Source organism: Chlorocebus sabaeus, chromosome 16 (genome assembly GCF_047675955.1).
Source record: "Chlorocebus sabaeus isolate Y175 chromosome 16, mChlSab1.0.hap1, whole genome shotgun sequence".
NCBI lineage: Eukaryota > Metazoa > Chordata > Mammalia > Primates > Cercopithecidae > Chlorocebus > Chlorocebus sabaeus.
Genome location: NC_132919.1, coordinates 1,420,204 through 1,530,952, shown reverse-complemented (window position 1 = coordinate 1,530,952; position 110,749 = coordinate 1,420,204). Strand labels below are relative to the sequence as shown.

The window sequence follows — 110,749 nt, the reverse complement described above, 5'->3', positions numbered from 1 at the left end:
CCTGCCTCAGCCTCCCGAGTAGCTGGGACTACAGGCACCCGCAACCATGCCCAGCTAATTTTTTTGGTGTATTTTTAATAGAGACAGGGTTTCACCATGTTAGCCAGGATGGTCTCGATCTCCTGACCTCATGATCTGCCCGCCTCAGCCTCCCAAAGTGCTGGGATGACAGGCGTGAGCCTCCACGCCCGGCCTAAGGTCAGCTTGTTTTTTTTTTTTTTTGAGACAGAGTCTTGCTCTGTCGACCAGGCTGGAGTGTGGTGACGTGATCTCGGCTCACTGCAACGTCTGCCTCCAGGGTTCAAGTGATTCTCCTGCCTCACCCTCCCGAGTAGCTGAGACTACAGGCGCCCGCCACCACACTGAGCTAATTTTTGTTTTGGTAGAGATGGGGTTTTACCATGTTGGCCAGACTGGTCTCAAACTCCTGGTCTCAAGTGATTCGGCCACCCCAGCCTCCCAAAGTGTTAGGGTTCCAGTTGTGAGGCGCCGGCCCGGCCCCCACTCTAGGATCTGATAAGTAGGTGCAGTGCTCAGGGCAGACCTGGGGCGCCAGTCGCATCCTGATAGCAACATGGCCAGCTGTTCCACCCTCCCTTCCCAAGTCCCTGTCTTGGGCAGCCGTTCGCCATCTCCCCTGGATGCCCCTCTGCATCCTGCGCTGAGTGTGAGTCCAGCACTGGAGGCATTACCTGCACCCATGCCAGCCTGTCTCACCTGTGTTCTCAGAGAAGGCAGTACCGTCCACCCCGGCTCCCAGGCCAGAAACCTGCGTGGTTTTCTCTCCTCTCAGCCAACGAGTCAACAAGTCTCATGGAGTTTACCTTCTGAGTTGCTCCTGAATCCATCCCTTCCATTTCTTCCCTCCCAATGTCCTAGTCCACCTGGACATCTGCAGCAGCTTCCTCACCAGTCTCCCTGCCTCCGCTCTGGCACTCCATCCCCTCTGTCCACCCAACCACTAGAGTGAGCCTTTGCCCAGGACACCCGCTTATGTCACTGCTCAGAGCCCTTATATGCCCCCCCATCACCCTTAGGGTGGACTCCAAATACCTTATCATCACCCACCAGGAACCCTCCCCTATTGAGCTGCTCAGGCCTGAAACGTTCTGTTCCACTCACTTGTCAGTTCTCCAAATGCACATGCTCTCCCGCTTGCCTCCAGCCTTTGCATTCACTCTGCCTGCTATCCTCTTCTCCGAAGCCCTCTGCAGAGCTGAGAATCTCTTCCTCCGGGAATCCTTCCCTGACTACATCCCTGACGCTCAATTAGGTGCCCCTCCTGTGTAATGCCGCTAAGCCTGTGCCTCACCTCTCACAACCCTTTTCATTCTCTTTTTTTTTTTTTTTTTTTGAGGCAGAGTTTCGCTCTGTCGCCCCAGCTGGAGTGCGATGGTGCGATCTCGGCTCACCGCAACCTCCGCTTCCCGCATTCAAGCGATTCTCCCGCCTCATCCTCCCAAGCAGCTGGGATTACAGGCGCCTGCCACCGTGCCCGGCTAATTTTTGTACTTTTAGTAGAGACGGGGTTTTGCCATGTTGGTCAGGCTGGTCTCGAACTCCTGACCTCAGGTGATGCGCCCGCCTGAGTGCTGCATTACAGGCATGGTGTGCCTGGGATTACACGCATGAGCCGCCGCGCCTGGCCTCACAGCCCTTTTCTTTTCTTTTCTTTTCTCTTTCTTTTGTTTTGTTCTTTTTTTTGGAGACGAAGTCTCACTTTTGTCCCCCAGGCACGATCTCGGCTCACTGCAACCTCCGCCTCCCGGGTTCAAGCAATTCTCCTGCCTCAGCCTCCCGAGTAGCCGGGATTACAGGCGCCCGCCACCACGCCCGGCTAGTTTTTGTATTTTTAGTACAGACGGGGTTTCACCATGTTGGCCAGGATGGTCTCGATCTCTTGACCTCATGATCCACCTGCCTCAGCCTCCCAAAGTGCTGGGATTACAGGCGTCAGCCACCGCGCGCGGCTATTAATATTTTTTGACACAACCTTTTCCTGGGTCTCAGTTCCCTCAACCGGGGAGGCCCCTCAGCCAGCACCCGCGTGCATCCGTGGCGGTTCACACCGAGGGCGCTGACAGACACCCCAGAGTCCGCTCCGTCTCCTGCCGGGCCTGGCCCTCGCCAAGGGGCGCCACCTGGGCACCGACGCCGGCGCCGCGGCCCATTTAAGGACGGGAGGGTGGGCCCGGGAAGGCTCCGCCCCGCGTGACGTCAGCGCGCACCGCGGCGTGTGACGCTCTGGTTGCCGCAGAGACGCCCCGCCCCCGCGCGGCGCTGCGGAACCGGAGCTCCGGGCGGCGTCGGCAGCGGCGCGAGAGGCGACGAGGCCGGGGCGGCAGGAGCCGGCGCGGCGACCGCGGCGAGGGCGGCGGGGACGGAGCAGACCACGACGAAGGCGCACAGGCAGCCGGGCCGGGCCGGGCCACGGGGAGAGCGGCCGGCGGGCAGCGGGCGGGAGGCCGGGCGGGCCACGGGCAGCCACCGAGCCGCGAAGCGACATGGTGCTGCTCAAGGAGTAGTGAGTGTCCGGCGGCCGTGCGGAAGCGGGGAGGAGGGAGGGTGGGGACGACCGCCGGGGCGACGGCGCGGCGGGGGACGCAGGGCCCGGATGGACGGAGGGGCGGCGGGGACGGGGGGCGCCTGAGGCGGGCCCGGCGGGGACGGAGGGGATCCGGGGCGGGCGGCACCTGAGGCGGGGCCCACGGGGCACGGAGGGCGGCCGGGACGTGGAGGAGCAACCGGGGCATGGACGGGCGGCCGGGACGTTCGGCATCTGAGCCGGGGCCCACGGGGCAGGGACGGGCGGCCGGGGCATGGAGGGGCCCACGGGCACGGAGGAGCGACCGGGGCGGACGGCTCCTGAGGCGGCCCAGGGGGCTCGGAGGCCCAAGTGGACCCGAGGAGAGGCCGGGGACAGCGAGGGCCAGGCCGGGCCCGAGACGGGGTCAGGGCACGGAGCGCCGGCCCGGGACTGGGGGAGGCCGAGGGGACGCCGAGAGCTGGGAGGGCTGTGGGGTCGCCCTGCGCGGGCCGAGGAAGAGGCGCACCGGGGCAGGCAGGGCCTCCCGGCGGTGTGGAGGGGTGGAGGGCCGAACAGTCCACACGGAGAGCCGGGTGGGTGGGTCAGAGGCTCCAGGATGGAGTCGGGATGGGGATGGGGAGGAGCGGCCGTCTTAGGCATCGGGTGAGGGGTGGTGGTAAGTGGACGCAGGAGGAGGACTAGGAAGTCAGGGCCCTGCTCGGGCGACAGGGGAACGGTCAGAGGAGATAAAGCAGAAGGGACTGAGTTGGGGGCCCGAGTGACCGTGGTGCTGAGGCAGCGGGTGCAGAAGAGGAGGCTTTTGGAACAAGCTTGGGATGACTGCTTGGGACTTTGGGGACACTTGGGCGAGGAGGCCAGAAAATGTTGGGTAGGTGGCCAGGAAGTTACCAGGGTCGAGGCTGGCCCCGAAAGAGAGTATGTTTGTGGATGAGTATACCTGTTGTTGGAGATGGGAGAGACCCAGGGCCAGCTTGTTTCTAGGGGATTCTCAGTCTTGGTGCAAAGAGGGAAATTCTTTGAGGAATTGAGGGGTCCATGAAGCTGTGAACTGGGGAGAGATGGTAAAGGGGGTGGGGAGTTCTTGAGTAGTGAAGAGGGGTACGTGGGAAACTGGTGACATCTGGAAGGAGTTGCAGGATGATGGGTTTGCTCCTGAAATCCCGGGGACTGGGGGGACAGGTGGAGATGTTTGGCGTACTAAATCTTTCAAGTACCAGATGACCCATTGTAGAAGCTCAGGGTTCCAAGTAAACATCACAGGATGTTTTTCCTCCCTAAGAGGAGAGATGGGGTGTGTGTGTACATATCTGTGTGTGCGTGTGCGTGCGCACGTGTGTGCACAGAATTTACAGTGAAACTGCTTTCCTGGAGGGAAGGCACGTGGGCAGCATAGGGCCAGAAGCCCCAGGAGTGGGAGATGGCCAAAGAGAGCAACTTGTGGGGTGCTCTCGGCAGCCAGGCAGGCGTGCACAGGGCTCTTTCCACTTTGTCAGGCAAGGCACTTTGACCGTCCCCACCATGCTGGCTCCTTGGAGGCGCTTAGGACATTTAGGGCACAGAGTGGAGTTTGGGTAACAGGGAGCCGAGACCCACGTGGCATCCCAGCTGAATACCTCATCTGAAGAACATTATTTTGAGGCCTCACCCGCTCTGTTTCTTGACATCCAGTCTGATGTGAATTCAGCCAGGGTTCGGAGCTTTTCGTGGTGAGGAGGAAGACCTTTAGGATGCCAACAGGAGAACGTGGTGCACTTTGGGTTTTAATCTTCAGTGCCCAGACTGACAGGCTTTTCCCACCTTCTGATTCGTTTTTCTGTTCCCAGATGAATCCTAGAATCTAGAAATCTGTGGTTTTGAAATGAAGGTCAGGCAGGGAGAGGAAGGGACCTTCAGAAGAGATCTGAGTGAGGTTTGAAGAGAGGCATTCCTTTCCCCTTCTTTGTTCTCCTCCCCTTGAAGCCTGCGAGGGAAAAGTCCAAGGTGCCGGAGATGCAGAGCCTGCCTGGCATCTGCGTTTCCTTCCTGCCCGACTTGTGCCCTGTTCGTGCATCCCTGGGCAGGGGCCAGGGGAGGAGCAGGGGCATCCGAGACACTTGGCTGTGGCTGCAGCGCTGCAGCCTCTGGAAAGGGTGCGAGTGAAGGTCACGTTAGAGTGAGCCCTGCTCCAGGCCCAGCCCAGCAGTTCCTCTGTGGCCCTGTCCTTTGGAATTGTAGCCGATCGCTGCCGACGTGGTTTTGTTCCTGAGGAGCAAGGGGGCAGTGTCTGAGTGTGCAGCTGTCCTGCCAGCAGCCTCAGCGCATCCCGTCAGGAATTGGCCCATGTCACTCTCTTCTGGGTGAGACTTGGTTCCCACCCAGCGTCTGCAGGTAGCCCCTGTTGATTTTTCCAACACTTCGTCTAACAGGATTCTATTTCATTTGATTTCTGCTAACTCTCGGGTGTGATTTTGACTGCTGTTCTTGAAGATAAAAGGCTTATTGTTTTCTAGGAAGTTTCTTCCGAGGGTGCGGAAATTCCGGCCTCCAAGTCGGGAGTATTTTTCTGCACCGCTGGCCTTGTCTAATGGGAGGGGAGCCTCGGTGGCCGCATCCAGTAAACTGGAGGATTCACGTTATTGAGTGGCTGGGGAGGAAGGGAGTTGTTAGCAGGCAGTAAAGATTTGGAGCCCATTTTGTTTTTCCTGCTACTTTCATGCTTGGTGCCTTGCCTGTAATGTGATGTTTTCCTCAGACTCCTCTGTGTCCTTCTTGCTTCCTGGGGGACCTTTGTGGAACTAGAAAATAGCTGTTTACCAGCCTGGAGCAAGGAGCCTGAGTGGTGAACCCACTGCGTGCGGAAGGCACAGCAGCTCATGCTTCACTAATGCTTCACTACACATACAAGACACAAAAGGACTCAGAGGGCTCCAGCAAGGGTCTGGGGACCGAGCATCTAAGCTTGGGAACTGGCTTGACTTGTATGGGTAAAACCAAGAGTTTTTGTCTTAGCTCTCCCGCCTCACAGCTTTGAACTGGGAGTTGGCTGTTGGCCTGCATTTCAAATGCAAGGCACCCGGAGAAGTGCTGCTAGCCCTAGCACCTCTGTGGGGTTGTGACCCTGGTGAAGACTTTGCCGGCCGTGGCTTCTCCAGCAGGTCATTGGTGGCATCTCCAGCAATTGGTGGTCTTTGAGTTGGAGAAGAAGAAAAGGAAATGATAAATTGGGATTCCTTTGGACAGCTCCTGGAGGTTAGGACATAAGTTGAATGCCCTCTCGGTGGCCTTATGGTAGCAGCTTGGATTGTAATATCCGGCCCCGAGCAGAGGTGCCTGGTGTGTGTTCTTAGGGTGATTAAGGCTTCAAGGGGCTTGGTCCCTTCCTGGCCTTTCCCCTGGAGGGCTGTTCTTGGGAGGTTGGATCCACAGCAATGTAAGTCCCCAGGGCCTCTTCTTTGGGTCTGAATCCTCACCATAGTAGGTCCTCCTGTGTTAACCTGTCTTGCTAGACTCACTGGCAGGTCCTGCTGGGGGATGACTCGTTGGCAAGTTTGGGTGAAGTTAATCATGCATGTGTCCAGCTCCATGTGAGGTGGAGGCCTGGGAAGTAGCTGGGGGAGGACAGGTTTGGACTGAATCGCAGGGTTCTAAGTGGGAGGCTTCCGAGGCACAGGGGGTCCTGTCCTCAGAGCACTCAGAGGGCCATTCTGGGTGGGGAGGTTTCATCATGAGTTTAGTGTCTTACACAATAGAATGCTGACTGGGGGGGGGATCACCGCGTCACCGAGTTTAGTGTCTTACACAATAGAATGCTGACTGGGGGGGGGGATCACCGCGTCACCGAGTTTAGTGTCTTACACAATAGAATGCTGACTGGGGGGGGTCACCCGGCACCGAGTTTAGTGTGTTACACAATAGAATGCTGACTGGGGGGGGGTCACCGCGGCACCGAGTTTAGTGTCTTACACAATAGAATGCTGACTGTTTTAGGAGGATGCTTTAAAGAGTCTCGAGCAGATTACACAGTCTAAAGTTGATACTCTCTTTTTCCTTTCTTATAGTCGAGTAATCCTGCCTGTGTCCGTAGATGAGGTAAGTCCTCTTACTTTCTAGTCCATAGTTGTGTGTAACTGTTTGTGACCATTGGCTAAGTTGGGCTCTGAGTGGTCATCCTCTTTATGTAGTTTTCTTATTTGTTCTAACATAAAGATTTCAACGTGAATTTTCCTGGTGCCACTTTCAGTTGAAAAATGGCACTTAATTTTAATATCTGGGCAACTGTGTGCAACCTGCCCCAAGCTGTTGGTATGCTGGATGACTCTGAGTAGAGACTAAACCAGCCCCTTTTATCTGCTGGGGCTGTGCATGTTTGGGGACATGTTTTTTTTTTGTTTTTGTTTTTGTTTTTTTGAGATGGAGTGTCGCTCTGTCTCCCAGGCTGCAGTGCAGTGGTGTGATCTCGGCTCACTGCAACCTCTGCCTCCTGGGTTCAAGCAATTCTCCTGCCTCAGCCTCCCAAGTTGCTGGGATTACAGGTGTGTGCCACCACACCCGGCTAATTTTTGTATTTTTAATAGAGATGGGCTTTCACCATGTTGGCCAGGCTGGTCTCGAACTCCCGACCTCAAGGGATCCGCCCACCTCAGCCTCCCAAAGTGCTGGGATTCCAGGCGTGAGCCACCGCACCCAGGCGGGGACACATTATTGATGGGATCAAGTGTATGCATTTCTGGGACCTCCATGACTCAGCTGGCAAGTGTGCGTGGCTCTTTCTGGTTGTACAGCAAACCAGCAGGGCAGGAAATCTCTTGAGGCCCTCCCTAGTCACGATGGGTGACTGCTGGAAAGACCAAGACACAGAACCCTCCTTTTACAAAGGGCAGGGAATAACAAATAGACTTGACTTGCCCTCTGTCCTTTTATAGTTCCTGGGTCTGACATCCTTGTGTGTGGGGATCTGGCAGCAGGATTTGCTGTAAGAAGGTTCATAGGTCATGCTGACTCAGAGTCAGTCTCTTGGACAACAGAAAACTGTCACGGAACCTCCCTTGTCTCACTCTTTCCCTGAGCTTCTTCCACTCTCCTCTCCTGGCACAGCCCACCCCACCCCAGCTTCCAGTTAAACTCGAGTTTGGGTGAGGTTCATCAGTCAGTATAGTGCCTCCAGTCACTGGGCTTCGTCTCTCTTTCCTGCAGTGTCAGCATGAAGCTCCTGTGATAACTTCCACTCTGTTCCAAATATGAACTGGACCTTTGAAAAATGAAATCAGGCCAACAGAGCCTGCAGCACATTTAGCTGAGACAGACATCCAGGCTTGTTGGCCCCTGAGAGGGGTGGGCAGACATTGGCCCTTTAGAGGATTGCCTCCACGGGTGGGCTACATATCTGATAAGAGCTGTGGGGATCCGGGGAGGGGCCAGAGGTGGGCCCTGACCATGATCTGGGGGTTCTGGGAAGGGCAGAAAAGAGAAACGAGACTGGGGAACCTGGGAATCTGGGAAAATGAGGGAATGACTGGGTAGGTGGCTCTGATCCCTGTCGGCACTGGGGCCTGAGAACCAGGTGCCTGGGCTAATAGGTATTGGCTTGGAAAGGGTCTTGTTAACCCACCTGCTTTGGCCATGCTGTCTTTATTTTTTTTATTTTATAATATTTCTTTTAAATAGTGGAGATAGAGTCTCACTGTGTTGTCCAGGCTGGTCTTGCCTCAAGCAGTCCTCCTGCCTCAGCCTCCCAGAGTGCTGGGATTACAGACGTCAGCCACTTCACCCAGCCTGTGCTGTCTTTATTAAAAATAGCAAGCAATGATTTTCCAAACCAGAAGGCCCAGCAGGAAAGCCCAGTATGTCCCTCGCCCTCACACTCAGCTCTTGGGGAGGTGTCCAGTGACGTCCTCTCTGCTGTACAGGATGATCCCACCCTGATCGTTCGGAACTTGGGATTTCCTCGGCGTGGTGATTGGGGTGAAATGGATCCTTTGATAGGGAGTTTCTTGATGGAACAAAGGGCTGCATAGCAAGGAGGGCCAGCCTGTCCTGGAGCCCCTGGGGCTGCTCTTGGAGTGAGGCTGAAGGGCCTGACACTGATGGCTGATGGTGGGGCCAAGACTGGAAGGAAAGGGGAACCTCCACCTTGACAGCATCCACAGCTGGCGGGTTTTCGCTTGTGATGGTTTTTCTGCAGCATTGAGGAAGTGGTGGGGCGGAGTCGGGTAGTCAGAGCCTGAAGTCTGAGCAGAAGTTTGGGAAGTGAATGCTGATCAGGATTCAGCTGTCTGCCTGGCGGTGGTCAGCCCATTCTCAGCAGGAAACCATTGACGAGAAAGTACCACGTGGCCTGGGTAGGGTTGAAGCAGAACTTAGTTTCAGAGGATTAGAAAAATCTTGGAGGGGAAGGCTGAAGAAGAAACAAGTCATGATCAACCTTTTTTTTTTTTTTGAGACGGAGTCTTGCTCTGTCGCCCAGGCTGGAGTGCAGTGGCGCGATCTCGGCTCACTGCAAGCTCTGCCTCCCGGGTTCATGCCATTCTCCTGCCTCAGCCTCCCAAGTAGCTGGGACTACAGGCGTCCGCCACCTCGCCCAGCTAGTTTTTTTGTATTTTTAGTAGAGCTAGGGTTTCACCGTGTTAGCCAGGATGGTTTCGATCTCCTGACCTCATGATCTGCCCGCCTTGGCCTCCCAAAGTGCTGGGATTACAGGCGTGAGCCACCGCGCCCGGCCATGATCAACCTTCTCAGAGTCTTTGTCAATAACTCCATCCTGACTCACAATTCCTATGGGAACAGCTCAGCGCCATGTGGCTGGTGGATTCGCTTCCTAAATTGGAGGCCATGACTTGAGGCCCTTGCAGTTTTCTGATTTAGGGGGAAAAGTGAAGAAAGAGAAAGAGAAGGTCATGCCTGTGTAATCATTCTGATGGCCTGTAGCAGTGTTTTGGGGGCAAAATTAGCTTCTGGGTGGCCGGAGCCTTTGGTCTAACACTGAGTGTCCAGGCATTGCGCAGCAGAGCGAGAAGGCCCTGGCTGTGTGACGTGCGTGTGTCCACCAGTGCTTCCTGGCGCAGGTCGGCCGGCTGCTTTACTTCTTGTTTCCAGAGATTTGTGGCACCATTCTCCCTCTGGTAGCCAGCCTGACAGGGCCATGTTGGTGGGACCAGTGCTGCACTGTTGTTTATGACATGTTTCATATCGTATTTCAGGCCCACCCACTGGGCTCCCCCTCCCAGAGTGCCAAAGTGGTGGAGTCTCTGTTTTTCTTAGTTGAATGACTTAGTTCTTTGGGACAAGCGAACAAATCTCAAGAGCAAGAAACATCATCGTAGGTCTGAGGAGGCTGGAGCCCCAGTCTTCTTGGAGTTTTTTAAAATCTGATTTAATGATCTGACCCCCCCACTCCTCCTATCTCCGCCCCATCTGAGTCTGGCTGCCTTCCCGGGGGGGCAGAGCAGCTGTGCCAAAAGGAACTCTGTAACGTGAAAAGCGCCCTTCACTTGTGGCTTGTGCAGGCCAGTCTTCCTTACCCCTTTAGATTCACAAAACTGCCTTCACTTGTCTCATTGGGATTAAAGGATCAGAATATCAAGAGAGATTAAAGGGGGAAGATGCCAGCCAACAGGCTGATCCTCTTAGAACCTGCCCTCTGATTCCGGCAGCTGAAGAGAAACCAAGGCGATGAGTCTCTGCCTGGGGGCCCCCTTCCCAAGTGGCACCACTAGCCGGGAACCTCGTCCCCTCCACCAGGCCCTCTCCCCAGCCTGTCCTTTAGAATTGCTGAGTCAGTGGTTAGATGTTCTTACGACTCTTCTCTGAAACGGAGTTTCTGCTCCTTCTTAGGCACCCCTGGCTCAGCCAAGCCCTGACCCCCTTGACGGGTTTTCATGTGTGCCTATCTAGGTGGTGGACTTGGAAAGGCACAGGGACAGCTTAGGGCTCCAGGGGGCATTGAGGCAGCACTGATGCAGCTTAGGATTAGCAAGGTCGAGGTGACTGGCTTTCACCCAAATGTCCCTCTTTATGGATTTAACTGAACCTTGGTTGCTTGCCCCTTTTCATGGCATTTTGTTCTGGAATTTTGCTTTGAAAGTTAGGGCTGTTTCAGCCTTTTGGTGAGCAGTGAATTGTCCTGGTCCCTTGCTTCACCTTCCAGATTTTGCCCAGAAATGTCCCTGCAGTGCTTAGGAAGCTGCCTGGTAGAGCAGGTTTCCAGGTTTGAGGCAAAGCAGCCCTGGAAGCTGCCTCTGTTCCTTGCTGTTGCAGGCAGTGATTTAAGTGGCAGCTGCCTAGAGATACATCCTTTCTTTTTAATCTCAAAGAGAGAAAAACCCGGTGCCTGTAATCCCAGCTACTTGGGAGGCTGAGGCAGGAGAATCGCTTGAACCCTGGAGGTGGAGGTTGCCATGAGCCGAGATCGCACCACTGCACTCCAGCCTGGCGACAGAGCAAGACTCTGTCTAAACAAAAAAAAAGAGAGAGAGAAACACCCTGGCCTTCCCCCCAGGGGTACCAGGAGTTGGGGGAGAGGGCGTAGAGCTCGAGGAAACCCTTTGTCACCCCCCGCACCTCCCCCAGCATGTGGGGTAATCCCGTAGCTTTTTCCCTTTGTCTCACACTCCCTAAGCTGTCACGCCTGATAGGGCTGTGGTAGGAAAGACACATCTGTTGGTGTAGATATAACTTCCTGCGTCAAATGTTGCTGTTCATTTTCTTTTCACCTTGTTTTCTCCTCTGGACGGCTTCTCAGAGAAGAGGGCAGAAGGACTGAGTCCGGGCACTGCCTAGGTCCTTGGCCCTAACACAGCCATCCTGACAGGGTCAGAGGAGGCCAATCATGTTGACTGGTGACTTGATAGGGTGGCATGTGACCCAAATAAAGGAAAACTAGGCTTTTGCCGTGTAGTAAGTGCCAACACAGAGGGTGTACGCAGCTGGCAGACTGTGGGGCAGGAATCTGTGATATCTAATGTGGGAAGGAGGAAGACTTGCTTCGGCCCCACCAGGAATCTGGAAAGTGTCAAGAGGTTTCATTGCCTGAAAGAGCTACTTGCGGAGTGAGGAGAGGCCTAACACTGGAGAAGCAGCAAGTAGATGAGCCAGTTTTACCATTGAGGTTGTGGATTTCACAGAGCGCTGAGCACCTTTCTTTGACAAGAAATCATGTCTTAGGATCTATTTAAATGAGTGAGATCAAGTGATTTCTAGCAACCAACCCAGATCTTCCGGGGTCTTAATACCAGAAGCAGGTTCAGCACAAAAGCTCCTTTGGACTCTGTAATCTCTTTTCTGCATGGTGGTGTGAGGTTAAGTAGATTCACCTGCCTCTTTAAATCCTGATGGATTGGCTGGGAACAGTGGCTCCTGCTTATAATGTCAGCACTTTGGGAGGCGAAGGTGGGAGGATGGCTTGAGACCAGGAGTTTGAGACCAGCCTGAGCAACATAGCAAGACCCTGTCTCTACCAAAAAAAATAAAATAAATAAAAAGAAACCCTGATGGATGATGTGAAAATGAGAAGGATGGAATAAACATGTCTGATGGGTCAGGAGGGGCCATGGAGCAGCACTCTCTGTTGCTTTGGGTGGATTTGGGCAAGGCCTGATGGGAAACTCCAGCGTGAGCTCCTGCATGAGGAGACCCCAGGGTGATCCAGTTAGACACTTACTGGCAGCTGGATTATGTGTCACCATTGAGAAGAGTCTGTGTTGAGAATAACATCTGTCTCTGTTCCTTTAGTATCAAGTAGGGCAGCTGTATTCTGTGGCTGAGGCCAGTAAAAACGAAACGGGTGGTGGCGAAGGCGTGGAGGTCCTGGTGAATGAGCCCTATGAGAAGGACGGTGAGAAAGGCCAGTACACACACAAGATCTACCACCTGCAGAGGTACGCAGCGCGGGCAGCGGCTGGATGCTGGCTTCCGCGTGTGTGAATGAGTGTTACTTCCTGCATTGTTTTATATAGATGGGCTTATACTAATTGTTATAGCTTCACAACTAATGTTAGTAGTTATCTACTGACTATGTAAATGTTATACGCACATTTATATAGATGGGAATATACCATTCTATTTTGTTTTGTTACTTATCATGGCTGCCTCTCTCGGCCTGTTCTGTCTGCCTCAGTCTCTGAAGTCCACATAGGATTCACAGTGTCATGGGGTACAGATGTGCTGCAGGTTGTCTCACCCTCCTCTCCTGATGCGTATGTCAGTCATTTCCAGATGCCTACATAATCCAGTAAAACTCCTTCTGTGTAAATCTTCTGATGTCCTTGTATATGCAGATCTTTAGCAAATATTCCTAAAACTGAATTCCTAGAGTTGCTGGGCTGGTAGGATTTTAAATTCTGATATTGTGAAATCGGTTACCAGAGAAATTTTGGTACCTCTCTTTGGATCAAAGGCATTAGTTTTTTTTTTTTTTTTTTTTTTGAGACGGAGTCTTGCTCTGTAGCCCGGGCTGGACTGCAGTGGCCGGATCTCAGCTCACTGCAAGCTCCGCCTCCCGGGTTTACGCCATTCTCCTGCCTCAGCCTCCGGAGTAGCTGGAACTACAGGCGCCCGCCACCTCGCCCGGCTAGTTTTTTGTATTTTTAGTAGAGACGGGGTTTCACCGTGTTAGCCAGGATGGTCTCGATCTCCTGACCTCGTGATCCGCCCGTCTCGGCCTCCCAAAGTGCTGGGATTACAGGCTTGAGCCACCGCGCCCGGCCGCATTAGTATTTTTAAATGAAGCTTGAACTGATTTGTGTACTGGAATCCATATCAAACTATACAAATTTGCTGAATCCCTAACCAAAAGAGTAATACTTCAGTAAACGATGAGCAGACCCAAAGGGCATTGATGATGTTAATCATACATCAGCTTGAATGGAAGTCAAACCAAGCTAGTTTTAGCAGCTATCCAGAACTGGAAAAGGTAAACCTGAGTCTTTTAAAAAATTGTGATAAAGTACACATAACATAAAATTCACCGTTGTGACCATTTTTAAGTATATAGTTCAGTGACATTAAGTCCATCCACACTGCTGTGAAACTGAAACCTGGATCTTAATTTCTAGTCTCTGAACTGAACTGAAATCAGTTGACTTTCATTTGGTAAAATCCCCACTTCACTGTGGTCTGTCACTTTGATGGTGTCAGAGTACTAACGCCAGAGGGTCCAGGACCTCAGTGCCGGGGTGCGAGGAGAGCAGTGCTGTGCAGTGGGGAGGAGCCTCGCCATCACTCAGTCTCCTTGCCAGCACACTTTTTCTCCATGTCTCCTATTGCTGCTCCTCTAGTGTTTGTATTTCTTAAAGAGAATTTTGAAAAGAAATGGTGAATTGGTATTTTAGGTAGAAGGGACCAGTTGTTTCCTCAAGACTAAGTTGGTCCAACCAAAGTGACAGAGACAAGGTCTCTTCATATAAAAGGTAGGACCTGGCTGGGTGCTTCAGGGACTCACACTTGTAATCCCAGCACTTTGTGAAGCCAAGGCGGGCAGATCATTTGAGTTCGGGAGTTTGAGACCAGCCTGGGCAACATAGCGAGACCCCGTCTCTACAAAAAATAAACAAAATTAGCCAGGTGTGGTGGCAGGTGCCTGTAATCCCATCTACTCAGGAGGCTGAGGTGGGAGGATCACCTGAGCCCAGGAGGTCAAGGCCACAGTGAGCCATGGTCATGCCACTGCACTCCAGCCTGGGCCACAGAGTGAAATCCTGCCTGTCTTCTGAAAAAAAAAGGAAGAAAAGGCCAGCAGTGACTGCTGCCACACCTCTTCCCATGGTGACAAGAGAAACTTTACTGTATCAGCCATCTAGCTGCCCAAATCAGAAAGCAGAGCCCGCCCCCCACCCCACACACACACACACACACACACACACACACACACACACACACACACGCACATGCACTCGTCCTTCATATCACATCAGGTCCTGCTGACTCCATCTCCTTAGTGTCTCGAGCATGTCCCTTCCTTGCCTTCTCTTGCCTGGATTACTACAGCAGCTTCTACTGAGTCTCCCTGCCTTCCAGTTCTCCGCACTGCTTCAAGCGTTCAGTCTGGATGGTCTGTCACTCCCAGCGCCACAACTGCCGACGGCTTCCCTTTGCCTTCGCGATGAAGTCCGTGCTCTCTGACATAGCTTACAGGACCTTTTAGCCAGCCTGGGCAACATAGCAAGACCCTGTCTCTACCAGAAGATACAAAAATGAGCCAGACATAGTGGTGTCCACCTGTAGTCCCAGCTATTTGGGACACTGAGGTGGGAGGATCACCTGAGTCCAGGAAGTCAAGGCTGCCAGTGAGCCATGATCACACCACCGCACTCCAGCCTGGGCGACAGAGTGAGACCCTGTCTCAAAAAAAACAAAATTCTTTTAGGATCCAGCTTCAAGTGTCTCCTTGAACTCCCCACCTTGTACTGCACAGGTTACTCGAAACTTCTCCCTCTTTTCTCCAGCTTTTCCCACCCCACCCCCTTCTGTCTCTTAGCTTAGCCCCACTCTCTGTTCCATGCATTGGTTCATCCTGACTTTCTCTGCAGAGCCTGCCCAGTGCACTTCGTGTCCCGCCTTGTGTTCTCACAGCACTCCGCTGCCCAGGGCCCTGTGCCCACCCCATTATGGCATGAACTTACCGTGTTGTGCTTGGCCTTGTCTAGTTACACGCCCCAGTAGACCAGAAACTCCTTGAGGGTAGGAGCCACATCTGTTTGTTTCTCTGTGTGTCCCCATGCCTAGACCTAGAAATGCTGGCCTGAATTGGGATGGCAGTGAGTTCATGAATCACAGAGGTCGCCCCAGGTGCTCCAGGTTAGCTGTTTGCTCTAGTTTGCTCTGTCTTAGGCCTGAGGCACTAAAGCTGATGAGGTTGCCAGAGCTTGCCAAAGACTGGATAGATTATCCGTTAGAAACCAAGGACGGCCAGGGACGGTGACTCACGCCTGTAATCCCAGCACTGTAGGAGGCTGAGGCGGGCAGACTGCCTGAGGTCAGGAGTTCGAGACCAGCCTGTCTAACATGACAAAACCCCGTCTCTACTAAAAATACAAAAATTAGCTGGGCGCGGTGGCGCATGCCTGCAGTCCCAGCTGCTTAGGACACTGAGGCAGGAGAATTGCTGGAACCCAGGAGACAGAGATTGCAATGAGCTGAGCGTGCGCCACTGCACTCCAGATTGGCGATAGACCGAGACTCTGTCTCAAAAAAAAAAAAAAAAAAAAAAGGTAAAGGAATATATATACCATTTTCATTTTAATTTAAAAAATTTTTTCTAGGCCAGGCGCAGTGGCTCACGCCTGTGATCCCAGCACTTTGGGAGGCTGAAGCAGGCGGATCACAAGGTCAGGAGATTGAGACCATCCTGGCTAACATGGTGAAAAAATTAGCCGGGTATGGTGGCAGGCGCCTGTAGTCCCTGTTACTCAGGAGGCTGCAGCAGGAGAATTGCTTGAATCCGGGAGGCAGAGCTTGCAGTGAGCTGAGATCGCACCACTGCACTCCAGCCTGGGCGACAGAGCGAGACTGTCTCAAAAAAAAAAAAAAAAAAAAAAAAAAAAAAAAATTCTAAATGTTTTCCTAGTACGTCAGATCACACACCCACCAGAAAAAAAAGGGGAGGAGGGGCAGGGCAGGGCTTATACTGTACATATTGTTCTCTAACCTGAGATAAGAATTGAGTAGAAGGGGCTGGGCATGGTGGCTCACGCCTGTAATCCCAGAATGTTGGGAGGCTGAAGTGGGTGGATCACAAGGTCAGGAGTTCAAGACCAGCCTGGCCAACATGGTGAAACCCTGTCTCTACTAAAAATACAGAAATTAGCTGGGCATAGTGGCACGCGCCTGTAATCCCAGCAACTCAGGAGGCTGAGGCAGGAGAATTGCTTGAACCCGGGAGGCAGAGCTTGCAGTGAGCCAAGATTGCGCCACTGCACCCCAGGCTGGGCGACGGAAGGAGACTCTGTATCAAACAAAAAAAAAGAAGAAGAAAAAGAAAGAATTGAGTAGAAGAAAATATTTTGTCCTGGGAAACAAATGGGTCTGAGGCCCTCCTGGCCTCTGAGAGCTGATGAAAACAGATCAGATAATCCTGGATCCTATACCCAAGTAGTCAGACAGTCACCCTGGCCCGTAAACCCAGACTGGTTCATGCTTGGAGGCATCTCCTTTGTATGTTTTTCTCGCACCTTGTAGTATAATGCCCTGGGCCCAGCGACCTCTGGAAAAATGTGTAGTGTTGACGGAATGGGTGATAAGCCACAGCAGGTAGCCTGGGGTCTCCTGTGCGGTTCTGTTTCTGGTGAATGGTGGGGCACGTTGTGGGTACATGTTAGGAGCCAGCCAAGGTGGGGTGTCAGGCTCTGACAGGTAACTTCTCGCTCCTACCAGTAACCTACTCATCTCATGGAAACTTGCTTGTCAACTCCCCATGAGGAAGCTGGATCTAAAAAGCCTCTTGTCTTGTTTCTCTCTTCCATCTCTATTTATAATCCTTTTTTTCCCCACTATAGCAAAGTACCCACGTTTGTTCGAATGCTGGCCCCAGAGGGAGCCCTGAATATACACGAGAAAGCGTGGAATGCCTACCCTTATTGCAGAACCGGTGAGTGCAGACGTGGCCACATCGGCCGGGCGGGGGAGCAGCAGGGCTCTGTGTCCCACCTCCATGTTCCAGATGAGGTCAGAGAAAGGGTCAGGCTGGGGCCCCTTCGGGCTGCTAGTGGGTAGCAGTGCTGTGTCCAGCACAACGTGGTGGACAGCCCGGGGGGAGGCAGCAGTCGTCATGGCCTGAGAGCATACAGCCAGTCTCTCACTTGGGGATGCTATAATAATTTTGATTGTTGTTATTCATTATAAGATTTTAGTATATTTTTCTGGTCATTTTTGTTTTTATTTATTTGTTCATTTTTTTGGAGATGAAGTCTCACTCTGTTGCCCAGGCTGGAGTGCAGTGGCATGATCTCGGCTCACTGCAACCTCTGGCTCCTGGGTTCAAGCATTTCTGCTGCCTCAGCCTCCCAAGTAGCTGGGATTACAGGCGCACGCCACCACACCTGGCTAATTTTTTTGTATTTTAGTAGAGATGGAGCCTAGGTTAGTCTTGAACTCCTGACCTCAGGTGATCCGCCCACCTTGCCCTCCCAAAGTGCTGGGATTACAGATGTGAGCCACTGCACCCGACTCAGACACATTTTCTAGACAAATTTTAGATCATTACTAATTTTTTGTGTGTGTGTGAGTTGGAGCGTGGCTCTGTCACCCAGGCTGAAGAGCAATGGCACAATCTCAGCTCACTGCAGCCTCCTCCGCCTCCCGGGTTCAAGCGATTCTCATGCCTCAGCCATACAAGTAGCTGGGATTACAGGCGCCCGCCACCATGCCCAGCTAATTTTTGTATTTTTAGTAGAGATGGGTTTTCACCATGTTGGCCAGGCTGGGCTCGAACTCCTGACTTCAAGTGATCCACCCGCCTCAGCCTCCCAAAGTGCTGGGATTACTCATATGATTACTAATTTTTTAATCGCTTTTTTTGTCTTACTCTGTTGTCCAGGCTGGTGTCCAGTGGCGCAACCACAGCTCACTGCAGCCTTAACCTCCCAGGCTCAAGTGATCCTTCTGCCTCAACCTCCCAAATAGCTGGGACTATAGGCGTGTACCATTATGTCCGGCTAGTTTTTTTGTTTGTTTGTTTGTTTGTAGAGATGGGGTCTCACCATGTTGCCCAGGCTGGTCTCAAATTCCTGGGCTCAAGCGATCCTCCCACCTTGGCCTCCCAAAGTGTGGCATTACAGGCATGAGCCACCGTGCCTGGCCTAAGTTTCTCATTTTTCTTCAGTGAATAGAGAACATTTTCCCCGTCACTAAGGTGTCTGGTATTTGTTGTTTTTTTTAATATTTTTTATTTATAATAACTGCGTAGTATTCCATCATATGAATGAACTGTGGCTTCTGCTGAAACAGCATGTTCTGTAGTTGAGGATAGGGTGGAATTATTTTCTTAATCTTGGCCAGTCTCCTGCATAGAGTTTCTGGAAAGGAAAGATTTGAACCTCCACAGAGAACTTTCTATTCTAGTCCAGACATTCTTGGATTTATTTGGGTGATTCAGATTCTTAGCTTTCCAAGATTCCTAGGTTTCCAGGGCCATCTAGGACTAGACCTGTTGGGAGGGCTTAGGCCTCAACAGACTCAGACTACTTGGGAGTCTGAGGCAGGAGAATCACTTGAACCTGGGAGGCAGCTTAGGCTGGTACTGATTCATAACCCTGGGGAGTCCTGAGAGGTCCCCTGGCACTTGTCTGTGAGGTGGGTGACCTTTCCTCCCGCCAGCCTCCATGTGTGGGTATAGACAGTGTTGGGCTGAGGTGTCCTCCCTGCAGCCTCTGCTGACCTGTCGTCCTTCACTTGCTTTCTTTGTTGGCACCTGGCACTCCCTACAGTCTGATGAGTCTGTGATCCTTACGTGATGCATGTCACCCTTATCCTGTGGACTTTGGGAATGACTGCAATCCAGAACACGGGGTCATTGCTCTTTCCAACCCTCGGTGGCCCCACACAGGTTTAAGGACCTTGTATCAGGAGATGTGCGGTCATTGGTGGGGTCTGGGATGTGTAACCCTTAGAGTTTTCTTGCTGTAGCTGAAATGCAGCCCTCCCCACTCCCTAAGCACTGGGCCAGAAGTTAGATTCTTGGAAATGAGGCATGCACACATGTTCTTAAAAGACAGGGCTAGATGCGGTGGCTCACGTCTGTAATCCTAGCACTTTGGGAGGCTGAGGTGGGCAGATCACTTGAGGTCAGGAGTTTAAGACCGCCGTGGCTAACCTGGTGAAACCCCGTTTCTACTAAAAATACAAAAATTATCTGGGCATGGTGGTGTGTGCCTGTAATCCCAGCTACTCGGGAGTCTGAGGCAGGAGAATCACTTGAACCCGGGAGGCAGAGGTTACAGTGAGCCAAGATCGTGCCATTCCACACCAGCTTGGGCAACAAGAGCAAAACTCTGTCTAAAAAAAAAAAAAAAGTATGCAGTGTGGCTGGGTGTGTCTGGTCTGGGGCCAAAGGTGGATTTTCTTGGCGTCTAAGAGAGTCGCAGTGAGCATGCGTTGTAAGAACCTTAGCCAACTTGGCATAAACGAGGCAAACGGATAGTGTGGACATCTCCCTGCCTGGGGCAGAGTTCTGGGTACACAGCTTGTGCCAACTGAGAGATGCCCCTGTTCTCTGTGTAATTCTGGGGAGAGTGTTGCAGCTGACATGGGCATTTTTCTGCACATTAAATGTTAGTTCATATATTGATCCTTGGCCAAAAGTAAAAGAAAAAGAAAAACATAATTTCTGTATCAGTACCCTGCACTTACCGATCGCGCCACTGGAGCTCCTCTGGAAAAATATAATTTCTAACTATTTCATGGAGACAGGGAGTAGGGGAAGGAAGGTTGGTTTCCTCAGTGGGTACTGGCCTCCTGTTCAGGATACACCTTCACACAGAATGGACGTGTTGGATCTTGGATCTGTTTAGTTAGACACTTGCTCTTTTATGAGACGGAGTCTTGCTCTGTCGCCCAGGCTGGAGGGCAGTGGCTGGATCTCTGCTCACTGCAAGCTCCGCCTCCCGGGTTTACGCCATTCTCCTGCCTCAGCCTCCCGAGTAGCTGGGACTACAGGCGCCCGCCACCTCGCCCGGCTAGTTTTTTGTATTTTTTAGTAGAGATGGGGTTTCACCGTGTTAGCCAGGATGGTCTTGATCTCCTGACCTCGTGATCCGCCCGTCTCGGCCTCCCAAAGTGCTGGGATTACAGGCTTGAGCCACCGCGCCCGGCCTAGACACTTGCTCTTTTAAAACAAGAGGTAGAAATAGGCAAGGAAGGCTACCTTCCAGTTCCCTTGGGGCTGATGGGAGAGAGGTTATTAGTTCAGACATCTTCGCTTGGCCTCAGTAGATCCAAGTTTGAAGGAAGATAGATGGAGGAGCATGAAGTAAAATGCCCCATGGCTTTTGGAAGGCTCTTCCTTCCTCTGAGTGGAATGCAGACAGATTGGGACGCTCTGGTAATGATCAGCTCTTGCTGTTCTTAGCTTGTTTCCCTCTCTTTTTCCGTTGAAGCTGATGGGTTGGAAGTGAGGAGAGGGTGAGATAGGAGTTGGTCTGTGAGTGAATGAAAGTGGGAAAAGGAAGAGCAAGTTTGTTTCTCCTTCCATCCCTTCCTGGAACCATAGCCCTCGGCTCATGCAGTATCGCTAAGCCATGCTTTTATTTATTTATTTCAAACTTTTTTATTTTTTGAGACAGAGTCTTGCTCTGAGTCTTGCTCTGTCACCCAGGCTGGAGTACAGTGGTGCAATCTCAGCTCCCTGCAACCTCTGCCTCCTGGGTTTAAGCAATTCTCCTGCCTCAGTCTCCCGAGTAGCTGGGATTACAGGCATGCGCCACCGCGCCCTGCTAATTTTTGTATTTTTAGTAGAGACGGGGTTTCACTGTGTTGGCCAGGCTGGTCTTGATCTCCTGACCTCAGGTGATCCACTCACCTCAGCCTCCCAAAGTGCTGGGATTACAGGCGGGAGCCCCTGCACGTGGCCCTGCCATGCTTTTAAAATGCCTTATTAGTCTTATTTGGAAATCCCTGCTCTCCCACTGCAAAAGATTTCCTGTGGCTTTTCTGTGTACCTCGGGTTACAGTTTGCACAACAGGGAATACTGGAATGCAGAGGTGTTTGAGGGCCTGGGAGGCCTGGAGAAGGTTTGGGGAGGATTGTTTGGTCACTGAAGTTGGCATGAAAAGGTGAGCAAGGGCTGTCACACTCATGGATTCGGAAAGCCAGTTTGTCAGAACTGAGTGGATGTGTCTCACGATCTCACAAAGACAAATGTATAAAAACCCCAGCACCAATCTGTGAAGTGACACTGAAATGCAGAATGACTACCGAAACCAGGCATCCCATTTGATGATCAGGGCATTCTCTCCTTGTGGATTCTTCTACATGAGAAACCAAATGACAATCAGAATGCCAGTGTGTGGCGAAGAACGTCCCCTTGGCTGAGTGAGCAGATTCCTGGTCCGTTGATGAGCGCGTCTCGGAGAGGCCGAACCAGGAGAGGCTTTCTTAGAGGAGGTGGATTCAGGAGAGGTGCTCAGCTGGAGGAGTTTAATGGCTGGTGTCATCAGACCAGGCCAGCCTGGCACTGCTGCCCCCACTCCAGGGATGGCGCTGCCAGAGATGCCACATGTGCGGGCTGGGGCTCCCGGGCCCACCGGGGCACAGCAGAGTTTCTGCCGCCGAGATACTGTACCCATCATTTCCTTTTCTTGTTCTAACGTGGTTTTCTTTAAGCTGCTCACAGGCGGTGACTTCAGTGGAGGCCTTTCGGTTGTGATCTTAATCTGGTGCTTCCTTCTAAGTGTCTTTCGTTGGGTTGGGGAAGTTACAGTCTTTTGGGTTATTTCTGTACATGATGGCTCTTATTCTTTTTTTTCTTTCTTTTTTTTTTTTTTTGAGATGGAGTCTCGCTCTGTCGCCCAGGCTGGAGTGCAGTGGCCGAATCTCAGCTCACTGCAAGCTCCGCCTCCCGGGTTTACGGATGGCTCTTATTCTTTATATTTCAACTTTGCCTCATTTTGTGCTCAGGGGTAACCTTCATTTCAGTTATGGAGTTTGTTAGCCCCGTATCCTCTACAAACATGGCAGTGGGCAGCCAGCAGAAATGGACATAGCTCCTAAATTCAGAGGGTACAGAATGAACCGGGCAGTCTCAGGAGCAGCTAGTCCACTCCCCAGTGACATGAGAGCTGCAGTCATTTTCTCTGATAAATAATTGAGCCATCTTTCTAAGGGGTTCCCATTACAATGAGCAGGAGTGCCGTGCCTGGAAGGTTCGATTACAGCGAGGGGAAGGGTGCAGGAGGCAGAGACAGTGCCTGGCCCCAAGCCCCCGGCTCTGGGCCCCGGGAGGTAGAGGCTGGGGTGGAGGTGGGAGGCGCCTGGGAATCCTCTGATGCGAGAGTGATGGGTTGCGGCACCTCCCCTGGTCAGAGCTGGTCCCTGTCAGTGTCCTGCCGAGAAGAATCCCAGGAAGCCCATGGTGGCGTCGCTTTAATTAAATTCCCTATTTGGTTTTTTGGGACATTTGTCTGAGTGAAATTTGTGGGTTGGTGCGTTAAGGTATTTCTGACTCCCTGGGGCTTGGAGGTGACTGTAGAATAAGCCACAGGGAGTGAAGAACTCTGCCATTCATCCTCCCTGTGGGGGGGGGCAGATGTTTCTGCATCCTCATTAATCTTTTTCTCTCTTCTTTCCATGTCCTTGCCTGGGAGCAGTTATCACAGTAAGTATCGCCGAGGGGGCTGGAACTGTAGATGACGTGTAAGAACAGGAGAGAGAAAAATGTGACCGCACTGGTGGTCTCGGGTATTCTTTCCTGTGGCTGATGTTTGGAGTTGCTGAGGCTCAGTCCTGTCAATGGACTAACGAGGAACCTGTTAACTGGCATGATGACCTGCTTTAGGCTGCATTGGCCTGTGGCTCCATCAGGTGCATCCTGGCTGTGAGTCTGACTTGTACACAGTGGCTCGAGGCCGTCCCTCCCCAGGTCACACCTTTTCAAGGTTGTGGAGAGATCTCCATTCAGCTGACCTGACCGACATCCCTTTCCCATCTGTGCATCTGTTGACCCCACTGAGCACTGACCCTTGGCAAAATCGTGAAGTTAGCAGGGTTTTTCTTCCACAGCCATCCCCTCTGTCATTGTCCACCCCCAGCTATTCAGCACACCCATCTGAGTGCCCTGTCCCTGCTGGTAAACACTGGCTGTCTCTGGGAAACTGGGTCCTGCTGAGGAGTTAATGGGTTAATGTGTGTCTCCTTTGAGAAGTTCCAATTTTTAAGAGGCAGTAAGGGAGGGAGGCAATAATTAGCTTGAAGGGTTGAGTTACTGAGAAGAGAACTGAAGGTCTCAGCCACAGGCTACTTGGCGGGAAGGGGGCTGTGGTCAGTATCTTTGATGGGTTAGGAAGTCTTCCTGTGCCCTTTCCACACGACTTACTACCCATCAGCACGTGGCACACTGAAGTATGCTAGAGTGGCTAAATGCATGGATTTTTGAGGTCAGACAAACCTGTTTTGAGGCCCAACTCTGTCATCATCTCTGTGACTTTTTTGTTTTTTTTAAAACAGTCTTGCTGTTACCTAGGCTGGAATGCAGTGGTGCAATCTCAGCTCCCTGCAACCTCTGCCTCCTGGGTTCAGGCGATTCTCCTGCTTCAGCGTCCTGAGTAGCTGGGATTACAGGCACCCACCACCACGCATGGATAATTTTTGAATTTTTAGTAGAGACAGGTTTCACCATGTTGGCCAGACTGGTCTCGATCTCGTGACCTCAAATGATACACCCGCCTTGGCCTCACAAAGTGCTGAGATTACAGGCGTGAGCCACCATGCCCAGCCCGATCTCTGTGACTTTGGTTAAGTCACCTAACCTCTTTGAACTTCACTTTCCTCATCTGTAAAATGAGGGTGATTCCACAGAGCTCTCAGGCTGGGGTGGGGATTGAATGTCTGGGAATGTGGGAATCATGCATGCCTAGTGTGTCATGGGCTCCCAGTCAAGTTAGCTGTTACTAGAAGGCAGAGGCTGGAATCTCCCAGCTGCCCGTGATCCATTAATGCCCATCTCCAGTAATGGGAGATGGTTACTCTCAACTGTGAACCTGTGACTTTCATGTATTTTTTTTTCCTTCTTCCAGAATGAGTACATGAAAGAAGACTTTCTGATTAAAATTGAAACCTGGCACAAACCAGATCTTGGGACGCTGGAGAACGTGAGTAGTAGTTCCCAAGAGCCCCCGGGTGAGGTCTCGAGTCTCTGCCTTGTAACTTCTCCATCGCTCCCATGTGGTCCTCCCTGTGGTCCTCTTTTGCCTGGCCGGGAAGGCAGTGGCCTCTGCCTAGACCTGTCTTACCAGCATGGGATTGCTGTGTCTCTCATTTGCAAAATGTGATCTCCAGAACTTTTTATGAGGCCTTCTTGTGCTGCTTGGATTGGTGCACGTCCTGGCACACGGGAGCTGTATTTTTAAAAGACCAAAATTACAGTTTTCTATAGAGTACAGTTTGCAGTAACTCCCCAGATGTAAAAATACACCTGTCCTTTAGCATTTCCATGCCTGGGAGTTGATCAGATAGTTATTTTTACACATATGAAATAGCATATGTACAAGGAGACTCATTGCAGTCTTCTTTGTGTAGCCAAAGATTTAAAACAATGTAAGACCGTACTGGGCAACATAACAAGACTGTCTCTACCAAAAAAAAAAAATTAGCTGGGCGTGGTGGTATGTGCCTGTGGTCCCAACTACTCTGGAGGCCGAGGCTGGAGGATCTTTTGAGGCCAGAAAGTCAAGGCCACAGTGAGCTGTGACTGCACCACTGCACTCCAGCCTGGGCACCAGAGTGACAGATACCCTGTCTCCAAAAACAAAAGACAACGTAAGAGCCCGTCAGTAGGACAGCGTTAAATGAATTGTGGTGCAGCCAAATAGTGACATCCTTGCAGCCTTGAAAAAACCAGTAGGGAGCAGTCTTCAGGTTTACTGTTTAGGTAAGAATGGAAGTTATGAAACAGTGTGTATGCATGCCGCCCTTCATATTAAAAGGAAAGTCCACGCACGTGGATGTTTGCATGTAGGATCTCTTAGAGGTGGCTGTTACTAGAGTGAGGGCGGGGGACAAGCAAGAGGAAGAATTACTCTGGTTACTCTCTATTGTAGCCTTTTGTCCATTTTGAATTTGTGTCATAATTTTGTATTACATGCGTGTACAGCCTGATCCAAATTATCAGCATGTTGCCAAACAGGCACCATCTCTGGAAGGGTTTACAGTCTTTACAGCGGGGAGCATGTTGAAATGGTGTGGGCACCGTAAACACCCGGAAAGCATTTTGACCTGTAGAAGTGACGTTTAGCCTGAACTGTCAGAGCATTCGTTCTCAGTCATGTCTACTTAAAATCCAGCAGGGGCTGGAGGGGGGACGGGAGGACGAGGCGGGCGGGACACTTCAGGTCAGGAGTTTGAGACCAGCCTGGCCAGTATGGTGAAACCCCATGTCTACTAAAAATACAAAAATTAGCTGGGTGTGGTGGCACGTGCCTGTAATCCCAGCTACTTGGGAGACTGAGGTAGGAGAATCGCTTGAGCCCAGGAGGTGGAGGTTGCAGTGAGCCAAGATCGCACTGCTGCACTCCAGCCTGGGCGTCGCAACAAGACTCCATCTCAGACAAACCAACAAAACATCCAGCTGGGTGCAGTGCTGTGCGCCTGTAGTCCCAGTTCCTCAGGAGACTGAGAGACAGGAGGATCCCTCTGGCCCAGGCATGAGGCTGAGGCAGGAGGATCACTCGGGCCCAGGAGTTCATGCTGGAGTGTGCTGTGATCACTCCTGTGAATAGCCACTGCCTGAGAAACATGATGAGACCCCGTCTCTTAAAAAAAAGAAAAAAAAAAAATCCATTTTCCCATTTCTTTGGATAATTTTGTATGTAATTATATAATTACTTACCAGTAGGAATCTTACGTCTGCGGCTGTGGGAATGGCAGTTTCTAGGTGTCCATTCTCCCTAACGGGTATTTGATAGCTGACAAAAACTGCATAGTGGTGACCCACTTGTTCCCGCAGGTGCATAAGCTGGAGCCTGAGACGTGGAAACATGTGGAAGCCATATATATAGACATTGCAGATCGAAGCCAAGTGCTTAGCAAGGTAGGATCTGTTTAGAGATGTGGGTGGCCTTTGAGATGCAGAAATGACTTCTCAATGTTAGAGAAACCAGGAAACCATACCCAACTTGGCACAAAAGGAAATTCTGATGTGTATTGTTTGTTGTATTTTTAAAAGTGAGTATTAAGAGTCTTCTTGTCTTGAGTTGGGGATACCACCAGAAAATTAGTGGCCCAAATTTATGTGCCCTGTTTGGCCTCTGAAAATTATTACTAGACTTAGTAGGTGCTGTAGCTAGAGTATTTTGCCCTGCTAAAATGATGCTTAGCCTGAAAAATCAGAGCACCAGTTCTCAAATTTATTTTTCCAACTCAGTAATTTAAAAAAATTTATTTCCTGCCTACTGTGTTGCGGAATATTGTCAGGATCTCTGGGTTCCAGGTGAGGGATGCAGAACGTATGGAAAGACAGGTCCTCTGCCCTCAAGAAGTGGGTGGTAGCTTTTCAGAGTAACAGCAGTGTGTGTTAGGACACACTTTGCAGCAGTGTGTGTTAGGACAGTCCACTGCTGGACCATGACCTTGGTCAGAAGAGGGACCAGGTCTTGCTTGCTCACTGTTTTGCACCCAGGAAGTATTTGCTCATGGAATGAGGGGGTTAGATTCCTCCTCATTCATTACCATTCTTACTAGGCAGAGGCCCTGTTGGGATTAAAAGGCAGGAATGTAACTCGAATGCGTGTTTGCTCTTGGTATCCCAGGGGTGTGATACATCTTTCCTGTGGTCACTCTGCACTTAAGATATTTTGGGGCCGGGCACAGTGGCTCACGCCTGTAGTCCCGGCACTTTGGAAGGCCAAGGTGCCTGATCATCTGAGGTCAGGAGTTCAAGACCAGCCTGGCCAACATGGCGAAACCCTGTCTCTAATAAAAATATAAAAACTAGCTGGGCGAGGTGGTGGGTGCCTGTAATCCCAGCTACTCGGGAGGCTGAGGCAGGAGAATGGCGTTAACCCGGGAGGCGGAGCTTGCAGTGAACCGAGATTGCGCCACTGCACTCCAGCCTGGGTGACAGAGCGAGACTCTGTCTCCAAAAAAAAAAAAAAAAACCTTCTCAGCTTTGGGAAATACTTCATGAGAGAGAGAAATTTATTATCTTTGTTATTTTTGTTAAGTAGATGCTATGAGTTTGTGTTTCCCGAGCCCACATAGAGGGATAGCTGAAATTTGAACTTTTGTTGTGGTTTAATTAACACAGGAAATTGACTGCATTAGAAATCCGTGAAGTGAGACTCCCCAGTAGTGGACGAGTTCCACACAGTGAACATTTCCAGTGCTGACTTTGTGAAAACAAGCCAGAGGAGACGGCACTGGAAGAGTTAAGGAAGGACACCTGGTTATTCTGAGTGCTGGCTGTGTTTTAGAGTCACTTGCAGAGATTTAAAAAAACAAAAAACAGATCTGTGCTACCCTCACCTGCAGATATTCTACAGTCACTGGGTTCTAGTTGGAGTGACTCAAAAATCTACGTTTTAAAAAAGTCTTCCCTGGTGATTTGGCTGCTCACCCCAGGTTGAAATGTCTTCAAGACTGTAAATATGGGCCTGCTCAGACAGTCTGGTGAGACCTTCATACTGGCAAAATGGAAAACAAACCCTGTCAGAGAAAATCACAGAGAACTCTCCTCCGAGGCTAATGTAAACAGTGCTACATCTTGTTTGTAACATTTTCCCATATTTGCTTTGCGCCATCAGCATCAAGATCTGGTATGAAGTGAATGCTAATGAAAAATCTGTTCTCCCCATCTCTCACTCCCTCTCCCACTCCCCTCCAACCCCACTTCCACAATTTCTCTCAGGATTACAAGGCAGAGGAAGACCCGGCAAAATTTAAATCTATCAAAACAGGCCGAGGACCCTTGGGCCCCAACTGGAAGGTACCATTCACACCCCACTGCCAGGGGCTGGGCTGCGTGTGGGTGAGCCGTCCCTGCGGAGGAGGGGAATGGCTGGGGTGAGCTGGGACGGCCTGAGATCTGCCCGTAGTTACTTGCCTACCCGTGGGTATGTTTCTAATGCAGCAAGAACTTGTAAACCAGAAGGACTGCCCGTATATGTGTGCATACAAACTGGTGACTGTCAAGTTCAAGTGGTGGGGCCTGCAGAACAAAGTGGAAAACTTTATCCATAAGGTAAGTAGCTCGGCTGAGGCCTTCCCAGTGACTGCGTGTGTGCGGTGGGGGGTGTTTGGCCCAACAGAAGACGATGGCCCAGCCCATGTGACCTCATGGCAGGGTTGCCAGCATGAGCACACCTCACAGTTTGGCTTCCCGGATGTGCACTTTCCCTTGCACTTAAGTGTCTTACGGTTTAATGCTGTCCTTCCAGGGGCACCACAGGTGACAGGGAAGGAAACCGAGGCCAAAGAAGGCCACAGGAAGGGACTTGCTATGACTGACCTACAAATAAAACTCAATCTTTCTTTTCTTGCAGCTAAAAGGCAAGAGATACTGTGAGCCAGATTGGCCAGTGCCCTGAATTACTCTGCTGGGCAGATCTAAGGAGTTTTATAGCCTTTTAATCCCCCGACGTGTTTGAGCCTCACTTGCGCCACATTTCCTAGCCGCTGGCCAGTTTTCATCTGGCATTAGACGCCAGAGACAGGAAGAAATGTGGCAGTTGTTTGGGGCCCTTGGCTTGCCTAGGAGTTCATGGGCTGCTGTCTGGCTAGTGCTTTGGGCAGAGGGCCTAGCGTGAGGCAGGCGTCCTTCTTTCTTGGGGGCTCCCTCCTATGTGAAGCCATACCTGTTAGACCCAGGAAGGCAAAGGTCCTTGACCCATGGCTGACCCAGATAACCAGCCGGGCATCACTCCTCCTCCCGTCCCCAGTCTAGTGTGGGTATCTGTGTGGAGTGCATGGGGGGAAGGGCTGTGGCAGCGGCCTTCGCCTCCTGCGTTCTAACGTGGTTCCCCCTTTTCTACATAGCAAGAGAGGCGTCTGTTTACAAACTTCCACAGGCAGCTGTTCTGTTGGCTCGATAAGTGGGTTGACCTGACCATGGACGACATTCGAAGGATGGAAGAAGAGACGAAGAGACAGCTGGATGAAGTAAGTGGAGGCTCTCAATTAGATAAACGCATGAAGATTAAGGAGACTGTTTTGCTGGGCACTTCCCTGAGAGCACCATCCTGTAGTTCTGGGAACACGTCAGTGTCTGCTGCGGGGAAGGTATCCTGCTGGGCAATACGTGGGCACTATACGGAAGAAAACAGCCTGTGCTCTTGAATTGACAGTTGAGTTGAAGTCTTGGCGTATTCACAGAGACAAATATGGCAGTATGTGCCGAATGCCAAGTGGGTAATACAGCTGCTACAGCGATGCTTCAGAGCCTGGTGGGGAAGAGCATGCGGGGCTGCAGAGCTGGAGGTGACCCTGGGAGGAGGCAGGCTGGGTGAGCCATGAATACCATGCACATTACACAGAGGACAGCTGCAGCGCACGCAGGAGCTGACCGCTGGTGGCTCTCTATGGTCGTTGTGAGCTGTCAGAGCTGGGAGCTTTTGCTTTCCTTTTTTTGGCCTTGGCATGGATTGCAGGGGGAGGACCCAGCGCTCCTCATGCCTCCTTTGGAGATGCTGACGCTTCCCTGAGAGGCCCACTCAGAGGAGATTGTCAGTAACATTCAAGCACTCACTGTGTGCTGTGCGCCATTCTCAGGGTTTTACGGACAACGTCTTGCAGTCTTCACGATACCCGTGAGGAGGCGCTGCTGCTCTCCCCACCGTCAGATGAGGAAGTGGAGGCTCTGAGAGCTTCATGCTGCTGTGCCTTGGGTCACACTGTCTTGTAGGTGATATGGTCAGAGTAAGAGCTCAGGACTTTCTGACCCCAGAACCACAGCTTTTAATCACCCCCCTGTACTCTTCCCTCTAAATGCAATTTTGGGCCCTCCTGCCTCTTGGAGCTAAAAATATAATAAGGCGGGAAGCTCTGTTTCATAAGAACTGCCATCACTTCTCCCTCCTTGCCTCAGGTGGGACTACAGGTGCCCACCACCATGCCCGGTATAATTTTTTGTATTTTTAGTAGAGACGGGGTTTCACCATGTTAGCCAGGATGATCGCAATCTCCTGACCTCATGATCCACCTACCTCGGCCTCCCAAAGTGCTGGGATTACAGGCGTGAGCCACCACACCCGGCCAATCCTTTTAATTATGATGATGATTATTTTTTGAGACAGGGTCTTGCTCTGTTGCCCAAGCTGGAGTGCAGTGACATTATCGCAGCTCACTGCAGCCTCAACCTCATGGACTTAAGCAATCCTCCCACTTCAATCCCCTGAGTAGCTGGGACCATAGGTGTGTGCCACGACACTGCCTAATTTTTAAAAATTTTTTGTAGAGACGTGGTCTCACTTTGTTGCCCACGCCGGTCTTGAACTCCTGGGCTTAAGCGATCCTCCCATCTTGGCCTCCCAAAATGTTGGGATTACAGGTGTGAGCCACTGTGCCCAGCTTGCTCTTAGTTCTGAATTTCTTCACTTTAGATGTTAACTGTTGACTTCTTCCTATGGAAGATTTAGCTCTCTTACCCACCCACCATTCGCACACGTCCTCCATCCTTCACTATCACCATATTTGGCTAATTCATTACTTGGTGTTTACATTATGATGATGTTGTCATTCTTTTTCCCAGTGAGCCCTGTAGTCTACTCTGATTTTAATTCCCTTTGTGTACAATTTTTTGTTTTCTAAGAACAAGTTAATAATTGCCTCCCTTCTTTTTGCTAGCTTAGTTTTTATGTGTACATTTGACCCTGAAACAACATGGTTTTGGACTATGCAGGTCCACTTATAGGTGGATTATTTTAAACCAAATATAGATAAAAAATATAGTGTTCATGGAATGTGAAGCCCACATACGCAGAAGGCCAACTTTTCATGAGCTGATTCCGCACTTAATTGGGGGACTTGAGTACACACAGATTTTGGTATATGTGGGGCTCCTGGAACTAACCCTTGGCCCCCCCGTATGTTGAAGGACAATGATCTATATCCTTAGGGTTTTTTTGAGTCTTTACATGGATGGTCTGCTTGGCTGGTGTGTGATATGCACTGCATAATAATGTGGTAGGGTTGCTCCGTTCATTCATTTTGCTCTGACTTGGTGGGCTCTTTATTTTATTTTTATTTTTTGAGACGGAGTCGTGTTCTGTCACCCAGGCTGGAGTGCAGTGGCACAATCGTGGCTCACTGCAACCTCTGCCTCCCGGGTTCGAGCGACTCTCCTGCCTCAGCCTCCCGAGTAGCTGGGATTACAGGCGTGCACCACCACGCCCAGCTAATATTTGTATTTTTAGTAGAGATGGGGTTTTTACCATGTTGGCCAAGCTGGTCTCAAACTCCTGAGTTCAGGTGATTGGCTGGCCTCAGCCTCCCAAAGTGCTGGGGTTAAAGGTGTGAGCCATGGCGCTTGGCCTTGGTGGCCTCTTTAAATCAAAAGATCTCTTCAGTTCTGGAAAATGTTTTTGTATTATTTATGTAATAATTTTCTTTCCTGTTTTGTTTGCTTTCTAGAATTTTTATTAGCCAGACATTGGACCCTGTGAATTGACTTCCTAATTTTTTCTGTTTTTTGTTTCCTTTTTAGTCTGCTTTCTGGGAGTTGTTTTTGCTTGTTTTTTGTTTTTGAGACAGTCTGGCTCTGTCGCCCAGGCTGGAATGCAGTGGCCTGATATCAACTCACTGCAAGCTCTGCCTCCCAGGTTCAAGTGATTCTCCAGCCTCAGCCTCCCGAGTAGCTGGGACTACAGGCATGTACCACCTCACCCGATTTTTGCCTTTTTAGTAGAGACAGGTTTTTGCTATGTTGGCCAGGCTGGTCTTGAACACCCCTCCTCAGATGAACCATCCGCCTCGGCCTTCCAAAGTGCTGGGATTACAGCCGTGAGCCACTGCACCCGGCCTGCTTTCTGGGAGTTTTTTTTCTGGTGTTAACTTCTCTCTCTCCTGTTAATTATTTTTAAGCATTTCTTCTGTGTTATTAATACATCTTTTCTCCTTTCTCTTTCTTTTCTGAAGCGGCAGTTTTGGTTTTTGCTTTTTGAAGCATCTCTCTACTCCCTCAATGTTTCCTCTGAGCTTCTTTGTCCAGTTTGTGTTGGATTCTGTTTCATGTGAGGGGCTTTCCTCAAATCAGTGGGTGGGCTTCACTGCAGGGTACTTGGTAGTTACAGTGGGCGGGAGAACCTCTACCTCAGTGTACTCTGTAGTTACAGTGGGGGGAACCTCTACCTCAGGGCACTCTGTAGTTATAGTGGGGAGAACCTCTACCTCAGGGTACTCGGTAGTTACAGTGGGGGGACCTCTATCTCAGGGTATTCGGTAGTTATAGTGGGGGAACCTCCACCTCAGCGCACTCGGTAGTTACAGTGGGCGGGGGAACCTCTACATCAGGGTACTCGGTAGTTATAGTGGGGGGAACCTCTACATCGGGGTACTCGGTAGTTACAGTGGGGGAACCTCTACCTCAGGGTACTCAGTAGTCACAGTGGGTGGGGGAACCTCTACCTCAGGGTACTCGGTAGTTACAGTGGGTGGGGGAACCTCTACCTCAGGGTACTCGGTAGTCACAGTGGGTGGGGGGACCTCTACCTCAGGGTACTTGGTAGTCACAGTGGGTGGGGGGACCTCTACCTCAGGGTACTCGGTAGTTACAGTGGGTGGGGGAACCTCTACCTCAGGGTACTCGGTAGTTACAGTGGGCGGGGGAACCTCTACCTCAGGACTTGGAGTCTTTTTTTCGTGGAGGCTTCCCACTTTCCCTAGAGAGGGCTCCCCCGTCTCTTGCTGGGGGAGACAGGCAGGCAGCCGGCATTCTGGAGGCCACACTGGGGAAGGGTCCCAGTGGGCTCATTGTGCCATTGGTTGGCTTTAACTTTAATCCCCTCATATTCTGCCTGTTGCCCACCTTCCCGCTAGCAGCACCTGGGGTCCTGATGTCAGGGTTCTCTCAGTGCTTGAGACTGAACCTCCTGGCTTTTGCTGTGAAGGGAAGCAGAGTGGTTGCTTGACTTCCAGAGCAGGAGAAGGGAACACCAGGTCCTAACCATTCTCCATTTGGACTTTCAAACAAGTCACCAGTCAGTTTTCAGCCACAGCTGGTACTCCCACCTGCAGCGGGACCTGGTGCTTCCGTACCTGAGCCTTTGCAGAACCTGCAGCTCCTTCTCGGCTCCCCATTCTCCAGGCACTTAAGTTAAGCTGCTGCTGCTCTGCAAATTAGCTACTGACTCTTCTGTCCTTTTTCCATCTCCCAGAAGGTTGTTAACTGGCTCTTACCTGCTGTGGTGTCCTCTGTTCTTGTTGCCTTCATAGTTTTTATCTTTTTAAATTCCTTTACTGTCGTGTTGTAGGGTTTGGGGGAGGAGTAGAGATAGATGCCTGTCTTCCATGGGCCGTGATTTACTGCACATTTGCAATAGGAGTTATGACCGTTAGTCTCTACGCCAATACACAGTCGTCTAGTGCAGGCAGATTCTGTTTGTGAGTGATGAAGGGTCACTGTAAGGCCACAGCCACCACCGCTGTAACTCTAGTCCCTGTGTGGTGGACCCACCATTCTTGAATGAGGCTTAAAGATTTGGGAAGCAAGGGATCAAGAGATTAGTTCTTTGCCCTAAAAAGAAAAAATTTCTGGAAATAATGTGCCTGTAGGAAAGCAGTTTTTGTCTCTCTTTCTCCCCAACTTGCCTTTTTTCTCCCTTTCCCAAGCTCGTGCTCTCTTAAGAGGCCTATATTCTGAAAACTGGAAGGAGGCATCTTAAAGGTCATTTGGTCCAGTGACATGTTCAGTGCTCGAGTCCTCTCTGCAGCTTCCCCACCAGCCTATGCGTGATCACTGCCTGTAATGGGGAACTCACTGTCTCCCAAATATGGTAGTAATAAAAATGTTTGTATTATTAATAGAAGCTAACATGTATTGAGGACTTCCTGTGTGCCTATCATGTATGCTAAGAGTTTCACATGTATTACATCACCCAATTTTCATGGCAACCTATACACAGGTATTAGTTTCATTTTATAGATAAAGAAACTGTGGCTCACAGAAATTAAGGACATTTTATAATTCACTGAACAAGAACCTCTTGGGCCTTTGGCCATTAACTCTTTAGATAATGAGACTCAGAAAAGAGAATTCACTTAAAAATTTTTAAGAAAACTTGTTTTTTTTTTTCTTCTTTTGAAACAGAGTCTCGCTCTGTCACCCAGGCTGGAGTGCCGTGGTGTGATCTTGCTCACTGCAGCCTCTGCTTCCCTGGTTCAAGCAATTCTCATGCCACAGCCTCCCAAGTAGCTGGGACTACAGGTGCACGCCACCACGCCCGGCTAATTTTTGTATTTTTAGTAGAGACGGGGTTTCACCATGTTGCCTGGGCTGGTCTCGAACTCCTGAGCTCAGGTGATCCACCCACCTCAGCCTCCCAAAGTGCTAGGATTACAGGTGTGAGCCACCGTGCCCAGCCAAGAACCTAAAACTTTTTTTTTTTTTGAGACAGAACCTCACTCTGTCGCCCAGGCTGGAGTGGAGTGGCACCAGGCTGGAGTGCAGTGGCACGATCTCAGCTCACTGCAACCTCCACTTCCCAGGTTCTAGCAATTCTCCTGCCTCAGCCTCCCAAGTAGCTAAGACTACAGGCGCATGCTGCCATGCCCAGCTAATTTTTTGTATTTTAGTAGAGACGGGTTTCACCGTGGTGCCCAGACTGGTCTCGAACTCCTGAGCTCAGGCAATCCACCTGCCTCGGCCTTCTAAAGTGTTAGGATTACAGGCGTGAGCCACTGCGCCTAGCCTCTCAAACTTTCATAGGAGCTGCAGAGGCTGCAGGATCCCTGTATGTGAAGGATGACACTGCCCTCGTGGAGTCTCTTTTTGTTTCTGAGACGGAGTCTTGCTTTGTTGCCCACGCTGGAGTGTAGTGGTGCAATCTCAGCTCACTGCAAGCTCCACATCCCAGGTTCAAGGGATTCTCCTGCCTCAGACTCCCAAGTAGCTGGGATTACAGGTGCGCGCCACCACGCCCGGCTAATTTTTGTATTTTTACTAGAGACGGAGTTTCACCATGTTGGCCAGGACGGTCTTGAACTCCTAACCTTAGGTGATCCGCCTGCCTCGGCCTCCCAAAATGCTGGGATGACAGGCCTGAGCCACCACGCCCAGCCCCTCATGGAGTCTTAATTCCCTTCAACCTGCTGGCAGTGGTGGCAGGCCACCTGGAATACCAGCCAACATCCCCGGTCATGGGAATAGCTTTGTTTTCGTTTTCTTTTTTTTTTTTTTTTTTTTTAAAGAAAAAAAGAGAGAGTCTTGCTCTGTGGCCTGGGCTAGAGTGCAGTGCTGTGTTCATAGCTCACTGCAGCCTTCAACTTCTGGGCTCAAGTGATCCTCCCACATTAAGCTCCTAAGTAGCTAGGACTTCAGGTGCCCACCACTCCACCTGATTTTTTTATTTTCATAGAGACAAGATCTCAATATGTTGCTCAGGCTGATCTTGAATTACTGGTCTCAAATGATCCTTCCACCTTGGTTTCCCAAAGTGCTGGGATTACCATCATGAGCCACTATTCCTGGCCCTGTTTGCTTTTTAAATACAGTTTAGGCTGGGCATGGCGGCTCAAGCCTGTAATTCCAGCACTTTGGGAGGCCGAGGCAGGCTGATACCCGAGGTCAGGAGTTCAAGACCAGCCCGGCCAACATGGAGAAACCCCGTCTCTACTAAAAATACAAAAATCAGCCAGGTATGGTGGCGGGTGCCTGTAATCTTAGCTACTCGGGAGGCTGAGGCAGGAGAATCGCTTGAACCCAGGAGGCGGAAATTGTAGTGAACCAAGATCACGCCGTTGCACTGCAGCCTGGGTGACAGAATAAGACAGGGTCTCACACTGTTGCCTAGGCTGGAGTATGGCAGCCTGAAATGCTTGGATTCAAGTGATCCACCCACCTCAGCCTCCCAGGTAGCTGGGACTACAGGTGCAGGCCACCATGCCTACCTAATTTTTTAAATTTTTTAAATTTTTGTAGAGACAGGATCTTGCTATGTTGTCCAGGCTGGTCTCAAACTCCCAGCCACAAGTGATGCTTCCACCTCAGCCTCCCAGAGTGTTGGGATTGTAGGCGTGGGCCAACACACCCAGCCAGCTTCATTTCTGCACCAAACCTTTTATCTTGAAATGATTGACAGATTCACTTGCAGTTATAAAAAATAATGTGGAAGGATCTATGTACCCTTTACCCAATTTTTGCCAATGGTAACATCTTTCAAAACGATAGTACAATTTTGTAGAATGTCTTTCAATGTGGAGTTGTTGATGTTTCTGCACGATTAGACCCCACTGGTGTATCTGAAGGCCAAATGTCACAGACTGTGTTCTTTTTATCCTATTCTGTGTCTTTCCGTCCAGTTACCAGTGAGGTTACTGCTGTCCCCTTGAAGCATAAGGTGTTCTGGGTTTATCTTGTTTTTTCATGACCCAGCTCTGTAATTGGCCACATCTTCAAGGAGCCCTGCTTCCGTATAGTAGAGAGGGTGTTTGGAAATGGGATCTGGGTGCTGGGTGTGCCTATTTCCACTGAGGTATTGCAGCTCCCAGCCAGACCTTCTCATAGGATAGAGCTAGGGGACTTATATATCTATAGTTATTTCCGTATCTGCATCATATATCATGTTCACACAAATGCATCTAATTCCAATCTAACATCACAGGGTTGTCTTTTAAAAATATGACAAGCTGGCCATGTATGGTGGCTCACGCCTGTAATCCCAGCACTTTGGGAGGCCAAGGCGGACGGATCACCTGAGGTTAGGAGTTCAAGACCAGCCTGGCCAACATGGAGAAACCCCATCTCTACTAAAAATAGAAAATTAGCCAGGCGTGGTGGTGCATGCCTGTAATCCCAGCTACTTGGGAGGCTGAGGCAGGAGAATCGCTTGAACCTGGGAGGTGGGGGGTGCAGTGAGCTGAGATCACACCACTGCACTCTAGCCTGGGTGACAGAGCGACAGAGTGAGATCCTGTCTCAAAAAAAAAAAAAAAAATTTTCCAGTGGAGAACTACTGCCAGAGATAGAATCTCCACAAAATGTGGCAGTATTAAACTTTCAGTGACTAGAACACAGTTCTGAAGTGGGCTATGGCTTAAAATTCCAGGTTCTTCAGAGCTTCTATACAACACCTCCTTTGCTACAGGACAGTGTCTGGAACGAAAGAGTAACATAAATAACATTTGAAACGAGGTCTCAAATAATTTTTTATTGGCCAGGCATGGTGGCTCACGTTTGTAATCTCCGCACTTTGGGAGGCCGAGGCAGGCGGATCACGAGGTCAGACGTTCGAGACCAGCCTGACCAACATGGTGAAACCCCGTCTCTACTAAAAATGCAAAAATTAGCCAGGTGTGGTGGCAGGTGCCTGTAATCCCAGTTACTCGGGAGGCTGAGGCAGGAGAATCACTTGAACCCAGGGGGCAGAAGTTGCAGTGAGCCGAGATCACACCACTGCACTCCAGCCTGGTCAACAGAGCGAGACTGTCTCAAAAATAACAGTAATAATAATTCTTCATTATATAGCATAAATAACATTTGGAACAGCATCTCAAATAATTTTTTATCTCTACAATAGGTCCCAAATACTGAATGCATACTCTATGTCAAGCACTCTGCTATGCTAAGTACATGAAATTTTTGTTTTTTTCTTTTTTGAGATGGAGTCTCGCCCTGTCACCCAGGCTGGAGTGCAATGGTGCGATCTCAGCTCACTGCAACCTCCGCCTCCCGGGTTCAAACGATTCTCCTGCCTTAGCCTCCCAAGTAGCTGGGATTACAAGCGCCTGCCACAATGCCCAGATAATTTTTTTTTGTATTTTTAGTAGAGATGGGGTTTCACCATGCTAACCAGGCTGGTCTTGAACTCTTGACCGCAATCAGCTGAAGATCTTAATCTTCATCACAACCCCATGTACTTTTATCTCTATTTTATTATTATAGAAACTGGGGCTTAGGCCAGACACAGTGGCTCACACCTGAAATCCAAGCACTTTGGGAGGCTGAGGTGAGCAGATTGGTCGAGTCCAGGAGTGTGAGACCAGTGGGGGCAACATGGCGAAACCCCATCTCTACTAAAATGCAAAAATTAGCCTGGCATGGTGATCGCATCACTGCACTCCAGCCCGAGTGACACAGTGAGACCCTGTCTCAAAAAAAAAAAAGACTGGGCGTGGTGGCTCACGCCTGTAATCCCAGCACTTTGGGAGGCCGAGGCGGGCAGATCACAAGGTCAGGAGATTGAGACCATACTGGCTAACATGGTGAAACCCCGTCTCTACTAAAAATACAAAAAATTAGCCAGGCGTGGTGGCAGGCGCCTGTAGTCCCAGCTACTTTGGGAGGCTGAGGCAGGAGAATGGCGTGAACCCAGGAGGCGGAGGTTGCAGTGAGCCGAGATCACACTACTGCACTCCAGCCTGGGTGACAGAGCAAGACTCCGTCTCAAAAAAAAAAAAGAAAGAAAAAAAATCTGAGGCTTAGAGAGCAGTGCAGTAACTTACAATTAGTGATAGAGTCAAAATACAATCCAGGCCAGGCGCAGTGGCTCACACCTGTAATCCCAGCACTTTGGGAGGCCGAGGCGGGAGGAATACTTAAGCCCAGGGGTTCGAGACCAGCCTGGGCAACACAATGAGACCCTGTCCTCACACACACTAAAAAAATAAAAATTAAAAATCAGCCAGGCAGCCGGGCGCAGTGGCTAACGCCTGGAATCCCAGCACTTTGGGAGGCCGAGGCAGGCGGATCACAAGGTCGGGAAATTGAGATCATCCTGACCAACATGGTGAAACCCCGTCTCTACTAAAATACAAAAAAAAATTAGCCGGGCGTGGTGGTGTATGCCTATAGTCCTAGCTGCTGGGGAGGCTGAGGCAGGGGAATCGCTTGAACCCAGGAGGCAGAGATTGCAGTGAGCTGAGATCACGCCACTGCCCTCCAGCCTGGCGATAGAGTAAGACTGTGTCTCAAAAAAAAAAAAAAAAAAGTCAGCCGGGCATGGTGGCACAGGCCTATAGTCCCAGCTTCTTGGGATGCTGAGGCAGGAGGATCACTTGAGCCAGGGGGGTCGAGGCTGTCGTGAGCCATGATTGCGCCACTGCACTCCATCCTGGGCAACAGAGCCAGACCCTGTCTCAAACCAAACAGAATATAGTCCAGGGAGTTTGATTCTAGAAGCTGTGCTCTTAGGTGCTCAAAATTTGTTGAACATTATAAAGAACAAAAGTTGAGCAGAAAACTAATGGATTGACATTCTTCACATAGGATAGAGTTTTCAAGTCAGAACTGATTTTAGAGAGATCACATCTACAGCATCCCCAGTAAGTGATGTCTGCTTCTGCCTGGAAGGTGCCAGTGACAGGGACCACTCGGTGCTTCCAGAGAATCCCCCATCCTGTTTTCCAGCAGCCTCGCACGTATGTGGATCTGAGACCTGCCTCTGCACTTTCCACCTCTGCATCCTTGTGTCTAGTTCTGACACCACGTTGTGCCCACCTTTAAACAGGTCAGGAAAGGGAAGTTCTGTCCCTCTGCCAGGAGCACTTCTCTCCTGGAGAACCACGGGATTTTCTCCCTCTTTTCTTTCAGGTTTCGTCTCAAACCTCGCTTACAGGCTTCCGTAACTACCTAAAATAGCACTTACCCACGGTCGGTCTCTATCCGAGGAGCCCATAGTCCCAGCTGATAGATGAATGTTTGTTCTCTGCCCACCCTGCCCCAGAATATAAGCTCCTTGAGGAGAGAACTGGTCTGTTTAGTTCACAGTTAAAAATCCCTAGCTCTGGAAGTTCCTAGCACTAAAGAGATGCCTCACTGAGGCTGCATGCAGTGGCTCACACCTGTAATCCCAGCACTTTGGGAGGCTGAGGCAGGCAGATCACTTGAGGTCAGGAGTTCAAGATCAGCCTGGCCAACATGGTGAAACCCCGTCTCCACCAAAAATACAAAAATTAGCTGGGTGTGGTGGGGCACACCTGTAATCCCAGCTACTCGGGAGCCTGAGGCAGGAGAATCGCTTGAATCTGGGAGGCAGAGGTTGTAGTGAGCCAACATTGCGCCACTGCACTCCAGAGTGGGCAACAGAGCAAGACTCCTCACACACACACACAAAAAGATGTTTCGTAAGTATTTGTTGAATGAATAAGTGAATGAAACAGAGAGGGGCAAAGTGTGGCTCACACCTGTGCTGTAATCCCAGCACTTTGGGAGGTTGAGGCAGAGGATTGCATGAGGCCAGGAGTCCAAGACCAGCGTGGTAAACATAGGAAGACCCTCACACACACACACCTCTCTACCAAAAAAAAAAAAAGTGCTTCAAACACCGTAACACAAGGAAGAGAACTAGAAATCATGGATGGTGAGGCCAGTGACAGACCTGGAAATGTATGGCTTCGAGTCCATATATAGAATTCTGTCCTTTGGTGTCTTGCTTTGTATACAAAATATGACCCACCCCACCGATGGGCAGGACTGAGAAGGTGGGAGCTCCATCAGCAGCAGGAGCCTTCCATTTTTCCTGCTTTTTCTTTTCCAGATGAGACAAAAGGACCCAGTGAAAGGAATGACAGCAGATGACTAAAGCCACCCTTCCCCCTCTGCACTGTACGTACCACATTTCTCACTGTGCGTGTCACATTTCTCACTGTGCGTGTCACATTTCTCACTGTGCGTACCACATTTCTCACTGTGCGTGTCACATTTCTCACTGTGCGTGTCACATTTCTCACTGTGCGTACATTTCTCACTGTACGTACCACATTTCTCACTGTGCGTGCCACATTTCTCACCGTGCGTACCACATTTCTCACCGTGCATACCACATTTCTCACTGTGCGTGTCACATTTCTCACTGTGCGTACATTTCTCACTGTACGTACATTTCTCACTGTGCGTGTCACATTTCTCACTGTGCGTACCACATTTCTCACTGTGCGTGTCACATTTCTCACTGTGCATACATTTCTCACTGTACGTACATTTCTCACTGTGCGTGTCACATTTCTCACTGCGTACCACATTTCTCACTGTGCGTGTCACATTTCTCACTGTGCGTGTCACATTTCTCACTGTGCGTGTCACATTTCTCACTGTATGTACATTTCTCACTGTGCGTGTCACATTTCTCACTGTGCGTACCACATTTCTCACTGTGCGTGTCACATTTCTCACTGTGCGTACATTTCTCACTGTACGTACATTTCTCACTGTGCGTGTCACATTTCTCACTGTGCGTACCACATTTCTCACTGTGCGTGTCACATTTCTCACTGTGCGTGTCACATTTCTCACTGTACGTACATTTCTCACTGTGCGTGTCACATTTCTCACTGTGCGTACCACATTTCTCACTGTGCGTGTCACATTTCTCACTGTGCGTGTCACATTTCTCACTGTGCGTACATTTCTCACCGTACGTACCACATTTCTCACCGTGCGTGCCACATTTCTCACCGTGCGTGCCACATTTCTCACCGTGCGTACATTTCTCACCGTGCATACCACATTTCTCACTGTGCGTGTCACATTTCTCACTGTGCGTACATTTCTCACTGTGCGTACATTTCTCACTGTGCGTGTCACATTTCTCACTGTGCGTACATTTCTCACTGTGCGTGTCACATTTCTCACTGTGCGTACCACATTTCTCACTGTACGTACATTTCTCACTGTGCGTGTCACATTTCTCACTGTGCGTACATTTCTCACTGTACGTACCAACTTTCTCACTGTGCGTGTCACATTTCTCACTGTGCGTACCACATTTCTCACTGTACGTACCAAGTTTCTCACTGTGCGTGTCACAGACGCTAAAATCAGTTTGGGTTTCGAGGCCTCAGCAGCTCACTATGGAGTCAGAAAACCTATTCCTCCTTCCCTCTAGTCATGATGGTTGCCATGCTCAACAGCTCTCTGCTTCCACTAGAAGAGATTATGGCTACTGGGACATTTCAGGGACGTTTTCCAAAGAACCACCCAGATAGAGACGTGGACAGGGAGGGTGGTGGACATAGCAGGGAAGTTCATCTGCTGCTAATCACTCTTCCCCTTGGCACCTTGATCCATCTCAAGTTGCAGCTGTCATGCTGGGCACTCCCTGGCCCTCCCACGCTAGCGCCAGTTCCTAGCTCCCAAAAGCTGCCATTACCTGCCCTTCCCCCTTGGAAAACTTGCTGGCCAGACAGCTTTTGTTAGAACCCACTGTTGTGTCTGGTTTTTCATTTCCTTCCTCTTTACACCCCCGATCCCACACTAAGCTGCCCTCATCAGAGGTGGCATCTTTCAGATGCTGGGAGGGTGTTTCTGCCAGGTCACAGGGCCAGAGTGGGGGCCCCTTGTTTCATGCTGTCACTCTTCCCCAAGCCTCTTCCTTCCATTAGCTCTCAGTGCTGGTTTCCCAGTGCCCTGTACAACACCCGAGTCATGGGATTCCAGCAGCTCACAGCAGTCTAATCATTGAATGAAAAACCTAGCTCTGCTCCCAGTTAGGCTCAGAGAGAAAATCATTTTCGCAAATAAAAACTGGCCTCTTAACACTAAGAGGGTAAGGAGGGCCAGGGTCTCACCAGCAGTGATGCCAGGCCCTGCCTACTCTCCCTGCCCCATGTTCCTAAAGCAGCTTCTGGGGGGCAGGAGGGTGGAATTAGGTGGACTGCTGTGATGCCAGCTTCTCAATCACTGCTCGGGCCTCAGTGCCCTCCCCACTCCCTTCCCCACCCACCGGCATCCCTTCTCCTCTTCAGGATGATTTACAGTGTTTCTGTTTTCTCCTCTTGCTTCCTTAATACTTTTATTTTTCTTCTAGTTTTGCAAGACAGTGGTCAACAGGAAGGCCCAGCAGCTCCACCCTCCCAAGTGACAGGCCATCTTCGGACGCAGCCGTTCTGTGCCCATTCTTCAGGCAACTTTCGATCCCTTACTGTAGCTAATTCTAGATGCCCTTTAATATTGTGAACAAATAGACCGTCTGGTGTTACAGAGCCCGCGTGTGCAGGAGCCTGCTCCTCTGATACGTGGCATGTAGGCTGCTGTATTTACAGCTCCTCCGTCTCTCTCCATTGTGTTCTGACCCATTTCTGTGTGTGCCCTCGGCCTTTATTTCCAAGTGACATTTTCAGTCTTTCAAATAGCTGCCTTTTGTGATGTGGTGATTTAAATGATTTAAGTTCATTTGTTCTCAACCTTGGATAAACTGAGGTATTTTGCTTCCTGGGCAGATCTTTGCAATTTTGAGTGCTCATGTGGGGAGAGGGGATGAGCTAAAGATACAGTGTTTCCCCCACCCCCCCACTTCCACAAAATAGCAATGTGGTTTTGCAGCTCTGACTTCTGCTCCCAGTAACCCATCGTTAGGGCAGTCTAGCACTATGGAGGTACCCAAGGCTCAGCCAGTCTCTATTTAAGAAAATTTAACAAATACGAATAACTCTGCCCCAATCACTGAATTTCTAGTTACTATTCTTAGAAACACCTGTGGCTTCCTGGCCCTCCTGTTGCCCACTCTGAATCTCTCTGCAGAACCTACAAAATCACCCCAGTCAACTCTCCACTTGGAGGGAATTCTCCTAGAATGTGGCCCCTAGAATTGAGTCGCCCCCTAGATGCCAACTGTCCGACCCCGAGGAGCTCTGTACGTCCCCGCTCCTCCTCTTCCCTTTGGGGCTGGTGCTGCCACTCAGCAATAATCCTCTTTTCTCTGTGCTTTCTTAGGTCCCTGTCCTCTGTCTTTGAGGCTGGTTAGGACACAAGAGTCCTGATCTTTCATGCTGCACAATATGAGCATGCAAAAAGCTTTTTCCAGCAGAACATGTTCCCTCGTCTCCAGTTGCCGGAAAGGAATTTGGGGATCAAGAACTTAGCCCGTCCTACCCCCATGTTGAGTTCTGTCCTGGAAAATCCAAAGCAAGTAGTGATCATAGTACAGAACCCGACCAAAGTAGGCTGGTGAGGAAGTCCAGGCTCCAGGGGAATAGACGCTGCCCAGTGTTCATAGCTTCCTACAACTTGGCAGAGCCTGAGTTTGCCTCTTAGTGGGAGAATCTGAGAGAGCTGTAGTGTCACCTGACAGTCCCCAAACCTTGTGAAGCACGCTGGCCTAAGTGTGCTGTGATCCCAGCCTACGCTAGCCTGGGTGCATCTGCTAATGAGAGACCAAATCTTTGGGAAGCAAGAAGTGGGTTGGAGAATGTATCCTGTTTTTGTCAGTTTGTTTGCCTTACTCATTTCTAAGTGCAATAAGGGAGTGTCTCACAGGATTGTACCTGTGCCATCCTGATGGACGCTTCCCTGTGGCCCTCCTGGGGCAAGGGTGGACAGACTCAGACCCCCAGCATGGTTAGCCCTGACCTTCATTGAGGTCCCTTTGGAACCAGATGTCTTGTTACAGACACCTTTCTCTGTGTGAGTCTCCTCACCTTGAGGGGTCTTTAGTAATGCATCTGGGTAGCATCTCAACTGCTGGTAGCATTTATCTGGCTTGGAAAGTTGGAGAAGAGGCATTCCTACTGGAGAAAAATGTAAATGTTTTCCTGTAAGCTCTGTATTAGCTATTAATTATATTTGTACTTAAAGATGTCCCTTCTTCATCAACTAGGGGAAGTCCAAATGTGGGTTATCTCGAAACTAACATTCTAGGCAGACAGTTGTTTACGTGGTCTGAGGGTCAGCAGCTGTTAGTCTCCTTCTTTTGGTTCTTGAGACCCACACATATCACTTTAGCCCTAACGAGGGTTCCTCCCACCTCCACCTGTTGCCCCAGTTGAAAAGCATCCATTATGAGCTAAGGTCAGCCTGGATCTGGAACTCCAGCCCACATAAACAAAGGAGGATGTCCCTGGTCTGTTCCATCCCCATGGATGGTGTTGCTGCTGGGCAACAGTGTTGGCTTCTTTTAAGTACCCCCTTTCCTCGTCAACGCCCCCCCGCCGCCCCAAACTGACTAGCACTCAGAGGGACTTATGATAAAGGCTCAGCTCCAGGGGTAGTACCTGAGTGTGTGCCATGCCGCTTCAGACCAGCTGCTTCCATTAGAATTCCAGGGTCACAGCCCCAACAGAAGCAGCAGTGCCTCTGTAGGAGGGTGCTGGGCTCTGGCCTTCTCATGCAGAGAGGTCCGGGACAGGGTCAGTATCGTGGGCATGTGTATAGCTTCCCAAGTTCTCCTTTTACAGTCCCTGCTGGGACTCCCTGACTTACTTTGGTTGGTTCCTAGTGCTACTTCTTTTACAAACTACACTTTGTAGAATTGATTAGATTACCTTGTTTATTTAATGTGAGTTTGTGCCTTTTTGTCTCAATCTTCCAATACAGGTATATTGAGAAAAAAGCAGTCTAATAAAATCCTAGACAGAGCTTTCTGGAGTCCAGTTTGGTGATGTCCATTTTCCAACTGTATATATCCTCAAACTTGCACTGATAACCCCCATTTTACCAGGGCAAGATTAGGAAGAGGTACCAAGATGTGTCTGAAAATTTCCCTTGTCAGTTTACTTATGCAAACATCGCACATCTGAATTGTAATTTGACCATTTCCTACTGACAGGATTTCCTTTTGCTTTTGTCTGCCTCCTCTTCACATCTTCCTCTTTATCCACCCTACCAAACAAGCAAAACATTTATTTAAAGTAGTTCTAGGCCGGGCGCCGTGGCTCACACCTATAATCGCAGCACTTTAGAAGGCCGAGGCGGGTGGATCACTGCGGTGAGGGGTTCGAGACCAGCCTGACCAACATGGTGAAACCCCATCTCGGTTTTTTTTTTTTTTTTTTTTTTTTTTTGAGACGAAATCTCGCTGTCCCGCAGGCTGGGGTGCAGTGGCGCAATCTCGGCTCACTGCAACCTCCGCCTCCCGGGTTCAGGCGATTCTCCTGCCTCGGCCTCCCTAGTAGCTGGAATTAACAGGCGCGCGCCATCAAGCCCAGCTAACTTTTGTATTTTTAGCAGAGACGGGGTTTCACCATGTTGGCCAGGCTGGTCTCGAACTAGTGATCCGCCCGCCTCGGCCTCCCAAAGTACTGGGATGACAGGCGGGAGCCACCGCGCCCGGCCTACGTTTCCTTTATAGACGGCTAATTTTCCAGGAGTCCAGGAATCCCCAAACGTCCTCTATGCCATAGGTAATCCAATCAGTTTGGGGCAGAAAGCCGCCTGAAAGTGGGCGTGGGGAACGGAGGCGCTGCAGCAGCGGCGTGAGCGCCACGGGAACGGGGAGATTACCTGCAGCTGGGGGGCGGGGAGGCCGGATCCCAGGCAGGACAGTGGCTAGGCTGCGTGTCGCCACCCCCGACCCTCGTTTGCCCCCTGGGTCTCTGGACGGCGGGGAGCCGGGGCGAAGACACCACAAGGACGGGGTTCTCGGATGCCTCGCGAGTGGGGCAGAGGCGGCGGCGGCGAAGCCACAACTTCCGCCGGAAAACGGTCCCTGGCGCGGGGCACGCTGGGAGCCGCGGACGGCGGGCGCGGGCTGGGCCGGGTCTGGCGGCGGCCGCGCACCCCGCGTCGTCTGGGGTACTGTTGCGTCGTGCGCTGATGACAGGCCCGACACGCCCCCCTGACGTCCGCGATCCCGTCTTGGCTCAGCCTCTCGCAGCCTTGCGCTCGTGGGAGAGTCCCGCCTCCTCCTGCGAACCGCACCACCCAGAGCCCGGCGTGCGCCCAGGGCCCGTCTCTGACGGAAGCCGGGGCGGAAGGTCGGAGTCCGGAAGAAAAACAGCCCGCGACAGCGAGGCGTCCGACCGGCCGCCGGCAGGGCTGCTCTGGCCGGGGCCCGCTGGCCGGGAGACGCGAACCTGCCGGACCAGCGCGCGGGGACGACGGCGGCCATGAGCTCGCGGAAGCTGAGCGGGCCGAAGGGCAGGAGGCTCAGGTGAGGAGACGCTGGCGGGAGAGGAGGCCTGCTCGGGGCATCGCTGCCGCCGACCCCCTCGGGCTGCGGGCTGGGGGTGGACGCAGACCGGGAGACAAGGCACCAGACCTCCATGACTGCCTTTGGTTCAGGGGCGCTACCACCTTCTCCCACGCCTGTGTCAGGTGGGCTGTGTTGGGCCCGAGCCTCGCGCCCCCTCTAAGCCGAGGCTGCCAAGCTCGTTCCCACTGGGGCGCAAGCAGGTGTCCCGGTTGCTTTGTGGAGAGGACAGCCGTGTTGGGTTGTTTGAGGTTAAAGACATAACGAGGCCGTCACCTTTCAGCTCTAGGTTAGAAATCTTGTTCCTACTTATCAGCACATACATCAGGAGGTCTGCCTGATCCCATGGTGACCCCTGGGAATCCGAAATCAGATTGAGATAAGATCCTTTAGTGAAGTGACTTAGCCTGGTCTCTTGCCTGCTCTTTCACGGGGAACAAGGCTAATCGCCCACTTAGTGTAAGTCACGATGCCTGGATTTGCTGCTAATCGTCGGATTTGAGAGTGGGAACAAGAAATCCGGACTTTTGCTCTCCATCCTCTTAAAGTGAGTGTGAGAAAATAAGTCTCTGAATAAAAGGTCTTTTGTTCCTGAAGCCTCTGTCGGACAGCAGGGGGAGATCGTAAACAAATGAAGCACACAATCTCAGGCTGAGTGCCTGGGAAGGTGGTTTCTGTACAGTGTTGTTTATGCTAACAGGGAGGGACAGGAAGTTGCTTTAAACTGGCCAAGAATTTCTTGAAGTGCCTTTGAGAACGTCGACCTCCAAGAACAGGGTCTGTTGGAGAAGAGATGTTTTGGCATCATCTGCTCTTTTCTCCCGTCCCCCTGTACTCTCTGCCATTCCAGATCTCCAGCTGCTGCAGGTACTCCTCATCGTGTGCCTAGGACTCAGGCCAGGCTGTTCCTGGTCTCTGCAGGGTCTGCAGCTCCTGCCTGCGCTGTGCTGCGCACAGTCTGGGGCTTCTTGAAGAGCTGCTGTGACTGACTGTTTTGCTAAAGACATCTGTAGGTCTCTCCTTCCTCTGAGCCTCTGACTGAATCCCGTGTCATTGAGGCCCCTGATCTAGTTTTCTTGCTTCCCTAAGACTTGTAAGCCGAGGTGGAAAATGTTATCCAACTGGTGACTTTTCCCGAGAGAGTACTTTTTATTTTTCACGGAATCCTGCACAGACATAGAGCATAGACTCTCAAGAGAGATGTCAAGAAACCTGTTACTTAAAAACTGCTTGGCCGGGCGCGGTGACTCAGGCCTGTTATCCCAGCACTTTGAGAGGCTGAGACGGGCAGATCACCTGAGATCAGGAGTTCAAGACCAGCCTGGCGGACATGGTGAAACCCTGTCTCTACTAAAAATACAAAAATTAGCCAGGTGTGGTGGCACACACCTGTAATCCCAGCTACTTTGGAGGCTGAGGCAGGAGAATCACTTGAACCTGGGAAGCAGAGGCTGCAGTGAGCCGAGATCATTCCACTCCACTCTAGTCTGGGCAACAGGGTGAGACTCTGTCTCAAAAAAAAAAAAAAAAGGCTCTCTGAAGTGCTTGGCAAAATTGGTTTCCTCCCGGGATCTGCTAGGGAGGAGAGAGGAAGGGAATATGGTGGTGTTATCTCTTTTATTTTTTAAATTCCTCTGCCCTTGTAGTGCTGAGGCCTATCACAAGGTGAAATCTGAACCCCCAGGATCTTCCTGGTGGTCTTAGGAACACTTGGGGTGAGAAGTAGGGATGGGAAGTTGCTGACTGAGCCCTAGATGATCACAGAGGTGTGTGGGTGGCTGGAGGAGCTGATGGAATTAACATATTCCTGGCAGTTCAGCCCCCTAACCCTTCCCTAGCCTGGCCTGAAAGTCTTGGGCTCCCTTTGGCAACTCTGCTATATCAGCAGCACCAGTGCTGCCAGGTGTGGGCGGCTGTGAGCCTGCATGGAGGACCCAGTCCAGGGTGGGGATTTCCTGCTTCAGTGGAGAAAGGTGAGGACGGACAGCTGATGGTTCAGTATCCCCATTCTCTCCACTAGCGCAGAAACCCGCATTTCCATCATGAGTGTGGCGGATTGTGGTGACATGAGCAGGCCTAGACCCCGTGCACTATCTTTTTTTTTTTTCTTTTGAGACAGAGTCTCACTCTGTCACCCAAACTGGAGTGCAGTGGCACGATCTCGGCTCACTGCAACCTCCGCCTCCCAGGTTCAAGTGATTCTCCTGCCTCAGCCTCCTGAGTAGCTGGGATTACAGGTGCCTGCCACCATGCTGGGCTAATATTTGTACTTTTAGTAGAGACAGAGTTTCACCATGTTGGCCAGGCTTGTCTCGAACTCCTGACCCCAGGTGATCCGCCCGCCTCGGCCTCCCAAAGTGCTGGGATGACAAGCATGAGCCACGTGCCCAGCCGACCCCGTGCACTCTCTTATCCTCTTTCCTCCATGACTGGCTGACCCCGTGCACTCTCTTACCCTCCTTCCTCCATGACTTCCCTCTGCATCCCTTCCACAGCATACATGTCGTGACTTGGAACGTGGCCTCAGCAGCGCCCCCTCTAGATCTCAGTGACCTGCTTCAGCTGAACAACCAGAACCTGAATCTTGACATATATGTCATTGGGTAGGTATCTGCAGGCTCCTTCGCCCTTCCCTGACCAGTCCCAGGTTTCCCTGTGGGAACCACTGTGACCTGCCCTCCTCCGCTCTGGAGTCTGAAGGCCAGGAGCTTTCAGCCTGCTCCAGGGACAGTCCCATGTCTCCGATCCTGGGTCAGCAACGGCAAAGGGGGCTGGAGATCAGCCGGCAGGGGAGGGAGACCTCACGGCCGTCAGAACTCAGGGCTGGAAAGTCTGTGAAGACGGCGTTCAATATCTGTGGCAGGGGAAGTGGCCTGGAGGCCAGGGGCCAAGCCTCTGAGCTGGCATGGTCAGTTTGCAGGAACTGAACTCTGGGATCATAAGCCTCCTTTCCGATGCTGCCTTTAATGACTCGTGGAGCAGTTTCCTCATGGATGTGCTTTCCCCTCTGAGCTTCGTCAAGGTAACTTGCCAGTTCATGGGCAATCGACCACTGTGTTTTCACGTCTCCACTGACCCCGCTTGTTCAGTCTGATGTGTTCCTCTTACTCCTACTCAGCCTTTCATGCTGTTTCCCATTTGTTTAAAGGGCTAAACCTCACTTGCACCTGAACCCCTGGGGCTCCTGCCTGCTTTCGCCTTTCTGAGGGAACTGGAGCTGGAGCTGAGCTGAGCTGAGTCTCCAGGGGTTGGGTTAACACCTGGATGTGTTTCAGCTTGGGAAGATTCTGAGGGGAGGTGCAGCAGGGCTTGTCAACTCCTCGGTGCTGGCCCCCGCCCCAGCCACCAGTCTCTACTCAAATGCCCGTCCTGAAGTCTCTGAGTGTAATAATACTGCTGTCATTTATCAAGCGCTTACTTGGTGTTAAACATCATAAGTAGCTCTTTATATTATATATGTTATTTTAAAATTGTAACAAGTGTATTGAAATAGAGGTATTTTACAGAGAAAACCATGGCTCAGAAGTTGCATGCACTATCTGGGATTTGGATCCAGGTCTTTCAAACTTTATCACCCAAGTTCTTAACTACTAATACTTTATTGCTATGCTGGTGAACTCTAAGACTGACAGATCTTAGACATGGCTAGCCTGCTGGTGTCATAGGGTATCCTCAGGTCGTACGGGACGTGCACGTCAGATTCTGAGGGTCCAGAAGTTAGGAGAGGGGAGTCAGGTGTGGTGGGTAAAAGTTCTTAGTCTGAGAGAGCAGAATACTCTGGGGTGTCCTTAGACTGTAGGAGAGTCCACAGGAAGGCCCTAGGTTGCTGGATCTTCACCTTGGTTCTGCCCTGCACACCTGAGGGATGAAACCCTCCCATTCACAGCACCTGGTGTACAGCTGCTTAGAAACACCAGAATTCCCTCTTTCCCCTTTGCTGGATGACTCCTTCAGAATGAATTCAGTCAGCCTAGTTTGCCTGGGGGTACTGGGGCAAGAGCCGTGTATCCTTTGGAGGGGGAGCAGAATGGGGAGGAAAGAATCTAAGGTTTAGAGCTCCTGTGGATAGAAAATGCCAGCCAGAGTCCTTGGTTCCCTCCACATCAAGCCCAGAGGCCTCCTTCTGTAGATAGGGAGCTAGATCCTTACAGAGAACAGAAGCACTTCTCTCTCACCCGCCACTCCCTTCGCAGGACTGCAGGCCGCCTTGCTTCTCGGCGGACTGGCAGAGGATTGGTAGGATGGAATTGAGCCAAGGAAATTAGCTCAGCTTGTGGCAGAGACACAGCTCTTTCTACCCATGTGGCCGGCTGAGATTGGGAGGCCAGCCTGAGGGCCTGGCACCCAAAACGGATGCCCTTCTTTCCCCAGCCAACAATCAGGGTGGATGGGTGAGCTCCGTGTAAGCCTCTTCTTAGGTGTGTATTTGCCAGCTATAGACTGAGAAGGGCTGACCCCCTTCCACTGCTCCAGGGCCCCCAGCCACCTCCTGCTAGTCCTTTCTTTGCTCCTCCTACTTCATTTCCTCCAACTAGAACTTTCCCTAGAACTCTCCTGCTTTTCCCACAGCCCCACCCTTTCTCCCAGTCTGACTCTGTCCTGCCCCGACCCCGCCCTCGCCACCCCCACTTTCCTGCTGCTCCTTCACAAAGTGAGCCAGTGTCTTTGTGGAGGAATCCAGTGGCCTAAAGCTGCTTTGTGGGTGGGGATTAAGACTGAAACTTTTCCTGAGTCTTTATCAGTCCCCTTGCCTCAGTCCTGACCCTGGGAGTCAGCCCCTCATGGTCCAGCCCGTCCTCCATCCCTGTTGTCCTGTGTGCTTGGGTGGGAGAGAGAGAAGACTGAGGAAGATGGTCGGCTTGAGGACACGTCTGTAGCAACCTCTGGCCAACCTGAAGTTCTAATGTCTCCCTTGCCCAGTGCTGGGTTTGAGGTTCCCCCTGCTTTGACTCCGCTCTGCTAGGGCTCGTGGCCTGCAGGATCAAGTTTCATAATTCCTGGAAGGCCCCAGTACACGCTCCCCACCCGGGGATTTCCTCCTTGGCCTCCACACTTCATTCTCCGGAAACAGCGACTCGGGTGCTGGTTGTAGCCAGCCTGAACCTGAGAGGGAGAGCTACTGGCTGCGGCCCATTCCCACCCCACCTTTGGCAGCTGCAGATAGCAGGGATCTTGGCAGTCCTAGCCCCTTGCTGTTGTTTTACAATACAGGTAGCCCTCCTGGTCCCTTAGCCTCCCTAAATCTTAGTCCCTCATCTGCAAAACAGGGACAGTGATTCCTTCCAGGGTTGACAGGAGTAAATGAGAGAGGAGGCACTTGAGCTGCTGTTTGCTCTTCTCCCCAGCCTGTGGGCATCTTGAGCTGCTGTCCGCTCTTTTCCCCAGCCTGTGGGCATCTTGAGCTGATGTTCGCTCTTCTCCCCAGCCTGTGGGCATCTTGAGCTGCTGTCCGCTCTTCTCTCCAGCCTGTGAGCCTGTGTCCTTACCCACTGGCATTCCCTGGGTATTGCTTTCATGGACACCTAGCTGCACGCAGTATATAGTTATGGGGTTTGGGGAAAACATTTTCTTACTTTCTTTTCACTGAGCTATAATGTACACAGAAAAGCATGTAGAAATTCAGTGTACACTTTGATGGATTTTTACACATACCCATGTTACCATCAGCCACATCTAGATAAAGAGCAGACCGGACACGGTGGCTCACGCCTGTAATCCCAACACTGGGATTACAGAGGCAGGCAGATTGCTTGAACCCAGGAGTTCAAGACCACCCTGGGCAACATGGCAAGACCCTGTCTCTACAAAACAAACAAAAATAGCCAGGCATGGTGGTGCGCACCTGTGGTCTCAGCTACTCAGGAGGCTGAGGTGGGAGGATTGCCTGAGCGGAGGATGTCAAGGCTGTAGCGAGCCATGATTGCACCACTGCACTCCAGCCTGGTAGACAAAGCGAAATCCTGTCTCTAAGAGGGAGAAATGGGGGCAGACGGTGGATAAAGAACATTCCCAGGGAGGGAGGGAGGGAGGAAGGGAAGGGGATAAAGAAGAGCATTTCCAGCACCCTGGAAACCTCTCATGTTCCTTCCTTTACTTTTAAGAATGCTTGGCCTGGCACAGTGGCTCACGCCTATGATCCTAGCACTTTGGGAGGCTGAGGTGGGCAGATCACGAGGTCAGGAGATCAAGACCATCCTGGCTAACACGGTGAAACCCCATCTCTATTAAAAATACAAAAACTTAGCCGGGCGTGGTGGTGGGCGCCTGTAGTCCCAGCTACTCGGGAGGCTGAGGCAGAAGAATGGCGTGAACCCGGGAGGCGGAGCTTGCAGTGAGAAGAGATCGTGCCACTGCACTCCAGCCTGGGTGACAGAGTGAGACTCCGTCTCAAAAAAAATAAAAAATTAAAAAATTTAAAAAAAAGAATGCTTAAACCAAAAAATAATAGCTTTCAGATAATCCCCACAGCGTCTATGAGATAGATTCCTGCTTTATCAATGAGAAAATACACTGAGAAACTTCCTCAATATCAAATACTAAGAATCAGAGCCGTGGTTTGAACCCAGATCTAACTTCAAAGCCAGTATCCTTAGCTGCTGCCCTCTTTCCTCTTTGAGGCCCTAGCAACCCAGGGTTGCAGCCTAAGGGTACCCAGAGGATCTCAGGATAGCATCTCTGAGAGGGGACTAGGCATCCACGGGGCAGCGACTGAAGAGTTGGTGCTCTCCTCATGGCAGGGTGCCCTGGCAGCCTTATCTTCTCTTCCCACCACCCCCAGGCCTAGGAGCAGAATCTAAAACCTCAGCCCCCAGCATGTATCATTTGGCAGCTGAGGAGAAGAATGAAAGGCTTGAAACTCTGAGATTCAAACTGGGATATCGTAGACCCTGGGGCAGGACACTGCATGTCGCTGAGGGCCGTGTAGTGTCCCTAGCATGGGGCTTGGAAGGGATGCACTTGGCGTCTGTGGTTTAATGAGCGACCTTTACCCTCTCTCTCCTGTAGGTCTCCCATGTCCGTATGCAGGGGATCCTCTTACTGGTCTTTGCCAAGTATCAGCATTTGCCCTATATCCAGATTCTGTCGACTAAATCCACGCCCACTGGCCTGTTTGGGTACTGGGTAAGGACGAGCTATTGTCCAAGTCGTGAGCTGGGAAGGGCTGGGAACTGTGGTGCTGGGCAAAAGAAAAAGGAAGTGAAAGGAATCTTGGTTCTCTGTCCAGCCCAGTGCATGTTTGTTCTTTTGCCTCAGAGTGGGCTTGCTATCCCCGAGGCCAGGTGCGGCGAGCTGGGCTCTGTGCATGGAGAGATCACCCTGGGAAGCTTAGTTGCTGCCCGTAGGAGACCCTGCGGGAAGTGAGACTGTCTCCCCTCAGGTGTAGGATGTGGAAAGAGGGGTGGTCCAACCCAGAGCAGCTTCCCACTCTTCTGTTGACCTGCTCCACCAGGGGAACAAAGGCGGGGTCAACATCTGCCTGAAGCTTTATGGCTACTATGTCAGCATCATCAACTGCCACCTGCCTCCCCATATTTCCAACAATTACCAGCGGCTGGAGCACTTTGACCGGATCCTGGAGATGCAGAATTGTGAGGGGCGAGACATCCCCAACATCCTGGATCACGAGTGAGCCTGGCTCTGCAGACTGTTCCCCGCCCTCTGCCCCACGCTCACCCAAGCCAGCGTCCTCTGCCCCATCACGGTTCCGCAGCCAGTGTCAGTCAGTGTTCTGGCTCCCACCCTCTCCCTGCCCCTTCCCTGGTGCCCATCGGCTATCTCCCCTCTCTTTGCCTGCCTGGGGTCCCCTTCCTCCAGCCCCTCTGTCCTGCCTAGAAACCCTGAACACTTGGGAACAGGTCAAAGCCCTTGAGGTCCCTGAGGTCACCAGGAGGGTTTCTCAGCCCTTCCTCATGACCAGTTGAGGAGAGGAAGCAAGGGCCACAGGCTGCTCTGTGTTTGCCAGAGGAGGCTCTTTGGTGGGTCTCTTCGGTTTGAATGGTGGTTTAGGAGCCATGAGAACAGTTCCAGAGGACCCACGTGTGCCCTGGTGCCTCACCTGCCCCTCGGGCTTTCTGTGCCCCAGCAGCCCTTGGGTTGAGCAGGCTGAGCCACCTGGTGATCTCCCTTCCCTGACTTTACCACAAATCCTCAGGCTGCCCTCCTTTTTTTCTGAAGCCTCATTATCTGGTTTGGAGACATGAACTTTCGGATCGAGGACTTTGGGTTGCACTTTGTTCGGGAATCCATTAAAAATCGGTGCTACAGTGGCCTGTGGGAGAAGGACCAGGTATCAAGTGAGGGGAGGGCCCCAGGGGGTGATCTGGGCCCACGGTGGGAGCCATGTGAGCTGTGCAGACTGTTGCTAGATGCCCTCGCCGCTGTTTTCCTTTGCCCAGGTCTGGTGGGGGAGGCTGTCTAGCAGGGCTTCGCGTCCAGGGGTGAGGCAGCCACGCCTGCCAGTGCCTGATCTTCACATGGAAGAGCCAGGGTAACAACCCCTGGGTGTGCTTTAGAATAGGGAGCCAGATGCAGAGCATGAAATGAATTATTTAAAAAAGAAGAAGAATAGGGAACCAGAAGGGCTTTGCACCAGGCGCCACCACACATCAGCCCATCGTATCCCTGTCATCTGTCTTTCCCGTCCCCAGCCTCGTTTCCCTCCTGGAGGGTGAGATGACCCTTTGGGGGACCCTGGCTCCCCCAGGTTCCCCTCTGACATGTGTCTGCTAGTGACCTCCACTAGAGATGGAATTCCAAGTCGGGTCCCTGCAGTCTAAGGACTGGGAAATGGCAGATAGCTGCCTCCCCTAGGCCTTGGTAATGTTTCTAAAGGAGTCACCTGCTTTCTGGTGGGGGTGGGCTGTGAGTAGTCACTGGGGCAGTGAGGCAGCGGAGTGGCATTGCTTGACTCTTGCCCCGTTTGTGATGGCGTGTGCTGATCCCTTGAATGGAGTGTGGTGCTGGGCCATTGGGTCGAGACTAGAGGGAGACAGGGACTGTGACTTTGTCTGCAGCTCAGCATTGCCAAGAAACATGACCCGCTGCTCCGGGAGTTCCAGGAGGGCCGCCTGCTCTTCCCACCCACCTACAAGTTTGATAGGAACTCCAACGACTATGACACCAGGTGAGGAGGAAGGGGGGCCAGAAGGTCTAGGAAGTCAGGTCACGTTGGCCCTGCTGGCATGGGCCCTGTCTCAGAATAGAAGTGTTAGGGGGCCGGGAATCAGTGTAGCCATCTCCGCTCCAGAGTAGCGCCTCCTGTCCACTTCATGAGGCACTGACTGGGGGAGCCGTCCCAGATCTCAGCGAGAGTGGGAGGGAAAGCCAGTGCCAGCAAAGGCAGGAGAGGTGTGGGGGGGGGTGGGGGTGTTACAGATAGAACTAGAGGAGAGGGTGGAGCAGCTGCCTCCTGACCTAGGAGGGACTGCACGTCAGCTTCTGGAAACCCCAGACCTTCTGGTCCCCAAACAGGGCAGAAAGCTTGGGCCAACCAGTTACTGGTATTAAGGACCCCTGCCCCAGCCTGTGGGTGGGTCAGGTTCTGTGTGAGAAGGTGAAGTAGTGGGTAGAGAAGTTCATCAGGATCAGTGAGATCATGAGTCTGGTGGTTAGAAGCACAGCTCTGTCTGACTTTAGACAAAGTGTTAGGCCTCGTTTTGTCATCTATAAAGTGTGGATGACACAGCACACACCTCATGAGGCTGAGGATTGAAGAAGGCCGGCACCGAGTAACCATGGGAGAGAACTGCTATTGTGACTTTTAGATTCATGCCGGCTGGGCGTGGTAGTTCACGTCTGTAATCCCAGCACTTTGGGAGGCCAAGGCAGGTGGATCACTTAAGGTCAGGAGTTCCAGACCAGCCTGACCAACATGGTGAAACCCCATCTCTACTAAAAATTCAAAAATTAGCTGGATATGGTAGCGTGCGCCTGTAATCCCAGCTACTCAAGAGGCTGAGGCAGGAGAATCGCTGGAACCTGGGAGGCGGAGGTTGCAGTGAACCGAGATCACACCACTGCACTCCAGTCTGGGTGACAGGCAAGACTGTCTCAAAAAAATAATTATAAAATAAATAGATTCATGTCTTCCCATCATAGATTTACTAAAAACCTTTCTAAGAAGCTGAGAAGGGGCCAAGTAACCATCAAAACCTGAGAAAGAACTTCTGGCAACATGTCCCTGACCCAGTTTGGGGCAGGGACCCTCATCTCTTTGAAGAAAGGAAGAGCCCCTTACATGTCATGAGGGTCTTTGTCCCAGCGGGAGCGGCTCATTCATTCCTCCGAGTGGGAGTGTGTCTGTGAGGGAGGTGGGAGGTGCCAGCAGGGCAGCCCAGGCCTTTGGGATTTAGCCAGTGCAGGACAAGAGGTAGAACTCAAGCTTGGTTCTGGAAGTGGTACAGCAAAGCCAAAATATCCTTGCCAAGGAAAGGGGGAAAGAGCGAGCTGACTGAGCAGTGTGGAGCAAGACAGGGTAGGGTTGTGAGCAGGGCCGTCCAGACAAGAGGAGGCAGCGGACGCTGGGGATGGGACCCGCCCTGGGCAACAGAGCAGGCAGGAAAGGAGGTAAGAGGCCAGGCTGCGACAGGCCGGCCCAGACCGACAGCTGCAGGGAGACTGCCGGTCTCTGCAGGCGTCCATTAGAAACAAGAGTCATGGTGGGAGCTCTAAGGACAGGCTGGGGCCTTGGGTGGGGAGAGGTTGCTTGAAGCCAGGAGTTCAAGACCCACCTGGGCAACATGGTTAGACCCTATCTCTACAAAAATTTAAAAATCAGCTGAGTGGGATATGCCTGTAGTCCCAGCTACTCAGGAAAGCTGAGGCAGGAGGATCACTTGAGCCCAGGAGTTAAAGGCTGCAGTGAGCTGAGATTGACCCGCTGCACTCCAGCTGGGCAACCCTGTCTCAAAAAAAAAAAAAAAAAAAAAAAAAAAAAAAAAATTCCTCTTTAAACACTTGCCAGCAGGAAGAGAGCTGCTGGCAGGCCCTACGGCCAGGTGTCCCCTTCTCCCAGCCCTGTGCCAGAGAGGTCTCCAGGAGACTGAAGTTTGTTGCAAAAGCTGGGTCTGGGCTGGAGTTGACAGGGTCTAAAAGGGTAGTGAGCTTTGGAGAAGTTCAAGGACTTCCCCAGGTAGCTGACCCAGTGAGTGGCAGAGCTGGGGCTCAGACTGATCTCTGAATCTATAGCCCACAGTGCTTTCCTCAAGCCCATTGTACGTCAGGATTCATGGTCATCCTTGCCTGCAACAGCAAAATGGATGGCACGGTGAGGAAGGCAGACTCCTGCTAAGGAGGAGGCACACACCTATTTCCAAATAACAGCTCACCGTGATTGGCGGGCAGGCGTGCACCCAGGCTTTGCCTGTGTCCGTTGAGGAAGGCAGACTCCTGCTAAGGAGGAGGCACACACCTATTTCCAAATAACAGCTCACCGTGATTGGCGGGCAGGCGTGCACCCAGGCTTTGCCTGTGTCCGTTCTTACCATGTCCTCTTTAGGTAGACAGTGTTACTATTGACTGTTTACACAGAAGGCAACTGAGTCTCAAAGAATATATAGGTAAGGAGCAGTAGACTTCATCACTGCATGAGGATTGGAACTCATATCTGTGTCTGTCGACTCATGAGCCTTCAGTACTTCCCTTTGGCTGGAGCCCAGGAAATGCAAGAATGTCTGGGCAAGAACAGGGGACATGGTAACTGAAATACTCCTGGCTGGGGCCAGGGTCCAGAGGCAGCTGGGAGTTCCTGCAGTGAGCAGGGCCTGAGCCCACCTGGGGCAGAGACATTTCCTATCTAATGAAACTGTTATTTTATCCTTGAAAACCCAGTTGAGACATCACTTTTCCTAGGACGCCTTCCCGGCCCCTCCCCATCTCACTGAGAGTTCCTCTCCTGCCCTGTGCCGCTCCCAGCCTTGCGCACGCCATGCTCTCTGTGTTGCTTTTAAGCAACACTGTACCTTTTAAGCAACAGTGTACCTTTCTTACTGTACTGCCCAGAGAGCAGAGACGATCTGATTTAGGACCATCCCTGGGAGTAGCACAGTGCCTGGCATATGTTACCAAGTCCGGGAGTTAGTCAGTAGGTTTCCAGAACTGCGTGCAGAAGGTTGGAGCAAATGTTAAGGAGGTGGACAGCTAACGCTAGGAGAGGCCTGTCAGACTTCCTGTCAAGGAGAGTATCTTGAAGGAAGCACAGAGTTTGGCAGAAAGCAGAGGGCAGGCTTTCCAGTCAGACAGCACACTGACCAGAGGCACCTGCAGGGGCCGGTTTGATGAAGTGACCGAGCATTAGTGTGCTGGGCCAGCGACTACAGTGTTCCCAAGCCAAGATGTAATGAGAGGCTAGCTCCCTTATAGGGGAGGGCGAAAGGGCTGAGGGCAGGGTGGGAATCCTGCTAAAGTCCGGGATTACACTGGAGTTTGGTTACAGTTGCCACTATGAGCCCAGACAAACTTTTATTTTTTTCCAGAGTTTCCCTCTTGTTGCCCAGCTGGAGTGTAACGGCATGATCTTGGCTCAGTGCACACTCTGCCTCCTGGGTTCAAGTGATTGTCCTGCCTCAGCCTCCTGAATAGCTGGTGATATCCCACCTCTACTAAAAATACAAAAAATTCGCCAGGCACCCACCACCATGCCTGGCTAATTTTTTGTATTTTTAGTGGAGGTGGGGTATCACCATCATAGAGAGACCCCTCCCCCTACAAAATTTTTTTCAAAGACCACGTGGCCAGGCGCAGTGGCTCACGCCTGTAATCCCAGCACTTTGGGAGGCCCGAGAGGGGTGGATCATGAGGTCAGGAGATCGAGACCATCCTGGCTAACACGGGGAAACCCCGTCTCTACTAAAAATACAAGAAATTGCCGGGCGCGGTGGCTCAAGCCTGTAATCCCAGCACTTTGGGAGGCCGAGACGGGCGGATCACGAGGTCAGGAGATCGAGACCATCCTGGTTTACATGGTGAAACCCCGTCTCTACTAAAAAATACAAAAAACTAGCCGGGCGAGGTGGCGGGCGCCTGTAGTCCCAGCTACTCGGGAGGCGGAGGCAGGAGAATGGCGTGAACCCGGGAGGCGGAGCTTGCAGTGAGCTGAGATCCGGCCACTGCACTCCAGCCTGGGCGGCAGAGCGAGACTCCGTCTCAAAAAAAAAAAAAAAAAAAAAAAAAATACAAGAAATTAGTCGGGCGTGGTGGCGGGTGCCTGTGGTCCCAGCTACTTTGGAGGCTGAGGCAGGAGAATGGCGGGAACCCGGGAGGCGGAGCTTACAGTGAGCCAAGATCGAGGCATGGCAGCACTCCAGCCTGGGCCACAGAGCGAGACTCCGTCTCAAAAAAAAAAAAAAGAGGCCAGGCATGATGGGTCACACCTCTAAACCCAGCACTTTGGGAGGCAGAGACGGGACGATCACTTGAGCCCAGGAGTTCAGGTTCAGCCTGGGCAACATGGTGAAACCCCATCTCGACAAAAAATGCAAAAGTTGGCCGGGCGCGGTGGCTCAAGCCTGTAATCCCAGCACTTTGGGAGGCCGAGACGGGTGGATCACGAGGTCAGGAGATAGAGACCATCCTGGCAAAGACGGTGAAACCCCGTCTCTACTAAAAAAAATACAAAAAAAACTAGCCGGGCGAGGTGGCGGGCGCCTGTGGTTCCAGCTACTCGGGAGGCTGAGGCAGGAGAATGGCGTAAACCCGAGAGGCGGAGCTTGCAGTGAGCTGAGATCCGGCCACTGCACTCCAGCCTGGGCGACAGAGGGAGACTCCGTCTCAAAAAAAAAAAAAAAAAAAAAAAAAAAGAATGTGCATTCGTGTGGTTCATTACCCAGTTTTTTTGTTTGTTTCAGACGGAGTCTCCCTCTGTCGCCCAGGCTGGAGTGCAGTGGTGAGATCTTGGCTCACTGCAAGCTCTGCCTCCTGGGTTCACGCCGTTCTCCTGCCTCAGCCTCCTGAGTATCTGGGACTACAGGCGCCTACCATGCCCGGCTAATTTTTGTATTTTTAGTAGAGATGGGGTTTCACCGTGTTAGCCAGGATGGTTTTGATCTCCTGACGTGATCCGCCCGCCTCGGCCTCCCAAAGTGCTGGGATTACAGGAGTCAGCCACCATACCCGGCCCTTTGTTTGTTTTTGAGAGGGAGTCTTGCCCTGTTTCCCAGGCTGAAATTCAACAGTGCGATCTTGGCTCACTGAAACCTCCGCTTCCCAGGTTCAAGCAATTCTCATGTCTCAGCCTCCTGAGTAGCTGGGGTTACGCTACCACGCCCAGCTAATTTTTTTTTGTATTTTCAGTAGAGATGGGGGTTTCACCATGTTGTCCAGGCTGGTCTCGAACTCGTGATCTTGTGATCCACCCGCCTCAGCCTCCCAAAGTGCTGGGACTACAGGCGTGAGCCACTGTGCCCGGCCAATTTTTGTTTTGTTTTGTTTTTTTTGAGACAGAGCCTTGCTCTGTTGCCCAGGCTAGAATGCAACAGTGCAATCTCGGCTCACTGAAACCTCCGCTTCCCAGGTTCAAGCGATTCTCCTGCCTCAGCCTCCCCTGTAGCTGGGATTACAGGTGCGCACCACCACGCCCAGCTAATTTGTGTGTGTGTTTGTGTGTGTCTGTGTGTTTAGTAGAGGTGGGGTTTCACCATGTTGGCCAGGCTGGTCTTGAACTCCTGACCTTGTGATCCGCCTGTCTCAGCCTCCCAAAGTGCTAGGATTACAGGCATGAGCCACCACACCCAGCCCCATTACCAAGTTGTAAGTATTGCTAGGCATCTGGTGTCCAAGGTAGATTGAGGGACGCCGTGTCTGTAGTCTCTGGGATGGGAATACCACATTCCAGTGCCCTCTGAACACTCCTTAGAAGAGTGAAAGGTTGGAAACGACCCAAGGATCCAACAAGCAGACCCGGGTTAGTCAGAGTTCCCGCTTCTCGACCACTCCCTTGACGCCTTTTAATTTCGTTGTTGCTCTTTGAAGTAAGTACTGTTATCACCCCATCTTAACAGTTGAAGAAACTGAGGCTTAAAGAAATGAAGTCACTTGCCCAGGGGCACACAGCTCTTAATTAACAGGACGGGATCTTACCCCAACTGGTCCCTGATTCTAAAGGCTGAGCTCACCACAACGCCAGTCTCCTCAGTTGCTAGAGTACTTAACTCTTACTGTTGAAGGGACAGCAGTACATTGGGAACATTTATATAAAATAGCAGTTGAATAGGCCGGGCTCGGTGGCCTACGCCTGTCATCCCAGCACTTTGGGAGGCCATGGTGGATGGATCACCTGAAGACCAGAGTCGGAGACCAGCCTGACCAACATGGTGAAATGCCATAGTTGCGCATGGCCGGGCGCGGTGGCGCATGCCTGTCATCCCAGCACTTTGGGAGGCCAAGGCGGGCGGATCATGAGGTCAGGAGTTCAATACCAGCCTGGCCAGCATGGTGAAACCCAGTTTACTAAAAATACAAAAATTAGCTAGGTGTGGTGGTGCATGCCTGTAATCCCAGATACTTGGGAGGCTGAGACAGGAGAATCACTTGAATCCGGGAGGCAGAGGTTGCAGTGAGCCGAGATCGCGCCACTGCACTCCAGCCTGGGTGACAGAGCGAGACTCCGTCTCAAAAAAAAAAAAAAAAGAAAAGTCGCAGTTGAATAGAGGAGACAACAATAGTGTTTCCAACTGATTGTGAGTGTATGGAGCTGGAAACATTAAGATTAGATGGGCATTTTTGAAGGACGAGCTTGAGCTTGGGTTTTTAGTAAGTGTACTTGGTTATTGAGTACCTGTGTGCCAGGATCCGTGTGAATGCTGAGGATACACAGGACACTCCAACAGCCATGTCCTTGCCTTCAGGGCTCATACACTAAGTGACGTGCTGAGTGGGAAACAGAAAATTGCAATATAGTGTAATCGTATAATACTGGTATAAAATGCTTCAAAAGCAAAAAGATGAGGTCCGGGATGGCTTTGGCAGAGGCCTCTCCCTGGTGAAGAAAGGTGTTCCAGGCAGCAAGTACCACAAAAGCAAAGGTCCAGAGGCTTGAGAGAGTCAGCAAGGTGGAGTGGGTCTGGGGAAGTGGTGTGGGATGAAGGACGGGGGTGGTCAGACTCCTGAGCCCCTTGAAAGCCCCACTTGGGGACTTAAACTTTATTCTGGAGGCAGTGAAGACTGCCTTAAAGGTTCTAAAATAGCCAGGTGCCCTGGCACACGCCTGTGGTCCCAGCTGGTCAGGAGGCGGGGCTGGGAGGGTTGCTTGAAGCCCAGGCGTGTGAAGCTGCAGTGAGTTAGGATTGTGCCCCCGCACTCAGCGTGGGCAACACAGTGAGGCCCTGTGGATAGATCAGTAGATGAGGTGACGTGTGAGACCCTGTCTACGAATTGATTGATTGATTGATTGACCCAATCAGGCTCTTTTACTCTGGGCTCATTCAAGAAAGGGGATTGTCCACCAAGGGGGAGGAACCCAGAAACAGCAGCTGTCCTGCTCCCCCACCACACACGCACTCCACCTCCAGAACTCAGGGCTGCTGGGCCAAGCTGAAACTGCCCCAGTAGTCGCTTGGGAAGGCTGGATTACGGGTCAGAGACTTTTCTTTGGTCAACTTCAGTTACCTAGAGGAGGAATGCATTTTGTCTCCAGAGCTGTATGACCTCTTCCAAACCCCGGTGGGAGGTCTCTCAGTCAACTTTTCTTTTTTTTTGGAGACAGAGTTTCGCTCTGTTGCCCAGGCAGGAGTGCAGTGCTGCGATCTCGGCTCACTGCAACCTCCACCTCCCAGGTTCAAGCGATTCTCCTGCCTCAGCCTCCCGAGTAGCTGGGATTACAGGCACCCGCCACCATGCCTGGCTAATGTTTGTACTTTTAGTAGAGACGGGGTTTCACCATGTTGGCCAGGATGGTCTCGATCTCCTGACCTCATGATCCACCTGCCTCAGCCTCCCAAAGTGCTGGGATTACAGGCGTGAGCCACCGCGACCGGCCTCAGTCGACTCTTAAGAGGAAATCATAAAGGCCAGTGTGCATGGGGAGCTCATTTTGCACCAACCACTGTGCTAAACATTTTATGTACTTGATCTCATTTAGTCATCTCAGCAACCCTTCGTGGTAACTACTGTTACTCCCTCCACTGGCAGACGAGGAAGCTGAGGCCTGAGAGAGGTTAGTTTGGTGGTTAAGAGCACATGCTCAGCCGGGCGCGGTGGCTCAAGCCTGTAATCCCAGCACTTTGGGAGGCCGAGACAGGCAGATCACGAGGTCAGGAGATCGAGACCATCCTGGCTAACACGGTGAAACCCCGTCTCTACTAAAAAATACAAAAACCTAGCTGGGCGAGGTGGCGGGCACCTGTAGTCCTAGCTACTCGGGAGGCTGAGGCAGGAGAATGGCGTAAACCTGGGAGGTGGAGCTTGCAGTGAGCTGAGATCCGGCCACTGCACTCCAGCCTGGGCGACAGAGCGAGACTCCGTCTCAAAAAAAAAAAAAAGAGCACATGCTCTGTAGTCCTGCTGGCTGGCCCTGTATCCTGACTCCACCAGTTAGTAGCTTGTGACTTTGGGAAAGGTGCTTCCCTTCTGAGCTCAGTCTGTGTCTCTACTTGTAAAGCGAGCATGATATACCCAGGCACAGTGGCCTATGCCTTCTAATCCCAACGTTTTGGGAGGCTGAGATGGGAAGATCATTTGAGGCCAGCAGTTCAAAACTAGCCTGGGAAACATACTGTGTTTACAAAAAACTGTTTAAAAATTCGCTAGGTATGGTGCCACGCACCTAGAGTCCCAGCCACTCAGGAGGCTGAAGTGTATTGCTTGAGCCCAGTAGTTTGAGGCTACAGTAAGCTGGGACGGCACCACTGCACTCCAGCCTGGATGACACAGCAAGCCCTTGTCTCTTTAAAAAAAAAAAAAAAAAAAAAGGTATGGTAACAGTCCAGATCACAGGCATCGTCTGGTAAGCATTTCCTACGTGCTTCCCTTCCCTTTCCTGAGGTATCCTAGTATGCAGGGCAGTCAGATTCAAGCTCAGGTCTGTCCAGTCTCAGAACCCCAAACGTCAGCTGCTTTGATCCGCTGCTGCATTTGCTCAAAAAAGAGCAAATGAAATGGAATGTTTCTGAGTCACAATTTGACCCTAAAAACATGAGCTGAACATACAGTCTGGCTAAGTCTGACAAGGGCTGGCATACCTTGGATTCTGTTGGGCACCTTCCTGCCTGCTGCCATGCTCCCTCCGGCTCTGGCCTGGGGTCTGTGGCTGCCAGTGGGTGCTGGAGTTAGGGGCTCCAGCAAGCTCTCGTGGGCTCCTTTCTGCTCTTATGCCAACCTTTCTTCTCTCCCCATTCCTCCTCTTTATGCCTCCTGCCCCCGCAGTGAGAAAAAACGCAAGCCTGCGTGGACCGATCGCATCCTGTGGAGGCTGAAGCGGCAGCCCCAGGCTGGCCCCGACACTCCCAGACTGCCGGCCCCAGACTTCTCCCTGTCTCTGAGGAGCTACAGCAGCCACATGGTGTACAGCATCAGCGACCATAAGCCTGTCACTGGCACTTTCGACTTGGAGGTGAACTTCCAGGCTGCCTGATACTTGCCAGAGGAGTAGCTATGCTGGCCACATCCCCAAGCCCTCCATCCCTGGATTCGAATGTCAGCCAGTCCCCCAGGGGAGACCTGTGGAGGCCATGATTGCCTTTCCTGCCAGGTCAGATATCCCAGCTCCTCTTAGGAGCCGTTGATGGCTCTGTCAAAAACGTGTTCAAACCCTTTGTGAAAAGGTTTCCATTTCCTTTGGGTATTCTCCCTTGGGGCTAATGAGTTCCATTAGGCTTATTACCCAATGTGAGAAGTAGGACTTCTTTTATTTGTCCTAAACCTATCTGGATCAAGTTGCAATGGGAGCTCCCTCCACCCCTGCGTCCTTGTATCTTGCTGTCTAAACGACCAAGGTGTTGGCCTCCTTCAGGCTGCTGCCTGTCAGCCTTCACATGTTCATACAGGTTTACCGGCGTGCGTGTGTGTGCGTGTGTGTGCGTGTGCGTGTGCGCCTGCGTGTGTGTCTCTCGTTCTGCCGTCCAGGCTGGAATACAGTGGTGGCATCACAGCTCACTGCAGCCTCCACCTCCTGGGCTCAAGTGATCGATCCTTCCACCTCAGCCTCCCTGGTAGTGGGACTGCAGGTGCCACCACGCCTGGCTACATTTTGTATTGTTTGTAGACGCAGGGTTTCACCATGTTGCCCAGGCTGGTCTCGAACTCCTGGGCTCAAGTGATCCTCCCAAACTGTTGGGATTATGGGCGTGAGCCACCATGCCCGGCCCACACTGGTTTCTCTGTTGTGTTCTTGCACATTCACAGCTGTTCTCACCAGAGCAGCCCCCATGTGGGGCTTTGGGTCAGATACCCTGGAGGCCTGACAGCAGCTGCCTGGCCACCTCAAGCCTCTCAGCCGAGCCTCTGCTCTCCGCCATTCCTACCCCCGCCATTCCCTGACTGGTGTTTGGCCCTCTTTCCTGCTGGCCAGCCAAAGCCCACTGGAGCAGCCCAGCGGAGTCCTGTGCCCACCCCCTCTGGGTGCCCCACCTTCCCCGCTATGTTGGAAGGGCACAGTGAGGAACACTTGGCCTCAGAGGAGGGAATGATTGAGCCCCTCCCACCCCCGTGTCTAGCTGAAGCCATTGGTGTCTGCTCCGCTGATTGTCCTGATGCCCGAGGACCTGTGGACCGTGGAGAATGACATGATGGTCAGCTACTCGTCAACCTTGGACTTCCCCAGCAGCCCGTGGGACTGGATTGGACTGTACAAGGTGATGTGGTGGCAAGGCAGGGAGTCCATCAGCAACAGCCCCCAGTTCGTCCTTCCCGAGGGCTCCTGGGAGCTGGGCAGATGCTGACAAACACCCTCGTCCACCCCAGTGGTTCTTCTGTAGCTAAGGGCTGGCAGGGAAGGGCGGCGGGGAGGCTTACAGTACAGTAGCCAGGCCCAGCGGTGAGACTTCTCCTTAGGACTTGCCTAGCGTCCCAAGTCCTCCCTGACCACTGATGGCCTGACTCCCCTCACAGGTGGGGCTGCGGGACATGAATGACTACGTGTCCTACGCCTGGGTTGGGGACAGCCAGGTCTCCTGCAGTGACAACCTGAACCAGGTACGTCACCGGCACCAGGCACGTTACCAGCACCAGGCACGTCACCAGCAGGCGGGCCTTCCTCCGCACTCCTGTCTCGTGGGAGGAACAGGGTGCTGGATAACTTGTCACTCTGAGCTGGGTGGAGCCCAGAGCCCTGGAACTGACCCCAGTCCTGTCCATCCCCCTCCCCCTCCAGGTTTACATCGACATCAGCAATATCCCTGCAACTGAAGATGAGTTTCTCCTCTGTTACTACAGCAACAGTCTGCGTTCTGTGGTGGGGATAAGCAGACCCTTCCAGGTAAGCGATGCTGGTGAGGGAAGTGGGAGGGGGAGGGCTTGAGCCCATCGTCGGTTCCCTGAGGCCCAGGCCTGGGGCCAGCCTATACGTGAGGAGCCGCTGCAGTGGAGGAATGGGGTGATGGAAAGCAGAGGAAGGCCCACTCTCCACTTCCACCACCTGCTTTACCCCTGCAGATCCCGCCTGGCTCCTTGAGGGAGGACCCACTGGGTGAAGCACAGCCACAGATCTGAGCCAGGATGGGAGTGAATCCCAAGAGGAGGCCAGAGCTGGCAGCCAGCTCTGCCTTTCCACTGCCAGGAGTGCTGGGGGCCCAGCCTGACCCCCTGAAGAGACAGCCAAGTGTTCTCCGCATACACCTCCCAGAGTGAGCTCCAGCCAGACTCCTTTGCTCTCTCCACTACTCATCTCTGGAATTAGCCACTTAAATACAGGTTTTTGTTGCTGAGATGTGAGTGAAACCAGCTAGTGCATCAACAGTGAAGACCTGGGGACAGTTCTTTTTTTTTTTTTTTTTTTTTTTTTTGAGACGGAGTCTCGCTCTGTCGCCCAGGTTGGAGTGCAATGGTGCGATCTCGGCTCACTGCAAGCTCCGCCTCCCGGGTTCCCGCCATTCTCCTGCCTCAGCCTCCCGAGTAGCTGGGACTACAGGCGCCCGCCACTGCGCCCGGCTAATTTTTTCTATTTTTAGTAGAGACGGGGTTTCACCATGGTCTCGATCTCCTGACCTTGTGATCCGCCCGCCTCGGCCTCCCAAAGTGCTGGGATTACAGGCATGAGCCACCGCGCCCGGCCGACCTGGGGACAGTTCTGCGACTTATTTCTGGATTCCTACCCCCTCTTCTAGTCTAGCCCAAGTAGTCCCGCCAGGCACATGCCCCATTTGGCACAGGCCTGCATTCTTGTCGTGCCGTCCTGGGCCTCAGGCTGTCTGGGAGGGGAGATGCTCACATTTGTACAGGCTACATAGACTGGTGCAAGCAGTGCTGGCTTCTAGGAGTCCTGGCATCTCATAGCTTGTCCCGTGAGGAGTGAACAGAGGGTCTGGATTCCTGCTTTCAGCAAAAGCAGTCTGACCCCTCTAGCCAGGCTCTTCCGTCATGGTTGTGAGGAGGCTGATGAGGGTCCTTCGGCCAGCACAACCTTCCTCCCTAGCCACGGCATGGAGTCTGACCCAGGAGGCTCCAGAGCCTGAACAGAGAGAGCTGGGAAGGATCTCGGTTGGCTTCTGCTGGTAGCTTGAGTCCCCTGCCTCCACCCTGCCCGCTGAGGAAGGGGTGCCAGGTGGCCAAGGAGCTGTGGCCACAGACGTTTCCAGGGTGGTCCTTGTCAGGTTAGGTGCATAGGCACCACCTTTGTCAAGAGCCATTGGCGACAGCCCCCCCGGACCCCCCAGGCCCTCAAGGTGGGGGCAGGCAGAAGGGAGAACCAGCTCAAGACATTTTGGAGGATCTGGCCCTGGGGGTCTTCAGAGAGCACTCTCTAGGGGCTTTGTGGACATGGTCTGTCCCCACGTCCACCACTTGCCTCCTGCCATGGTCACTCGGCAGCCCTTTTCCCAGAAGAAGACACCTCTGGGAGCCTGCTCAGTGCTTGTCCTGCCATCCTGTGTCCTGAGACTGAGGGTCACTCCAGTTGCTCTGTGTTGCATACTCTCCCCCTCAAGCCTGTGTATGAAGAACTGTTCCCTGGCTTCCAGCAGGCCATGGCTGGCTGTTTTGTGACTGTTACATTGTGCAGGGGTAATTAGAAGCGTGGCTTTTACACGTGTGTGTGACTGATGATTGGGGGGTGGGAGGTACAGTGGTGGGCCTGGGACTCGCTGTAGACTCCAGGAACAGGGGCCCTGGAGATCCCAACTAGACTTCTGTGTCTGAGATTTGCAGAAGTGGCCAGGATTGGGGCTAGGATGAGGTTCCAGAATGGTGAGCCTCTGGGGCGCTAACCAGGTGGGGCATGCCGTCTATGCCAGTGGCGGCTTCATGGACTCTGCTAAGTCGAATGAGCTCTCATTCATCCCTGCTGACCCGCTGCCCCCCATACTCTGGGTGTGGAGCCTTCTTCCTGCGTTAACTGGTCCAGAATGCCACCATCTTCTCTTTCTGCCCCACTTCTCACACCCTTCTTGCTGAATTTTCCCCCATGGTAACCTATGCCTGTCCCCAGCACATACACCTAGGGACCTCCAAAGCCCTCACCTGCCTGCCTGTTCCTTCTCACACACACAGCCATCGGGGGGTTGCCGTCTGGCACCCTTCATTGGGCAGACAGGAAAACCAAGGCTCAGAGAAGTGGTGCAGTCTCTTCAAAGTTCCAGGCACCTGTGGTTTCCTGCAGGACCAGAAACAGGAACGGGGTCTGAACCCACCCACAGAGCGGTCTCAGTAGTCTGAAAATACAGATGATGTCCCTATTCTCAAGATTACTGTGGGAGAACCATTGCAAAAAGTATATCGCGTAGACCCGCCTCCCCGTTCAGATTAATGCAGCCCTGGGGCTTGACCCCAGGGGTCCCCCCACATGCTCACCTCCCCCGTGGTGAACTGAGGTCCCCACACACCCTGGTCCTGTGAGGGAGGGGTGAGCCCAGCAGTGATTGAGAGGCGGAAAGGCGAAGCGGGGGTGCTCTCCGTCTTCTGGGCCCCAGTCAGGATATGGCCGCTCTGGGTCCACCCCGACCCACTGGGTGGAAACAGGAAATAAGTGAGACCTGGTGTGCACTGGGTCTACGCCTGGCTCCACGGCTGATAAGGGCCATTGTGTGGCCGCTGGGGATGAGCCTGCCCTGGATAGATGTGCTTCCCGGAGGAAGGAAGGAGGGCTTGCTAGCCTTTCCGGGGCGGGGGAAGCTGTGGGGAGACAGAAGGGTGCCGAGGGGAAGGCCCCTGCCTGTGGGGCTGTCGGTGCCAGCACACGCCCACGGGACTCGGCCCTTCCTATGCCAGCCTCTCCCTCTGGAAAGGTCTGTTCCCCTATCCACTTCCCTGTTCTGACTTCCTCTAAGGAATGGCTGGAGACCGGAGGGCTCCGTCTCAGGCCAGGAAAGTGTCAGCTGTGATTTAGCAGCAGTAAAAATAGAAAAGCAGGAACGTCAGGGGTGGGGGGTCACCTGGGGGTACTGTCGAAATGCAAGGATGAACAGGGCTAGAGGTTGCCACACCCAGGGAACCCAGGAACTCACCTCACAAGCTCTGAGGCTCGGAGGAGGGTAAGACAAGAGTCTTCTCCCAGTGGGACAATGCCCTCTGCCCAGCACGACCAGCCCCCAGCAGCCCTGGCCACTGAAACTCATGGTGGGGGCTCACCTGCTGTGGGGGACAGCCCGTTGAGGGGATGTGCAGGAAAGGCAGTGCGCACTGAGGGGTCCTCTTGGCCTAGGGGAGGGCATGCCTTCTGGTTTGGGGAGTGGGCCCTGTGCTTTAGCTGGTACCAGAGAGTGGCAGGAGGAGGGGCCCAGCCATAGAGCTGCTGGGGGGTGGCGGGGGAAGGGGAAAGGCGTCCTACCCTTTGACCTGGAGCCCAGGGTCCCCCATGGGTGGCTGCATGGGCTCCTCTGGTTACCTGGGACAACAGGCATTTCCTCCATCCCCAGCCCCTCCTCTTCCTGCTCCAACCATCCGGGCCAAGAGGCCTCCCAATCAGACCTGGACGGCTCCAGCTGTGTCCTGAGGCGCTGGACCAGCCACATCCCCTGGGGCTGGAGTTGAAGCAGAACCAAGTGGCCATCCCGGCGTTAGACCATAGGTTCCTGGCTCCTGGAGCGGTCAGAGCCAGCGAGTGGGCAGCAGCTTTTGCTCACAGGCCCCAGTGCCCAGGGCGCTGGCTCTCCGCAGGGCGGAATGGCGCTGCAAGTGGAGCTGGTACCCACCGGGGAGATCATCCGCGTGGTTCATCCCCACAGGCCCTGCAAGCTTGTAAGCTGGGATGCTCTGGGCTGGGAGGAGGGTGGAGTGTCTCCCCCAGGGCCGGGCAGCCCCTCTCAAGCAGAGCCCTAGGGCAAGAGGTGAGCAGAGGGGGAGGGGTTCCAATCCTTGGATGGGGCCAGAACAGACTGAACAAGACGGGGTGAGTGGAAGAGTAAGGATGTAAAGGCCACCAGCAGCAGGATTTTTGGAAGTGGAGGTCTGGGCTTGACTCCTCCAGCTTCCCGAACCTCAGTGGGCAGAACTGTGAATACTGGGCACAAAAGGCAAGTGCCGGCTGCTGTGAGGTCGAAGGATGAGGGCATGGAAGCTCCTCTCCAGTCCGCCGGGCTGGGACCTCCCAAGACTCAGAACAGGAGAACGGTGTGGGAGGTGGGTGAAGGGACATGGCTGGGTGGAAACCGGGGAGCGCGGCCCTGACCCGGCCCGCAGGGAAGGGGCTGGAGATGCAAAGGGCCCGGAGGAGGGAGAAAGTCAGGCGCCCCCACGCCCCCAGCACCGCGGCGGGGAGCCGGGTCTTCGGCCGGAGGGGCGCGCGCGTGTTCGCTGTGGCCGGACGCGGCTGCTTCGGGAACCGGCCGAGGCGGGGGCCGCCCGCATCCAGGCTTCGCGGACGCTGCCGGGCTGGGGTGGGGCGGGGCCGGAGGGTGCGCGCCCTGCCCGGGATGACGACAGGCTGCGGCCCGGCCCCCGGCGGGCCCTGGGCGGGGAGAGTGCGCCCGGGCCGCGGATCCTCGAGCCCGCCACGCCGCCCAGCCCGGCCCCCGCCCGCGCCGGAAGAGCCAAGCCGGTGGGTACTCGGGGCGCGGGGACGGCGGCCGCGGGGGGCGGGTGTGGGGAGCGGCGGCCGGGCGGGGAGACGCCGTGCGCGAAGCGGGGGTCACGGCCGGGGATCGCTGGGGCCGAAGAGCGGCCGGGGGGACCCGTGCGGGGGGTCCCAGGACGCGGAGGCGCCGGCGCAGCCTGGTGGAGACTTAGATTTACCTGCGGGGAGCGGGAGGCGGGGAAGAGCGGCCTGGGCTGCGGGACCCAGGACCCTGCGCGCCCTTCGGGCCCCGCCCGCAGCCCTGCTCTGCCTCTGGGTTCCGGAGCAGCCGCCTGAACCCGCCCCTTCCCATTCTCCGCCCCCGGGGCCCAGCGCGCCCCGAGTGTGGCCGGAGAATGAGGCTGGCCACGCGGCCCTCCGTCCTCACGCTCCGGCCTCCCGCGCACACTCCTGCCTCTGAGATTCATTCATTCGTCCAGGGGGCCGGGAAGGGGTGACTGAGCCCCACCGTGTGCCTCGCTGGGTGTAGGGAGTGGGAGCCGTCCCCTGGGAGGGACTGACCGGGAAACAGCTGACTCCTGCGGGGTGCGATAAGGAGACGCGGCGTGTTCGGGAGAATCAGGAAGGGGTTCTGGAGGAGGTGACCCCTGAGCCTAGTCTCCGTGAGGGGGGCAAGGAGGGTGCCCCGGGCTGGGGAAGCCGCAGGTGCAGGCACTGAAGCTTGGACTGGCTGGCGACGGTGCGAAGGCTCCTCCTGGCTGCGTGTTGTGGGTGGGAGGGGAGGGGTGGGGACAGAGGGGACCGGAGCGGGCCACCTGGCACACCGGAATGCAGGAGCAGTGGGGTAAACTGAGGACAGCAGGGGTGTCTCGGGAGTTCGTAGGCAGGGTCCCGGTAAGCAGCAATGGGTGTGAATCATGGGCCTGGCACATGGAGGGTGCCCTAAACCTTCACCCTATGAACATGAGGTGTTGCTTTGATTTGTATTGCGGGAGGGGAAATGGATTGGTAGGAGGAAGGCAAGGCAGCCAGTTAGGAGGCTGCTGTCTTGGCCCAGGTAAGGAGCAGTGATGGAGGTGAAGTTTTTGTTTTATGTTTTTGTTGTTGGTGTGTTTTGTTTTAAGAAGGAGTCTCGCTGTCACCCAGGATGGAATGCAGTGGTGCGATCTCAGCTCACTGCACCCTCTGCCTCCTGGGTTCAAGCTATTCTCCTGCCTCTGCCTCCCGAGTAGCTGGGATTACAGGCGCGTGCCACCACGCCCAGCTAATTTTTTTTTATTTTTAGTAGAGAAGGGGTTTCAACGTGTTAACCAGGATGGTCTCAATCTCTTGACCTCGTGATTCGCCCACCTAAGCCTACCAAAGTGCTGGGATTACAGGCATGAGCCACCTCGCCCGGCCTGGAGGTGAGGTTTTAGCAGGTTGTGACTACTTGGTGTGAGGAGTGAAGGGAGGAGAGCAGGCCTGTTAATGCCAGGCTGTGATGACCAGCTTAAAGTGCCACCCTTCTCTCTACAAAGACATTGAACAGGGAGTACAGGTTAGGGGTCAAAGGCCCTCTTTGTTTATTTATTTATTTATTGAGACAGAGTCTTGCTCTGTCACTCAGTCTGGAGTGCAGTGGGGCGATCTCAGCTCACTGCACCCTCTGCCTCCTAGGTTCAAGCGATTCTCTCCTGTTTCAGTGTCCTAAGTAGCTGGAATTACAAGCGTGCGCCACCACACCCTGCTAATTTTTGTATTTTTAGTTGAGACAGGGTTTCACCATGTTGGCCAGGCTGGTCTGGAACTCCTGACCTCAAGTGATCTGCCTGCCTTGGCCTCCCAAAGTGTTGGGATTACAGGTGTGAGCCACTGCTCCTGGGCCGTTTACTTTTTTTCCCCCATACAAATTTATGTTAACATGTTATGGATTCATTGGTTTGTTTATTTGTTTGTTTGACACCGGGTCTTCTGGGGCACCCAGGCTGGAGTGCAGTAGCACCATCACGGCTCAGTGCAGCCTCAACCTCCTGGGCTCAAGGGATCTTCCCACCTTAACCTTCCGAGTAACTGGGACCACAGGCACACAGCACCATGCCTGGCTAATTTAAAAAAAAAAAATTTTCTAGAGGCAGGAGTCTCACCACTATGCGGCCCAGGCTGGTCTTGAACTCCTGGCCTCAAGAGATCCTCCTGGCCGGGCGCGGTGGCTCAAGCCTGTAATCCCAGCACTTTGGGAGGCCGAGGCGGGTGGATCACGAGGTCAGGAGATCGAGACTATCCCGGCTAACATGGTGAAACCCCGTCTCTACTAAAAATACAAAAAACTAGCTGGGCGTGGTGGCGGGCGCCTGTAGTCCCAGCTACTTGGGAGGCTGAGGCGGGAGAATGGCGTGAACCCGGGAGGCGGAGCTTGCAGTGAGCCGAGATCGCGCCACTGCACTCCAGCCTGGGAGACACAGCGAGACTCCGTCTCAAAAAAAAAAAAAAAAAAAAAAAAAAAAAAGAGACCCTCCTGCCTTGGCCTCTCAAAGTTCTGGGGTTACAGGCATGAGCCACTCACTGCACCTTGCCTCTGTTCACGTTTGCTGGACCCCCCAGGCAGAGGTGTCTGGCAGCCGAAGGCCCGTGGTTGTGAAGCTGGAATGGACAGTCCTTGACTGAGGCCCTGTGAGCAATCAGGGTAGAGACCCTAAGTCACCACTTTCTCCTCCCCATTTCCCTTCACAACAGTTCCCTGAGGCCTGGAATGGTCCTTGGTGGGCAGCCAGGCTCAGATCTAAGATTTGTTTAATAAATAGAAGTTGAGTCCCTGCTCCGTGCCGCCCAGCACGGTGCCACCATGAGACCTTCTTTCTGCTGCCTCAGGGGCTCGGTGGACATCGGTTTACAGCAGCAGTCCTGGGTGCCTCAGATGACACCTCCTCCCAGCCCCCAACACCCCTACCCCACGGCAAGATCTGTGTGCCCGTAGGCTGGGGGAACATGAGGTTCCCGCTGTCCCCAGAAGTCAGGCTTGTAGGCACCTGGCCTATAGGATCTGAAGGGCACAAGATAGCCCAGGTCTGCTGGGCCACCCCATCCCCTGTGGTTCCAGTAAACGCCTCCCCAGGTGGGAGAAGACCCAGAGGCAGCCTTGGGGAAGAAGTCTCGTAGGTCACTCAGGGGCCATGGCCTGCAGGGAAGCTCTAGGCCCAGAGCCCTGGCCCACTCCTAAGGCCCACATGTGACAGAATCACACGACACCGACAGGGGCCTGTACCGTGTCACTCACTGAAGGTCTCAGCCCTGATAGCCCTGATAACGCACAAAGAGGCTCAGGGCAGCCCCGCGGTAAGGTGTTCGAGTGCCTGGGTTCCAGTCCCACTCCTCTTGAGACCTTGCACAAAGTCACCTGCCCAGCCTCGATTTCTTCTGCGCTGGACTGATCATACAGACCTTATGGCTTGGCTGGGGGCACTGAAGGGAGGAACCTAAAAAAGCGCGGAGAACGCAGGAGGCGCCTGGCGCTGCAGCCTCAGCTGCGGCATCTTTCCCAGCCCGGTTCTCCGCTTCCCTCCCTGCCCGGGGCTCGCGCTTCCGTCCAGTGAGGCGGGGCAGGCCCAGGGTTGCCAGGGCTGGAGCCGCCCTGGGGCGCGCGAGCGGCGGAGATGCCCCCTCCTTCCGCCGCCGGGCGGTGGCTGCGGGGGCGCCAGCGGGCATCCTGGGAATGCGGCGGCGCGGCCGGGGATCTGGAAGAAGCGGGCCCGACCCCTCCGCGCGCGGATTCCCCTCATTCCAACCGCGTGATGTGGAGGGGCGGGGCGGACACTGCGGCCGCGAGGCTCCGCCCCTCCCTCTGGCCGCGCCCCCGCAGGCTCCGGCCACGCCCCCGGCCCGGGTCCACGCCTCGCCGGGCAGGGAGGGAGCTGAGCTTCCGGCAGGGGCTCTCTGTACCCTTTGCCCCGTCTTCTAAGGCGCTCCCCACCCCTGGGAGGGCTGGAGGCTGGGTCCCCTCCTTGCTCCCTGTAGGTTTTTCTTGTTTTGTTTTGTTTGGAGCCGGAGTTTCGCTCTGTCGCCCAGGCTGGCATGCAGTGGTGTGATCTCGCTCACTGCAACCTCCGTCTCCCGGATTCCAGCGATTCTCGTGCCTCAGCCTCCCGAGTAGCTGGGATTACAGGCGCCCACCACTACGCTCAGCTAATTTTTGTATTTTTTAGTAGAGACGGGGTTTCACCATGTTGGCCAGGCTGGTCTCGAACTCCTGAACTCTGATGATCCGCCTGCCTCGGCCTCGCAAAGCGCTGGGATTACAGGCGTGAGCCACCGCGCCTGGCCCTCCCTCTGGATTTTAAACCTGGGGGCACCGCAACGGGCGCCTCCTCCCGCCCTCCCCCGCCTCCGCCCGAGACGCCCCCTTTCCCCCTTCCCCGCTCCCATTCCCCCACCAGCTGGCGCCCCCGCTTGGGGGTTCCCGGGGCCGCCGCTCCGGCCGGGCTGTTGTTGCAGTAACTAGCCTTCCCCGCGAGGATCCAGTCCGCACCTGCCGCAGCCTCGCCCTCTCCCCAGGGAGCGGCGTCCGCGAGCTGGGGGTGGGGCGCTGGGGCTTTGGGTCCCGGCTCTGCCCACCCCCCGCGGCGAGTCTGTGTCTGCCGTTGCGTTGGTAGGACAGGCAGGTGCCTGTAGACGCGCCTGAGGCTCTCCCCGCCGGATCCGAAGCGTGGCCCAGGGCCTGACTCTCAGTAGGCCTCTGCCCTCAAGCAAGTGAGGAATGAGCGTCCGGCCGAGGGAAGGCGGTGGGTGGGGGAAGAGGGGTCTAGAGGGGTCTGGGAGATGCCTTCGCGCTCTATCTTAGGCCACCCAACGGCCCTTCTAGGCCTGTGTTAACCTCATGTTGGCGATGAAGAACAGAAGCCGAAACGTCAAGTGACTTGCTCAGAGTCCCACCGCGAGGAAGCACCAGCCTAGCCTTTTGCTGGCTCTAGACGTCCCCGCCCCTGCCCGCGGTGGGATCTGAGCCAGGCGAGGGAGGGTGGTGCCCGCAGAGCCCAGGGAGGGCGGGGCTGCCAAGGCCGGTTCGGGGTTGGGGGGCGTCCCGGAGATCCGGAGAGACGAGAGAGGTCCCCTGCAAAGCAGGGAGGGAGATGGGCCGAGCGCGGTGGTTCACGCGAGGCCGAGGCGGGTGGATCACCTGAGGTCAGGAGTTCGAGACCAGCCTGGCCAACATGATGAAACCCCGTGTCTACTAAAAATACAAAAATTAGCCGAGTGTGGTGGCGGGTGCCTGTAATCCCAGCTACTTGGGAGGCTGAGGCAGGAGAATCGCTAAACCCGGGAGGCGGAGGTTGCAGTGAGCCGAGATCGCGCCACTGAACTCCAACGTGGGAGCTAGCGCGACTCCGTCTCAAAAAAAAAAAAGAAAGAAAGAAAAAAAGGAGAGAGGGAGGAGGCCCGGGCCCAGAGGCGAGTGGGGTGTCTCGGGTGGGGAGAGGCTGTGGGCCCCAAACGCCGTGGGCGGGGACACGCGAATTTCCCAGAAGGCTAACAGCCCTTCAGAAGGGCCGGGGACTCCGCGCGCTCAGCCAGGGCACCAGGTGGCTGTCCCTGTCCCTGGGGTACGCGCTCCGTGCTGACGAGGAAAACCAAGATCTTCCTGGGTTCGAGGCTCGGGCCAGGCCGCGGCGCGTGTGGGTGGACGGCGTCCCGCACGGAGAACGCTCCGCCCGCCAGGCGCGCCGGCCGTATTTGGACATTGGTTCTATTTTTAACTTTCCCGGGACTCGAGTTCGGGGGTTGGGGGAGGGAAATCCCGCTTCCTCTGGGACCTGCAGGCCTCGGTGCCCGCCCAGAACCCGAGCCCGCCGCGGAGTGTCGTCCCAGGCCCGGAAGTGAGTTCCGGGTCGGTGTAGACGCGGCGGCCGCGCGGGTTCCGGGCTCCACCCTGGAACCAACGGCGTCCCTCCTGGAAAACCTGACTCAAGCGGAGCCTGCCCCGCCCGGCCCCGCCCCCGCCCGCGGACCCCCCCCGACACCCCCACCTCCACCAACCCCACCTGGTGGGGACCCCAGCCCGGCCGCGCGGGAGGCGAGGGAGGCCGGGGAAGCCCCGCGCTTCAGGGGCCCTGGTGGGGGCGGTGCGGGGGGCGGGCCCTCCCTCGCTGACGCCGCCGCAGCCGCCGAGCCCGGGACCCAGAGCGCGGGCAGCAGAGCGGGCGCCAGGCCGGCGGGGCAGGATGCGCTACCGGGCGTCGGTGAGCCGGGGGGCGGCAGGGCAGGGCCGGGCGGAGGGTCCCGGGCGCCCCTCCCCGCCTCGCGGCGTCGCCTCGGCCTCGCCAGGAAGCGGGCGCGGCCCAGGAATTCCGTGTGGAAAAACGTCCCGGGAAGTTGCAGGGGGAGGAGGCCGAGGCGGGGAGGGCCGCGCGGGACGCTCGGACCCAGGGGGCCGGACGAGGAGCTGCCGGGGACGCCTGAGAACGCGGAGACCCCTGACCTGAGGGCGAGGGGGCGGGGACCGCGGCCGGATTTGGCAGCCGCTTGGGCGCGGGATTGGGGCGGGGAGGACAAGCCTGGGAGGGGCAGGCCCCCGGCCCGGCCCGGAGTGACGCCCCAGGCCAGAAATCTGGGCCTTTTGTGGTCAGAGGACACCCGGCGGCCCCTTTGAGATCCACCCCCAGTCACCACCACCTTGTTCTTCTCTGACCCTGGATACTCTGGGTGTCCGTTTTCTGGAGCCCTGAGACCCTGTTTGGAGGGGGATCCATCTCAGCCCTGGTTGTGGGGCGAGGGTCTTGCTGAGCCCTCCAGTGGGACCCAGAGGCAGCTGGGCTTTCCTTGGTAAACCCCCCATCCCCTGAGGCTTCTCAGGACTCAGTGGAGGAGGCGCCTGGGGAGTTCGGCAGCTGGAGGAAAGGGAGTGGCCCCAGCCATGCGAGGGAGGCCCCCCTTCTGGAGTGGGTGGCTGAGCCCAGCTGGGGTGGGAGGCCCTCCGGGGGAACCCCTCTGGTGTAGTCTGGGAGTAACCTCTTCCTTGGTGCGAGACGCTCTACCTGTGGAGATGTGGGTGGGTCCCGATGGGAGAGACGGCCCCACTCTGCCTGCAGAATTGACCCTGAGCCATTTGTCCTCCAAAGCACCTGTCACACGTGGCTCAGAGCTAAGGGACCTGAGGTCACCTGGTCTAACTCCTCCTCCTTGAGGAGGAAGCAGCCCAGAGAGAGGAGGGGCTTGGTCCAAGCTCCACAGAGCAGTCTTTCTGCTATTTCAAGGAGTTCCTTCTTGTGACCCGCTCCTTTCTCCACCCAAAACCAGCACCTCCCAGGTTCTGCCCTCTGGTCCTGCGTGCGTCCGTGCCCTGTGTACACACCGGGACCCAAGTGCTTCATGTGGTCTCTGTTCTGTGCCCGCAGCCTCGGTGATCACTGTGCTGTGACACCCGGACCCAGGCCCTCCACACCCGGCTTTCTGCACCCTGCCCACCACACCCAGACCCTCCAAACCCAGGCCCTCCACACCCAGGCCTTCCACACCCATCAGGCTCATGTCCCATGTCCAGCCCTGAGTCCACAAGCCCCTGCGTTCCCTCTCAGTCCCACAGGCACAGTGCAGGAGAAGTGGCCTTGCCTGGTCCCCCATGACTCTGACCCTCTTCTGTGGCCCATTCTCTGCAGGCCCTGGGCAGTGACGGGGTTCGGGTGACCATGGAGAGTGCGCTGACTGCCCGTGACCGGGTGGGGGTGCAGGATTTCGTGCTGCTGGAGAACTTCACCAGCGAGGCCGCCTTTATCGAGAACCTGCGGCGGCGGTTTCGGGAGAACCTCATCTATGTGAGGACCTTGTGAGGAGATGGCAGGGGTGCTGGGGTCACAGACACAGGGCAGAGGGGAAGGAGACACCAGGGGTCACCAGGATAAACTGTTTTTTGTTGTTTGAGATGGAGTTTCACTCGTGTTGCCCAAGCTGGAGTGCAGTGGTGTGATCTTGGCTCACTGCAACCTCCTCCTCCCCGATTCAAGCAATTCTGCCTCAGCCTCCCAAGTAGCTGGGACTACAGGCATGCGCCACCATGCCCGGCTAATTTTGTATTTTTAGTAGAGATGGGGTTTCTCCATATTGGTCAGGCTGGTCTCGAACTCCCAACCTCAGGTGATCCGCCTGCCTCGGCCTCCTAAAGTGCTGGGATTACAGGCGTGAGCCATTGCACCTGGCCCGGGATAAACTTTTGAACCTCTTCCCCCAACCCCAGACCTACATTGGCCCCGTCCTGGTCTCTGTCAACCCCTACCGGGACCTGCAGATCTACAGTCGGCAGCACATGGAGCGTTACCGTGGCGTCAGCTTCTATGAAGTGCCCCCTCATCTGTGAGTGACCCTAGCCCCTCCGGGAGCGACCCCTCTGTCTCCATCTGAAGTGGCCCCACCCAACCCTTACTCTAAAATGATCCTGACCTCCTGCGCCACAGCTGTGAGGAATCCCACAGTTTCTCACCCCCGAGTGACCAGAGATGAGTGTCACAACTCAACTCCATCTGGGTGGGACTCAGTCCATACCCCAACTGGGAGTGGCCCCCCAATCTTAGTGACCTCTGAACCCCACCTGCAAAGACCCCCCCCCCCAACCCTACCTAAGAGTGACTCCAGCCTCCACCTAAGTGACCTCCAGACTCCCACCTGTGAGATCATCTCAGTCCTCCTGCTGGCAGTGACGCCCATTCTCAGCTGTGACAGATCTCCCATGGCCCACACCTGCGAGGGACCTCCAGTCCCCATCCTCAATACATCCTCAAGGATATATTAGACTTCCACTCACGAGAGGATGCCACCCAGACGTGGGAGTGGGACTCCCTGTGGGGCTCCGCTTGGCCCCCCTCCCCGAACTCCCTGACGAGCCTCTGCCCCAGGTTTGCCGTGGCCGACACTGTATACCGAGCACTGCGTACAGAGCGTCGGGACCAGGCAGTGATGATCTCTGGGGAGAGTGGGGCAGGCAAGACCGAGGCCACCAAGAGGCTGCTACAGTTCTATGCAGAGACCTGCCCAGCCCCCGAGCGCGGAGGTGCTGTGCGGGACCGGCTGCTGCAGAGCAACCCAGTGCTGGAGGTGAGGGGCCCAGAGAGGAGGCCAGTGCGGAAGGGGAGGGGCAGGGAGAGGAGGCCAGTGCGGGAGGGGAGGGGCAGGGAGAGGCCAGTGCGGGAGGGGAGGGGCCGGGAGAGAAGCCCAGTGTTGGAGGGGAGGGGCAGGGAGAGAAGGCCAGTGCAGGAGAGGAGGGGCCGGGAGAAGAGGCCAGTGCGGGAGGGGAGGGGCCGGAAGAGGAGGCCAGTGCGGGAGGGGAGGGGCCGGGAGAGGAGGCCAGTATTGGAGGTGAGGAACAGGGAGAGAAGCCCAGTGTGGGAGGGGAGGGGCAGCAGTAGCTACAGGGTGGGGTGGGGAGGGCAGGAGGAGAGTGCCAGGTGTCCCTCATACCCCCGTCCACTCCTAGGCCTTTGGAAATGCCAAGACCCTCCGAAACGATAACTCCAGCAGGTTCGGGAAGTACATGGATGTGCAGTTTGACTTCAAGGTACCATGGATGTGTGTGTCGAGAGGATTCCCATTCAGTAGGTTAAGCACTTACTAGGTACCAGGGACTATTCCAGGTGCTGGAATTCCAGCAGTAAAACAAAGCAAACAAAACTCCTGCCTTGCAGGGTGATAAACAATAAACAGGGAAATTGAGGCTGTGGCAGAAAATACAACGCAGTAAGGGGTAGGGGGCAGGTGCGGTCGTATTAGGGTAGCCCTCACTGAGACAGTGGCATTTTAAATTGACAGCTGGGTGGGGTGGCACATGTCCGTTGTCCCAGCTACTCTGGAGGCTGAAGCAGGAGGATCGCTTGAGGCCAGGAGTCCAGGGTTACCCTAAGCTGTGATCACACCACTGTACTCCAGCGTGGACGACGGAGTGAGGCCCTGTCTCTAGAAAAAATAAAAAATAATGGCTTGATGGAGACGAAGAAGCAGGCTGTGCAGGTGCTTGTCCAAGCAGCGGGAAGAGCCAGGACAAAAGGCTTGAGATAAGAGGGTCCTGGAAGTGTTCCAGGACAGCACGGAGGCCACAGTGGCCAGAGAAGAGAGCAGGGGCGTGAGAACAGAGAGAGGCCACATGGTGCAGGCCCTTTTGGGTCATTGCAAGAACCTTTTTTTTGTTTTGTTTTGTTTTTTTGAGATGGAGTCTCGGTCTGTCACCCAGGCTGGAGTGCAGTGGCAGGATCTTAGCTCACTGCAAGCTCCGCCTCCCAGGTTCATGCCATTCTCCTGCCTCAGCCTCCCGAGTAGCTGGGACTACAGGCGCCCACCACCACGCCCGGCTAATTTTTTGTATTTTTAGCAGACACAGGGTTTCACCATGTTAGCCAGGATGGTCTCGATCTCCTGACCTTGTGATCCGCCCGCCTCGGCCTCCCAAAGTGCTGGGATTACAGGCGTGAGCCACCGCGCCCGGCCTTTTTTTTAAAACTCTGAGTAGAAGGGGAGTCATTGGGCTGGGTGAGGTGGCTCACGCCTGTAATCTTAGCACTTTGGGAGGCTGGGGCAGGGAGATCACACGAGGTCGGGAGTTCAAGACCAGCCTGGCCAACATGGTGAAACCCCCATCTCTACTGAAAATACAAAAATTAGCCAGGCGTGGTGGCGGGCACCTGTTGTCCCAGCTACTCAGGAGGCTGAGGCAGGAGAAACACTTGAACCTGGGAGCCGGAGGTTGCAGTGAGCCGAGATCTCACCACTGCAATCCAGCCTAGCCCTGGGAGGTTGAGGCTGCAGTGAAAAACTCCAGCCTGGGTGAAAGAGCAAGACCCTGTCTCCAAGAATAAAAAAAAGACTTTGGCTGCTTCACTGGGAGATTGGGAGTAGATGAATAGATGGTGGGGGAACCAGGCTAAGCAGGGAAACCGGTTAGGAGGCTGATGTCATCGTGTAGGTGACAGGTGACGGTGGCTCAGACCAGTGTGGTGCAGTGATTGGATTCTGGATGTTTTAAAAGTTAAGGCAGCAGGATCGGCTGCCTGATTGGATGTAGGGTATGGAAGAAAAACAGGCTTGCAGGAGGACTGCCAGGGCCTTGGCTTGAGCAAGAAGGATGTACTCACCACTGACCAAGATTGGCGGACACTAGCAGGAAGGAGCTCGTTTGAAGAGGGGGAAGGTCCGGTGTTCCGTTTCAGGCCTGTTGAATTTGCGATGCTTGTCAGGCATCCAGGTGGAGCCACCAGGTGGATGGAGTTGAATTTCCCCATTTCCTAGATGAAGTAACTGAGTCCAGCGTGGGTGGTGTGCCTGAGCCCACACAACTAGTGGCAGGGCTGGAATTGGCGCCCAGGTCTGGCTGCCCAAGCCCAGGAATCGGGAGAAGACGGGCAGATGGCTCTGTTCCCACTCCCCCGACCAGGCCTATGCCCTGCCCTGCCCACAGGGTGCCCCCGTGGGTGGCCATATCCTCAGTTACCTCCTGGAAAAGTCACGAGTGGTGCACCAGAATCACGGGGAGCGGAACTTCCACGTCTTCTACCAGCTGCTGGAGGGGGGTGAGGAGGAAACTCTTCGCAGGCTGGGCTTGGAACGGAACCCCCAGAGCTACCTGTACCTGGTGAAGGTGAGTGGCTGGCAGGCAGGGCAGGTGCCACCCAGGGATCCGTGGCCAGGGCTCTAACCCAGCCGTGCCCTTCCTCCAGGGCCAGTGTGCCAAAGTCTCCTCCATCAACGACAAGAGTGACTGGAAGGTGGTCAGGAAGGCTCTGACGGTCATTGATTTCACTGAGGATGAAGTGGAGGTGAGGCCTCTTCCGGGACCCTCCCTTTCCTCCTCTCACACCCCCAAAATTACCTTCTTTTGTTGTTGGTTTTGTTTTGTTTTGTTTTTGAGATAGAGTTTTATTCTTGTTACCCAGACTGGAGTACAGTGGTGCAATTTCGGCTCACTGCAACCTCCGCTTCCCCGGTTCAATCAATTCTCCTGACTCAGCCTCCCAACTCAAACTCCCGTGGGATTACAGGCATGCACCACCACGCCTGGCTAATTTTTTGTTTTTAGTAGAGACAGGGTTTCTCCATGTTGGTCAGGCTTTTCTCGAACTCCCAACCTCAGGTGATCCACCTGCCTCAGTCTCAAAGTGCTGGGATTACAGGCATGAGCCATCGTGCCCGGCTCCTTTTTTTTTTTTTTTTTTTTGAGATGAAGTCTGGCTCTTTTGCCCAGGCTGGAGTGCAATGGTGCGATCTGACCTCACTGCAACACCTGCCTCCCAGGTTCAAGTGATTCTCGTGCCTCAACCTCCTGAGTAGCTGGGATTACAGACACCTGCCACTACACCTAGCTAATTTTTGTATTTTTAGCAAAGATGGGGCCTCGCCACGTTGACCAGGCTGGTCTCGATCTCCTGACCTCAGATGATCTGCCCGCCTCGGCCTCCCAAAGCGCTGGGATTACAGGCGTGAGCCACTGTGCCCGGCCCACCCCCAGAATCATCTTCCACCTTTAACACCCATTCCCACTTCCAGCCCCTTCTCCTCTCAGACACTTCACCACCCACCCCTGCATGGCCATCTGCTACTTGCCCTCTTGGGGCTCTCTGGCCCCTCTCACCCCCTCCTGCCCCCGGCCTGCTCCCCAGGACCTGCTGAGCATCGTGGCCAGCGTTCTGCATTTGGGTAACATCCACTTTGCTGCCGACGAGGAGAGCAACGCCCAGGTCACCACCGAGAACCAACTGAAGTATCTGACCAGGGTGAGCGGGGGTGGGCAGAGGGTAAGGGGAGGACAGTGGGGGTGGGGGCTGGGGGTGCGCCCTCACCGCATCCTTGCCTGCCCTTGGCAGCTCCTCAGCGTGGAAGGCTCGACGCTGCGAGAAGCCCTGACACACAGGAAGATCATCGCCAAGGGGGAGGAGGTGAGGCTGGGTCCTTGCCCTCGGGTGTGGAGGGGCAGGTGTTCCAAAGCAGCCCCTACTCCCATCACTCCCCTTTGCCTGGTCCCCTCAGCAGTGCTGGAGGGATGGAAGGAAGGCTGCTCAGGGAAGCAGAGAGCCAGGCACAGTGGCTCACACTTGTAACCCCAGCACTTGGGGAGGCTGAGGTGGGCAGGTCACCTGAGGTCAGGAGTTCAAGACCATCCTGGCCAACATGGTGAAACCCCATCTCTACTAAAATGCAAAAATTAGCCAGGCGTGGTGGTGGGCGCCTGTCATCCCAGCTACTCGGACCTGTCCCTCTACCACCTTCCCTCTGGGGTGGCCACCTGTCCTCCCTGAGGTCCCACTACCAGCACCCCTCCCCACACCGCAGGCTCACTGGAGCTGGGAGTGCAGAGTGGTGACGGCTTCCTGGTCTGCCTGAGCCTGGGGGCAGGTGGGATGCAGGGCTCTGTGGCATTCATCTCCTTGCCTCACGCTGCGCCCATAGCTCCTGAGCCCGTTGAACCTGGAGCAGGCCGCCTACGCGCGAGACGCTCTCGCCAAGGCTGTGTACAGCCGCACTTTTACCTGGCTCGTGGGGAAGATCAACAGGTCGCTGGCCTCCAAGGTGAGGGCTCGCTCCACACTGCTCCCGAGGCAGGAGGGAGGGCCATCAGTGGGGCGGGGGGCTGCGGGGTGGGGCTGGCACACACGGGGGCCCATGCCTTCGGTTGAATGACTGCCCTAGGATGCGGAGAGCCCCAGCTGGCGGAGCACCACGGTTCTCGGGCTCCTGGATATTTATGGCTTCGAAGTGTTTCAGCATAACAGGTCAGCGCCACGTTTCCCCCGTCTCCTCCCAGGCTCCTGTCCTGCTCCCTCTCTTCTGTCCCGCAGCCTCTCATTCCTGCCCCGTGACTCCCCAGCCAGCCGGGGACTGGCTCTGTGTCTCACCTCCTATGCTCAGGGGCCTCGTCCAGCCTTTCCCCTCTGCTGGTCCTGTGTCCCCACTGAGCCACTGTGGACGCTTCTCCTTCCTTACAGCTTTGAGCAGTTCTGCATCAATTACTGCAACGAGAAGCTGCAGCAGCTCTTCATCGAGCTCACGCTCAAGTCGGAGCAGGAGGAGTACGAGGCAGAGGGCATCGCGGTGTGTGCAAGCCTGAGGGCGCTCTCTGGGCCATGGGGAGCCTGGGCATCAGGGCCCCTGGGAGAGGGTGCCAGGACCCCACGGTGATGCCTTCCTTCCCTTCTGCCCCTCAGTGGGAGCCCGTCCAGTATTTCAACAACAAGATCATCTGTGATCTGGTGGAGGAGAAGTTTAAGGGCATCATCTCGATTTTGGTGAGTCCTCTGTGCCTCCAAGGCCTCGTGCTGGAGGCTGGGTGGGAGGATGTACCCCTTCTCCGTTCTCTGCAGGCTGGTCCACAGAGGGCCAGAGTTTGGGGCTGAGTAGAGACAGGGCAGGGCTGTGAATGGCGGATGGAGGGAGGCGCCACCCCGGTCGGAAGCTCTATGGAGGCTGCCTGTGATCTGCCCCCTCCCCTGTGTCTGTGCCTCCCAGCACGGTGACCCCAATCCTCTATGCTCTCTGGCCCCTCCCCCATGTGTCCCCCCCTGTGCCACACCCCCCAGGATGAGGAGTGTCTGCGCCCCGGGGAGGCCACGGACCTGACCTTCCTAGAGAAACTGGAGGACACGGTCAAGCACCATCCACACTTCCTGACGTGAGTGGGGCCGCGGGGCTGCTGGGGGCGAGGACTCACTCGTGGCAGAGCCTGCAGAGTGCGGGAGTCCCTCCCTGATCCCAAAACACCAGCCACAAGGAGATGACCAAGTGCTGAGTTAAGGACCCCTCATGTGTGTCCAGAAACTAAGAAGCTTAGCCAGGCATGCTGACACACGCCTGGAGTCCCACCTCTGTAGAAGGCTGGGGCGAGAGCATTACTAGCCCTGGAGTTTTGAGGCTGCAGTGAGCTAGGCTCAACCCACTGTACTCCAGCCTGGGCTACAAGCAAGAGCCTATCTCAAAAAATAAAAAAAACAGCTGGGCGTGGTAACTCACACCTATAATCCCAGCACTTTGTGGAGGCCAAGGTGGGTGGATCATTTGAGGTCAAGAGTTCAAGATCAGCCTGGCCAACATGGTGAAACCCCGTCTCTACTAAAAATACAAAAGTTAGCTGGGTGTGGTGGCAGGCACCTGTAATTCCAGCTACTTGGGAGGCTGAGGCAGGAGAATTGCTTGAACCCGGGAGGTGGAGGGTGCAGTGAGCTGAGATCTCACCATTGCACTCCAGCCTGGGTGACAAGAGCAAGACTTTGACCCAAAAAAAAAAAGAAAGATGCTAGTAGCCTGGCTTCTTCCCTATTCTTTTTTGAGAATGAAACTTGCTAGGCCAGGCTCAGTGGCTCGTGCCTGTAATCTCAGCACTTTGGGAGGCTAAGGCGGGTGGATCATGAGGTCAGGAGATCGAGACCAGCCTGGCTAACATGGTGAAACCCCATCTCTACTAAAAAAAATACAAAAAACTAGCCGGGCATGGTGGCGGGTGCCTGTAGTCCCAGCTACTCGGGAGACTGAGGCAGGAGAATGGCGTGAACCCAGGAGGCGGAGCTTGCAGTGAGCCGAGATCACACCACTCACTCCAGCCTGGGCCAAAGTACGTGACTCCGTCTCAAAAATAAATAAAAGAACCTTGCTGAGATTTTTCCTTATTTCGAAACTGCTTTTTACTGAAGGAATCCCCTGAGGTGGGGCGAGGTGGGAACAGGAGTAAGTGCCTCTGTCCAGCGCGGTCTCACGCGTGCCGTGCACGTCGTGGCTTCGTCTGCAGCCGCTCCTGGAGGGGTTCTTGGTGTTTTCTCACTGAGACTCCAAGAAGCAGAGTCACTTCCCCAAAGTTACCTCTCATCTAGGTTGCCGAGCCGGGGTCAGTCCCAGGGCTGCTGAATGCCAAATCCATGAGTATTTTTTGCATAATAAGATACTGAGGCCAGGCGCGGTGGCTCAAGCCTATAATCCCAGCACTTTGGGAGGCCGAGACGGGCGGATCATGAGGTCAGGAGATCGAGACCATCCTGGCTAACACAGTGAAACCCTGTCTCGACTAAAAAATAGAAAAACACGAGCCAGGCGAGGTGGCGGGCACCTGTAGTCCCAGCTACTCAGGAGGCTGAGGCAGGAGAATGGCTTGAACCCGGGAGGCGGAGCTTGCAGTGAGCTGAGATCCGGCCACTGCACTCCAGCCTGGGCAACAGAGCGAGACTCCGTCTCAAAAAAAAAAAAAAAAAAAAAAAAAAAAATTAAAAATTTGTCTCTGGATGGGCACAGTGGCTCACACCTGTCATCCCAACACTGTGGGAGGCCGAGTCGGGCGGATCACCTGAGGCCAGGAGTTCAAGACCAGCCTGGCCAACATGGCGAAACCCCGTCTCTATTAAAACTACAAAAATTAACCAGGCCTGGCAGTGGGCACCTGTAATTCCAGCTACTCGGGAGCCAGGGAAATCGCTTGAACCTGGCAGGCGGAGGTTGCAGTCAGCTGAGATCACGCCACTGTACTCCAGCCTGGATGACAGAGCCAGACTCCTCAGAGAAAAAAAAAAACGTGTCTAGGAGTCTCTCTGAAGCTATTCTGGTTTAGGGGCTGCCTGATTCGTTAAATAATAAATACTAAAAACTTGTTTCTGATTATAAAAATAATATTGCTCATTAGCACAAAGTTGGACGGTACGCAAAAGCCACTTGTGATTCTGTTGCCCAAAGGCCACAGCTGATAACCGTGCGAGGCATTTCCCTCCTGCCTTTCCCTCCTGCCTTTTTCTATGCATTTTTTTTCATAGTCAAGAACTTCTTGTGTATAAGGCTCAGGGTAATGCTATATCCTGCACATTTTCCTGTATCATCAAACAGAAAATTTTCCTCAAAGGTCTTCCCGGAGTGGCTCTGACCCACAGATACTCCCCTCTCCCAGCCAGCTCTTCAGGGCCCCTGGCCAGCCACCAGGTTTCTGCTGGAATCACAAGGCTGCCACACACATCTCGTGCCTTCCATCTTTGTATCTCTGGTTAGCTGCTTGAAATAGTTCTTAAAAGTAGCAAGTGGGCCAAAGGGTATAAACATGCCTAAGACTTTAGTGCTCTCTTGGGGCAGCAGATTCTGTTCTGAGAAGGAGTGGTCAGCTCACCACCGCCTTCTGAGCAGAGTCCGCAGCAGCCGGAAGCAACGTGAGTTGCCCTCCCTGCAGCGTGCCCTGGCTGTCAGGTGGCTCAGGTCCCGGTCCTGGCACTGTGTGGCCCCGACCAGGGCCATCTACCCTCTGAGCCTCTGTGGTCTGCTCTGAGCAGGGAGGCCACCGGCTCTGCCTGGCCTGCAGGGAGGCCACCGGCTCTGCCTGGCCTGCCTCAGTGACCCAGCCCTGGGGTGTGCCTGCTCTTTTTTTTTTTTTTTTTTTTTGAGACAGAATCTTGGTCTGTCACCCAGGCTGGAGTATAGTGGCTCAGTCTTGGCTCACTGCAACCTCCACCTCCCAGGTTCAAGCGATTCTCCTTCCTCAGCCTCCTAAGTAGCTGGGACTACAGGTGCCCACCACCAAGCCTGGCTAATTTTTGTGTTTTTAGTAGAGGCGGGGTTTCACCATATTAGCCAGGCTGGTCTCGAACTACTGACCTTGTGATCCGCCCGCCTCGGCCTCCCAAACTGCTGGGATTACAGCCGTGAGCCACCGTGCCCGGCCTGGGGTGCACCTGCTCTTTATGTGACTGGTTCATGTTCCTGAAGCCCCTTCAGCAGGCAGAGGGTTTGGTTCAGGCCGGCCATCTGCAGCTTCCTCCCCATCACCCCCAGGCACAAGCTGGCTGACCAGCGGACCCGGAAATCTCTGGGCCGAGGGGAATTCCGCCTTCTGCACTACGCTGGGGAGGTGACTTACAGCGTGACAGGTGAGGGTCCTGGGGCTGTGTCCCCACCGGGGCCTGCAGGGAGGCTGTCTCACCTCACACCTGCTCTCCCCTCCCAGGGTTTCTGGACAAAAACAATGACCTTCTCTTCCGGAACCTTAAGGAGGTGAGGAGGACCCGGGAGGCTGGGGTGGGGGTGGTGGTAGCCCACAGCTCTGCACCTGTGTCCAGGAGCCTGTCCTGCCTGTCCCTGTGTGCCTCCCTGACCCCGGCTCTGCCCACACAGACCATGTGTAGCTCGAAGAATCCCATTATGAGCCAGTGCTTCGACCGGAGCGAGCTCAGTGACAAGAAGCGGCCAGAGACGGTGAGGAGGTGGTGGGACCGGGCACAGGGGTGTGCGCACCCCAACATGCATAAGGGCCTGCATGAGCCTGGGAGCTGGCAGCGTGCGTGTGAACGCGTGTTGGAGCCTGTGTGCACATATGCAGGTGTCTGTAGGGGGCTGCCTTAGGTGCTGCTTTGCCTACTTTTTTTTTTTTTTTTTTTTTTTTGAGACAGAGCCTTGCTGGAGTGCAGTGGCGCAATCTTGGCTCACTACAACCTCCACCTACCAGGTTCAAGCGATTCTCCTGCCTCATCCTCCTGAGTAGCTGGCATTACAGGTGCCTGCCACCACACCCGGCTAATTTTTTTGTATTTTTAGTAGAGATGGGGTTTCACCATGTTGGCCAGGCTGGTCTCAAACTCCTGACCTCAAGTGATCCACCTGCCTCGGCCTCCCAAAGTGTTAGGATTACCGGTGTAAGCCACCATGCCCATCCCTGTTTGCCTACTTGTGTGTGTGTGTGTGTGCGTGTGTGTGTGTGCGTGTGTGTGTGTGTGTGCGCGCGTGTGTGTGCTTGTGTGTGTGTGTGTGCGTGTGTGTGTGTGCGTGTGTGTGCGTGTGTGCGTGCGTGTGTGCGTGTGTGTGTGCGTGTGTGTGTGTGCGCGGGCGTGTGCTCTGTCTAGAGTGGAGCCATGTGTCTTAAGTGTGGGCTGTGTCTGTAGGGGAATCCGTGTGTACATCTGTCTCTGGGTGTCCCTGTGTTGACAGCTGCCTCTGTGTGGCTGCTGTCATGTGTCCACCCACTCAGCAGACATTTATAGCAGACGCTGCCAGGCACTGAGGTACCAGAATGAGTGGGTGTGGCTGCAGCAACGTGCACAGAGTGCTTTGCAAACTTAGAAGAGGGAACAGCAAACGGCCTGACAGGGCGGAAGGGGTGAGGGGTTGGGGAGGCTCCCTGGAGGAGGAGGCACTGGAGATGACTTGGGAATGTCAGATGAACTTATAGTGAGGGCCCAATCCAGACACAGAGTCTAAAAAGGCCAGGAGGTGAGCGGGAAAGCCATGGCATCAAGGAGAAGGACCAGGAAAGGCAGGCATGGCCAGGGTGCCAGGTGCAGGGAGAGCTCCAGCGAGCTGGGGGCAGAGGTACGGCTGTTGGGCTTGGCAAGAAGAGGGAGCCCCAGAGGAGTGAGGTCAGTGGGTCTATAGGGAGGTGGAAGCCAGACTGCCTAGCAGGGAGGGCATGCCAGCGTTGTTCCGCCCAGGGTCTGGCTCCCTGGGCCCCTGCCCGCTGCTGCTGTCTGCCCCACCCTCTCCCAAAGCGCCCACATCCTCCTGGCGCTAGCGTCTCCCTGCTGTGGATGCCTGCACACCCTCCTGCCTAGGCCTCTCCCACAGCCACAGACTCGGTATCTCATCCTCTTCCCCTAGATGGCCCCAGGCACCCTAGACCCCACTGGTCTGTAACAAATGGGTCCTTGGTCTCCCCCTCCAGGCTTTCTCCTTCTCTCCCTAACTCAGGACAGGGATCACTCACCCAGTCCCCCAGGCCAGAAACCTGGTGTCATCCCTGGTTCTTGTTTTGAGACGGAGTCTCGCTCTGTCGCCCAGGCTGGAGTGCAGTGGTGCAATCTCGACTCACTGCAAGCTCGGCTTCCCAGGCTCAAGTGGGAGGTTCACTTGATTATCTTACCTCAGCCTCCCGAGTAGCTGGGATTACAGGCACCTGCCATCATGCCCAGCTAACTTTTGTAGAGCTGGGGTTTCACCGTGTTGGCCAGGCGATCTTGAACTCGCGACCTCAGGTGATCCGCCCGTCTCGGCCTCCCAAAGTGCTGGGATTACAGGCGTGAGCCACCGCACCCGGCCCCTTAGTTCTTTTTTCTCTTTGTCCCCCTCCTCCAGCCAGTGGATCTTGCCACAGTACTTAGCAGCTTCCCCTCAGTCTTTCCCCGTAGCCACTGCTGCAGGCGTGAGCCACTGCACTTGCCCCTCCTTACCCTTTAAAGCTCAGCCGAGCGTCATTTCTAGAAGACGCCTCCTGGTGCTCCCTACCCCTCAGACTGGATGAGCTGTCCCTTTGTGGGGCTCTCAGAACCCCCAGGCACACACCTGCTACTCTCGGACCCCACGGAATTGTGAGTCTTTGCTAAGGAGTGTGTTCCTCCGCCAGGCCTGAGATCCTTCCAGATCCTGCAGAGCAGCGTACCCAGATAATAGCTGAATGTGTAGCATGGGACACGCTGTTCAGGAGCGCAGCCCTGAAGTTCTTTTTTTTTTTTTTTTTTTTTTTTTTTTGAGGCGGAGTGTAGCTCTGTCGCCCAGGCTGGAGTGCAGTGGCCGGATCTCAGCTCACTGCAAGCTCCGCCTCCCGGGTTCACGCCATTCTCCGGCCTCAGCCTCCCGAGTAGCTGGGACTACAGGCGCCCGCCACCTCGCCCGGCTGGTTTTTTTTTTTTTGTATTTTTTAGTAGAGACGGGGTTTCACCGTGTGAACCAGGATGGTCTCGATCTCCTGACCTCGTGATCCGCCCGTCTCGGCCTCCCAAAGTGCTGGGATTACAGGCTTGAGCCACCGCGCCCGGCCCAGCCCTGAAGTTCTAGAAAGAAAAAGAAGGGCCACTAACGGGAGGTGTAGCATTGAGGTTGCTGGGAGACCTGAGCAGGAGTTTTAGGCTGGAGTGAGGCTCGGAGACTGCGGTCCCTCGCCCAGCCGGAGGGTAAGGGTGGAGTCTGGCCCCCTCCTCTGCGGTGAGGAATGTGCGGTGGGAGGAATAAGGGCCAGGCCGAATCAGGGGCTGTTGCTTGCGTCACTAGCCGGGGGAGTGGGGAACTCGCTGCTGGGGTCAGCAGCTTTAGCCCAGCTCGGGCCAGCCTTCCATGCCTCTCGGCTCGCCAGGTCGCTACCCAGTTCAAGATGAGCCTCCTGCAGCTGGTGGAGATCCTGCAGTCCAAGGAGCCCGCCTACGTCCGCTGCATCAAGCCTAATGATGCCAAACAGCCCGGTAGGCCCCTCCCACGGGGGACTTAGGGGCCGGGCCTCCCCTGCAAGTGACAGACTGTCAGCGCCAGCCCGCTGACCGTGACTCTCCCCCTCCCCCAGGCCGCTTTGATGAGGTGCTGATCCGGCACCAGGTGAAGTACCTGGGGCTGATGGAGAACCTGCGCGTGCGCAGAGCCGGCTTTGCCTATCGCCGCAAATATGAAGCTTTCCTGCAAAGGTAGGGGCAGGTCCGGCTTGGTGCCGGGGAAGGGGAGCGGGAGGGTAGGAGCCCCTAGGTCCCATGAGGGCAGACAGGGGTTCTCGGCCCCATTTTAGAAATGCGGACGCGGACGCCCTGGGCTGCTGGGGGACTCGTGCTAGGAACCTTTGGTGCTGCAGACCTGACATCAAGCTGGGTGGACAGAACAACCGGCTCCCCTGGCCGTGCTCTCCGGGAGCGCCCGCTCCGGGGTACAGGAGGCCTACGTCCACGTACCGGGCATCAGGGGCAGGCGGTAGCAAGCCTTGTAGGGCAGCTTCCAAGCGGCTCAGAAAGGGTGGAGCGGCTTTGTGGTTCTTCTGAGTCAGGGGTCTGGGGGGCCAAACGGTGTGAATTTCATCTCTGCCACTTCCTAGTTACTTGGCCTTAGGTAGATGAGAACGGTTTCCTCATGTTTAAAATGGGGGCAGTGACCGAGTGAGCCTCCTGCGAGCTGTGAACAAGTCAATGGGAGCACCCAGCGGGTGCCCAGAGCAGGCTGCTAACTGGGGTGGGTGGGGACCGCGTGCATTCCTGCCCCTCCTATCCCCAGGTACAAGTCACTGTGCCCAGAGACGTGGCCCACATGGGCAGGACGGCCGCAGGATGGAGTGTCTGTGCTGGTCCGACACCTGGGCTACAAGCCAGAAGAGTACAAGATGGGCAGGTGAGTAGTGCCCATGCCAGGTGCCTGCGGGGAATAGGGGTGGCAACCCCAGGCTGATCACTGCTGCTTTCCCAGGACCAAGATCTTCATCCGCTTCCCCAAGACCCTGTTTGCCACAGAGGATGCCCTGGAGGTCCGGCGGCAGAGCCTAGGTGAGAGAGAAGCCCACCTTTCCTGCCGCACGGAGTCTGTTCCGGGAAGCAGGGAAGTCACTCCCTTGGGCTTCTTCTCCAGGGAGTCCACCCCTCCCTACCAGCTCCAGCCCCACACCCAGCTCCAGGGAGTCCATCTCCAGGGAGTCCACTAGTTGACTTGGAACCCCCTCCCTACCAGCTCCAGCCTCACGCCCGCCATCACACCCACTGCCCCCCCTTCTCCGGGCAGTCCCCACATTCATTCTCCACGAGTCTCCTGCTCGCTGGCTCCTTCAGCCACTCTCCCATTCATGCCACTCATGGAGCGCAGACAGCACCAGGCTCCCAGCTGGCTCCCCGCGTTCTGGCCAATTGCCTTTCTTTCCCAACTGCAGCCACAAAGATCCAAGCTGCCTGGAGGGGCTTTCACTGGCGGCAGAAATTCCTCCGGGTGAAGCGATCAGGTTCGTGGGCCCTGGGTTTTCAGGAGGGGCGGGGTCTGGGGCCAGGGGGGGCCACCATGGTAAGAAGATAGAGGTCAGCCATCTGTGGTCTCCACGACAGCCATCTGCATCCAGTCGTGGTGGCGTGGAACGCTGGGCCGGAGGAAGGCAACCAAGAGGAAGTGGGCAGCACAGACCATCCGGCGGTGAGCACCAGGGTGCCTTGTGGGGGCTGCAGAGCAGGGCGTGTGGGGGGTTCACCATCAGCCTCCTCACCCCCAACCCTGTCTGGCCCCCGACCCCAGGCTCATCCGAGGCTTCATCCTGCGCCACGCCCCCCGTTGCCCCGAGAACGCCTTCTTCCTGGACCATGTGCGCACCTCTTTTTTGCTAAACCTGCGGCGGCAGCTGCCCCGGAATGTCCTGGACACCTCCTGGCCCACACCCCCACCTGCCCTGCGTGAGGTCTGTGGGCACCCCCTGCCAAGTTAGGGACCATCAAAGTACACAGCAGAAGGGTCTGATTTCTTGGGGCCAAAGGATCGGTCAGGGAGGGGCTTATGGAAGGCCCAGACCAGAGCTGGGCAGTGAAAAGTAAGGTTTCTCTTTTTTTTTTTTTGAGATGGAGTCTCACACTGTCGCCCAGGGAGTGGTGCGATCTTGGCTCACTGCAACCTCTTGCCTCCCGGGTTCAAGCGATTCTCCTGCCTCAGCCTCCCGAGTAGCTGGGATTACAGGCACCTGCCACTACGTCCAGCTAATTTTTTTATTTTTAGTAGAGACAAGGTTTCACCATGTTGGCCTGGTTGGTCTTGAACTCCTGACCTCAGGTGATCCACCCACCTCAGCCTCCCGAAGTGCTGGGATTACAGGCGTGAGCCACCGCGCCATGCTGAGTAAGGTCTCTTGACTCAGGAGTGGAAGCGTTGTCCAGATGGAGGGGGCTTTGCTTATCCAAAGGCTGGGGTAACACGTGTTCGATGTCTTCAGAGGGAAGGGCCCAGGGTGTCCAGGAGCTCTGACCTCACTCTTCCCTTCAGGCCTCAGAGCTTCTGCGGGAGCTGTGCATAAAGAACATGGTGTGGAAATACTGCCGGAGTATCAGCCCTGAGTGGAAGCAGCAGGTACGGAGAGTGGTGCTGGGTGAGGATGAGGAAGTGGAGTCAGGGAACCGCAGGCATTCCTCAGAGAGTGTCGGCCTAGAGGGGCATTTACCCTGGTCTACCGTATTTACCCCGCCTACTGTATTTACCCCGGTCTATTCTTTTTTTTTTTTTTTTTTTTGAGACGGAGTCTTGCTCTGTAGCCCGGGCTGGAGTGCAGTGGCCGGATCTCAGCTCACTGCAAGCTCCGCCTCCCGGGTTCACGCCATTCTCCTGCCTCAGCCTCCGGAGTAGCTGGGACTACAGGCGCCCGCCACCTCGCCCGGCTAGTTTTTTTGTATTTTTAGTAGAGACGGGGTTTCACCGTGTTAGCCAGGATGGTCTCGATCTCCTGACCTCGTGATCCGCCCGTCTCGGCCTCCCTAAGTGCTGGGATTACAGGCTTGAGCCACCGCGCCCGGCCTTACCCCGGTCTATTCTATTTACCCCAGTCTACCGTATTTACCCCGGTCTACTCTACCCCGTCTATCGTATTTACCCCGGTCTACCGTATTTACCCTGCCTTCCTTATTTATCTGGGCTTATCGTATTTACTCTGCCTACCGTATTATCTCGGCCTACCGTATTTACCGCGTCTGTCGTATTTACTCTGATCTACCGTATTTATCCTGCCTACCGTATTTACCTCAGCCTACCGTATTTACCCCGTCTATCGTATTTACCCCGTCTACCGTATTTACCCCCGTCTACCGTATTTACCCCCGTCTACCGTATTTACCCTGTCTACCGTATTTACCTCGTCTATCGTATTTACCTCGTCTATCGTATTTACCTTGTCTATCGTATTTACCTCGGTTTACCATATTTACCCCGCCTACCGTATTTACCCCTGTCTGCCGTATTTACCCCTGTCTGCCGTATTTACCCCTGTCTGCTGTCGTTTTTTCGGTCTATTGTATTTACCCCAGTCTACTGTCGACCTCAGTTGGATGCCAGGCCCTGCTGGGCCTTTTGTAGGAAGTGGACGCTGGAGTACATTTGGGGTGGCCAATAGGGTTCACCTCGCGGGCCAACTGCCCTTGATTGGTAGAGACTGTTCAGAACCCTGTGTTGAAAAGTCTGCGTCTTCACTTGGATGGATTGGTGATGTCTGTCCTCTTTACAGGCATTGGTTGATGTGCCGTGTTTTTGCCAACTCAGTACTGGATGATTCTAAAACACCCACCCAGCATAGATAACCTCCAGTAACCTTGAGTATTAGTGATCTGCTACTTAGAAGACCCCAAGCTGGAGCTGAGTCTCAGGGCCACCAGGGCCTGATGGGGTGGGGAAACATTTCCAAGGCCAGTTTCAAAACCCGGCAGTGCCTTCATGACACCGCTGGGGAGTGTTTGGTGGCGGCAGAGGGTCAGGAAGTGGGGGGTTGATGGGAGTGTGGGGGGCAGGGCTCAACCTCCTGGTGCTGAGCCAGAGAGGGACCAGCAAGCAGGTGAGGGAGGCTGTCTCAGGTCCTAAGGCTGGCTCTGCCCCCCAAGATGGTACCCCCCACCATGACACTCTCCTCACCCCCCTTGTCTCCTTAGCTGCAGCAGAAGGCCGTGGCTAGTGAGATCTTCAAGGGCAAGAAGGATAATTACCCTCAGAGTGTGCCCAGACTCTTCATTAGCACTCGGCTTGGTGAGCCCTTGACTTTCCAGCACTCAGACCTTTCGTCATTGTCCTGGTCCCCTGTTGCCTCCTCTGACCTCCCTCCCTGCCATCTGGGTTGCAGGTGCAGACGAGATCAGCTCCCGAGTGCTTCAGGCCCTGGGCTCTGAGCCCATTCAGGTAAGACCCTGCCCTCAACCCTGAGTCCATCTGAGCCCATTCAGGTAAGAGCCTGCCTGCAGCCCTGAGTCTGGCAGTGCGGTTCTGCTACCCAGGAGCTGGAGGCAGGTCAGGGTACAGGCGGAGCCTTGGGAGCTTCTCCCCAAGCCCCTTCAGCCTGGCCTCTGTCCCCAGTATGCTGTGCCTGTCGTGAAATATGACCGCAAGGGCTACAAGCCTCGCTCCCGGCAGCTGCTGCTTACGCCCAACGCCGTGGTCATCGTGGAGGATGCCAAAGTTAAGCAGAGGATTGATTACGCCAACCTGACCGGTCAGCCAGAGTCCAGGGCTGCAGGGGGAGGGCCCCTGCTTTGACACTTGACCTCTGACCTTTGCCCTCTCCCTTCAGGAATCTCTGTCAGTAGCCTGAGCGACAGTCTGTTTGTGCTTCATGTACAGCGTGAGGACAATAAGCAAAAGGTGCCCTTTCATGGATGGGGAGAGATGGATGGGGAGGTGGGGGGTAGATGGGGTGGTGGGGGGGATGGGGAGGTGGGGGTGGATGAGGAGGTGGGGGTGGATGGGGAGGTGGGGGGATGGATGGGATGAGGGGGTTGGGGGGATTGGGGGTGAATGGGGTGCTGGACGGGGAGGAGTTGGGGGTTGGATGGGGGCAGGGGGTGGATAGGGAGTGAGGAGTGGATGGGGAGGTGAGGCAGAGGGTCCTCGAGTTCTGGCCAGGGCCTGATCCCTCCTTCCTGGCCCCCCAGGGAGATGTGGTGCTGCAGAGTGACCATGTGATTGAAACGCTGACCAAGACAGCCATCAGTGCCGACCGCGTGAACAACGTCAACATCAACCAGGGCAGGTGAGAGGCAGGCCGGGAGTGGTGAGGGGGCTGTGTGGGCACCCGGGGACAGGGCGGGGGGTGGTGAGGGGGCTGTGTGGACACCCGGGGACAGGGCGGGGGGTGGAGAGGGGGCTGTGTGGGCACCCGGGGACAGGGCGGGGGGTGGTGAGGGGGCTGTGTGGGCACCCGGGGACAGGGCGGGGGGTGGAGAGGGGGCTTTGTGGCACCCGGGGACAGGGCGGGGGGTGGAGAGGGGGCTGTGTGGACACCCGGGGACAGGGCGGGGGGTGGAGAGGAGGCTGTGTGGGCATCCAGGAACAGAGCGGGGGCCCACCTTAGAGTTGGGGGTCTGTCTCCATGGAAAAACCCTCACCCACCCCGTTCCCCCAGCATCACGTTTGCAGGGGGCCCTGGCAGGGATGGTACCATTGACTTCACCCCCGGCTCGGAGCTGCTCATCACCAAGGCCAAGAACGGGCACCTGGCTGTGGTGAGTGGGGTCTGCTTTCCCGCTCATGGCCTGGCTGTGATAGCTAAGCCTTCCTTGGCTGTGCTGGGCAGAGCCCAGGCACCTCACCATGGGCCTTAATCCAGAGGCCATCATACCACCTTTTCCATCCACTGGCCCACCCATGAGGGCGGGAGAGAGGGGCCGTTCGCGCCCCTCAGTGCAGGAAGTTGTAAAGGTGGCAGTGCGGGGCCCACGCCTGTGATCCCAGCACTGTGGGAGGCCGAGGCGGGCGGATCACCTGAGGTCAGGAGTTCGAGACCAGCCTGGCCAACATGGTGAAACCCAGTCTCTACTAAAAATACAAAAATTAGCTGGGCATGGTGGTAGATGCCTGTAATACCAGCTAGTAGTGGGGGCTGAGGCAGGAGAATTGCTTGAACCCAGGAGGTGGAGATTGCAGTGAGCCGAGATCATGCCACTGCATTCCAGCCTGGGGAACAGAGTGAGACTCCATCTTAAAAAAAAAAAAAAAAGGCCGGGCGCGGTGGCTCACGCCTGTAATCCCAGCACTTTGGGAGGCCGAGGCGGGCGGATCACAAGGTCAGGAGATCGAGACCATGGTGAAACCCCGTCTCTACTAAAAAATAGAAAAAAATTAGCCGGGCGAGGTGGCGGGCGCCTGTAGTCCCAGCTACTCGGGAGGCTGAGGCAGGAGAATGGCGTGAACCCGGGAGGCGGAGCTTGCAGTGAGCCGAGATTGCGCCACTGCACTCCAGCCTGGGCGACAGAGCGAGACTCCGTCTCAAAAAAAAAAAAAAAAAAAGGGCCAGGCGTGGTGGCTCACACCTGTGATCCCAGCACTTTGGGAGGCCAAGGCAGGCAGATCACCTGAGATTGGGAGTTCGAAACCAGCCTGACCAACATGGAGAAACCCCGTCTCTACTAAAAATACAAAATTAGCAGGGCGTGGTGACGCATGCCTGTAATCCCAGCTACTCAGGAGGCTGAGGCAGGAGAGACACTTGAACCCGCGAGGTGGAGGTTGCGTTGAGCTGAGATTGCGCCACTGCACTCCAGGCTGGGCAACAAGAGCAAAACTCCGTCTCAAAAAATATATATACATACAAAAAAGTTAGCCAGGTGTGGTGGCGGGCACCTGTACTCCCAGTTGCTCGGGAGCCTGAGGTGGGAGGATCGCTTGAGGCCAGGAGGCTGAGGCTCCAGTGAGACCTAAGATCTCACCGCTGCATTCCAGCCCGGGTGACAAAATGAGACCCTGTCTCAAAAAAAAAAAAAAGGGCAGCACGGTAATGCAGGGAAGATATGGGATGATTGGGAGGTGCCAGGAGGGAGGAGAGGCTCACCCTGGCCAGGGTGGTGGGCATTCCTCTGGGAGTCAGGTCCAAGTCTCCAGGATGGAGACCACTGGGCCCCCACCACTCCTGCCTGCATCAAACCCATGAAGCGCTGGGGCTGGGTGTGGCGGCTCACGCCTGTAATCCCAACCCTTAGGGAAGCAGAGGTGGGAGGATAGCTTGAGCCCAGGAGTTCAAGACCAGCCTGGGCAATGCAGCGAGACCCCATTCTCCATAAAAAGGATAAAAAAGCCTGAGTGCCGGGGCCCCCCATCTCCCTCTCACCACTGGGGTGTCTCTCTGCCCCGCAGGTCGTTCCCAGAGTGCCGGGGCCCCCCGTCTCCCCCTCACCACTTGGGTGTCTCTGCCCCCAACCTGGGGCCCCCGTCTCCCCCTCACCACTGGGGTGTCTCTCTGCCCCGCAGGTCGCTCCCAGGCTGAATTCCCGGTGATAGAGGCGCTCACTGGACTCCCAGCTCCCAGCGCTTTGCTTCTCTCCTCCCCTCCCAATTACCAAAGACTCGAACTTCCAGACGGGGACCCAGGAAGCCCCCCTGCCGTCTCCCACCTCCTGCCCATCCCTCTCTTGAGGGAGCAGCAGGGGCCAGGAGCTACCCCAGGAGTGGGCCAGGCCGGGCCACAGCAATAGCAAAGCCAGGGCCAGAGCGAGCCATGCCAGCCCTACTGCCGATGCCAAATGTTTGAGAGAAGGGAACTTTTGCTGAGGTTTTCTCTGAGGTTTCTTTTCGATGCTTTATAGGAAACTATTTTTTAAAAAAAGCCATTTCCCACCCGAGGACACACTGGGTGTGTTTTCCCTGACCCCAGCAGGGCGAGGAATGTAGCCGAGAGGTGGGGGGGGCTGGGCTCTGGTGCCCTCTTCGCTGGCCAGGCCACCTCTCCTGATTCCCTTGGCACCTTGTCTGTCTACCTGTCTCCCTGCCTGCCCATCTGCACCTTTTGCAGCCCACTCTGACTTCCATCTGCGGGCTGAGACCACACGTGCCTGCCCTCTTCTTCCTGCCTTAAGAATGTCCTTTTAGGCCGGGCGCGGTGGCTCACACCTGTAACCCCAGCACTCTGGGAGGCCAAGGTGGGCTGATCACCTGAGGTTAGGAGTTCGAGACCAGCCTGATCTACATGAAGAAACTCCGTCTCTAGTAAAAATACAAAATTAGCTGGGCGTGGTGGTGCACGCCTGTAATCCCAGCTACTCGGGAGGCTGAGGCAGGAGAAATCACTTGAACCGGGGAAATGGAGGTTGCAGTGAGCCAAGATTACACCATTGCACTCCAGCCTGGGCAACAAAGTGAGACTCCGTCTCAAAAAAAGAAGAAAAAGGATGCCCTTTTCCTGTCCTCATCATCGCAGTCTGAGGCCGTGCTGGAGTGGGGAAGGACGTATTAGGCCATAGAAGTTGGAAGACTGGGAGATCATCCATCTCAGCCCCTTGATGTTAGAGCAGAAGACGGACGCCCAAACAGGAGAAGGCACTTGCCCGCAGTCATTCGGCAGGTTGCCACAAAACCAGGACGGCAGCCCTTCCTCAGCGTGCCTCACTGCCACTCCCAGGGACCGGGAGCCCCACAAAACCCAGTCATGTCTTGACAGCAGATCTGGCTCCTTGACCAGCAATCAGCCCTGGGGGCCGCCAGGTGGGAAGAGCGCCTCTGCCTGAGTCCAGGCCGTAGGATGACAGACAGCTTGCCTGCACACTTGGGCCCCACTCAAGGATGTAGGGTCTTTTCTGGCCCCTGACCCCTCCCTGGCATGGGAGCACGGGGAAGGGCTGGCCTTGGGGGGAGTGGCAGGGGCACCACCTCTTTCTGCTGCTTCTCCCCACCCCTACCCTCAAGGGCCTGGGGGCTGCCCAGCTGCCTCTGTGCCCTTCTGGGGGTCTCAGCCCACTGCTGACACTTCTGCAATCCAGAGAAACACTAAATAAAGCAATATGTGTTTGCCAACGTGGTCTCCTTGTCAGTATTAGGAAACGAAGAGGGCCCCTGGGAGGCAACCAAGGGTCTCATGTTGCAGGTTGTTTTTGAGATGGTCTCGCTCTTGTCACCCAGGCTGGAGTGCGGTGGCACAATTTTGGCTGACTGCAACCTCCGCCTCCCGGGTTCAAGTGATTCTCCTGCCTCAGCCTCCTGAGTAGCTGGGACTACAGGTGCGCGCCACCACACACGGCTAATTTTTGTATTTTTTTTTTTTTTTTTTTTTTTGAGACGGAGTCTCGCTGTGTCACCCAGGCTGGAGTGCAGTGGCGCGATCTCGGCTCACTGCAAGCTCCGCCTCCCGGGTTTACGCCATTCTCCTGCCTCAGCCTCCGAGTAGCTGGGACTACAGGCGCCCGCCACCACGCCCGGCTAGTTTTTTGTATTTTTAGTAGAGACGGGGTTTCACCATGTTAGCCAGGATGGTCTCGATCTCCTGACCTCGTGATCCACCCGCCTCGGCCTCCCAAAGTGCTGGGATTACAGGCTTGAGCCACCGCGCCAGGCCAATTTTTGTATTTTTAGTAGAGTCGTGGTTTCACCATGTTGGCCAGGCTTGTCTTGAACTCCTGACCTCAGGTGATCCACTCACCTCGGCCTCCCAAAGTGCTGGGATGACAGGCGTGAGCCACCGTGCCCGGCCACCTCTCGTTCAAATTCTGTTGCAAGTGACAAACCCAGTCCAAACTGGCTTGGGCCAAAACAAATGGCATTTATGAGCATTAGCACCTTAGTCCCAAGGTAGGGCTGCTTCCAGGTGCTCACACACGGTCAGGAATGTGTCTGGAGCCATCACCTGGCTCAACCTTCCTCTACGGTGGCTTCTTTCCCAAGCAGACTCTCACCTGGAGGTGGGGTGGCAGCAACAGCCACCCACAGAGGCACCCACAGCTCCAGGTTTTCATTCTGTCAGTTCAGCACTGGAGGCAGAGAGAGGAAGTGCTGGCCCGGCGCCGTGGCTCACGCCTGTAATCCCAGCACTTTGGGAGGCTGAGGCGGGCGGATCGCGAGGTCAGGAGATCGAGACCATCCTGGCTAACACGGTGAAACCCTGTCTCTACCAAAAATACAAAAAACTAGCCGGGCGCGGTGGCGGGCACCTGTAGTCCCAGATACTCGGGAGGCTGAGGCAGGAGAATGGTGTGAACCCGGGAGGCGGAGCTTGCAATGAGCCGAGATCTCGCCACTGCACTGCAGCCTGGGCGACAGAGCGAGACTATCTCAAAAAAAAAAAAAAAAAAGAAAGAGAAAGTGCCTCTTTCCCAAAATGTGAAAGTCTCAGAGTGGATTCTCAGTGCAGCAACTTGAATGAGGTATCCACCCTGACCCAGTCACTGTAGCGAGGGAGAGGAGTAGATTCTGATTCGTCAGGCCTGGATCAGGTGCCTGCCCTGGAGACAGAGCTACGTGAACCACACCGGAAACCACAGGACCAAGAGTGGGAGGAGATGACTCCCCAAAATGAAATCAGTGTTGCCTCCACAAGAAAGAGAATGAGTGGGCCGGGTGCGGTGGCTCACACCTGTAGTCCCAGCACTTTGGGAGGCCGAGGCGGGTGGATCACCTGAGGTCAGGAGTTCAAGACCAGCCTGGCCAACATGGTGAAACCCCGTCTCTACTAAAAATACAAAATTAGCCAGGTGTGGTGGCGGGCGCCTGTAATCCCAGCTGCTCAAGAGGCTGAGGCAGGAGAATCCCTTAAACCCGGAAGGCAGAGGTTGCAGTGAGCCGAGATTATGCCACTGTCCTCCAGCCTGGGCGACAGAGCAAGACTCCGTCTCAAAAAAAAAAAAAAAAAGGAACGAGAGCTTCAAGCTGCCGCCGCGGAGCTCATCAGCAGATGGCTGTGAGTTTTTCTAAGAGGGCGGCGGGCTGTGGGTGGAGGGAACGGTGCACGTGGGGCTTAGAGACAAGAACAGGTTTAGCCCCGGGGTCAGCCCAGCTGCTTGAGGAGCTTTGATTTGTAACCCAGGGTGGAGGTTCTCAAACAATGAAGATACCACGCAACGTGTGATATTTTGGGCTTGACACGATCCTGTATGCACACCTAAATTTTGATGCCTCTTCCCTCGATTAATTTTCCCGAGGAAAAATGAAAGCACTACAAGTATTCGTTTGCTTTATCTGCAGTAACAGTGGCTCCGAGAAGCAGATAGATAAGATAGGTATTAAGTGCAATTACATGCTTTATAACTGGGTTGACATTCCTTTCTCTAGCAAACCAGAATGCATGTGAGAGTGACATCGCAGACATTACACAGGCATCCACCTTTTTTTTTTTTTGTGACAGAGTCTCTGTCGCCCAGGCTGGAGTGCAGTGGCGTGATCTCAACATCCCAAAGTGATGGGATGACAGGCGTGAGCCACTGTGCCCAGCCCATTCTGACCTTTCTTTTTATTTATTTATTTATTTATTTATTTAATTTTTTTTTTTTTTTTTTGAGACAGAGTCTCGCTCTGTCACCCAGGCTGGAGTGCAGTGGCCGGATCTCAGCTCACTGCAAGCTCTGCCTCCCGGGTTTACGCCATTCTCCTGCCTCAGCGTCCCGAGTAGCTGGGACTACAGGCGCCCGCCACCTTGCCCGGCTAGTTTTTTGTATTTTCTAGTAGAGACGGGGTTTCACCGTGTTAGCCAGGGTGGTCTCAATCTGCTGACCTCGTGATCCACCTGTCTCGGCCTCCCAAAGTGCTGGGATTACAGACTTGAGCCACCATGCCCGGCCTATTTATTTTTTTTAGATGGAGTCTCACTCTGTCACCCAGGCTGGAGTGCAGTGGCGCAATCTCGGCTCACTGCAAGCTCCGCCTCCCGGGTTCACCCATTCTCCTGCCTCAGCCTCCCTAGTAGCTGGGACTACAGGCGCCTGCCACCACGCCCAGCTAATTTTTTGTATTTTTAGTAGAGACGGGGTTTCACCGTGTTAGCCAGGATGGTCTCGATCTCCTGACCTCGTGATCCACCCACCTCAGCCTCCTAAAGTGCTGGGATTACAGGCATGAGCCACTGTGTCCGGCCTACTCTGACCTTTGGAGAGGTTACCAGGACTGGTTTGTGCCCTCAGCTCACATCCTGAGGGAAGTCCAGTGACCTCCAGGAAATATCTGCCAGTTGTGGGAAGCTAATCCTGGCTCTAGAAAAGAGCTTCCGCCAGTTCTCCATTCATCTTTCCTTCATTCAACCAGGCGCTTTGGGAGGCCAAGGTGGGTGGATCATTTGAGGTCAGGAGTTCGGCACCAACCTGGCCTCCTGAGGCAGGAGAATCGCTTGAACCCAGGAGGCGGAGGTTGTAGCGAGCTGAGATCATGCCACTGCACTCCATCCTGGGCAACAGAGCAAGACTCCAGTCTCAAAAAACAAACAAAAAAAACCAAATAATTTTTTTTTGTCCATGAAGCATGTTATTTGTAAACATGTATAACATCCCTAGAAAAAGAATCCCAGGATTTTCCCTCCTGTGTGTTTTTGTCTTGCTTCTTCACAGTCCATGATGCCAGCTGAGTACAATGAAACCAAACGTGTGGGATGGAAGCAGATTATCTTCCATTTTTCTTTTTTTTTTTTTTGAGACAGAGTTTCGCTCTGTCGCCCAGGCTGGAGTGCAGTGGTGTGATCTCGGCTCACCGCAACTTCCGCCTCCCGGGTTCACGCCATTCTCCTGCCTCAGCCTCCCAAGTAGCTGGGACTACAGGAGCCCGCTACCACACCCGGCTAATTTTTTGTATTTTTAGTAGAGATGGGGTTTCACTGTGTTAGCCAGGATGGTCTTGATCTCCTGACCTTGTGATCCGCCCGCCTCAGCCTCCCAAAGTGCTGGGATTACAGGCGTGAGCCACCAGGCCCGGCCAGAAAAAAATTTTCTTACTGCCTGCTTTATTTTTGTTTTAAGGAAAAGTGGGAATAAGTAGCCCAACTTTGCAGCGAGCCGTTTACATGGTACCCAGCCTTGGGCAGTGTCATGACCATATGATGCAGTTCTGGTGGCTTCAGGGGACGGCACCAGGCAGGCAAGCAGGTGGTCAAGCTCCAGTTTCTTCCCCATTGCTGAAAGAAGGAATGCCTTTCTTTAGTCGGGAGAGTTGGGAGGGGAGGATTTGGGTGGATTTTTCTGTTGGAACGAGCAGCCTTCCATTCTCTTCCCGCTTCACCTCTGCTTCAGAGCCTCCTTCCAGGACCCTCCCTTCTCTCCTTCCCCCCCACCCCAAATACACACCAGAAACCTCACCTACGCAAGGAGGTCGCTTTCTTTGTAGGGCAGGTCTCAGGCTTATCAGAGGGCGAAAGCCACCATTGTAGCTGCAAATCCTTACGTTTGAAGGGGATGGAGGAGGATGAGAAAAGAAAGGAGAGGGGTGGGCTTGCGCGCTCATTGTCCCGAGGGTCACTCCCGTTCCTATGCTGTTGGAGTCTGAAGTTTTGGATTCTCCTGGGGTGGGTCTACAAGGAGGGAAGACACGCTTGAGTGACAGCTGATGGCTAGGTCTTCCCTTCTTGCTTATCTCTTTATTTTCCAGCTTAGTTATTATTTCTTCCTCCTCCTTTTTTTTTTTTTTTTCCTTGAGACAGAGTCTTTCTCTGTCCCCCAGGCTGGAGTGCAGTGGCACGATCTTGGCTCACTGCAACCTCCACCTCCTGGGTTCAAGTGATTCTCCTGCCTCAGCCTCCCTAGTAGCTGGGACTACAGGTGCCCGCCACGCCTGGCTAATTTTTGTATTTTTGGTAGAAATGGTGTTTACCCAGTTGGCCAGGCTGGTCTCAAACTACCGACTTCAAGTGATTCACCCACCTTTGCCTCCCAAAGTGCTGGGGTTACAGGCATAAGCCATCACGCCTGGCCTATTCTCCTTAAAAAAAATTCTTTTTCAGTTGGGCGCAGTGGCTCATGCCTGTAATCCCAGCACTTTGGGAGGCTGAGGCAGGCGGATCATCTGAGGTCGGGAGTTCGAGATCAGCCTGACCAACATGAAGAAACCCCGTCTCTACTAAAAATACAAAAAATTATACGGGCATGGTGGTGCATGCCTGTAATTCTAGCTACTCGGGAGGCTGAGGCAGGAGAATCTCTTGAACTCAGGAGGTGGAGGTTGCAGTGTGCTGAGATCGTGCCATTGCACTCCAGCCTGGGCAACAGGAGCGAAACTCTGTCTCGAAAAACCAAAAAAAAAAATCTTTATCTTGTAATTTTCATGTGCCCTAGGGAGGGATCTTAGAGGGACTGCTTTGGAACAGGCAGTCTCTGGGTCAGGTCCAGAGCTCACAGACCGGCCAGAATTCACACTGGCATGGCTGCTTCTGCTGGTTCACAGTGCCAGGCTGTGACTAAGCCAGGGTCACGATGAGTCACCTACAGCAGGAAAAGTGCCCTTGTCCCTCCCAGGCCTCCACCCCCACTTCCCCAGAGCAGGCCCAAGGGTGTGTAGGTGTGTCCAGAAGGGCTGTGTTATCCATTAGACCAGAATCCACAACTGACTGCTTTTTTTTTTTTTTTTTTTTTTTTGAGACGGAGTCTCGCTCTGTCACCCAGGCTGGAGTGCAGTGGTGCGATCTGGGCTCACTGCAAGCTCTGCCTCCTGGGTTCATGCCATTCTCCTGCCTCAGCTTCATGAGTAGCTGGGACAACAGGTACCCGCCACCACGCCCGGCTAATTTTTTTGCATTTTTAGTAGAGACGGGATTTCAGTCTGTTAGCCAGGATGGTCTCGATCTCCTGACCTCTTGATCCACCCGCCTTGGCCTCCCAAAGTGCTGGGATTACAGGCGTGAGCGACCACGCCCCGCCTGACTGCTTTTTTAAAATGTAGATTTCTGCCACCCCTTCCTCCCACTTCCTATCTCAGAAATTTGAGGTTACAGCAGAGTGACCATAGCTGTCTCTCCTTCCAGGATTTGAACCCTAGCTCCTCACTGTGCCAACGTGTATCTCTGGACACATTACTTAAACTCTCTGAGCTTCAGTTTTCTCTTCTGTATGATGGGGATACTTGTCAAAGAAGGTTGTTGAGAGGATTAAATGAGATGATCCATATGAAGGCAGTCAGCACAGTGCCTGGCAAACGGTCATCTCTGAATAAATGTTAGCGGTCCTGAAACGCTTATGGAGTACCTCCTAGACTAGCTGCTTGGCCTTTAAGGACATACACAGAACTACAAATGAAAAATTACAGGCCGGGCGCGGTGGCCCAGGCCTGTAATCCCAGCACTTTGGGAGGCCGAGACGGGCGGATCACGAGGTCAGGAGATCGAGACCATCCTGGCTGATACGGTGAAACCCCGTCTCTACTAAAAAATACAAAAAACTAGCCGGGCGAGGTGGCGGGCGCCTGTAGTCCCAGCTACTTGGGAGGCTGAGGCAGGAGAATGGTGTGAACCCGGGAGGCGGAGCTTGCAGTGAGCTAAGATCTGGCCACTGCACTCCAGCCTGGGCGACAGAGCCAGACTCCATCTAAAAAAAAAAAAAAAAAAGAAAAAAAGAAAAATTACAGTAAAATGGGTAAGAGCTGTCATGGGAATAATTTGGACGTACTGCTGTTGATGGAGAGGGAGTGATGGGGCGGTTAAGGAAGGGAAGACATTCGGGCCGGGCACAGTGGCTCACGACTGTAATCCCAGCAATTTGGGAGGCCGAGGCGGGCGGATCACGAGGTCAGCAGATGGAGACTGTCCTGGCCAACATGGTGAAACCCCATCTCTACTAAAAAAAAAAAAAATACAAAAAACATTAGCCGGGCATGGTGGCGGGCGCCTGTAGTCCCAGCTACTGGGGAGGCTGAAGCAGGAGAATGGCATGAACCTAGGAGGTGGAGCTTGCAGTGAGCTGAGATGGCACCACTGCACTCCAGCCTGGGTGACAGAGCAAGACTCCATCTCAAAAAACAAAAAAAACAAAAAAAAAAACAAAAAAAAAAAAAAGAAAGGGAAGACATTTGAATTTAAGACTCCAAAGTGGGTAGAAGAGCATTCCAGGCCGGGTGTGGTGGCTCTCGCCTGTAATCCCAGCACTCTGGGAGGCCGAGGTGGGCGGATCATGAGGTCAGGAGATGGAGACCATCCTGGCTAACACGGTGAAACCGCGTCTTGACCAAAAATACGAACATTATTAGCTGGGCGTGGTGGCGGGCGCCTGTGGTCTCAGCTACTTGGGAGGCTAAGGCAGGGAGAATCACTTGAACCCGGGAGGTGGCGGTTGCAGTGAGCTGTGATCGCGCCACTGCACTCCAGCCTGGGCGACAGAGCAAGAATCCATCTGAAAAAAAAAAAAAAAGAGAGAGAGAGAGACGATGGCTCAATTTTATGCTCTGAGCTAAGCTGGGAGTTTGAACACCTGAAGACTGTTAAACGTTTTACACAAGGTAGCAACACATTCAGATTTGTATACGTATATATTTTTTTGAGACAGGATCTCCCTCTGTCACCCAGGCTGGAGTGTAATGGTGGGATCTCAGCTCACTGCAACCTCCGCCTCCTGGGTTCAAGCGATTCTCCTGCCTCATCTTCCTGAGTAGCTGGGATTACAGGCACCCGCTATCACGCCCAGCTAATTTTTGTATTAGTAGAGACGTGGTTTCACCATATTGGTCAGCCTGGTCTCAAACTCCTGACCCCAGGTGATCCGCCTGCCTCAGCCTCCCAAAGTGTTGGGATTACAGGCGTGAGCCACCGTGCCCGGCCAGATCTGTATTTTAGAAAACTCAGTGGGAGCTGTTTGTGGTGCAATTAGGGGCAGCCAGACGAAAGGGCACCAGCGAGCAAGCCACTCATAGGAACACAGTCCAGGGTGATCACGACGGCAGTGAGAGTAGGAGATGCCCCTGGCTACAATTTAGTGTTTAGAAGTATCTGGGTAGGTGACTGCAAAGCCTCAAAAGAGAGGAGAACTCTGTACTTCACGTGGCTTGGCACACTCTGCTCCCTTTGCTTTGAATATCCTTCCCCATCTGTCATTCAGCAGTCAACACATGCTACCTCCTCTGGGAAGCCCTCCTGGATTACTCCACAGACTGGATGGAGGGGGGCTCTGCCCTGTGTTCATGTCCGTTTCCCATGATAGCATTTGTCAGCATTTGTCATCCTTTTGTCATGCAGTTTCCTGGTTCCTCTCACTGGTGTGTGAGTTTGAGGAGTGCAGGGCCCAGCCTCGATCACCTTTGCACCCGCAGTGCAGGTGGAGTGTCAATAACAATGTCCTGAATGAATCAATGAAAATGAGAACGTCAGCCGGCCTGTGGAGAAGCTAGAGGAACGAGAAGAAACAGACCGACATGGCCGGGCGCAATGTTTC

General features: G+C 54.1%; 3 protein-coding genes and 1 long non-coding RNA gene across 11 annotated transcripts; 3 read left to right on the top strand and 1 right to left on the bottom strand.

Annotated features, from left to right (window-relative positions):
• The first annotated feature begins 2,394 nt into the window (after window positions 1-2,394).
• PITPNA (phosphatidylinositol transfer protein alpha) lies at window positions 2,395-45,663 on the top strand. Its single transcript, XM_008009798.3, has 12 exons — window positions 2,395-2,524; window positions 6,586-6,616; window positions 12,254-12,399; window positions 17,014-17,105; window positions 22,820-22,827; window positions 24,245-24,319; window positions 26,173-26,256; window positions 28,072-28,149; window positions 28,294-28,404; window positions 29,199-29,321; window positions 40,850-40,917; window positions 43,118-45,663. The coding sequence occupies exons 1-11, from the start codon at window positions 2,505-2,507 to the stop codon at window positions 40,892-40,894; spliced, it is 813 nt and encodes a 270-aa protein (XP_008007989.1). The 5' UTR covers window positions 2,395-2,504; the 3' UTR covers window positions 40,895-40,917; window positions 43,118-45,663.
• A 1,197-nt stretch (window positions 45,664-46,860) lies between these two features.
• Window positions 46,861-67,969, top strand: INPP5K (inositol polyphosphate-5-phosphatase K). Of its 2 annotated transcripts, XM_008009799.3 has the most exons (12): window positions 46,861-47,176; window positions 49,711-49,818; window positions 50,129-50,237; window positions 54,221-54,337; window positions 54,666-54,841; window positions 55,391-55,502; window positions 56,230-56,339; window positions 65,573-65,759; window positions 66,862-66,999; window positions 67,256-67,339; window positions 67,518-67,622; window positions 67,799-67,969. In XM_008009799.3, exons 1-12 carry the CDS (start codon window positions 47,133-47,135, stop codon window positions 67,853-67,855), a joined length of 1,347 nt encoding a protein of 448 aa, XP_008007990.2. In that variant the 5' UTR covers window positions 46,861-47,132; the 3' UTR covers window positions 67,856-67,969. The 2 variants fall into 2 exon arrangements, with proteins under 2 accessions (XP_008007990.2, XP_008007991.2); XM_008009800.3 differs by lacking the exon at window positions 46,861-47,176 and having other exon boundaries at window positions 49,713-49,818; window positions 50,136-50,237.
• A 59-nt stretch (window positions 67,970-68,028) lies between these two features.
• LOC140713576 (uncharacterized) lies at window positions 68,029-71,260 on the bottom strand. The gene is made up of 4 exons (XR_012088715.1): window positions 70,928-71,260; window positions 70,151-70,304; window positions 68,421-69,953; window positions 68,029-68,109 (listed from the first exon to the last, which is right to left on the bottom strand). It is a non-coding gene; the product is annotated as an uncharacterized lncRNA (long non-coding RNA).
• Window position 71,261: 1 nt separating this feature from the next.
• On the top strand, window positions 71,262-102,443 carry MYO1C (myosin IC). Of its 7 annotated transcripts, none has more exons than XM_037987515.2 (32): window positions 71,262-71,536; window positions 79,940-80,095; window positions 80,515-80,630; window positions 81,170-81,368; window positions 81,748-81,828; window positions 83,719-83,898; window positions 83,978-84,076; window positions 84,917-85,030; window positions 85,121-85,192; window positions 85,704-85,823; window positions 85,944-86,026; window positions 86,240-86,345; window positions 86,459-86,539; window positions 86,831-86,922; window positions 90,045-90,139; window positions 90,217-90,263; window positions 90,384-90,464; window positions 93,328-93,433; window positions 93,532-93,649; window positions 94,224-94,337; window positions 94,413-94,489; window positions 94,867-94,935; window positions 95,036-95,120; window positions 95,220-95,379; window positions 95,955-96,038; window positions 97,601-97,694; window positions 97,789-97,844; window positions 98,019-98,154; window positions 98,233-98,303; window positions 98,594-98,691; window positions 99,064-99,163; window positions 100,905-102,443. In XM_037987515.2, exons 1-32 carry the CDS (start codon window positions 71,462-71,464, stop codon window positions 100,929-100,931), a joined length of 3,192 nt encoding a protein of 1,063 aa, XP_037843443.1. In that variant the 5' UTR covers window positions 71,262-71,461; the 3' UTR covers window positions 100,932-102,443. The 7 variants fall into 7 exon arrangements, with proteins under 7 accessions (XP_037843443.1, XP_037843446.1, XP_072879955.1 ...); XM_037987518.2 differs by lacking the exon at window positions 71,262-71,536 and adding an exon at window positions 72,212-72,335; XM_073023854.1 differs by lacking the exon at window positions 71,262-71,536 and adding an exon at window positions 72,879-72,896.
• Window positions 102,444-110,749: the final 8,306 nt, after the last annotated feature.

Coding starts and splice junctions, on each gene's coding strand:
- INPP5K (XM_008009799.3), top strand. CDS start 47,133: ATGAGCTCGCGGAAGCTGAGCGGGCCGAAGGGCAGGAGGCTCAG. Junction 56,340..65,572: donor TCCAACGACTATGACACCAG/GTGAGGAGGAAG, acceptor CTGCCCCCGCAG/TGAGAAAAAACGCAAGCCTG. Junction 67,623..67,798: donor GGATAAGCAGACCCTTCCAG/GTAAGCGATGCT, acceptor TTACCCCTGCAG/ATCCCGCCTGGCTCCTTGAG.
- MYO1C (XM_037987515.2), top strand. CDS start 71,462: ATGGCGCTGCAAGTGGAGCTGGTACCCACCGGGGAGATCATCCGCGTG. Junction 80,096..80,514: donor TTCGGGAGAACCTCATCTAT/GTGAGGACCTTG, acceptor CCCCAACCCCAG/ACCTACATTGGCCCCGTCCT. Junction 80,631..81,169: donor TATGAAGTGCCCCCTCATCT/GTGAGTGACCCT, acceptor CCTCTGCCCCAG/GTTTGCCGTGGCCGACACTG.
- PITPNA (XM_008009798.3), top strand. CDS start 2,505: ATGGTGCTGCTCAAGGAGTA. Junction 2,525..6,585: donor ATGGTGCTGCTCAAGGAGTA/GTGAGTGTCCGG, acceptor CCTTTCTTATAG/TCGAGTAATCCTGCCTGTGT. Junction 29,322..40,849: donor CGAAGAGACAGCTGGATGAA/GTAAGTGGAGGC, acceptor TTTCTTTTCCAG/ATGAGACAAAAGGACCCAGT.